At 65.8% G+C, this 133,597-nt stretch overlaps 7 protein-coding genes and 1 long non-coding RNA gene across 12 annotated transcripts; 1 reads left to right on the forward strand and 7 right to left on the reverse strand.

Annotated features, from left to right (window-relative positions):
• Nucleotides 1-4,996: 4,996 nt before the first annotated feature.
• GPR20 (G protein-coupled receptor 20) lies at nt 4,997-14,751 on the reverse strand. 2 transcript variants are annotated; one of them, XM_036233102.1, is made up of 2 exons: nt 14,646-14,751; nt 4,997-7,394 (listed from the first exon to the last, which is right to left on the reverse strand). In XM_036233102.1, the coding sequence occupies exon 2, from the start codon at nt 7,362-7,364 to the stop codon at nt 6,321-6,323; it is 1,044 nt and encodes a 347-aa protein (XP_036088995.1). In that variant the 5' UTR covers nt 7,365-7,394; nt 14,646-14,751; the 3' UTR covers nt 4,997-6,320. The 2 variants fall into 2 exon arrangements, with proteins under 2 accessions (XP_036088995.1, XP_036088996.1); XM_036233103.1 differs by lacking the exon at nt 14,646-14,751 and adding an exon at nt 7,985-8,061.
• Nucleotides 14,752-16,102: 1,351 nt separating this feature from the next.
• On the reverse strand, nt 16,103-16,975 carry LOC118611959 (proline-rich protein HaeIII subfamily 1-like). Its single transcript, XM_036232735.1, has one exon. The coding sequence runs from the start codon at nt 16,973-16,975 to the stop codon at nt 16,103-16,105; it is 873 nt and encodes a 290-aa protein (XP_036088628.1).
• A 2,830-nt stretch (nt 16,976-19,805) lies between these two features.
• LOC118611960 (vegetative cell wall protein gp1-like) lies at nt 19,806-20,693 on the reverse strand (the record flags this gene model as incomplete). The annotated part of the gene is made up of 1 exon (XM_036232736.1): nt 19,806-20,693. A coding segment is annotated over one exon (888 nt), but the record flags the coding sequence as incomplete, so codon positions are not given.
• Nucleotides 20,694-23,302: 2,609 nt separating this feature from the next.
• Nucleotides 23,303-25,482, reverse strand: LOC107507848 (translation initiation factor IF-2-like). Its single transcript, XM_036232737.1, has 3 exons — nt 25,355-25,482; nt 24,691-25,250; nt 23,303-23,703 (listed from the first exon to the last, which is right to left on the reverse strand). Exons 1-3 carry the CDS (start codon nt 25,480-25,482, stop codon nt 23,435-23,437), a joined length of 957 nt encoding a protein of 318 aa, XP_036088630.1. The 3' UTR covers nt 23,303-23,434.
• Nucleotides 25,483-28,550: 3,068 nt separating this feature from the next.
• LOC118612025 lies at nt 28,551-31,138 on the reverse strand. The gene is made up of 3 exons (XR_004954686.1): nt 31,033-31,138; nt 30,086-30,787; nt 28,551-29,518 (listed from the first exon to the last, which is right to left on the reverse strand). It is a non-coding gene; the product is annotated as an uncharacterized LOC118612025 (long non-coding RNA).
• A 226-nt stretch (nt 31,139-31,364) lies between these two features.
• Nucleotides 31,365-38,078, reverse strand: LOC107507871. 2 transcript variants are annotated; one of them, XM_016139195.2, is made up of 3 exons: nt 37,763-38,078; nt 33,506-33,788; nt 31,365-32,165 (listed from the first exon to the last, which is right to left on the reverse strand). In XM_016139195.2, exons 1-3 carry the CDS (start codon nt 37,996-37,998, stop codon nt 31,959-31,961), a joined length of 726 nt encoding a protein of 241 aa, XP_015994681.2. In that variant the 5' UTR covers nt 37,999-38,078; the 3' UTR covers nt 31,365-31,958. The 2 variants fall into 2 exon arrangements, with proteins under 2 accessions (XP_015994681.2, XP_036089005.1); XM_036233112.1 differs by lacking the exon at nt 31,365-32,165 and having other exon boundaries at nt 33,678-36,733.
• On the forward strand, nt 37,300-46,090 carry PTP4A3 (protein tyrosine phosphatase 4A3). 3 transcript variants are annotated; one of them, XM_016139197.2, is made up of 6 exons: nt 37,307-37,562; nt 39,411-40,291; nt 42,074-42,166; nt 44,123-44,253; nt 44,489-44,563; nt 45,532-46,090. In XM_016139197.2, the coding sequence occupies exons 2-6, from the start codon at nt 40,187-40,189 to the stop codon at nt 45,647-45,649; spliced, it is 522 nt and encodes a 173-aa protein (XP_015994683.2). In that variant the 5' UTR covers nt 37,307-37,562; nt 39,411-40,186; the 3' UTR covers nt 45,650-46,090. The 3 variants fall into 3 exon arrangements, with proteins under 3 accessions (XP_015994688.2, XP_015994683.2, XP_015994684.2); XM_016139198.2 differs by lacking the exon at nt 37,307-37,562 and adding an exon at nt 37,791-37,923; XM_016139202.2 differs by lacking the exon at nt 44,489-44,563 and having other exon boundaries at nt 37,300-37,562.
• A 2,025-nt stretch (nt 46,091-48,115) lies between these two features.
• On the reverse strand, nt 48,116-85,617 carry LOC107507849 (maestro heat-like repeat family member 5). The gene is made up of 32 exons (XM_016139171.2): nt 85,538-85,617; nt 85,024-85,205; nt 83,973-84,118; nt 83,176-83,304; nt 80,451-80,610; nt 79,895-79,947; nt 77,985-78,092; nt 77,640-77,756; nt 77,080-77,199; nt 76,357-76,503; nt 76,137-76,259; nt 75,381-75,460; nt 74,748-74,883; nt 73,797-73,892; nt 72,361-72,465; nt 70,762-70,897; nt 70,406-70,575; nt 66,844-66,993; nt 65,845-65,999; nt 59,655-59,817; nt 58,479-58,660; nt 56,716-56,721; nt 56,078-56,215; nt 55,547-55,661; nt 54,693-54,836; nt 51,443-51,619; nt 50,806-50,961; nt 49,885-50,007; nt 49,657-49,759; nt 49,330-49,404; nt 48,916-49,008; nt 48,116-48,303 (listed from the first exon to the last, which is right to left on the reverse strand). Exons 1-32 carry the CDS (start codon nt 85,615-85,617, stop codon nt 48,116-48,118), a joined length of 4,056 nt encoding a protein of 1,351 aa, XP_015994657.2.
• Nucleotides 85,618-133,597: the final 47,980 nt, after the last annotated feature.

A 133,597-nucleotide genomic window follows, 5' to 3' on the forward strand; every position in this document is an offset into this window, starting at 1 on the left:
GAGGTGGCACATGTGCCAAGCGCTGCAGTGACAAAGTCTCAGCGCCCCGGGGCCCGAAGTCTCAGACACTGAGCTTCCGAGAAGTCAGGAGACGAGTCCTGCGCTGGGCGCGCGCCCCACCCCACCCCCGCCGCAACCCACCATAGCAGACGCCACCGGTCAGGGCTTGGCAGGGCTGGCCTCGGCATCCCTGCAGGCCCCGGTCGGCCACCGCCGCCCGCTGCCCGGGCCGGAGTCTGTTTGGCTTGCATGCAGCTGTCCGCCTCCAGCCCAGCCCTTCCTCCCTCCTGCCCTCCCTACGCCTTCAACCCCAGCGGCCACTCTCATCCCGTGCCCCCCACACCGAGGCCGTGCCTGTGGGCGGCTGGGAAGGACCCATCAGAAGGGCCCCAGAGGGGAGACCCCAAAGGGTCTCAGGGCGGGGCGAGGCAGCAGGTGTCAGCATCCTGGGCCCTGCCCCGCTCCGTCGAGGGGGGCTGTGCTACTCTCCTCGGAAGACGGGTTCCGTTTCTGCTCCTCGTGCCCCTGCCCCGTCCTCCCACTCGGCCTGGGAGCGGGGAGTCCTCCGTGGGAAAGGCCGAGCTCTGGGCCTAGAAATAGCCAAGCGTGGACAGAAATAACCCTGGCCTCCGTAAAGAGGATGGAAAATTAAACAGGGAGCGTTAGCATTCACCCGGCCCTTTCCACGGCCATTGTCTCATTGTGAAGGAGGCGTTTCCCTCCTCATTTCAGACAGAGGGCACCGAGGCGCACAGAGGGGAAGTGACCTGCCCGAGGTCCTTCTGCCAGTGAGCCAAGCCTTTGAGCCTCGTGGTCCTGTGACGTGGCCCTCGCTCCCAGTCCTCTGCGGCTCTCCCTCCACAGTGCCCGCTGCTAGGGACGCCCTCGCTTGCTTCTCCGAGAGGCAAACTCCTATTCTCCCTTCAAAACCCCGGCTGAAAGCCACTTCCTTTGGAAAGCCTCCCCTGACCCTCGGGCAGGCAGCCGAGCCCTGGCCCTGCTCTCCGCCAGGCCCGCGCCACACTGGGGAAGAGCCATGGGCTCCTTGGGACAGGTTTGTGCCTCATTCACTGCCGCATATTCCAGTTCTCTGCCGAGGGGTGTAGTTGGTGCTCGATAAACGCTTGTCGAGTGACTGACCAATGGCTGGTTCTCACTAACATGTGAGTGGCAGTAAGTCGAATGCCCATCCCTTCCCCTGCGTTTTTATCACAGCGACCTGAGAAGTTCGCATTGCCATGGTCCTTTTACTGATAAGTTCAGAGAGGTGACCTCATCTGCTCAAAGCTCACATAGCAACAAAGGGCTGGACCTGGAATCTGAACCCAGCCCCACGAGCATGGATCTTTCCGGAGAGCACACCGCGTGCCCGGCACCTTGCTTGGTGGGGCTCGGGGTGGCAGAATCCCCCTGGCTGCCCGGCCTGTCCACTCCCTTTCCCCCCATCCTTCGGCTGGCTGTTAAGGCGGCATCCAAACACGCTTCTTCACGCCCGGTGCCCCCGCCATGGGGTGGCATCGTCTGCTGAGGGCTCCCCCGGGCTTGGGGACGTGGTTTTCCAGGAGCACTAGAGCACGTGCCTCCGCAGGGGTCCTGTGAAGTGCCACATGCAGCCAGAACCCCTGTGAAAGGCCGGTTACCGTGGGAAGACAAGGGCTCGGTGAAGCTGGGTGGAAGTCCGCATTTGAGGGGACCTGCACAGCTGTGTTGGGGGGTTCTGGGAACATCTGTGAGCCACGCTTGCCTCCCTCAGGCTGCCCCCCACTTCTCGTCCCCTTTGAGGGGGTCCTTGGCAAGCAGAGGCCTGAGGCTACCCCTGAAAAAGGCTTTGGGGGGGTGGGGGCGGGGGGTGGAAGGTTCTAGAGCCATCGCAGAGAAGGAGGATGCGAGAGAGAGTTTTGAGATTCGGGTTTAAAGAACGAAGGTTCCGGGACTCCAGTGCTGTTGCTGTGTCTGCAGCCACCCCCCCACCCCCCAGAGGCCTGATGGCTGGGGAGGACAGCAGCTCGGGAACAGGGACGGACCCCTGGCGGGGGCGGGGGTGGGGGCGGGGAGGAGAGGACAAGCTGGGAGGGGCAGCGCATCCCGGAGCGGAGCGGGGAGCGAGGCTGGGACGTGCCTCGTGCGTCCTGACCCTCGCCGAGAGGGTCTCAGGATCCAGTGGTCACAGTGCCCACTCCCGGGGCAAGTCGGGAGCTTCTTGGGCCATGCCATGGGGCACATCTGGGGCAGAGACCAGTCCCACCTGGTCACCCAGGAGCCCAGGCCGCGGGCTGAGCTGGCTGGAGTTGGCCTTGTGCCCGTCCTCTGCTTGACCAGGGCAAGGGCTGCCTCATGGATGGAGGGTGGCCTGGCGGACACACAGGCGGAGTCGGGCCAGGGCCCGCTGGATGCTGCTTCCCTCTGTCCCTACAGGCGGGGCCTGTCCCCTCTGCCTGCTAGGACAGGCCAGGGAACACCGAGAAACTCGTACCCAGCCGGGCGGGCCCTGGCGTCCATCTGTCTGTCTGCTGCGTCCTCACTGCCCGGCTTGGGGCAGGTGCCAGCCCGGTGGCCGGAGGCCTCTGGAGCTGCCTGTCGGGGACACTGCAGCCCTTGAGCGTCTTGACGACCAGGCTGTGCGACTCAGAGCAGGTGTCTGACCCTCTCTGGGCTCATGAGATGGTGAATGTGGTGACGTCAGGGCCGTTCCCCTGCCCAGGAGCAGGGGCTGGCTCGCCACCCGCCCTTCCCCCACCCCGGGTGTGGCCACCTCATCCAGGGCCCCTCCGCGGGGTGGGAGGCGGAGGCCTGGCGTGCGGGGCTGCCTTGCAGCCGGCAGAGTCGGAGGGGCCTGTGTCTCCCCGGCTCAGTGTCACCCGTCCCCCCAGGCAGGCCAGGAAGCTGCAGCCCATCAGCTCCCCCAAGCAGCTTTCTGGGATTGCTGGCCCTAGGGCCGCCCTTGCAAGGGTCTGGGGACGGAGGGAGGCGTTCTGTAGGGTCCTTGCCTGCCATCCAGCAACCGCTCAGTGGCCTCTCCCAGGCCAGCAGCGCCACCTGGTGGCCTCAGGCTCCTGCACACCTTGGTCTAGCTGCTGTTGCCTGTGGATCAGCTGGAGGGGCTGCGGCAGCCTGGGGGGCTCCCTGAGATCACTGGTGGCTCTGAGAACCGAGGAAGCCTATGCCCGGTCGAGCCCAGAACTATGCCCCTCAGCCTGGCCCCTTGCCAGGTGTGTGCGGCCCCAGAGACGGGCTTAACCCAGAGGAGTGGGCAAGAATGGGGGGGGAGGGTCTGTCACTGTGACCACGCGGGCGGGTGCAGATGTCCCGTTGGGACAGACTCTCCTAGTACACCTGGCACAGGGCAGGGAAAGGACGCCGCTGGGTGAACAAACCAAAGTGAACGAGTGAGCTGAGGCCCTCCTGGCGGAGGCCGCCGCCGTGGAGTCTCCTGCTGCGGCTTACTGAGGCCGAGGACCTCAGTGTGCCCCCGCCACGCACGCACACATACACACACGCACATGCACAGCATGCGCACACACGTGCCACACACACACATGCACACACATACACACGCGCACGTGCACACACTGAGGCTTAGGACGGCACGGGACTTCCTTGAGGTTGGAAGGACTGGTGTGGCCGAGGGAGCCTGGCATCGGTGAGACATGCTGTCCCCCACCTGGGCCCAGTTCCCGGAGCGCCTGCCCTGAGCTGGGCTGTGGCTCCTTCTCCACGAGCCTCTGGGGTTAAGGTCCCAGGAGCTGACCCCAGAGCCCGCCTTAGCTTTGCTCAGACCCCTGGACCTCACCCCCAGGTACTAGAGCTTCACCCTCAGCCCCCAGAAGGGTGCGTGGGGTGTAGGACTCCACGATTAGGTCCCCCTCTTCCTTCCTCCTGCACCCGGGGCGCCCTCCCCTGGCCCTGGGGTCATGCGGGTCTGGGTGGGGTAAACTCGGCTCAGCCTCGTCACGTCTCTGAGCCTCAGTTTCTCCTCTGTGAGTTGGGAACGTAGACCCCTCGGGCGTGGGGGTCAGCCCCCAGAGGGTGTGAGGACGTGGTGGTGACGGACCTGGGGTGTCTTCGCACACCCGAGGGTCCCCCTTGCACTCTCCTCTTGGGCTCCCAGGCCCGGCCTGGGGAGGGGTCTGCCAGCGTGGGGTCCCAACCAGAATCTCGGGGTGGGACAGCCGTCTGCGCAGGGCGCCCCCACTCGTCCTCAGGCCTCAGAGGCCTCCAGGAAGCTGGGGCAGGCGCCACTGTGACATTTCCTGCCATTAATGGAGCTTAATCTAAACAGGCCCTAATATTTACCTCCAGACGCCTCCGGCCTCAGAGCGTGCCAGACAGCAAGACTGATGAGCCTGTCCTGCTACCCCGGCGCTCCCCTGGGCCGGGGACAGAGGCCCAGCTGTGCACAAGGCAGGAACTGATGGCTGCAGGCCGAGGTTTGGGACGCTCTCGGCTGCCTCGAGCCTCCGTTTCCCCATCTGTGGAATGGGGTGACAATCCCGACCTCCACGGCTTATAGAGAGGTTCAGAGAAAGGGGCAAATTAGCTGCACTTTGCAAGACCACAGGTAGCGTGGAAGTTCCCCCCACCTTTTTCTCTAGAGTGCAGCCTTGGGGGTGCGATAGGACCCTGTGGGTGGTCTGGCTGCCCCGCCCAGGTCCACGCCCTTCCCTCACCACCCCCTCATTCCCCCCGGCACCACGTAGGCAGACTTGAGACCAGGACCCAATTTCTGCAGGGCTGTGTCCCTACCCCAACTCTGCAGCACGCCCCGCCCACAGGTCAGCCGCCTGCACCCACTCCATGCCCCGCCCTCCAGAGCTGCAGGGTCTGGAGGCCCCTAAACCTGACCCATCAGCGATGGTGAGACTGTGAACCCACCACCGCAGCCTTTCACGGGAGCCCCCACCTGGCCGCAGGACGGCGAGTAGAGGGGAGCACGTGGAGGCCCCCACGGGGCTCAGTGCCCCACAGAGCCCCCCGCCTGCCGGCTGAGTTGAGGGCATAAAGGGAATAAACAGGTTTAATTTTGGACGAGGACTTCACTTTAAGGAGACTGTTTACATCAGATATAAATACACATGCCACCCCACGTCACCCGGGTGTTCGGAAAATCTGGGATGGCCGTGGGGAGGGGGATGCAGAGACCGCACGCCTGGGCCCCTGTGGGGCCAGAGCCAGTCTTGGTCTAGCCTCCTGGACTCTGCGAGTGTGGGGGCCCAGCCCCCAGCTCCCCCTACCCTCCAGTTGCAAGGCCAAGAAGAAGAGTGGAGATGGGGGAAATTGAGGCCCATCTAGCGAGGGGTCTGCATAGGGTTCTCAGAGATGTGAGGTGGTTCCCCAATTCCTGCCCTGGCCCCAGAACCCAGGTGGCCACCCTCTCAAGCTTGAATGGCGAAAGTCTCCCCTGGGTGCAGGCGCCCTTTACTCCCTGCTCTCACAGGTTGGATGGTGAGCTTGTAGACATGGGACCAGAAGGCACGGGAGGCAATCCTGGAGTCCAGGTCAGAGGAGGTGATCAGAAGCTCGAGCCAGAGCAATGCTGCCTCCCCAGAGGAGGAGACAGGACGAGCGAGGTGAGAGCTGCCAGTCAGACCCCTCTACCCGGAGGGGAGAGCAAATGGTCCGAGTGGTGTCTTCGCTCTTGGCTTTCTCATCCGTGGGATGGGGCCTCGAGCCCTGACCCCCTCCTGGGGCAGCAGGCAGCGTCTCCGGAGACCCGTCCCGCAGTGGGGGCTTTGGGGAGCCTTGCGTGGTCTCCGTGGAGCAGGCGGGCACGGGGGTGTTGGAGGAGGTGGGACTGGGGCTCAGCTACCACCCGGCCGGTCATTATCCGCGGGGCAGCCCGGCCGGTGGGCGGGAAAGAGCCTCTGCGTGGTCCTCAGAGCTTCGGGCTTCCGCGAACCGGCCCAGCGCTAGGCACCTGGGCAGGACGGGGGCTTCCCCTGCGCTCGCTCATGGACGGCCGCCTCCGAGGGGTGTCTACGCAGATGCCGCCCACGCGCCACTGTGCCCCCTACGCCCCCGCTCCTGTCCTTGTTCTCTTTGCGGGGGAGGGATGGAGGAGGGAAAGGGGGGTGACTTTTTAACCCTCCCTGTACCTAAAAAGTGTCCCTTTTTCTGAGGACGCCCTTCCGGGGACGAATGGTGCAGGCGAGGGGATCCTGGCCGCCCCTCCGAGTCTCGGTGGACACGACGTACGCTCTAGGGACAGCGCTGAGCGCAGCGCACGGGGCCTGGCGCCACCGGTTCACCAAGATAAACCCGGTTTGCCGCCCCCAGCACGCCGAGCCCGTCCCGACCTGCGGCCCCCGGCCAGGTCCTGCCGCCTACGCCTCGGGCCCATTGGCCAGGGCCCGCGGGACGGCGCGGGGGCCGGAGCCCCGGGCGCTCTTGCGCATGCTGACCGCGTCGCGCGCGCCGGGCGCGTACTCGGTCCGGTGCCGGCGGAAGAGGCCGCGGACGGCGGCCTGGAAGCCGCTGGTGACGAAGCAGTAGACGATGGGGTCCATGCAGCTGTTGAGGCTGCTGAGCGTCACGGCCACGTGGTAGACCACGAGGCTGGCGTGGTCGGGCATGTCGGGCCACAGCGCCACGGCCACCTGGCGGGCGTGGAAGGGCGTGAAGCAGACCAGGAAGATGACGAGCACGGTGAGCAGCAGCTGCACGGCGCGCACGCGGCGCCGCCGGCCCTGCAGCAGCAGCCCCGGCCGCGACAGCGCGCACACCATGCGGCCGGTGAACACGCTGATGACCAGCAGCGGCAGCAGGAACTCCAGCACGGTCAGCGCGAACACGCGGCAGCAGGGCCCGCCGCCGGCCGCCACGCCCAGCACGGACAGGGTCACGGCGCCGGACGCCAGCCACACGCAGGCGCACACGGCCCGGGCGCAGGGCGGCTGGCGCCAGCGGCGCGAGCCCTCGGGCTGCACGATGGCCAGGTAGCGGTCCACGCAGATGCAGGTGAGGAAGAGGATGGAGCAGTGCATGTTGAGGAAGTAGCCGAAGACGTGCGGGAAGGCGCAGCGCACGCAGCCGGGCGCGCCGTGGAAGACGGCGAAGCGCGCGGGCAGGGACAGCCCCACCAGCAGGTCGGTCACCGCCAGGTTGATGGTGTAGGTGACCGACGGCGTGGCGGCGCGCGTGCGGCAGCAGAAGACGTACAGCGCCAGCCCGTTGAGCACCAGCCCCGCCAGGAAGATGACGCCGTGCACGGCCATCAGCGCCAGCCACAGCCCGGGGAAGGTGGCGTGGAGCTCCTCGTCCAGCAGGGCGAACAGCTGGAACAGGGGCCTCTCGGGCGCGCTGAGGTTGGCCCAGGCCGCTGCCGTCGCTGTGGCGTTGGGGGGCCCCGCGGGAGCCTCCGAGGGCATGATGGCGGCTGGCGGGCGCCGGCCCGGGGCCTGGGAGGAGAGAGACGGGGTTACGCGGGACTGGGGGGGGGTGTGGTGTCTGAGCCCCTCCTGGAGGCCGGGCTGGGCCGGTTGGCCCATCGAGCACCCCAGGGCGGGCCGGCCCAGCCCAGCCCAGCCCTGGGGAGCCTGCGACACCCCTCTTCCCTGCCCTGGCCCTGGCCCGTGGGGAGCTTGGGCAGAGGCGTCCCCTGATCCCGCGCTCCCTCCAGAGCCATCACTAGGGCTCAGAGGGAGGACAGAGGTGACGGGTGCGGCACCGGTCAGAGCGTTAGGCCAGGTGCGCGGTGCTGGAGCCCAGCGTCCTCTGGGCTGCCTCCCGTGCTCTGCGCGGCCTCGGGCAGGTCACTGAGCCTCTCTGGGCCTCGTGTCCTAACCTACGCGGTTGGGATCCAGGGGCCGCGGGAGGATTAACTGAGCCCGGCAGCGCCTGGCTCACGGGTGGTGCCTAATAAACCAGGATTCTGCTTGGGCAGAGCTCGCCCGTGGCTGCCCCAACCCCCGCCGATGCCCGCCCCGCCCCCACACCCCCACCCCATACCCACGCCTCACAGCCCCTGCCCCCACCCGTCTGTCCTCACCTCCGTGGCTGGCACCAGGTCAGTGGAGGCCTCTGCGAGGGGGCAGGGATGCGGGGCCCAGAATCCGCCTCCCTGGGCGCCCAGTTCCCTCCCCGCACTCAGACGCAAGTGCCCTGTCTTGGAGACTCTCAGTGGGACCAGAGCCTGGAGCCGGGTCCCGGCAGCAGCGGGGCCTGAGTGGGTGTGAGTTAAATAAACCCCGAGCTTCCCGCCTGTCCACGCCTGGTAGCCCAGACCAGCGGCGAGGGGGGGGGCGGGGGGGGCCGGGGCCGGGGGCCGGGGGCTGGGCTGGGCGGCTACTCTGTTTGTGTTCCTGCTGAGCTGTTTAACTTGCCGAGATTTATCTCTTTATTTATAAATGAAGGGTTAAGGGCCCCCCCAGCCCCACCCCTGCTGGGCTGGTCCTCCAAATAAGGGCATTTTTGGCTTTTTCAGGAGAAAGGCTAGGCGTTGGGGAGAAGCAGGGAGGAGGGGCAGGCAAGTGGAAGAGGGGGGCACAATGCGCCCTCCCGCCTCCCGGTGGCCCAGGTAACCGGTGACCCAGGTAACCGGTGTCTGCTGTGAAGAGGCCGACGCTGCCCCCTCCCGTGGCCGGCGGCGTGGCCTCTGCTGTGGCCTGGGACTCTGGGTCTTGCCTGCCAGGGGGAATGGAATGCCCAGCCTGGCAGGGGGCGGGTCCAGCAGAGGGGCCCTCACTAGCTCAGGCTCAGGTCCCAGCCTGGCCCGGAGGGAGGACTGGGCAGAGCAGGCGGCCACCGTCACCCTGAGGCTCAGAAGAGTCACACCTGCCCAAGGTCACCCGGCGAGCCTCTGCCTCTGCATCCCCGAGGCCAGCGGGAGGGGTCAGGAGCAGGCCTGTGCCCATGCCCTCCGGCCACCCCCAGCAATGCGGGCCCAGGCCTTGGCTCACAGGGTCCTCTGGGTGCGCTGCCCACCGCTGGGCACCGCAGCCCCTAACATAGGGCCGATGGAAGCAGCTCAGGGAGTCAGGGCATGTGAGAGACCTACAGGGCAGGGAGCCACCTTCGGTGGGCGTGAGGGGGCGGGGAGGGGAGGCGAAGAGGCTGGGGTACAGGGGCTGGGAACCCCCTCAGGGCGGTGGGCTTCATCCTCTGGTGGGAGGGCTGGGGCACAGAGGGTCCCCTGGAGGGGGAGATGCCTCCCTAACGCTCACCTCCTCTACTATGAAAAAAGCCACGTGTGGCGAGACCCAGGAGGAGAGGCCCCAGGGGCTCGGAGCTGGTCTGGGACTCACGGAGAACAGGTCTGCACTAGGCCGCACCAGCGTCACAATCAGAGACAAATGATAAACATCACCGAATATTTCCTCCGGGAGATAGTCCCAGGGTGAGGCTGGCCCCCTGGGATCCTGCCCTCCCAGGAACGTCCCCAGGGCCAGCCTCCACGCTGGGCCGCCATTCAGCCAAGGTACTGAGGGTCTGCGCCAGGGTTGCCGGGAAGTGGGGTGGGGTTGGGTGCTCAGGGTGCTCAGGTCATCCCACAGGCCAGACAGGTGAGGAGAGAGAGGTCAGCCAAGCACACGCTAATTCTCAGTTCCAAGAATCTGAACCCAGATTCCAAACAAAGCCGAGCTCTGATGTCGGCCACACACGGAGCCACGATCTCTGTAACGTGATGAACCTTCATCTCTGTCACACTGAGCCTTGACCCTGGCCGCAGACTGAGCCCTGATCCTTGCCATGCATTCAGCCCTGACTCGGGCTGCAGACTGAACCCTGACCTTGCTCATACACTGAGCCTCGATCCCTGCCACACTCTGAGCCTTGACCTCGGGTCATATTCTAAGCCCTGCTCCTGGTCTCAGCCCCCGCCGCCCCACCCCGTTACCCCGCCCCGGCATACCCATTCGTCCGCACTGAATTACACAGGGACCGTCTCTGGGGCATCTACTCACGAGCGCCCCTCCTGTTCGAAGGATGAGGAGGTGAAGTGGTGATACTGCAGGCCCCAGCTTGGCCCAGGGGCCCAGGCCTTCCGCGCAGGTGGCCTGCTGATGGCCCTGCCCTCCGCGGGGCAGAGAAGCCGCCATGCTGGGGGTGTCGGGGCTCGGTGGCCCCTTCCCGCCTCTCCCCGCATGGCCTCGTTTCCGCCCTGGCCCTCACCGCCTCGGCTCCCAACCCCCCACCAACCCCGGAGTCTGCTTCGGTCAGGCGCATGCTCTTCCGGGGTCCCCGACGCCTGGGCAGAGCGCGCCCTCACCCTCCACGCTCTCGGCACGCCCCGTCCCTCTGCCGTCCACGCTCCGTGGGAAGGGGCCCAGGGCGGCGTGCGGACGTCACAGGGGTGGCGGGTGCTGTGTGTGTGTGTGGGGGGGGGTTGGACAGTAACGGCGAGCGGCAGCCGCGCGGGCCGGGTCGCTGCGGGCTCCGGTCTCCCCGCCTGCGAAGCGATGCAATGACAGCCCCCTCCTCCTGCAGTCTCCCAGGGGACGCGTGGCCCCGGCCGAAGGGAAGGTCCTGGGGCTTCCCCCTGGGCACGCGCGTGGGGAAGCCGAGGCTCCGGGAGGGACAGGCCAGGGCCTGAACCCGTGTCTGCCTGGGCCGAGCCCGCACTCAGGTGCCTGGTCCCTAAAGGGCAGGCGGGGCACCCCCTCTGCCGGCAGCATGGCGGGGACCCACGCCCCACGTGCCCCTCCCGACTGGCCCCTCAGACGGCCCCCAGACGGCCCCCAGCGGTGAGCAAGCAGAGTCCCCGAGACCCAGGTCCCAGTCTGGCTCTGCTGCTCCATCGGCCGGAGGCCTCGGCCGGGTCAATGGCCTTGTTCTCCTCGCCTTGGGTGGAGGGCGGGAGACTGGGCCAGAATGAGCAGAGGCGGGGCTTAGGGCAAGGGGAGCCCCTTCGGAGAAGGGCGGCGGGCTGCTGGCGGGGGTGCGGTGCGTGGCCAGGCTATGCGACGAGTCTCGGTCCTGGGGGTGCAGCTGCGCGGGAGGGGAGAGGACGGGCCCCGGGGCCGGGCACCCCACTTCTGGGACATCTTTGGCTGCTGTCAGCGTGGCCCGCGTCTCTTGACCTCAGGCATGAACCCTCAACACCGCTCTACAAGGCTCTCCCAGAAAGCGGGGCGGAGGGATCTCGGGGCTGGGGGGCTGGGCCGAGGCCGAGGCCCGAGTTCTCATGGCGAGACCCCCGGGCGGGGCGACCCAGCCTCCCTCCGCCGCTGGTGGGGTGAAGCGGCCCGCTCACTTTCCCAGCCCAGGGCTGGGGCTCCTGCAGAGCTGAACCCCAGGCTCCCCCACCCCCGTGACGCAATGGGACCCGAGGCTATGGTGGTGGGAGCACGGGGATGGGGTGCCTGCTTGCTGCTGCGTGGTGCAGGGTGAGGGGTGCGGTCCCCGGCCCCACGTGCTTGCCCGGAGCCCCGCACCTCAAAGCTTTCTGGAGCTTTGTCTCGCCCCCATTACACCGTGAGCACCTCGAAGGCGAGGCGGGTGAGGTGGGGGGCTGGGTGCACATCTCCACCTGTCCCTCCGGGACCCAGAACAGCCCAGGCAGAGTGGCGCCAGCTTTCCCTTTGGCTGACGAACCCAAGTGAGCCCCGTCAAGGCTTGCGAGGCCCATTTCTCGACCAGCATTCATGCCCTCCCTGCCTGGCCCGGCCCCCGGCAGCCCACACAGCGTCCCAACGCCTGCCTGGAACCGGCTTCCACACGCAGGTCCATCCTCCCAGCGGAGCAGGCCGGCACCTCCTCCGGGAAGCCCACCCGGCCATCCCCTTCCCCTCGCCCTTGCTGCTCATTAATGGTACTTGATTCAAGTCTCAGAGTCTTAGTTCCTTCCCCTGTGCTTCTGGGACTCATGTTTGTTGAGTGAATAACTGAGAAAATCGATGGATGAAATCTGGCAGAGTGGCTGGAGGTGCTGGGGGAGTGAGTGAGAAATGCCAGATGCTCCCCACGGAAGACGGAAGACAAGACGGAAGACGGGTAATGAAAGGACGATGGTGCCGGACGCGCGCGGTTTCCTGGCCCGAACGAGGCCCCGCCCCGGCCTGCCCGCCCGTTCCCGGCCCCCAGGTTGCTCAGCGCAGGACTTCTCTGAGCCTTTGCGAAGCTCTCAAACCCAGGTAACCTTCCCAAAGGGGAAGAATGAGCACCTTGCCCCACGTCGTTTGACCCTGCGGCTCCCCCTCTGCCCAGCCTGACAGCCACACCGACCGGGGGCTGCGCCCCCCTCTCCCGTCACAGCTGGCTGAGTTCTCGCCCTGTGCCCAGCTGTGCGAGGCCAAGAGCCCCAAGTCTCGGGGTGCTGTGACCTGCCCACAGACCCCGAGGGGGCACCCACGCCATGCTGAGCTCCCCTCCTTGTGGGTGGGGGTGTGTCCTGACCTCTCCTTGGCGTACCCCACCATCCCTGCGTACCTGCTGCGGCAGCCCCGCCACCGAGCAAGTGTGGCCCCTGAAGGCTGGCCGCCTCCCACCCTGCCCGTGTGGGACCCGGGATCACAGTGGGGCCTGGCCTCAGCCCTGGGGCACTGGGGCTGCCCAGAGGTGCGGCCCAGGATCCCACATGCCGCCGGCAGCTCCTGCACCGTGGCCGGGAGGCGCAGGCGTGACAGACGGGCCGGGGCTTCCCCTGACCAAGGCGCCCAGAGCACCTGCTGGGGGCCAGGTGCCATGCTGGACACTCTGCAGCTCCGTGTCTCACAGACGAGGACGCGGAGGCTCAGAGAGGTGACGTGCCCCAGGTCACGCAGTGTGAAATCGGAGCTGGGACTCAAAGCCAGGTCCACTGGCTCCCAGGCCCAGGCCGTAGTGGGGCCAGTCAGGCGGGCGGGCATCTCTGGACCTGGGGTTTGTGCATAAGGAGATTCTCAGGCACGGAGTACCCGTGTGTGCCTCTGCCCCTAACAGGGTGACCCTGACAGCCTTCTATGGCCAAAACAGCCATTATCGGGTGGCTGGATCCTTGGAGGATCCCAAGAGGGAACGGGCTGGCCCTGGGTCACCCAGAGGGCCGAGGTGGCACCAGCCAAAGTCCAGGCCTCCATCCTGGCCAGGGACCCCTCCACCCAGCTCAGAGAGCGGGGCCGCCGGTGGGCGTGGGTGGAGAGCCCTCAGGGCACCTGGGCTCCAGCACACCTGACCGCCTCGCATCCCACCGCCTGAGACAAGCACGTCTCTGTGGGAGGGGCAGCCCCAGGTGTCGCAGTACTCGGTGGTCCTGTGGGTGCTCAGATGACCCCCTGCCACCTCGCTTCACCTCACACCTTGTCTTGACCCTGGCGGCTGCTGCAACGCCCCCTCCCTCCCCCCGCCCCGCCTCCCCAGGGCCAGTGGGACGGGGTCCCAGGCTGCACCCTCCTGGCCTCTGCCCGGTCCTCCCTAAAGATCAGACCCTCAGCCTGCTGCCCTCGGTCTTGGCATATGCCATCTCCGCCTGCCACCCGCCGAAGGCCCCTGGCCCCCATGGTCACTGCCCCACACGGCCCTCCCCGAGCCCGCCAGCCTCCGGGTGCCCTGCACTGGGGCAGAGCTGTAGCCACACGCCTCCTGTGCTGTGGCCTCTTCCCGGGCCTCACTGCTCCCCAGATGCCCCTGGGCTGGTGTCGCCAGCCCCACGCTGCCTGCGAGGAGCTGCAGTGTAAGAGGCGGAGAGGGTGGTTGGAGTCACGCGGCTGGCGGTGGGGGAGCTGGGGCTCGAACTGCCCCGCGGCCCCCCGCGGCCCCACGCGATGGAAGTTTGCCTCGGCCTTCTGTGCAGAGAAGGAAGCAGAGGCTCAGGGGCAGCAGCTCGCTGGGGCCTCACAGCGCCTGGCAGGGAGGTGGCCCCTGGGTGACCCTCTGGCTGGGAGTAACCACGGTGGGCAGAAGAACGCGGGGGCTGGCGGCCTGCCGGGGGCTGTGCGTGCACCGCGGCCCCTGCCCGCCCGTTCCCAGCCCTGCCCACGTCCGCACAGCTGCCCCTTCTCCGTCCCGCCCGGCACCCTGGCCCTGGGCCAGTTCCCAGCCCGCCCGCCCCCCTCGGGACCGTGCTCCTTCTCACAGGGCGGTTACGGCCAGCGAGAGCCAGGCGGGGGCAGTGCCGGATACAAGGTGCACGCCGGGAGTGGGCCGGTGGGCCTGGGCCTCAGTTTCCCCATGCCTAAAAGGGTGGGCGCAGAGGGCCTGAGCTGTGGAACAGTGGGGCGGGCCCTCCGCAGCGCCCCACGCGTGCTGAGCCTGTCCCCGTGAACCCGTCCACCCCCAGCCCTGCCCCAGCCTGGGGGACTGTGGTGACCCGGATCTCGGAGCTCCTCAGATGCCTCTGGGGTCCCCCACCCTAGCGCCTTGACGGGTGGGGAAAGCCAGGCCCAGCTTTGGGCACCCAGCAACCGATCAGTGCTAGCGCTGAATGAATGAATGAATGAATGAATGGAAGTCAGAGAAAGGGGCTGGGGGTCCCGCAGCACAGGCAGGGCCCCGGGGCAGGGGGGATGCCCCCCAAGCCCTTGGGAGCGCTCCCTCCCCGCTCGTGCCCCAGCCCGGCCAGCCCTCAGCGCCCTCCCCGGGGGCTCATTTCCCTTCTCTACAGTGGCATCCTGCAGGCCAGGACCTCGAGTGGGCAGTTTCCCCGGCCCCTCTCCCCCTCCCGCTGCGGGCCTGGCACGGGAGGACGCCGGCGCTGGCCAGTTTGGGAGGCCTGGCCAGCCGCGGGGACTCACCGCGCTTCGCCTGCCGGGTGGCTGGAGACCGAGCAGGCGCTGCCTGGGCCGCCAGCAGCTCCGTGGCCACCGTCAGGCTGCCCCCGACGCTCCTTCCTGGGGCCTGACGTCAGGCCGGCGCCCTGGGCTCCTTTTGGGCAAAGGCAGCAGAGGTGGGGGTGGGGTGGGGGCGGGGCGGGGGCGGGGCGGCCCGTTTCTCCCCTACTCTCCCCCACGGGCCCCTGGAGGAGCTTGGGTCCCTGGCCCTGAGGGGAGGAGCTTAGGGGCCGCAGAGCCCACAGCCTGGACTGGCAGAGGAGGAAACTGAGGCACGAGGGGTGGGCCCAAACCGCATCACGGGGGGGGGGGCGGCGAGGGGGAGGGAGGAGCAGGGAAGGGAGGCTCCGGCCTGGCTCTCTGTCCCCCAGTGCCGGGAGAGCGTGGCCGGTGCTCGCGTGTGTGCTGAGGGAGGTGGGGGTCACGCAGACGCAGGTTTCTGCCTGCGACAGACGCTTCCGGTCTGGGCTGCCTCTGCGCTCGGCGGCTGCCCCCGGCTCCCACGCCGCTGGCCGCCTCTGCACGGACATGCCGTGTGCGCCCCGTGCAGGATCTGGGCCTCCGTCTGCGCCCCCTCATGTGTGTCCCTAGCATGGGTGTGGCGTCGCAGGGGCCCACGCACGCCCGAGTGCGTCTGTGGGTCTGGCACCAGCCGGGGACCGTGCATGACCTGGTGTGACCTCCGTGAGTGCCAGCATCTCCGTGGGGACACATGGGGTCAGGTGCCTGGGGAAAACCTGGCCTTGACAGGCCTGGTCCGGGCTGGCGCTGGGAGGGGCAGCCTGGCCGGACGGGCGCGTGGGCCGCGGTGGGTGCAGGCTGTCGGCCGCCCCGGTGGGCCGGGTTTTGGGTCTGAGTGCGGGAGGCTGGGCTGGGGCTCGGGGGCTCAGGGTTGGGCCCTCTGCCAGAGCGACTCCCCAGTGTTCTGTCCCTGGGCTCCTGCCCACACACACGCTTTAACCCTCCAGCACCCCGACCACTAAGCGCCTATGGAGCTGGCCGTGCCGGGCACTGGGGACATGGGGACAGCTGGCCTCCGAGGTCGCAGTCTGGCCGGTGAGGGGCTCGGTAGCAGGGCCACCAGCAGGCGGAGGCCTGTGTGGAAGGGTGTCGTCACAGAGTGGGGCAGAGGCAGGAGTGAGGGGAGGTGGGCAGCCTGGGTGGGCAGAGAGGCCATCGGACACCGGCCACCGCACGCCGGGGTCCCCAGGAGTCGAGGGCAGGGGTGAGCGGTGAGGCTGGGAGTGCGCAGGAGACGTCACATCGGGTCTCGGTTGCCCCTGAGGGCAGCGGGACGGTGGACTTGGCCTCAAGGGCGCCGAGGAGCTGGTCCTTGGAGCGGCTCCCCTGCCCCCGAGTCTGCCCGCTCACACGGGGCTGAGCCCACAGCCTGCCCTTTTCTCCTTAGCCCACTGTCGTGTCTATCTCAGAAGGGGAGACTGAGGCCCAGAGAGGCGCAGGAGCCTCTGGGCCACGTGGGCCCTGCCCCAGGCCGGCACTGGCCCCCGGCTGGCAAGGGGCACCCGGGGTCTTGCTGGGGTGGGGGGCGTGGCTTCTGCGTTGGCCGCGTTGTGGGCGGGGGTGGGAGGGCCGAGTAGTGGAGGCTCAGATTTTATGAGCTGGAGACAGCTGCTGAGACACAGGCAGGGCCGGCCAGGCCGCGTGCCCCCCGCTGAGGGCCCCCGTGGGGGTCCAGGCAGGCTGGCTCCCCGACGCATCTTGGGGGGCTTCTCCAGAGGAACAAGTGCCACACGCTGCCTGGGGAGCCGGGTGGCAGCCTGGGTGGGCTCCAGGCCCCCGCCCCTGGGGAAGTCCTCCGTAGGACCCAGGGGTGGGGGTGGGGGAGGTGCTGGAGCCCAGAAGGCTGAAGACAAGGACATGGGGACAATGTCACCTTTATCCCCTCCGCAGCCTGGGTCCGGCCAGGCCGCCTGGGGTGGGGCCAGAGGTCCGATGGTGGCTGGGTCAGGGGCCCAGCCTGGCGGAGACCCCTCCCTGAGCCCACAGAAGCCCCCGCCCGCATGGCGGGAACTGCGGCCCTCTCGCCAGGACTCGCGGGGGAACGGAGGCGGCCATCCTGAGGATGGAGCCACGAATGGCAGCACAGCAGCCGTGTGGGGCTGGCCGGGTCCTGCACGCTCCCGGTGCCTGCGGCTCCAGCCCCCGCCCGCCCCGAGCCGACGGCGTCTCGGTGCCCCTGGGGGCCGTAAGCGGCTCCGGGCCGCAGGCCACGTGCCCTGCTGCTGGCCCAGGGTGCGGCCCGCTGAGGGGGCGCGGGGTGCAGGCCGGGTCATCGGGAGGGCGCAGCCCACTGGGAGGGGTACGGGGAGCCCCCAGCCCCGGGGTGATCCAGGGAACACAGGTGGCAGCTGGGGCTGGGTGGTGAGGGGGCCCCTTGGGGCCCTTCTGAGGGGCCGATGGCCTCGTGCCCCCTCTGCATTCCCAGCCCCCTGGCAGGGCCCCGGCTCACGAGGGGGCGGGCCTGGCTGGGCTGGGCAGGGGGGCCTTTCTCTGTCCCAGGGAAGAGGCGACCCCGTGTCTGGGAATGCTGGCCCCCTGCCCCCCCCCCCCCCCGACTCACGTGCACGGAGGCCAGGCCTCTCCTTGCGGGAAGTGCGAGCACTTCGTGTCTGTGGGACACACGCGTGCACACACGCCCCTCGCCGGCCCCCCGGCTCGGCCACAGTGCGGGGAGGCGCAGTCCCACGCTGGACGAGCTCACGCTACGGCGCTAACTCTCCCGTGCCAAGCACCCCGGCCCTCTCTGTCACCGGCCCCGCCAGCCCCACAGATTCGTGCCTGGTTCTGCCTGGCTTGACTTCGGACCGCCCCCTTCTCCCCTCCCCTCCCCCCCACCACAAGTTGGCCCTACTTGGGGCGAGTAAACCGAGGCCGGGAGCGAGGCTCGGCTCTCCCTCGGCCCCTCATCTGTGACTGGGTAGGCACATCCTCCCTGGGTCCCCGAGCCCACCCAGGGCTCGCCCGGGAGACACCGGGTGAGCGGCGAGTTTCCCCTGTCTCCTCCTGGGCTCACAGAGCGTCAGGATGCGGACCGGGGAGCTCTGCGGCCTGGCCGTGGGTGCCCCCACCACCTTGGCACCCCCCACACCCAGGGCTGAGCAGGGCCTGCTGGGGCGCCTTGGCCACCAGGGAGGGGTGAAAGGAGGCGTGGGCCTTTTCCTCCCCTCCCCCGCAGTGTCCCCGGGTCACCTGGCCAGGCCGAGGGGGGCTCTGGCAGGGCCAGAGCAGGTGCCGTGCGAGCCCCGAGGCGCGTCGGCTGACGGCGTGCGGTGCGGGCCCAGCTTCTCCCCCGAGTCCATCACACAAAACAGACTCCCTCAGCGGAGCTGCCTCCTGGTCACGACCTGTGCTTCAAGAACGCTGGTACAGGGGTCAGTCACCCAGCTGCCATTCGCTGAGCACTTCTGGTGTCCCCAAACAACTCTCGGTGGGGGCACCCTCCTTCCCATCTTTGTCTGACAGAAGAGGAATGGGAGCCCAGAGAGGCGAAGCTGCCTGCCCGAGGTCACGAGGTCACGCAGCCGGGAAGGGGCGGGACTGGGGCTTGGGCCCCGGCTGCTCGGCCCGGCCCAGCCCGCAAAGCCCTGGAATTGGCCAGCTGGGCCAGCCTGCTTTCTCTCCGGAAGCTTCGGGGACCCATCCCCCGGGCGCGGTAGACAGGACCCCACACCCTGGGAACCCCCATGCCCAGGGCGGAGAGTGCTGGGTCTCTCCTAGGTCCAGGCCTCTGTTTTGGGGCAGCTGACGGCCCAAGTCCGGGAGGCCAAGGCCAGCCACCAAAAGCTGCCCGGGGCCAGGCTGGGCCGTGGCGCCCTGGCAGAGCCAGACCGGCCCACCCAGGCCAAGAGCCGGCCACGTCCCCCGCAGGGCCCTGGGGCCCGCTTACTATTTTAGACCGCCCCGTGGGACCGGAAAGGCCGCCTCCGTCTGTCTGCGCGGCGGGCCTCCCCGGGCCCTGGATGCCCGGCCCTGCTGGCCTCGCCGCCTGGCCGGCCCCGGAGCGGGAGCGGGGACGGCGGGGGCAGCGTCCGCGTGGGACACACAGCAGCTGCGTTCTCTGCACGACCCCGTCCACCTCCGCTCACGGGAAGCAGCGAGCTCCCCGTCCCTGAGCGAGTCCCAGCGGGCATGTCCGAGGGCTGCGGTGTGGACGTCAGCCCTGAGGGGAGGGAGGACGGACGACCTCCGCGGGGGGTCCCGGAGACCCCAGGCTTCAACCGTTGCTGGCTCTGTCTGAGATGCCGAGTCCGAACTTCTCCGATACTGTCCCTTCTAAGAGCCCGGGCTCCAAGGCTCCGGCAGGGACCCGCCCTGGGCATCCGGGCCGCGGCCACTGCCCCGAGGCAGACACGCGTCCGAGGCCTTCGCCCTCTGTCTCGGGGGAGGCCACGCTCCTTCCCGCCTCCACGCCTTCGCCCCAACTGTCCGTTCCACCTGCAACGCCCTCCCACTCCTTTCCAGGTCCCAGTCCGCCCTGACGCCACCTCTCCCATGAAGCCTGCCGTGACTGGCTTCTCTTGGCCCTGAGTTCCGAAGGTGGTTCGGGCCTGGATCCGGGTCTGGATTTCCTGGGGCCAGGTTTGTCTCTAATGGGAGGTTCAGCTCGTCGTGGGGGGGGTCAGAACTTGGCTTGTTTCTCCCTCTTTGATGCTTAGCATACACGAGGGTATACAGTAGGAGCTCAGTACGTGCAATGCCCACTCGCTTCAAAAACGGGCAGGCAGTGCAGGGCTCCAGGCCGGCAGGGCCCCACTGCAGGCAGCTGGACGCCTTCCCGCCTTCCGGGCTGCCCCAGGAGCCTTCGGGGGGCGCAGGCCCCTCGAACGAATTACGATCCTTCCCAGTGTCCACCCGCCTTCCTTCTGGCTGTAGCTCTGACTTATTCCTGGCCGCTCACCCCACCCTCTCCTCTGAGGGGCCGGGTGGCACCCCTTGGCGGGGGAAGGGGTGGGCGGCGTGGGTCTCACTGTAGATGTCACCCTTCCTGTTAAGGACGAGGAAACGCAGGCCCAGAGGGAGCAGGGACCTCGGCCGCCTGGCTAGTGGGGGGCCTGCTTCCTGCTTACGAGACGTGTCAGGACAGAGGCCAGACCTGGAAGGTGTTTAGATGGGCGGGAGGGGCTGGGAGCAGGTGGAAGCTTGGGGGAGAAGGGAAAGAGCCAGAGAGGGGGTCAAGGCCTGTCTTCGGGCTGTCAGGGACGGCCAGCAACCTGCTTCCCAGGCCTGCTGGGCGACCTCGGGCAAGACAGTGGAGGGAGCGAGGTCGGGCTGCACGTCCGCTGGGCCCTGCTCTCCCTCGAATGAGCCGGACTCCGGGCTCTGGCCCCTCCCTTGCCTGCTCTCAGGAAATAAGCCGTGTGCCCACACCGGGTGCCTGTCCTGGACTCTGCACTTCAGGCCGTGGGGGATGCGAGTCCTCGGTCTGGCAGGGGAATCGGTCAACAGATTCACAGGTGGAAATGGACATGATGGTGATGATGGTGATGATGGTGGTGATGGTGATGATGATGGTGGTGGTGATGGTGATGGTGGTGATGGTGGTGATGGTGGTGGTGGTGGTGATGGTGATGGTGGTGATGATGATGATGGTGATGGTGGTGATGATGGTGGTGGTGATGGTGATGATGATGGTGATGGTGGTGATGATGGTGGTGGTGATGGTGATGGTGATGGTGATGGCGGTGATGGTGGTGGTGATGGTGATGGTGATGGTGATGGCGGTGATGGTGGTGGTGATGGTGATGGTGATGGTGATGGTGATGGCGGTGATGATGGTGATGATGGTGATGATGATGGTGGTGATGATGATGATGGTGATGGTGGTGATGATGATGGTGGTGGTGATGGTGATGGTGGTGATGATGGTGGTGATGATGATGGTGATGATGGTGATGGTGATGGTGGTGAGGATGGTGATGATGGTGATGGTGATGGTGGTGAGGATGGTGATGATGGTGATGATGGTGATGATGATGATGGTGATGGTGGTGATGGTGATGATGGTGATGATGGTGATGATGATGACGGTGATGGTGATGGTGATGATGGCGATGATGATGATGGCGTTAAGTGATCAGTAACAGTGATCGTAGCAACAGTGGCTGGCTCTTGCTGGGCCTCAGATGAAGTGATGGCGGCCTTTTGGGATGACAGGTTTGGATTCTAACCCTGGCCCTACTGGGTCTCCTACTCGAGGCCAGCCGCTTAGCCTCCCGCGCCTCGGTTTCTGCATCTGCACGATGAGGAGAGCCGTGCTCGGCGCGGCAGCGGAGAGGAAACGAGGCAACACACGTGTTTCAGGGCCCACGCGTGGCCGTGCGGGGTTGAACGTGTGGGTGTGCAAAGGGTCACCCGGGAGCTTTGGAAGTGCAGATGCCCAGGCCAGGCCCTGGGGAGGCCAGTCTAAGTGGTCGGGGCGGAAGCCTGGGTGCCAGCACTTGACAAAGCTCCCGGCGACGCCGACATGCAGCCAGGGCGACTGTCGCGGGGCTGACCTGGGGTCCTGTTAGCACACTGAGATGCGGGTCGGAGCAGACACTGGGCTATCAGCCCGCTTAGCTCCCCGTTCCCAGCCTAGACCCCGGCAAAGGCTCAGTCACTGCCCGAGGTCAGTCTTAGGCGCCCAGCATACTCTTCCCTCCACCCTTCCAAGAACGAAAGGACTCGGCTTCGTCCAAGGCCTCGTAGGTAGATAATTATTTTTTCCCCTCCATAAATCAAATCTTGTTTAAATCCCACCTTAATCCTGGCAGCCAGAGCCCCCGCCGCCGGCCGGCCTGCTCCTCGTCTCCGGCACGCAGACTTGTTTAGGGCGGCTGACACTCCTGCCGCCGCGGCTGTTTACACTGGGGCCGTCAGTGGAAACTCCAGGTGCTGGGGCAGGCCTGGGTTTGCTCCGGCTGGCTGGAGAGAGGGTGGGGACCGCAGGCGGTGTCTGGGGCAGCCCTGTCCCTGTCCCTGTTTCTCAGGCGAGTCCTCGGAGGCCCAGAAGTCACCTAGCAGGCCGGGGACAGACCAGAGACTTCCAGGTTTCTGCCCCCACAAAGAAGGAACCCTGGAAGCCTTCTTGGAGTAGGTGACATCTGAATTGGTTGTCTGTGAAGACGGAGGAGAAGCAAACTGATGGGCAGTGAAGGGCGTTAGCAGCAGGGAGAACAGCCTGGGCAGTGGCAGTCGGAGCTGCCCAGGCGCCGGGGCTCTGGCGGGCCGTGCTGCCCCCTGGTGGCCACTGCTCACAGGTGCCGAAGTTCTTTTGGTTTCTGAGTCTCCTGGGTGGACGGACACCTCGGCTCAATTCCCTGAGTGCCTAGGCTGTGGACGCAGGAGACCCCACGCCCACGGAAACTGTGGTCCTGAGGGAGGTCTCTGAACATCAGGACCCTGCAGCACAAAGCCCATGATGTCAGTCCAAGAGGGTCCAACCTTTGGCCCCCAACACCGGCAGGAGAGCCTGTCTCTACACTCGGCCCATTCTGTCTGCCCAGCAACCAAGGCCCAGGGTGGACTAAATGGAGAGCCGCCTGGGTACAGTCCGCGGCCACGAAGCTGCCATTGCATCGCTCACAGACACGCATGCATGCGTAGGAGGAGGGCAGAGGGCAGGGCCCGGAGGCTTCCTGGAGGAGGGGAGGTGGGCGGGGTTCGGGGGCGAGGGGCCCAGGGGCCTGGGGGAAGGGAGCTGGGAGTGACAGGTTCGGTCCTGCAGGAAGACCACCAGCTCTGTCTCAGCGAGCTCGCGCCCAAGGCTTGGAAGGGAAGGGTGGGGGTCTGCCTCCCGCCGCCCCGCCCTCCCGCCCCGCGGGTCGGGGAACGCACCTTGCTTGGCCTCGCCGCCCCTCGCCGAGCCCCCGCAGGTCCCATCCCTGCCCCTCCGCTCTCCCTCTTAGTCCCCGGGAGACCCGCAGGGCGGGGCACGGCCCCACACCCGGACCGCCCGGTACTGACATTGGGGTTCCCGGTGCTGTCCTCCCAGATCACAGGCAGGTCCCTGAATTGGGAGACGGGGAGGGGGCAGAGAGGCGGGAAGGGGACTGTGGGGAGGACAGACGAGGCGGTCAGGAGGCCTGAGAAGGCCCTTGCTTCCCACCCGCAGCCGGCCCTGCCCACGGGCACCACACGGGGGCGCCCACGCAGCACGCCGACACCGGGTCCCTGGCCAGCGCCCGGCGGTGCCGCCCCAAGCCTTCTGGCCCCACCGGTGCCATCACAGTGGGCCTCTGACTCTGCCGCAGCGTCCCAGGCGGAGGGCACCGGTCGCTGGCCCCTGACGGCCACCCGCCCTCCCCACGCTGGCTCGGGCTGGCCTGTGGGACCCGTGGAAATGCTGAGAGGACCGTGCGTGACTCCTGAGGCTCGATCACGAATGCGTTCCCGCTCCCGCCTTGGCCTCTGGTCCGCTTGACCTGGGGAGGTCAGGCTATGAGCTGCGAGGTCAGCCAAGCAGCCCCGTGGGGGTCTGCTCAGGGGGCGGGACGGGACCGGCTGGGACACTGAGCCAGCTTGGAAGCAGGTGCCCCCGGCCCAGGAGGCCTTTGGATGGCCCGCCCCGGCCACGGCTGCATTCGGGAGGCGGAATGCCAGCAGAACCCCGACCCTTGGACCCCGAGAGGCGGGACGAATACTCATCGCTGTTCTCAGCTGCTACGTTTGAGGCGACTTGTTTCACGGCATAAATAACCAACGCACAGCTGAGGCACGATAAGGTTTTTCATCACTGAAGTGACCCACTTGCGTTACCGCGAATTTGGGGATGAGGCTGAGCGCTCACCCTCCCAGCCCCCGTGCCCCCAGGTCCCGCGCCTCCGGGTCCGGCTCCCTCTCTCTCTGTGGCATCTGGCTGCCCGTTCGGCTCCCCGAGGGCAGAGGCCGAGGCGGGGCCTTGGGTACGGGCGGCCTAGTTGGGGCGGTCCGGGGCACCGGGCGGGCCAGACGGCCAGCACGCGGCAGTATCCTGGGTCTCTCCGTGTGTCCATTTCCGGCCAGTGTTCCCGGGGTGGTCTGTCTGCAGACGGGGGGCTGGGTGTGAACCCCCCGGCGGGGGCCGTCCTGGGCTGGGCGGCGGGGAGGGAGGGACGCTGTTGGGGTGAAGGGGGTCCGGGCACGCTCAGAACAAGCCGCTGAGCTGCAGCTGGGATGGGGAGAGCAGGGGGGTGACGCGGCCCCCAGGGCACCCCTCCTCGCAGCGACCCTGGGTCCTGACGTAGACCCGGAACCCGGCTCCCGTGCGGACCCGACTTCTCTCTGAACGGCTGCTCTTTCCTCGCTCGAGTTTGCCGCCCCGCCCCCACCCCGGCTCCTGGACGACTCCGGAATGTTCCCCGTGCCCGGCACTGACAGGCACGGTCACCCCTGGTCCTCTCCACAGCCCTCCGAGGCGGAGCTGTCGCTGTGAGCCCACTTACAGACGGGGAAACTGAGGCGAGGCGAGGTTAAAGCATGCAGCCCCATGTCGGGGCTCAGAGCTGCTGCTGGCCGGCCACTGCCCGGGGCTGGCTCTGGGCCTGGCGGGGGCCTCCTTGGTGGCCCTCTCCTGCGCCAGGCCAGGCCCGGGGCCAGGGGCCGCCTGCTAGGAAATCTGCTTAGCACCGACGTCCTCTTTGTCCTCCATGGAGCTAATCGGCTAATCCCGCTGGCCCAGTGCTCGCTGCCTGTCTGGATCACGAACCCACCTCCTCCCGAGCGCCCCCTCCCCAGCTGGGGCCCTCCACTGGCCATGGGTCTGGGGGTGGTGGCCAGGCCCAGTGGTGGGGTGGGCGGGGACTGTCCCTGGTCCCAGGGAGGACTTGGGTGTCTGGAACTCGCCGTCACCTCCGTGGCCGCCTTCTGAGCCGACTGCTCCTGCTGTGAAATCAGATCCCTCCAGGCCCCTCCTCCCCCGCCACCCACCTGACGCAGTGGTCAGCGGTCCGGCCCATTCCACTCCCGCGGTGGTCAGTGGTTCCAGCCGTGGTCTCCCTAGACCCGGGTTCGAATCCCACCTCTGCCTTACCCCAGCTTGTTTCCAAAGCTGCAGGGCGGGGGGGCTGCTGCTCCTCGGCTGGGCTTGGCGTGGACTTGGCAGCAGGTGGCCGGGGTCCGGCGGTGTCTGGGCTGAGTTGCTGGACTGTGCCCCTTCGCGCCTTCCACAGATGCCAGGGACAGGAGGACGAGAGGGACCCCAGCCGGGAGCCGGGCGGCCGGGCAGCGTTCCTGCTGGTGAACGGCAGGCGGGCCCAGCCGGGCTGAGGGGAAGGGCCCACTTCCTGCACACTGACCGCTCTGCTGCCGGACCCCCCGCCTGGCCTGGGGCCTGTGTCCTCCCCTGCCCAGGCCTCTGCTGGGGGCCCAGGGAGCAGGAGGGTGCAGCTGGGACGCACATCCCCTGAGGGGCCTCGCGAGGCCTCCGTGGTGCGCACGCCTGGACACGAGGTGGCTGCGGGGCCTCCCTCCGTGGACGTGGGCCGGGCGGCTGAAGGGAGTTTAGGGGAGACGTGTCCCCAGCAGACTTGAGCCCCGCCCTGCTCCTGTGCCGCGAACCCATCCTCCGTCTTGGACCTCCTGGGCCGCCACCTCCATTACACACCTGCTGCGTGCCCAGCACCAGCTCAGCCGAGCCCGGGGTGGGATGAGCTCAGGGACGTGGGGACACAGGACCCTGGAAGGTCAGTGCGCACTGGGTGGGGCCAGCGCCGTGGCCGGGGCGGAGGGGCTGCGGCCAGCGGGCGAGGGGCCGGGTCAGGTCCGCGGCCGTCCGCCAGGACAGCGCTCCAGGGGCTTGGAGCTCTCTGAGGTACGCACGCATGCATCCCCCAGGAGGTTCTGGCGTCCTCATGCAGTGACCCATGGAACGTTCCGGAGCGGGGCAGTGAGGGGGAGCAGCACCTGGGGCGTGGGCCTGGAAGCCAGGGCATCGGGAGGAAGGGCCCCACTGCGCGGCCCACGTGCTGGTGTGGGCCCCCAAGCCCAGGGCCGGGCTGGGCGCCGCTGTGCGCCACCTCGGGCTGGCGCCCGGGCTGCCCAGGGCACGCTGAGCGGACCGCAGATCGGCTTCCGGCAAGCTCTCTGCTCAGGGTCTCAGTTTCCCCTTCCGCAGACGGGACCTTAGACCTGCTGTCTCGAGCTCCTCCATCCCCCAGCCCCTCCCGGGAGCTGAAGGAGACTGTTCCCACGCCCTCGCCTGCCAGAGACCCCGAAGCCAGGCTGGCCCAGCTGGAGGAGGCGGGCTGGCGGGGAGGCGGCCCTGCCCCGTCCCCTTCCCGTGGGACCGGTGCTCCCGGCCACTCTCCTGGCCCCGCGGCCCCTTCTGTGACTCAGGCTTCCTGGAAGAGCCACGGAGGGTGCAGAGGCCTCGCTGCCACCCCACTCAGGGCGCCTCCGCCCCCCGCCTCCCTGCCCCCCCGCCTCCCGTCAGCTACACGCGGTGGGCTTCGACCCCTTGTCCACACAGCCCCAGCCCCCCGGAGGGCCCCCTCCCGCCGGAAGCCCCCTCCCCATCATCTGCTTGTGCCGGGACAGCTGCCCCTCCCTCCCCCCTCCGGCCAGGCCCGGCCAAAGCAAACATGGTCCCTTCATCCCCTGGTCGGGTCAGCTGCCGAGCATCCTCTGGGCTTCATCGCTCCCTGGCCAGCTGCCTGGGGGCCGATCTGCTGGGAATCGCCGAGCGGAACTCAGTGGGTGCCCGGGGCTCCCCACAGTGACCTCTCTCTCCCCTCCACATGTCCCGAGGGAGCCCAGAGGCAGTGCCCCAGCTCTGCTGAGCCTCTCCGAGTGACCCCGGGCCTGTCTTTCCTGGGCCTCAGCTCTGCTGTCTGGGGAACGGGGACCTCGGACAGACCGCGACCCCCACAGCAGGTGGTGAACCCCACCGCAGGTGGTCGGGGCAGGACGCAGCCAGCCGCTGGACCCAGACGCCCGCCCCGGCCCTGCCTCTGCCGCACGAGCTGGTCACGGCAGCGTTGCCGTTTTTGCCGTTGGAGGCCTGCACCCTCGGGGAGCGCTGCCTATGGGTGACAGGCCCGGGAAATGCGCGGCCGCGGGGGGCCCCGGGCCCCGGACGCGTCCTTGGTCTCAGGGGGCAGGCAGCGCCCACGCTCCGCTCTGCGTCTCACGTGAAGTCTCCCCAACACCCTCCGTGGCCCTCCTCCTGACCCCACCCGAGGGCCAGGGGATCTGGAGGGACCTTGGTTCACCTGTCAGTGCCTGGGTGGCGGACTCTCACGAACAGAGCCGTGGACCGTCGGGGATGGGCGTCTCGGTGCCCGTGTGAGCTTTACCGGTCCTGCGGGTGGACCCTCGGGCTGCGGTGCGAGGGCTGACCCCAGCAGTCCCGGGTCCCCCGGCGCCTCCGTCTTGGCTCCTGTGGACCGGGGTGGGGCTGCAGCTAGCGCTCGGTCTCACTTCTGCGTCCCGTGCCCCTTGAGGAGCCGCCCAGACCTGTACTGGCCTCTGAGGGGGGTGGGAGGAGGCAGAGAAGTGAGGTCCTTGCCGCGAGAGGGACCCATGGGTGAAGAGGACTTGTGTTGCCTTCCTGGCGTGTGCCTCCCCAAGGCCGGGTTGGTGGTGCGGCAGGGAGTCAGGGTGGGCTTCTGGGAAGAGGCAGACGCCGGCCTGGGCTTGAGGGATGCGGGCATCACGGTAGCTGGAGGGACAGTCCCCAGGAAGGGGGAGCTGGGTGCAGACGGGCGCCCCAGGGCTCGGGTCTGAGCTGACGGTGCTGCCGAGGCGGCGCTGTCGTGAGCCCACCCCGGGGGGCCGAGGAGTCCACCCCGGAGCCCGATCCGGCCTCTATCCAGCCTCACGGCAGCCGAGTGGCCGCGGCCGTCGCTGCCCCTGCGCCCCGGGCGGGGGGCTGGGTCGGAGGTCCAGGCCGCGCGGCCCTCGCCACACCCCCGTTCACGTTAGTGGAGGGCGCCTCCAGCTGTGCGTGCGGGGCGGCGGGGAGCGAGCCTGACTCAGCACGGCCACCGCCCGCCCCGCCCGGGACACCCTCTGCTCCCGGCCTCGGTTTCCCCACCAGTGACGTGGGCCGAGCGGGCGGCGTGTCCAGAGGCCGGTCAGGGAACGGGCGTCTGGCGGGGTCACCCGCCTGTGCCTCGGGTCCCCCCCTGCAAGGGGGGGCGGGAGGCCCTGTTCTGGGGACGTTGGGAGGCACGGGAGGGGGCGGCAGGTCCAGGTGTCCCGGGACCCGCAGTGGGGGCTCCGCAGACCGGCGACACAGCCCTCCTGCCCCCACCTCCCCGCCCCGGCCCGGGCCGCAGGGCTGTTCCCACGGCCGACCGCAGGGCATCTGGAGGCCTTGTTTACCCCTCCCTTGGCCTCCCTGGCAGGAAGTCACTGGAAGGGCTGTCCCCAGAGGCTTTCAGGCCTGCAAAGACAGCCAGCAGCTGGGGGTCCCCGGGTAGGGCAGAGCGTTGGGGGCAGGGCGGGGAGCCGGAGGACAGAGTGGGTGGAGCTGGGCGCTCTGGGGCCCGCGTGGCTGGACTGCACATTGAGCCATGGGGTCGTCTGTGCGCCCGTCAGCCGCCCCCCAGCACACGGGCCCCAGGTGACGCCCTTGGACATGGAAGAGGCCACTGCAGCCCCAGCCCGGGGTGGTCTATGCCGTGTGAGGGCAGGTGCCGGGAGGCGAGGTCTGGGGGCGGAGTGCTGGCAGTGGGGGTGGCCGCGGCCCTGCCGACCCCTTTCTGTCCACCTCAGCCACCCCGCTCCCAGCTCCCCCCACCCCCATCCCCCTTACCTCAGCCCCCCCTTGCCCCCGCCCCCCTCACCCCCAGCCCCTCCCTTTGCCACCCAGCTCGTCCCCAGCCCCCGGCAGCCTGCAGGCCTGGCCGTGCCTGGAGCTGCCTCCGGCCTGGGCTCCCACCCCCGGCACGTGCCCCGCTGCCCTGACGCCCACTCACCCGCCTGAGTGTGGCCGGCGGGGCCTGGGGACCGTTCCCACGGACTCTGCCAGCTGGGCCTCCCGGCCCAAGGGGGGATGCTGACCCCAGTGGGGCCTGGCATCCTGGGGTCCTGGCCGCCTCGTGCCTTCCCGGGCCTCTGTCCTTCAGACGAAACTGGTGGTCTGGGGGGTCAGACATCTGCCCGCCAGCCATGGGAGGCCAAGGAGCACCCCCAGCTGGTCCCTTCTTTCCCGCCCCGTCCCCCACCCTCCGTAAGCCTCGGGCTAGGGTCCTTATGGCAAAGCCCTCTCTGAGCGCTCACTGGGGTTTCGGGTCCGGGGAGTCCCTCCACCCCCAGGAGGAAATGAGCGTGAGAACTGGGCTCGGGGCAGGGCTGTCCACGGCCAGTTCGGGGCGAGAGTCAGTGGCCGGGGACATCGGCGAGTTCACGACGGGCGGCCACAGACATGTCCCAGGAGGTGCGCCGGCTGCTCCCAAGTGCTGGCCGGGCCGGGCCTGCTGGTCTACGGCCCAGTTTCACAGGCGCCCTTGGGGTGTGCGGACCCTGTCTGCAGAGGGTCAGCTACCTCCCCGAGGCAGAGCCGGGCTGACCCCCGGTCCGGGCGGCGTCAGCCTCGCCTCCTGCCTGATAAGGGGGTGCTAGGCGGGTTAGAGGTGAAGCCGAGCAGAGGACGCAGCCCTCAGCGGCTGGCAGTGGGCGTGGCCAGCGCCGCTCTGGCCCGTGGACAGACCTGGAACGACCCACCCACGCGGCCATCGCCCGAGAACGCGGTCTCTCCACGCCACGGAACGTCACTCAGCCGCGGAGAGGCCTGCAGCGCTGACGGGGGCTGCAGCGGGGACCGCCCCGAAGGCACCACGCCGAGGGGAGGGACCGGCCACAGAACGTCTGGTCGCGGTCGCCCCGTTTCTGTAACGCGTCCAGGGCAGGAAAATCTGTCAGACAAAAGGCGGCTCAGGGGTGTCAGGGGCTGGGGAGCCGGGGCGGGGGCGGGGGGGGGAAGGGCGGGAGTAACTGCTCTCTTTTTGGGGGCGATGAGAATATTCTGGGGTTAGATCGGGCTGACGATTGCGAACATATTAAAAAACGCCGAAGGGTTCACTTTAAAATGGTAAGATGGCAAACGTCATGGTACGCGAATTTTAACTCGACCACGAAAAAAAGTTTGAAACAGCTCCCCTGCCCGCACGGTCTGGCCTGAGCAGGCTCAGGCAAAGTCTGCAAAATAGGATTACCCGCTGCGCCCCAGCTTCCAGCGCGCAGGGACCTCATTAGCTCCGCGGGGAAGCCAGCACTCGGGGTGCCGGGATGTGGCGGCTGAGCAGAGGGCCGTTGGTGAGTCCTACTGAGTGGCCGGGGCAGCGAGGCTTGGGGACAGGCCGATGTTTGTGTGCAAAGTGCCTGACCTCCTCTGCGCCGTGACCCATATCATCCTGATGTGCGTGGCCTGTTTTACTGTTTGTGGGGGACCTGTCGTCTGTCCCTTCCCACTGGGGGTTTACCTCCTGCGAGTCCGTGCAGCCTGGGCGGTGGGGTGTGTGGGCACAGGAGCCGCGCCGGTGAGGGGCTGGGCCTCGGGCCGCCAGCCCCGCCGTGCTCTGCACCTCGAGTCCTTGCCTGCGAGGGGCTCCCAGAGTCGTCGAGGGGTCGGGGAGGGTAGTGTGAGCACGTGCTTGGCCACCGCTAACGTGTGTCCCTCCCGCGTTCCGCCCCCACACACCCTTCTTCCCGGGCCATGGCTCAGAGAGGAAAGGCCAGCAGCGCAGGGGCCCCCAGCGGGTACCGCACCTTGGGGTGCCTGCGAGCCGCTCTGCCGTGCGTCCTGGGGACAGCGCCCGCCCGCTGGGCCTCAGCCAGCCCTCTTACCCTGGCTCCTCGGGGTGCTGAGGGGCTGCGACCGGCTGCCAGGCCGACCCAGAAATAGCCGCACCCTTCTGCGCCCAGCTCGGCGGCGCCCAGGGCTGCGAGCCCTACGTGCGCCCCGCCGCGTCCTCACAGGGCGGTGGGCCAGTTATTTTGGACGTGGCCTCCCGAGGCCGGGTCACGGCTCTTTCCCGCGGCTCCTGTAGGCTCCTCTGACGTGCGTCCACCAGGACCTTGGCCGGTGGCCCTGGCTACCTCCGCGATCTCACCCGTGCTGGCTGCGATCTGGTGGCCCTTCCCAGGACTCAGGGACCTCCTCTCTCCGTCCTCGGGCCCTGTCCCTGCAGCATCCAGGGGCCTGAGGAGGCCCATCGCTGCTCCCCCATGGAGGGGGGCCGGGGCCACAGCATGGCTCTGCCCAGGGGGACGCGTCGAATCCAGGCGACTCTGGGCACTTGCCGCAGTGTGGGCGTCACTGGAGACCACCCGCTGCGTGTGCACCCCAGCCCCTTCCCCCCGGGCCATGTGACACCTCCCTGGGCACCCGCGGGCTGGGCGCCTGCTGGGGCGATTCCTGTGTTCTCACCTGTGCCGGGACTGTTATTCCCACTTTGTGCTGGCGACTCAGGCAGCCCGGAGAGCAGAGGAAACGGCCCACGGGGAGGCCGTCTCGGTCGCTGTGGGTGTCCCCATGGGCGCTTGGGGTGGGCCTTGTCCCCTTTGGAGCTGAGGACCCCCGCAGGGCCTCCGGCTGACCCTGGTGGGGAGGACTTGGCGGGCACGAGGCAGTGAGAGGCACTGCTAGGCCGCGGGCCCACCGCGAGGGCCACGGCATCCACCCCAGTCCTCCGAGGCCCGGTCTGGGGGCAGGTTCGTGGCCGGGGTTCCTCTGGCCTGCTGAGGGTCCCACGTGTGTGCAGCATGTGCAGGGGGCGTCCTGCTGAGCTCGGAGGCCCTTTGCTTTCGGGGAGGCCAGCATCAGGGCCCAGCTGGGGGCCCCCGCGTTCCTGGCAGGGCTTGAGCCGGGGGTTTGGGGAGATGGCAAGGGCCTCTCAGAGGCTGTGAGTGCCAAACGCGTCTTGAAACTCCATGTCCTGCCTGGAGGCCACGCCTGTTCTGGGCACAGCCTTCAGGGGCCTTGGAGACATGGCGCACGGTGCCAGCAGCCGGTGCCAGCCCAAGAGGGCCAGGAGGAAGGTGCCCGGGGCTGTGGGCACAGGCCTAATGCCAGGGCCAGCAGAGCAATGTTCCCGCTGCCCAGGGCCGGCCCAGCACGTGCAGAAGCTGGGGCCGCGGGGGCTGGCGAGGCCTGGGAACCTGCCTGTCGCCAAGGCCGAGGCTGGGAACCCAGGCGAGTCCAGCCATGTCTACTCTGAGATGCCTGGGCTGGGGCCCAGGGAGGGGCAGAGATGGGCCCAGGGCCCACAGTGGGGGCTCTGCCTGACCACCCCAACCCTCTGGGTTCCCAGGTGGGGCCTCAGAAACGGGGCGGCCCCCTCCGTGTGCAGGTCCCTAACAGCGTGAGGCCAGAGAGCTCACCCTTCCAGCCCGACATCCAGCCTGGACAGAGGCCTCCTGGATGGATGACGGGGTATGGATCGGAGGGCACGGAGGACATGGCCGGCCGCGGGTGGGCACGGCGGTGCAGGGCTGTGGCAGGTGAGTGGTCGCTGCCCCTCCTGGCACAGGCATCTGGTCGAGGCTGGGCACACGTGCAGTCTGCGTACACACGGTGACGGAGGTGCCATCGGGGAGGTGGGGTGAGTGCTGGGCGCCTCGTCTGAGCCGCTGGCTCGGCAGGGTGCCGTTCCCTTGTGTGCGACAGTCTTCTGAGGTTTGTACCCTCCTGCGCAGGTCAAGGGGAACCCTGCCCTCTGTGGGCCCAGACTGCTGGGTGGTCTGGGTGGCAGGGGGCAGAGGCCCCTCCTGCAGCTAGGAACGGCTTCCCGGTGCCCCCTGGGGCGGAGCGGGCGGAGCATGGGCTTAGTGGTGGCCTTCCTCTGGCCCCAAGAGCTACAGTCCTGGGGGCTAGGCTGGCCGGAAGCCCCCCTCACCCCATCCAGGGTACGGGGAGAAGGCTCCAGTCTTTCCAGTGGCACCAGCATCCTGGAGGGGCGAGGGGTGACTGACCTGGCCCTGAGAGGCAGGAACAGCACCTACCCCACTGGTGGGGGTCCCCGCCTCCTGGCGCCGGGGCTCCCTCGCCCGCCTGCCGAACCTGCTCCTCCTTCCTCAGGGAGGAGAAGGAGAGGGCAGGATGGGCCAAACGCCTCTGAGCTCGGAGGGAGCCCTGGGAAGGCCTGGGACTGCACGGAGCGGGGAGACCCCGAGCCCCGGCGCCAGCGGGCTGGGGATGGGGGGCGCTTCGAGTGCGGGGAGGCTGTTTCTGGGTGGGTAGGTGGGGGCGGCGAGGGTCCGGCGAGCTCCCTCAGCAAGGAAAGGAGGGACCCCCTCCCCAGCTTGCAGCAGGCAGGGGGAGACCGGTCAGAGACCTGGGACGCCCCGGGCTGCCCCCCAGCCCCCACCCTGCCAGCTGCAGGATGCGGCCTCGGTGCCTGGACTCCCCGCCCCCCTGGCTCCGCGCCTGCATCTCCTGCCCCCTCCTGTCCCCTCCAGCTCTGGCTGCCTGCAGTTACAGGGCCCTGGGGACTGTCTTGCCCTCTGTGGGGGAGGGGCTCCTGTCCTCTTCCCAGGGCCAGGGTGCCCGCTGCCATCTCAGACCCGGTCCCGGCCCCCCTCCCCAGCAGCTGGCTGCTCTCGGAAGCGGGAGGCAAAGGCTGGTCCCAAGAGCCTTCCGGGGCTGCCCCTGCCCGCGCCCCCGCCTCCCTGTAGATTCGGGGTGGGCGGGGGCCCCGGGCCTTTGACGCGGGAGGGCGGGCAGCCAGGAGGGGATAAAGCCAGGCTGGGGTCTCGGCCACTGGGGCACTGCAGGACTTTGGATGTGGGTGAGTGTCTGAGGGCTCCCGGGGGCTCAGCGGGCCCTGGGGTGCAGGGCCTGGGGTGTGAAACGTGGGGCTGGCCAGAGGCCTGGGTGTGGCCACCCCTGGGGCAGACCTTACGGGCACTGCAGGGCCGGGGGTCCCCGGGACTTCCGACTTGTGCCGGCCGCTCAGCCAGGTGCCTCGGCGGCTTCCTCCGTCACATGGGGTGAGGCGGTCGCTTTGGCGAGGGGGCCCTTCCCTTCCGGAGCCCACGCTGGACCGTGCGGGGACGCGGCCTGTCCTTCCGGGCTCTCGGGCGCCGTCACGTGTGCCTGGCCCGCAGCTGTGGTACCACCGGCCTCGGTGGGACAGGAGCGCGACTGGGACCGCTGGCCGCACGGTCCCTTCTTGGCAGGCTGCACTGTCGGGAGGTGGCATGGGGTCACAGTGCAGAGTGGGGACCAGCCTGGTCCGTCCGTCCCTGCGTAGCTACGGAGCCCCTCTGTGCCCACGTCCTTTGTTGAATGAGGGTTATAATATAGCGACAGCGTGATTGGTCATTTACTGTCACGTTGGAGAGTAAAAGGAGGCATTGTGAATAACCACGGGACGGCCATGTGCACGGAGCTGCCTCGGGTCACCCCGTCATTATGTGCCCTTGGAGGTGCTGGGGGGCTGGAACCGGCCACCCACGTGGTCGGGAAGGCCATTAGTCGAGAAGCTGATCCGACCACACCCTCTCCTGCCCCGGTGTAGACCTTTGATCCTTATGGCTGCCCATGTAGCCACGTACTAGACAAATCAGGGGCACTTCGGGGGCACCGACCGCCCCCACTACACATAATCAACAGGGGAGATTCCGACCCGTGTGACCCCAGCAAGCTTTAGGCTCCGCCCGAAAGCGGCGTCTCGAGAGCAGGTGCTGCCGCCGGTTACATCCGCCATGAGCGACTGGCAGCTTAGATCGTCATCTGCTGTCATCCGGGTCTCAGAGGCCCCCGAGGGGTTTGGAGGTATCTGTGGCTTCCAGGTTGGTCATAGTTGTGTGCGAAGCGAGAGTCACAGGGTCCCGATCACACGGGTGGCCACCCGCCCGCCCGTGAAGGTGGCAGTTACAGCGCTCGGGTCTTCGGTGGAGCTGTGGCAGCGCCGATGGCTGACAGCATGTGAGGGGTGGCCTCGGCAGGCGGGCCGCAAGGGTTGGCAAGTCAGCAGCACGCCCCGCGGGCACCGCTGAAGCCACGTGCATGGCGGGGGCGGCCCCTGCCCCACTGGGGAGTCAGCAGCCGAGCTCCGGGGAGTGTCCCCCCGGCCCGAGATCCTGGCGTGTGGGACAGGTGCCTGCCTGGGCGGACCCCGAAGCCTGCTCCCAACGGCTCCGCTTCCGGGTCACGGCCAGCCCCCCCGTGACCGGCATGGAGCCAGCGCCACCTCGCAGAGGGGCGTCCCTCTCCGGCAGCGTCTCCGTTTACAAAGGGACCCACAGGTCCCGGACAGGGCAAGCACTGGTCCCGGGGTTCAGGGCGGCTGGTCAAGCCCTGGTGACGTCGCTCCAGGCGTCAGGAGCACGCCTGTCTCCCCCACTGGCCCACTTCCTCCAGGAAGCCTTCCCTGACCACTGACCCTCCGTCTCTGCCTCCCGCAGAGCCTGCGGTGCCGGCTCATTCCGCTCGGGGGCTTTCACCCTGCTGGTCCCCACCCTCGCAGCGGGGACTCAGGAGGCAGCAGAGGGGGGAATCGATAAGCTGGGAGCTGCCCCAAGGCACAAGCCGCTGCCGACAAGCCGGGAAGTGCGAGCGGGGACCGGGTGGCATAGGTGACCGCTGAGCTTCCTCCGGACCTCAGGGCCCGGGATCCCGTGATGGGCTCTGGACATTTCCCAGATCTGGACCTCTGCCCAGAACGTTGGGTCATTTGTTCCCTCCACAGACAAGTGGGGGCCCTCTTGGTGCCAGGCCCTGTGGGGGAGGGAGGGTGAAAATGAGAGCCTCGCCACCCCTCCTTGGGGACATGCCCTCCCCGGGGCTCTCTGAAGGGCGCGTGGCCTTCTGGGAGAGTGGGTGCGATGGGGGTGGGCGAAGGGAGACAGCAGCCCCGCTCCGTGACGGGGCCTGACCCTCCGTGCTGCCCCTCGCAGGGGCGGGAGGGCTCCGGGAAGGCTCCCCGGGGGGCGGGCTCGGGTGCCCCCTCCCAGCAGTGCGTGGACCTGGGCTCGCTCGGGGAGGATTCCAGGAACGGCTCCTGCCCCAATAAAAATAGACTTCTCCGAAGGGTTTGGGGCTGAGCCCACTGCCGCAGGTGCCCCCAGGCCTGGCGGGAGGGGGTGCCCTGAGCAGGTGTCCCCCAGGCCCGGCCGGAGGCGGCTGGCTTTGCAGCTCGAGTAGCAGGGTGCGTGGTCACTGAGCTTGATGAGACCGTTCACCGGGATGGAGGAGGAACAGGTCGGGTGTTGGAGTGGCTCGCCCAGAGGTCCTTGTCACTGAGAGGGCCAGGGCCAGGGCCGGGATGAGCAAGGTCTCTGCAAAACAGCCCCGACAGCTCCCCTGCTTCCTGGCTGTGCACCTGGGGCGAGTCCCTCAGCCTCTCTGAGCTGCCGTGTTTCATCCAGACGACGTGGCTGACGTGTCTTGTCCATGATACAGCACAGGTGTCCCCTGCGAGGGGACGGACCCTCAGGAAGCAGTGCTCGGGAGGCTGGCGGGGCACTGGGAGCCCAGAGGTGCCTTTCAGGGAGGCGCTGCTGGAACTGGGGACCAGGAGCCCTGGCGTGGGAGTGCCGGCCAGCGGCCGGGGCCACCTTGGTGCTGGGTGGCGGCGCAGCGGCAGGACCCCCGGTCTGGGAGCTGGTGCCACTGGCTCCCTGAGCTGCAGGCAGGCCCCCTGGCCAGCCAGGGTTGTGTCTGTGGGCGGGGCTCCCGCGGGGTCCTCGCGTCCTGTGGTCCTCTGGTCCTGGCCTCCCCTGCCAGCTCTCCCAGCTTGAGGGCGGGAGGACAGGAGGGTCACAGGCGCGGCTGACACTTCCTGGGTGTGTTGTAGGGGTAGAGCCTGGGAGAGGGCCGTGTGCTCTGCTGGGCCCCCGGCCAGCTCCCCCGGCTGCCGCTGCGGTGCTGACCACTGACTGCAGGGGTCAGGGCGGCTGTCTGGGAGCTGGGCACAGAGTGGGGCTCCCAGCGAGGAGAGGCCTCCGGGGACTCTGTGTGCCGGGGGTCTCCCAGCCTGCTCCCCGCTTCCCAGGGCCTCCGGGCTGGCAGGACAGGTGTTGTGATGACCGGGACCGAGACGTCAGCCTGCTCTTCCGCCTCCCAGTCAGGGAGCAAAGCCAGGACCCTGGGGAGGGTTTCTCCTGGGACTGTCACCAAGGGCCTCCTAGGGAGGGGACATCCGCACGGAGCCATGGAGAACGGTGCACGTGGAGACATCCCTGGGGGAACCCTGCCTCCCCACGGGCCCTGCGTGGGCACACTGGGTGGGTGGGGACTGACGGCGGCCTGCACCTGGCGCGGAGGGGCGTCAGTGAGGACAGCAGTGTCTGGCACCCAGTAGGCGCTCAGGAGGTGTGTGCCGGGGGCGGTTCTGAGCCTGAGGCAGAAGTCTGAGCAGGCCGAGGCCGAGGCCGGGCGAGGCGGGCGACCCTCCTCCTGGCGGCGTCGGCCGCGTTCACCCACCTGGCCACGGGCACCGCCCTTTGCATTTTGGAGGCGGGGCCTGTGCCGAGGTCCCCCCCACCCCCGGGAGCGCGGCCCGCGAAGCCTCTCCTGGCGCGGCGCGGAGTCCCCGCGCGGCCCCCCAGGCGCGGGGCGTCTTCCCGCACGGCGGGCGCGGGGAGCCCCGGGGGGCCGCGGGGCGCCGCGCGCGGGGGCGGGGGCGGCGCGGCGGGCGGCGGGGACCCGCCCCGCGCCCTCCCCTTCCTCCGCGGCGCTTCCTCCGCGCCGGCCGCGCGCCGCCCCTTTGTCTGCCGGCGCGGCGGGCCCCCGGTTATATTTAGGCGGCAGGTGTGGGAGCCACAACAAGCTGGGTCGCCTGCCGGTCGCCGGCCGCCCCGCTCACGTGATGCCCGGGCGCTATAAATAGCCCCCGGCCGCGGGGCCTGCCGAGCGTCCGCGAGGAGCCGGCGCCCCGCGCTCTGGGCCTCCCGGTCTCGGCCCGGCCCGGCCCCGTGCGGATGGAGGCGGCGGCGGGACGTCTGCGCGCGCCGGTGAGCGGGGCGGCGCGGGCCTGGGCGGGGGGCGTGCCGGGGGTGTGGTGGTGGCGGAGCGGAGGACCCCAGCCCCGCCCCGGGGAGGTGGCCGCGCACCCTGGGAACGCGCCCCGGGACTGGGAGCCTCCTATGTGAGCCCGCTCGGGCCCAGCCCTGCCCCGCCCGGACCCCACTGAGCCCTAGTCCTCCGGCCTCACCCCGTGTCTCTCCGGCCCGGTCCAGAGGCGCTGGCCCTCCGACACCTCTGGATTCGAGCTCTTGCGAGCTGCTTGGCTGGCGTGACCGCGGGGAGGGCGGTGTCCTCCCTGAACTTCGGTCCCGCCTCCAGGACCCCGGAGTTGCGTGTCGTCTCCCAGACGTGAGCTCGGGCAAACCCAGGGTGGTCAGGGAGCACTGCGCGGGCTCTGCGGCTGCCCCCGGTCCGTGCACCCATGTGCGGACACGGATGGTGCCCGGACCTCCCCTAACGGTTCTGGACGTGGCAGGGAGCGGGACAAGGCCGCAGGGTCCCAGAGGGGGCATGTGGGGCAGCGGCAGGAAGGCCGGGGGGAGGGGCACTGAGGAGGCGTGGTGGGAGGGAGGACCACCTCCCTGGGGGCAGCCACAAGGCCTGGGTGAGCCACAGAGGGCGCCTGGGGCGGGAAGAGTGGGCATCACCGTTTCCCACCCCAGGGCTGGGAGACCCAGACTCTACAGAGAGAAGTGGGGTGTGTGGCAAGGCGCCAGCCTAGGCAGGGACCTTGGTCCAGCCGCAACTCAGAGCCCTGACCCCTGACGCCAGTCTAACCTACCCCGCCGGCAAGCTCGGTGGGCAGTAGTGTAGGGTGGCTCTGGGCCTCTTCCTGCCCAGCGACCCTCGGCCCCCGGGGACCTTCCCAGGGACACCGGGCAGTAGAGCCAGGCCATCTGCTGTTGCCCACGGGGCCTCCAGGTGCCCGGCAGCTGTGGGTGGCGAGGTGGAGTCCTGTGGCTTCTCTTGGCCTTTCTTCTCCTTTCTGGTAAACACACACGTGCACACGCACACACGTGCATGCACACGGGGACATCCTGCCGCCCCAGGAGGCAGGGTGTTTGTGTGCCGGCCGTTCGGGGCTCATCTTTCTCAGGGGCCCTGTGCGGTCGCTGTCTCGGCGTGAGCCTGGTGGCTGCCCTCTGGCCGATGTGGTCTGTCCGGTTCTCCGAACTCCCGGAGGCAGCAACTGGCTGTCTGCCGCCCCACGCCGCCTGGCCCTGTGGGCGATGGCAGTGACGGTGGGCTAGGGCGGGGTCTGACTGCAGCCCGAGGTTCCCCGGGAGTGCCTGAGAGCCTCGGTGGCTTGTGGCTGGGAGCAGGGCCTCCTTCCACTCACCCACGGGCCCGGCGGCTCGGCCTCTGTACTGACCCCCTGCCCTCAGCGCTGGCCGCCCCGGAATCGTCTGGGCTCAGAATTCTGCAGAGGACAGGGGGCCTGTCCTGGGGTATGGGAGGGGTGTCTGCTGAACACAGAAGGGTGGCCAGGCTCACAGTGCCAGACCCTGCCATGACAGACCGCCAGGACATCTGGGTGTTTGGGTTCAGCGCTGTCTGAGAGAGAGACAGAGAGAGTGAGTGAGTGTGTGTGTGTGAACCCGAAATACCTCCCTCCAGCCATGCTGGTGGCTGTCCTGTCACCTCGGAGCCCTGGGCCGCCCAGCTGGAGCTGTCCTTTATGCCCCCGCGTGGGGACACCGAGTGCCAGGGAGGCCGCCCCACAGCCGCGGACCCGGCACATGTGCGTCCCTTAGCACAGGGGTCCGGCAGGCCGGCAGCCCGCAGGCGGCGGGGCTTCCGCTGACCCCGGCTCTGTCCGTTCTCTCTGCCCGCAGACGCTGCCCGCTGACCAGCCCAGGGTCCACAGACAGGGCCTCGAGGGCCGGCTCTGAGTGCTGCCGGACCCAGCGTCACCACCACGCCGGCTGCTGAGGGGGCCCCTGCACCTCTGGCCCTCACCATTGCCCTCGCCTGCCGATGGCCCCCGCTGCCCGGCCCGGGGCCGCCTGAGCCCCCTGCGCCCCTCCAGGACTCGCTGTACCCCGATGGGGTAACGTGACGGAGGCCCGCGTGTCAGAGCTGGCCGCCTGCCCTCCCACCACGTCTGCCTCCCGCGATCTCTGCCCCAAAGTGGCCCCGTTGGCTCAGTTCCAGTTCGTTTTTCCTTTGGTCCTTGGGGGTCGGGGTCTGCTTTTGAGCGAGGGGCCATCTGCCCCAGCGACAGGCACAGTGCAGGACACAGCCACGGCGGCCGGACTCGCTCCGGGCTTTTTAAGATTTTCTTTGCTGAAATTTTTGGTGGGTACTTTTATTATTGTCCCCTTATAATTATCTGTCTCTGGGAGGCAGGAGCTTGCACGGGCCATTTTCCTTCTGGGGTCTGTCCTTCCTTTTCGTGTTGAAAGGTGGGTTTTCTTTTTTAACCCTCCGTGCCCTGGGCAGTATCCTCCCCCACTCCCAAGTATTTGCACAATATTTGTGCAGAGTGTGTGGGGGGGCAGGTTTTTTAAAAAGCATTTCCTCTCTCAGACAAGCACATTCTCATTCGCATCGGGTTTGGGGGGCTGGGGTCTCCTCCTGGTGTGCTCCCTGCCCCGTCTTGAGGGGAGCCATGGCGCGCATGAACCGGCCAGCCCCCGTGGAGGTGACCTACAAGAACATGCGCTTCCTCATCACGCACAACCCCAGCAACGCCACCCTCGGCTCCTTCATCGAGGTGAGTGGGCTGGCGGGGGTCCAACGAGCTTGGCTGCGCTGCCCTCAGCCTCCCGAGGACTTTGTAGCTGTCACCCCTGCACTCGGGGGCAAAAATGTCACTCCGGCTGCAGATCCCTGAGGGGGCATGATATAGTGTCCTGGGAGTGCAGGGGTGAGGGCTGCTGGGGTCAGCTGGGTTCCCCGGGGGCTGACATGTGGGCGGGTGGACGCACACCGTGGCCGGAGAGGAGGGTTCAGAGCTGGGGGGAGCGGGCGGGGGGCATTGCCGGCGACTGGAGCCGCCCTCAGCCCTTTGCTGGTTGTTTGGCCCCTGCTGTGGCTGAGCAGAAGAGGGAAGGACCCCCAGCGGGGTGGCCAGCACCACGGCCAGCTCCACGGCCAGCTCCAAGGCCCACAGCCGCAGGGGGCCCAGGTGCTCTGGTGGGGGCCCTCAGGTCAGAACAGGCTGGGCTGGGGGCTTCAGGGTGCTGATGTCTGTTGGGGGGGGCTGGGCAAGAGTCTGAGCGGACATGGGACAGTGACCACTCTCCTAGCCTGGCCCGGAGGGTCGGCAGGCACATCGCTGCTGCGAGCGGCCCAGCAGACGTGGCCGGGTGTGTCCGCCCAGTCTGCCGCCACCTCCACGGCCTCTGCGGAGCCCGCAGCTGTGTGCAGGGCTGTTCGTGGCCTCAGCTCCTCGGCAACGTGAGAGAGGGCCCTGCAGGTGCTTGTCATAGTTAAACAGACTTAGTTAGGTGTGAGGGGACCCCGCACACTGCAGAGAGAGGGGCAGGGGGCACCCTGCCTTCAGGGGACCGGTGCCCTGGACACTAACTGAGCCAGGTGCCCTGTGGAAGAGGGCTGTCCCCTCACAGCCGAGGCTCTCGTGATAACAGCAGGACCTAGGAAGTGACTGAGCCCGACACTCAGCGTGTGACCAGGTCAGGGCTCAGTGTGTGACCAGGTCAGGGCCAAGAGTGTAGCTGGGGTCAGGGCTTAGGCCTGGGGCGGGTGGCAGCACGCTCTGCCGCAGGCACAGGGGATCTGGGTGACCCCCACAGCCCCGGAGTCCTGCACCCCCTCTGTTCCCAGATTCTCTGTCTTGCCCTCACTGTGTCCAGTGTGCCTGTCACATGACAGGCAAGATCCAGCAACGGCATCCTCACCGCTCCCAAAATAGCTGCCGGGAGCAGGTGGGGGGTGTCGCCCCTGCACGTGGCTGGTGGAGGGGAACCCCCAGGCACCCCCCCCCCCCGCCGTTGGGTATAAATACCCCGGGCCTGGCTGTGAACTGTCTTGACCTTTTCCCCGGCAGCCGGGGCGCTCGGCGGATGTGCGAGGCCGGACGTCTCTGCCGCCCTCCCAGCCCACGTCCGCTGTCCCTGAGCTGTCCCCCTGCACTGAGGTCTCCCTGCCCGCCGACACCTGCCCCTCCCTGGCCGAAGGCCCCAGTGTGGGGTCTGGACGCACCCCTCAGTGGACCGCTCATGCCCCCCAGGCCGGGAGGGCTTCTCGGAGTGGGGAGCACGTGTGGGCTGCCTGGGGCCCTGGGAGTTTTGTCTAGAGAACAGGGACCCCTGAGTCTTGAGACCCCTCGGGGGGCACTGATGGGCTGGGCGGGCCGAGGCCCAGGCCCCCCGGAGCATCGGGAAGGACGCTCCTGCCTCTGGTGGCCACGGAGCCTGCGTCCGCCACGGGCGGCTGGCATTTCTGTCCTGTCGAGCGGGTACAGCCCTGCCCTGGGGGTCCCCACCCTGAGCCCCGAAGCCCCAGCGCTGCCTTCCCCTCCTCCCCCTGCCAGGACCTGAAGAAGTACGGGGCCACCACCGTGGTGCGGGTGTGTGACGTGACCTACGACAAGGCCCCGCTGGAGAAGAGCGGCATCACGGTCGTGGTGAGGGTCCGGGGCCGCGGGGCTGCTCTGTGTGTGTGTGGGGGGGGTGGGGGTCCGCCTGGACGGGGCCGCGGCAGGTGCACCGCCGCACTGCGGGCTGCCCGGCCCCGGGCGCGTGTGGGGACGTGCCGCGCGGAGGCCCAGGCACCGGCGGCGCTGCCTCGGGAGCCACCTCCTCTCTGCACGGCCTCGTCCCACCTCCAGAGTGGGCATGCTGGCCCCGGGCCAGCCTGGCCCAGGGGGCGGGAGCACACGCTCCGCCCGGCCCCGGCTCCCCAGCCACGGGCTGCCATGCTGGCTCCCCGCCTCTGCACAGCCCCCCGTGAGGCTCCGTTGTGGGGAAACTGAGGCCGAGGCCACGGGCGGTCTGAGGCCACAGCCAGACCGGCAGAGCTGGGGCCGCCCAGGGGTGGTGACACCCCTCCAGGCGTGCTCCGCCATCAGGGGCTGGGGCTCTGCTCCTGACAGCCCAACCCGGCAGGGCTGCGGCCCCACTGTGCAGACGGCCCAGGGCGCGGTGGCCACCCAGGGTCCCCGAGCAGGTGCCGGGCACAGCAGGAGCCCCAGCGGCCCCTCCGTGTCTCGGAGGCCTCATCCCAGTCACTCGCTGCCTGTGTTTGGGCCCCTGTCGCTGGGCAGCAGGTGCCATGGGAGGGCGGGGCGGCTGCACCTGGCCGCTCGCTCCCTGGGGAGGCTGTGGGGAGGGCCCCTTGGGGCTGTTTCCTTGGTCCCTGGCCCTGGGGACCTGTGTCCAGGTGGAAGGCGGGTGACCATGCTGCCGTGTCCCTGTTGGAGGGTCTCATGGCACCCGCCTCGAGCAGACCTGCCAGGATTCAGGCTGGAGGCACGAAGGGCTCCCACAGTCCCCACCCAGCTCTGCTCGAGACCGGCCGCCCAGCGCCAGGGGCCCCCTTAGCGACTCCTTCCCACACAAGGACCACACCGTGGGCAGGTGTTGCTGGGTGTGTAACCTCTGCCCGGCCGTTGGCAGTGGCGGAAGGAGCCGGAACTTTAGGCTTGGATGGGCCCGGCCCGAAACCCGCCTCTGCCCCTTCCCAGCCGTGACCCCAGGACCACACCTGTGGAGTGTAGGCTCTTGGCGGGTCTCAGGGTAAAGCGTGTGCAGAACCTGGTAACACGGAGCCAGCGGCCTCCCTCCCCTCCTCTGCAGTGGCCGGAGTGCGGGTCGGGGTGCGGCGGCCGGACGGACGGCTCCGTCCAGGTGCTGGCGGGGGATGGGAAGAGGCCGGCCCGGGGAGACTCACGCCTGGTGCCGGAGGCACGTGTTCTGGGGCAGTCCCCGCTGCCTGTTTGCATCTGCGGCCCGGGACCCAAGGGTGCCCGTCCTCACGCAGCCCCCTACCCCACAAGGGCTCGCCTCACCGCTTCTAGGAGTGGGGGGCGGCGGGCAGCGCGGCTGGTTTTCAAAACCAAATGAACCGCTGGGAGCATCTGGAAAAGGCCCCGGCTGTGAGCGACTGGGATCCAGTCCCCAGCGCCACGGGGACACTGGCTTCGCTCCTCCTCAGTCACCGGCCTGAGGACACGGAGAGGCACGTGTCAGCCATGTTCGTGCACCAGACCCCTGTGTCTGCTGACCCGGAAGCTCTCAGGCCTGCGAGGGTCAGACTGTGCCCCAGAGTCACCAGGGCCTGATGGAGGGTGGGGCGCTCAGGAGAAAAGGGGAGCATGTTCCAGAAGGTTTCCTGGGGAGGGGACGGGGGAGTGAGCAGGAGAGGGCCGCAAGGCCCCTTCCCCTCCCACCCGCCCAGCTGAGCTCTGCCCCGGGCCCGGCCCTCGCCAGCACAGGCCCTCTGCGCCCTGACCTCACCCGGCCCTCGCCAGCACAGGCCCTCTGCGCCCTGACCTCGTGGGGGCCCACGGGCGGCTGGCCTGGGCCCGGCCTGTCCACCCGCCACTGGGGCGAGAGCCCTCACAGGCGGCTTCTGTGTGCAGGACTGGCCATTTGACGACGGGGCGCCCCCTCCCGGCAAGGTGGTGGACGACTGGCTGAGCCTGCTGAAGGCCAAGTTCTGCGCAGACCCTGGCAGCTGTGTGGCTGTGCACTGTGTGGCCGGCCTCGGGCGGTGAGCTGGCGGGTGGGGCGGGGCCTGTGCGGGTGCCTCGGGTGGGGGAGCCCCTCGGGTGGGGGAGCCGAGCTGCGTCAGGCGTGCCCCCCCCTTCCAGAGGTTTCCCAGCAGCGACCCTACGCCCTCTTGCTGTGTGCGACTTCGTGCCCGCACGAGGGTGCTGGGCGGGGCCCTGGCCGGGGCAGGGGTGCAGCGCAGCAGCTCGGGCGACCCGGCCCCCCGTCCCCCCCAGGGCTCCCGTCCTCGTGGCACTGGCCCTCATCGAGAGCGGCATGAAGTACGAAGACGCCATCCAGTTCATCCGACAGTGAGTGGCCGGTCGGGCGCGCGCTCGGCGAGCTCTTGGGAGTCCGGGTTTAAGGGGGCTCCTCTCGCCAGCAGGCACGCCGGGCCTCCGGGCTGGGGTGTCCTCTGAGGCGTCCCGCGCAGCCTCCCGTGTGGCACCAGCTCACCCTCCGGGCCGCGGGGGCCCCGAGTGAGGAGGGCCCCGTGTGGGGCCAGCTCCCCGGGGCGGGGGTGTAGTGAGGGGCAGCTGTGGCGGAGGCCGGGCTGTCCCACCTCCGGGGCCTGTGGCCCCCTCAGCCCCAGGCCCCGGGGGTCAGGACAGGCTGCGCCACGCCGCAGTGATGAGCAGGCCCCAGCCCGGCGACCGGGCCCCGCACGGGGCGCCCTCGTTCCCGTCCCCCGTCGCCGGGAGCAGCCTTATCTCCGGCTTTGCCAAAAAGTGACGGCGGAGTCGCACGGTGGTTCTCGAAGCTTGGCCTGGCGGACACGTGTCTCTCGTGCTCACATCTCATTGGCCAGAGCAAGTCCATGGCCCGGGGTCGTGGGCGAGTGGGAACAGGTGACCTCCAGAAGCGCTTGGCGGGCAGCCCTGGGTAGCCCCCCCACCTGTTGCCCGAAGTCCCCCCCAGACAGCATGTATGCCCAGGCTTTACCCGTGGCCTCGGCGTGGCGGGGGGCACCAGGTAAACATGGGGGCCGTGGGAGCATGGGACCACGGGTGCGGGGAGATCGGGGAGCCAGCCTGGAGGAGGCGGTCGTCGGGTGCACTGAAGGCCAGCAGGGCTGACAGCAGGTGACTAGGATGGGTGATCCTGGCGGCGGGAGCAGCTCGGGCAGAGGTCGGGGGGCAGGGGTAGGAAGGGCTCTGGTGGCCGTGAGGACCCACCCACTCCGCCCCCACCAGACTCTTGGGCCTCTGGCTCTCGGGGGCAGGGCAGGTGGCCCTGCCCGGGGCCCTCCCGATCCCGAACCCATGCCCTGTCTTTGCAGGAAGCGACGGGGAGCCATCAACAGCAAGCAGCTCATGTACCTGGAAAAATACCGGCCCAGACAGAGACTGCGTTTCAAAGAGCCCCACGTGCACAAGACGAAGTGCTGTGTCATGTAGCTCCGACCTCGGCTGCCTGGGGTCCCGGGAGGCGGGGGGCCCGCCTGCCTGCCCGCCCGCCCAGCGGGGCTCTGGGCCTCAGTGCCTCTGCCCGGCCTTTCTCCCCGGCCTCGGGCCTCCCTGCGCCCGGCTCCGCCCGGCCGTGCGCTGCTGCCCCTCTCCGTCTGCCTCCCCGGCCTCGGCCCGTCTTGCTACTTTCCTGCTCCTTCCTTCCCTCTGCCGCCACGTCCCACGTCTCTGTGTCCCCGGCGCCCCCCCTAGCCACCCCGGCAGCTGTCCTCTCTGGCCCTTCGTCGAGGGGACGGGTGTACTTTTTAACCACTGGGCCCAGCCCCTCCTCCCCTCGCCCCGACCTGCGCTCGGCACCGTAAGTGACTGTGTCTGGGGCCGGTCAGATGTCCCGGACACGCGAAGGCAATAAAACAGGACCCTGTGGCTGTGTGTGCTCGCAGAGTGGGGCTCGGCGCCCTGGGCCTGGTGGCCTTGGGGTGGTGGGCGGGGCCCAGGGAGGCCGCTGCCCAGGACCCGCTGCAGGTGCTCGGCTGGCTGCCCCGGGGCGCCCCCTGGTGTTGGTGGCGGGTCCCTGCGCCCCCTGGCTGAAGGGTGGGGCGTTCCAGCAGGGGGGTCAGTGGCTCCTCTAGGTGCCCTGTCGATGTTTTGGGGGCTGGTGAAGGTGAAGACGGGTCACCAGCGCTGTCCCCCTGCAGGATGGGTGGCATTCACTTGGTAATTTCTTGGGGCCTTGTGTCCGGCAGGGTGGTTGCCCCCACCAGGTGCTCTTAGCCTTAGAGGACTGGAGAAGGAAGCAAGCGATGGTGGCTGACGGCTTAGGAAAGGGGGACACGCCATCCCGCTAGCCCAGGGCCGGGTGGCCTGAGGGGCAGAGGGTGGCCCGGGCACCCACGGGCGAGTGGGCCTGAGTGCGCGCGAGGCGCCCTGGCCTGCCTGAGGGCGTGGACTGCCTGCTCGGCGTTCCTGGGTGCTGGTCTAGCAGAGCCGGGGGCTGGTCCTCCCACGGCGGAGGAGAGGGTGCCTGAGGATGCGGGCACAGCTGGCCGGAGGGGAGGGGTCCAGGGCTGGCCCGGCAGGCTGGGGGCGGAGAGGCCCGGGCGCTGGCACCCGCCTTCAGACGCCACCCAGAGGTCTTTACTGACCCCTTCCCTCCCAGTCACTGGGAACTGCTGGCTCTCGCAGGTTCTGCAGCCGCGGGCTGTGTCCAGGCCACTTCCCACCCGCCGGGCGGCGCCCCCTCCATCCCACTGGACACCCTGCGCCTGCTCTGGGACAGGGGCCTACCCCACTCTTCCCAGGGGACGGGGTGGGCCCAGGAAGGGCGACCCTTGTGCCCAGGGTGCATGGTGAGGCCTTCGCAGAGACTCTTGTCCCCTGGGGGCAGGACCCCCAACCTGGGCTCATTCAGCTATTGCTTAAAGGGTGGAGGCCCTGGGGTGGCTGCTGGGCTGTCCCTTGCTGAGGGCCCTGGGTGGGTCGCCAGCAGAGACACGGGCCGGTCTCTGTCACTCGGCTTGCTGTAGCCGGCCTGGCAGCGGACCATCACCACTGGTGGCCTTGATGAGGCGGCTCCTAGGAGCCCGGCCGCCCTCCCGGCAAGACTCGGGCCTCTCCCGCTGGCCGACTCGGGCCCCCTGGGTCTCAGTTTTCCCGAGGGTCTTGTCTAGTCACTGTCGGCTCCAGGAACCCACCCAGCTCCAAGCGTTGACTAAAGCAGACTTTCTGGAGGGAGAATGGCCGGGAGGGAGCGAGGCGGCGGCCTGGCCGCCCACTGCCCAGGGGCCACCGGGGGCAGCTGACGGCTGAGACCAGGTGAACGCCCCTTTAAGGGGAGACGGTAACCCTACCCAGACTACACCACCAAGCTGGACCGAGGGGACTCTCCTCCCTAGCCCCTTGGTCCTTAGGGAGCACGCCTCCACCAGGGAGAGATGGGTGGGCGGCCGTAGAGGCCCGTGGTCAGGATAGGGCACTGTGAAGAGGCAGGGCCCCCCCACAGCCCCCCAGAGGCGGGGACGCAGGCCGGCGGCAGGGGCTCCTGGCGGAGGAGGGGCCGTCGGCTCGGGCAGGCGGTGATTTCCCTCCTCCCTGGACATGTCTGAGAACAAGCAGACGGCGTGTGCTCCGTGAAGATTGCTGTATTTTTCAATCTGCCATCCAAGTCGCGGGGCCCCCCTGTGCAGCCATGTCCCTGCCCCAAGGGGCTCGCAGTCTGTGGGTGGGGGGACAGGCCAGGAGTTTGCCTAGCAGGGGCCTATGAGGTGCTGGGGGCGGGCGACATGCAGGCTGGTCCGGGGGAGGCAGTGAGGTGGGTGAGGGTGGGGGTGCTCGGGGGGAGCGGTGGCCTGGGAGGGGGTGTGGAGGGTCGGTGTGGGCACTGGAGAGGGAGGGCGGGAGAGCGGGCTGCTCTGGCCCTGGGGGAGACGCTGGGGGCGAGGCAGGGCCCGCGGCCGCTCACTTCGCGTGTGGGGAAACCCGGGCTGAGGGGTAGGACCCGCCGGAGGTTAGGCGGGTCTCCCGGTGGCTCCTGGGGAGTCGGGGACCCTGTCGGCGGGATGTCCTCCGGACTCCGCCAGCCCTCCGAGGGGCCTCGGGAGGGTCTGACTGCATCTTACAGGTGACACAGCTGAGGCTGCCCAGCTCTTCGGGGGGCGGGGAGGGGGCAGGCCACTGGGGGGTCTGACGCAGCCCAGGCTGGTTCTGCTGCCGCCCCGGAGGATGGGGGCCAGGGTGGAGGGAGGCCTCGGGTCCCCTCGTGCCTACAGAGCTCTGAGCCGGAGGCCGCGGGGACACCTTAGCGAATGTCTCCACTCAGCTGTGAGCCCCAGGGCCCCGGCTGCCCCTGCAGGGCCCGGCAGTGCCCGGGGCAGTGGCCGGCTGTGGCTCGGGCTCCGGTCAAGTGCGGTCGCCCGGTCTCCACTAGTGGGGGAGCTGTCGTTTGCAGGGCCCCGCACAGACTCAACAGTTCATGTCTGGGGGACCTGGCTTGCCCCGCCCCACACCCCGGGCCTGGCGCTGTCCCCTGGTCCTTCCCGCCAGTGTCTCGGGGGCTGGCCTTGGCTTCCTGGAGGCCCACGGGAGCGTGGGCAGGGAGCCAAAAGGTGTGAGGATTCTTTGTTGAATCTAGATCTTTCTTTCAAATGGAAAAATGTTATGCCACCGAGCTCTGTGCGGACGGGGCGGGGCTGACCACGCGGTGGCCACAGGGGGAGCGGAGGGGGTTTGGCCCGTGAGGGAGGACGGCTGGAGGCCACTTCGGTCTGCCGCCACCTCCTGAAGCAAGGAGAGCTGCCTGGTGGCGAATTCCCGGATGCCGGGCTCGGGGCCTTTTTTGAGATCTTCGAAAGCTCCAGGAGAGGAGGGGCCAGTCAGGGTGACCCCGCAGCTGTCCGTGTGGAGCGGGGGCATGGGGGACACACTCCCTGGGGGTAGCCCCTCATTCCAGCCCGAGGTCGAGTGGGGGCATCAGGACAGGCGGGCCCCACCTCCTCTGCCTTCCTGGCCCAGCGGGGGGGGCAGGAAGGTGGGGGTGGCGGTGCTTCCTGTCCCCAAGACCCCCCCACCTGCCCCTCAGGCCTGGGAGTCCCCATAGAGCTGGACTCAGTTAAGCCCCAGGCGGAGCGGGTGAGCCCCTCACAGGGGGCGTGGGGTGGGGGCGAGCCGCTTACCTCTCAGCAGCAGCATTTTGTCCGAGTCATTTACGGCCTGGGACGCGGCCCGGGGGTGGTAGCAGAGGGTGTAACCTGTGCGGCAGACGGAGGGGCACGCTGGCCACGGGACAGGGCCCGTCTCCTTCTGGGGTCCAGACCCACCGTGCTCCTCCCAGGGCCCCTCGCTCACCACTTCTCCTCTCTTGCAAGTGGGCCCCGAGCGCCAGAGGCAGCGAGCAGGGTGGCAGGTGCCAGGAGGGTAGGCCAGGGCCGGGGAGGGTCGGGGTGCTCAGGGGGCAGGCCCGGGGGGTCCCCAAGGCCCACCAGCCCCGGTCCCCTGGTCACCTATGAAGAGCGCGGCCCTGGTCTTGATGCGGCGCTGGCAGCTGTGCAGGCAGCTGAGGGCCTGTGCGAAGTGGATGCCGAGCTCCTCCTGGCTGCAGGACGTCTGGCCGGGGGACAGCAAGCCCGTCACACACTGGGGCCGGGGGGCGGGCCCTGCGGGGGCCACGGACCGGCTCCCACCTCGCCTTCCCAGCTGCAGCCCGGCGTCCCCTGCCCGAGGCCCCTCACCAGGCAGGCCCAGAGGAAGTGGCGGGCGCTGAGGCCCCGCGCCCAGGCCAGTGAGCAGAAGAGGGTGTGTCGCAGCTGCCACCCCAGCAGCTCTGCACAGCGGTAGTAGGTGAACTTGGCCTGCTGCGGGGACAGTGTGTGTGTGTGTAGGGGGCGGTGCTGAGCGGGAGGCCCCAGGCCGGCTTCGGCCAGGGTCTGATTGGTGTGGCCTGTCCCTCCCGGGCTCCCCAGCTCCTTCCCATCTGCCGGACTCTCGTCCTGGCTGCACTGTGAGCCCCCGTGACTCCTGCTCTTTGGTCCCTGGGGAAGCCCCTGGGGAAGCCCCGTGCCCCGCGCAGCACCACGCCCCCCCTGGACTGCAGGCAGCTCTCCGTTTGTCTTGGAACTGGCCTCTTATTGTCCATCTCCCCAGTGGCGGGGAGCCCCGGGAAGGCCGAGTTGTGTCTTAATGGTCTGGGAGTGGCCCATGGGCCGGCACACAGTAGGGCCGGCACACAGTAGGGCTCGATCCACATTTCAACAGATTTAACAAACAACCTGAGCCTCCAACAGATGTTGGGCACTGGGGACACAGCAGTGAGCAGCACATGGGAGGGCAGGGGGTCGTGTGCTCGTGCGTGTGTGCGTGTGTGAGGGTGTGCACGCGGGGCAGCATGTGCAGAGGGAAACCAACCCGGGAGCCAGCCTGCTACCCCAGGGTAGCCCGCCTGCCGCCCCGGCCCCGCGGAGCCCCGCTCCCTGCCGCCCTGCTGACCCGGCCCGCGGACCCCCGCTCCCTGCCGCCCTGCTGACCCGGCCCGCGGACCCCCGCTCCCTGCCCGCCCGGGCCGCCCCAGCCCCACGGACCCCCGCTCCCTGCCCGCCCGGGCCGCCGGCGGGTCCCCGGCCGCAGCAAGGCGAAGGCCGCTCGGCAGCACTGACTGTGGCCACGGCCGGACAGCGGTCCTCCAGGTGCAGGAGCAGAGGCACCAGGCTCTGCTGCACCTGCGTTCTCAGGCTCCTCGGCTCCCGGCCGGCCATCGCTGCCACCAGGTCCCCGAACAGTGCCACGGCCGCTGCGCGGATCCCGTCTCTCTCCTGCAAGGCGGGAGCTCAGAGCCACAGCCCAACCTGCCCCGGGGTCCGCACTCCACCGACCCGGGACCCCACAGCCCGTGTGGGCATGGGCTCAGCTCCCTCGGCCGACGCTTCCTCCCCGGCTCGGGCTCCCAGGCCTGGGCTGTGCCAGCCCCTCAGACAGGGCACCTGGGGCGGGTCCCAGTTGTCCTCAAGGACCTAACTCACTGCTCTCTCACATCGACAGCCCAAGTGCCACGTGTGTAGTTGGGGGCAGGACTTGCCCCCTGGTTTTCCAGAGAGGGAAAAACAGGCCCTGTGAGCTCTCGGACCCGGGGGGAAGGCGAGGACCCAGTGGGCTGGACGCTGAGCGCGGGTGCTGCTCCAGCCACTCGGGGTGGGGGGGGCACACCCAGGCAGCTCCCCCGGCCTCCACTCCCCGCCCTGCAGGGCCTCCCTGCCTTTGAGGGGGGTGCCCCACCCCGGCCCGGGGCACACTCACGTCCTCGAAGAAGGAGCGGGAGTTGATGGCGATGCTGAGGCTCTGGGCGCCCAGGCCGTGCGCGCCCAGCCGGTGCAGCGTGTCCGACACGGTGCCCATGAGGCGCACGACCACCGGCTCGCTGCTCCGGAAGAAGCCGTCCAGGAAAGGGGGCAGCTGCCGGCTCAGCAGGCTTCCCTGGGGGCGGGGGCCGCCGTGGGACGGGGCGCAGGGACTGGCTGCCCGTGCCCCCTCCCCCGCCCTGCCGCTCGGGCCCAGGTTCTCCGTGCACCGTCCCTCCCTGGGCCCCCATCCGCCTGGGCGCCTGCACGCACCCCCCCTCCACCGGGGACCCGCCCAGGCCCCGCGCTCTGGACAGCGCTCTCCCCTCTGAGCCCTGGGCGCCCCCGGCCTTCAGGCAGTATTAACCCCACGCTAGCAGGTTCCTGGGCCCCTCCATCTCCTGTCCCCGTGCGGACCAGAGGGCCCCTCGCCTGGTCCCGGAGACCACCACTCTTCTCTTCCACTCCACCCTGCCTTCCCCCCCTTTCCTGGCCTCCCCATGGGTCAGAGGAGGCCGGCGGGGCTGGACGAGACAAGTCGGTCAGCCGCACATACTGGGGTCACCAGCTTCCCACGTCGCCGGGAGCTCAGTGTGCCAGCGGTGGCTGCGGCCCTCCTGGGTCGCAATGACCACGGTCCGTTTTTATACCACGTTAAAAACTGAATCCATTTGGGGCCCATTTTGTCTGTTCCACTTGTTCGTAGCGGGTTCGTGAACTGTCGGAAGGCAGCCTGTCGGCGGATGGAGGCTTCCTGCCACCTGGGCCCTCGTCACGACTTGTGTGCAGAGCGGTGACGTCGTACGACGTTAAACAACTTTCGGCAACTTCGTCGGCTTCCTACGCTCCGATTGGGTTTACGACGTCAAATTATTTTTCAGCCAGTGAATCGTTTAACAGCAACACACACCTTCTGAGCACCTACTGGGTGTGGCCAGCAGGGGACCGGCCCCGGAATGGAATTCTGACGGGAGGGACCGGAAAATAAACTAAACACGCGGAACAGGGCGTGAGTCGGAGGTTAGGAGTGCTGGCTGCAGGTGGCGGGGGCGGCTGTTGTAAAGCCTTAAGTAAGATCAGAAGAAGTGTCACCGAGGAGGTGACAGCTGAGCGAATTCTTGCGAAGACATGCCGGAAGCATTCCACCAGAGGGAGCGGCACGCACAACGGCCCTGGGCAGGAGGGCGCCCGCCCCGTTTGTGGGCAGAGGAGACGATCACAGGAGCCTGCTGGCTCAGGGCGAGGACCACGGCCAAGGAGAAAGGGACCAGGGAGGGGCTGCGATGAATGGCCTTGGGGGCGGATCGCTGGTGGCTTCAGCGGGGGCAGCAGAGAAGTGGGGGGAGGGGTTGGCTGCTGGCCGCACTGTGGGATTTCGGTGCCTGGACAACCCCGAGGTTTGGGGCCGGAGCAGCTGGGTGGGTGGCGTCCCCGTCAAGACATGTGGGGGCTGCAGGAGAAGCCGTCTGGGGGCGGGTGAGGGGTCGAGTTTGAGATGCCGGCAAAGACCGGAGCAGTCGGCGCGTGGAGGCGGGAGCTCAGGTCCGGGGCGCATGGCGGTGGGCCCGAGCGGCCAGCAGTGGGCTTCAGAGGGGGAGACCAGCTGGGGAGCGAGTGTGGACAGACGGGAGGGAGAGTCCCGGGGAGGCCCAGTGCCCGTGCCCGGCGGGAAGGCGCCACCACGGGGCGTCCGGGGCCCGCACGGAGAGGCCGCCCAGTCACGTGTGCTGAGCGGTCCAGTAGGAGGAGCTCTGAGTGACGGCAGGGGGAGGTTACAGGCGACCGGGACAACGGCGGGTTCTGGCCGGTGGCAGGGGGTGGCGGCCGCGCGGGACGGCTGCGTTGGCCTCGCCCTCCGCCGAGTGTCCATTCACACGCGCGGACCGCGCTGGCGGCGTCTTCCTGGAGCACAGAGCGATTTCCAGCACCGTTCCTGGGAACGGCGTCCAGGCTGTCGACCGCTTGCCGCGGGGAACGGAGACTGTGGACTGGCCGTGCGGACCCCTCCCTCGGGGGGAGCAGCAGGGTTGGGCAGCGCCGGCCCCTGGACAGCACCCCGCTTCCTCGGCAGGACGACCCCTCCCGTAGTCGGGTGCAGGGGGCCCAGAAAGAGCCGCGTCTCCCAGCTTCCGAGCACACGGGCCAATCAGACTGGAGCAGAGGCGCGCACACGCCGCCGTGGGGTGTGCCCAGGCCCTTCCGGCAGGCGAGGGCGGCACCCAGAGTGGGCTGAAACGGAGGAGGAGGAGCCCGCCCCCCCTGACTGCCGGGCAGGACGGCCGGTGGCGGGAGAGGAGCTCGCTTCTGCCCTGTTCAGGCTGCGGCTAGCCTGGGTCGTCCGCGCGTAGCTACGCTCTGCCTTGCTAATGCACGTGACCTGGCCAGTGCGGTTCGTTTGACGGAGGACACAGGAGGCTGGCAGCTGCAGACCCGTGAGGGGAAGCATCCTGGGGGCTGTGTTTTCGTGCGTCCTGGCAGAGGGTGACTCTCTGTGTCTGGGCGGTGACGGCGGACCCTCCCTCAGCCTGGTGGCTTGCCGAGGCTGCAGGCCCACAGCCCACTTGGAAGCCGCCCCCTTCCGCAGACTACCACGTGAGGCGGGAACTGTCACCGCCCCCATTTCACAGGTGTGGACACTGAGGCCAGAGAGCTGCAGAGCAGACGGGGCGGGCTGGCCTGCAGGCGCAGCACCTGGGCAGTCAGCTGTCCCGTGGGCCCTGGGAACCCGCAGTGGGGCTGACGGGAGGAACTCTGGGGCCTGAATTAGGGGGTGCCAGAGGGGCCTCCTGCCTCCCCTGCTGTGCCCTGTGGGCTGCGGGCTGTCACGGCACTGGGTGCAGTTGGAAGGGAATGGAGATGAGGGGCCAGCAGCGGTCAGCGGTCCGTTCCCTCAGGGGCGGTGTCCTCTGTGGGCCGGTGGTGGGGTGCTGCCCAGTGGGCTCCTCTTAGGCACCTGGCGGTCTGCAACCACATCTGGCCTTTCCCGGGGCACGGAGGAGATGGCGACGGAGGTTGTCCCCTCTCCCGCAGCCCCGTCCAAAGGTCACCCAGCCCCACTCTACAGATAGGAAACTGAGGCCCAGAACGTGTGTGTCCCAGACACAGGGCCGGAAGGGACAGAGTGGGGGTTCCGATGCAGTGGGCCTCGTCTGTACCCTGAGCCTAGCCACTGGGGCGGGGGTGTATGCCTGCTGTGGGGCCCCCCTTACCTTCTCCGGGTGGAAGAGGATGTTCCCCAGGCCCTGTAGGCTCAGCACGCGGACCTCGGGGCTGGGGTCCCTCAGGCTCCGTGCCAGCGCAGTCAGGGCGGTCTGCTCCGGGAGCACCCGCAGGAGGGCGGGGCTGTAGAGGAACTGGGTGACCCCCAGGGGCAGGCGGGTCAGGCCTGGCACCCTCCCACAGGAGCGGGGCTCCGGGGCCAGCGTCCGGCAGGGCTTCTGGAGTGCGGGGCAGTTGGCCAGCGCCCTCTGGGTATCTTAGTATTTGAAACCCACCTCCAAGCTGGTTTGACCCTTCAGTGTACAGCTGGGGAGACTGAGGCTCAGAGGCAGAAAGGGTGTTGCCTGAGACTGCACAGCAAGGCTGGGGCCCATGTCTGTCACTGGCCTGGCTCATGGGGCCCCTTGGGACAGAGGCCTGTGGCGGGCGGCGCAGACCTTCCCACGGGTGGGCTGGGTTCGACCCAACTGGTGTTCGTCATGGAGATGACACAGGTCCCCACCCCTGCCCCATGCTCATGGCGGCAAGGCCCGCCCAGCTGCACCTGCCAGCCCCTGCCACCTCTGGTCAGCTTCACGGTCGGGGGCGGGAGGGAGGAGGGGCTGAGCTGCAGCCGGGGAGCCTGACCTACAGCCAGCGCCCTTAGTCCTGCAGGCCACGGGCTGGCGGGGAGAGGCTGTGGGGGCCGAGAGGCAGGAGACCCAGCCAGGAGCCCCAGGGTGGGAAAGAGGGGAGGAGGGGTCAGGCTGAGATCCTGGCGTGGGCGGGTCCTGATGGGGACTGAGGCAGCCAGAGGAGGGTTTTGGGTGGGCTGGGGGTTCCCCCGCCCCCCGCCCGGCCCTACCTCATTGAGGATCAGCATGGACACCTTCCTCGCTCGCACCTCCTGGCTCTGCAGGGCCGGCAGCAGCTGGCAGGCCACGGCCTCGATCTGCCGACAGCAGTTCTGCACCATGGCCCTGGGGCGCAGGGCCAAAGGCGGGTCAGGGCCCCCGCTGCTCGCAGCAAAACCCTGTGGCCGCCCTCCGCGCGCCACTGGCCCAGCTGGGACTAGGTGGCTGGAGGTGTTACTAAGTGCGTGTGGCACCATCTCGTAGAGCAAGGTCCCGCTCCCTCTGCACCCACTGGGTGCCAGGCCTGGGGCGCACATGGGAGACAGCGGAACAGGCACAGCCCTTGCCTTCTAGGTGGCCCGGGGCTGATGGGGCCTGGGGGAGACTCCTGCGTCCGGGTCCCTATGACAGGGTAGCCCATACACCCAGCTTCCCGAAGGGCGCCCTGGAGCAAGCCCCGCCCTCCCTGCCCCGCCCCTGCGTGGCCCCTCCCACCCAGCTCCTCCCCGGCCTGACCCCGCCCCTCCTTGCCCCGCCCCTACCTGGCGAGGAGGCCCACGGCCAGCGGGTAGGTGTGGATGGTGGTGAAGAGCGCCCAGGTGCCCGGCAGCTCCAGGTGGGCGAAGTCCTGCCAGTGCCCCGTGGTGGACAGCAGGCTCTTCAGGGCCTCCAGTGACGTGCTGCCAGGGAACAGAGCGGGTCGGGGGCCAGTCCTGGCCCCGGGAGGGTGCCCCGCCGCCCAGGTCCGTCCCTCCCTTGTCAACGGAAACGGTCGCATTTCCCGAGTCACAGGGCTCGAGGGACGGTGTCCTTTAAATGTGGGGTGAGAGTCCAGAGCAGGCATGGCGAGGGGGGAAGAGGAGGAGAGCGGGTGTGGCTGGCATCCCGGGAGCTGGGGGAAGGGTCCCTCTGCGGCATCTGACAGTCCCCCGCCCTCAGGTCACGGAGAAGCCGGCCCGCCGCGGTGCGCTGAATGCGGGCCTCACGCATGGCGGCTCCGCCAGGCGCCGCTCCGGGAGCCTCCCCTGCGGTGGCCCAGTTGACCCTGTACTGCCACACCCCTGAGAGAGGACGAAGCAGCCCGGGGAGGTTATGTGTCCTGCCCTGGTCCCACGGCCTGGCCTGGGGCGGCGGAAGTGGAGTGGAACCCTGAACCCCCGCCCCACCCCCGGCTCCAGACCTGCACCTCCATGTTGTGGCCACAGGCGGGGGCTGCCACAGGCGCTGCAGGAAGACCCTGGCGGAGGGCCCCGGAATGCAGGCCCCGGGAGAGCAGGGCCGGCCCCACTCGGTGCCCCCCTCCCTCCTGCACTGCCCGGAAGGAGGCCGCCCGCACTGGCCGGGCGCATTCTGAGCAGATTTGCAAAACCAAGTGTCAAAGGAGGGAACGCCGCTCCGTGAACGTCCCCGGCGGTGCCAACCCAAATGCCAGCTGGTCTGTCATCTTGCCCCGAGCCGTGCCACTAAAACGAGCAGCCGTTTCCAGGTCACTGGTCTCAGCCGCCAAGATGACAGTTTCGGGAGAAGGGGACTCGGGGCCAGAGAGGCATTTTGTTCCGTGGTGATTCTGGGAAGCTCCTGGTTTCACAGTCGCCTGTCCTGCAGCCACATGGGAGCTTCCAGAAAGACAGCTTCCGGCTGACCTGGGCATTCTCAGGACTGTGGCGGGGGGGCGGGGGGGGGGAGCAGGGGGGGCGCGGGGTGGCGGCCGCAGAGGGACCGAGGCTGCCCCGGGGCGTCTTTCTCTTACCCTCCCTCGTTCTGGGAGGAGGACGTTTTATTAGCTTATTAGGGAAGATTCATGCATTTTGCACGGTTGATTTGAATAAAAACGGAACTTTATGCACATTCGAATTCAGGAATGATGCGAGCAGCGACATTTTTTTCCGGTGCCGCGCCTTGGGGAGAGCTGTTAAAACTGACAAATTGCGTGAAGCACATCATAATACCAACAAATGAAAAGAGCTAGGCCCCCGCGGTCTGCACGACCAGCTGACGGGGTTTCTGGGGACAGGCCTGGTGCGGAGCGAAGACGAGGCCGCCAGCCGGGCCACCGCCGCGTGCGGCGGTGCGTGAGCCTCCCACGCAGGTCTCGGCCACACTGCCGCACAGGGGCAGAGGCCGGCGACCGCCCATGACGTCGGCACAAAACTGGACTGGGGTCCATGGAAACGCACAGGGGACCGGAAGGGCGTCTGCCTCTGGGGCCTGGCGGTGGCCAGATGGACGTCTCTGCTTTGCCCGGCAACACAGAGACGTCCCGTGGGGCCCGGGCGAAGCCTCTGGCTTCGTGGAGGACACTTGCGTCTCGCGGAGCTCCCCTAAGGGCTGCCCTCGGGGAAGGTGTGGCACGTGTGGCAGGAGCTGTCCCGCGGTGTCCCCGTGTGCCACTCGAGCATCTCTGCTGCCCGGCACCCTTGGGACCCACACCTGCTCTCTGAGTGCTTTTCCCTGCTGCGCTGGCCACAGATGGGGTTTGGGGGGTTGAATCAAGTCCCCCCCAAAAAGCTATGTCGAAGCCCCGACCCTCAGTCCCTGGGAATGCAGCGCCACGTGCCCTAACCCCCGGTCCCTGGGCTGAGGTGTCACTGGGAAACAGGGTCTTTGGAGGGGGAATCTAGTTCTGCTGAGGCCACTAGGGTGGGCCTAATCCCTTGTGGTGTCATTGTAAGAGGAGGGACAGTGCCGTGGGGACACTCGGGGAGAAGGCCACGAGGCCACGGAGGCAGAGGCTGGACTGATGTGTGTGCACGCCGGGGAGCACCGGGGATGGCGGGAGCCCCCAGAAGCCGGAGGAGGCAGGCAGGGCCCACCCCTAGAGGTCGCACAGGGAGCACGGCCCTGAGGCCGCCTTGACCTGGGACTTCTAGTCTCTGGACCTGTGAGAGAGTAAGTGCCCGTTGCCTTCGGCCCTAGGGAGCGGCTTCCAGGGCGTGGCCTTACCTCTGGGGGCTGGGGCTGGCTGCCCCCTGGGCCTCCTGGCCCGCCTGGGGCCCCTCGGGCAGGTTCAGCTCCAGGACGTAGAGTATCTGGGTGAGGAGGGCCAGCAGGAGCTGGGGGTAGGCCTCCCGCATGGCCTCCTTGAACTCTCGGGTGAACTGCAGCTCGCGCAGCGCGTTCATGGCCTGTCGGGGTGGCAGGGGGTGATGAGACCGAGGCTCATGGACCAGCCGTCCAGCGGCGCCTCCCCCTCCCTGCTCACAGCCTCCGGGACCAGGGCCAGGTCCCTCCCTCCCTCGGGCCCGGCCCTGTCCATTCAGTTACTTACACCCCAGGCCTGTAGGGGTATTGGGTCCAGAAAGTTCTCAGGGTGGGGGACAGCGCTGAGCAGTGACGACATGGGGAAGGCAGGGCCTTGGGCACGGGGTAGGCCCCTCTGCTGACCCCACACTGCTGGCACAGAGGCTGGCATCAGCCCCGGGCTGGGGGAGTCAGCAAGAAGGGCCGACGGAGGCCAGGCGTGGGTTGGGCGGGGGGACTTCCCTCTGCCACCACATTCGGCTGTCACACACCTCTGTGGTAGGCCGCCGTGTGCCTAGGGGGCTTCTGGAGAGGGGCCTCTCAGCCTGGAGGAAACTATGGCTGGGAACGGCTGTCCCCCGCCCCGGAGTCGGCCGAGGGAGACAGCCGTGGCTGCGATGGGGGTGAGGCCTGGGCTTGTGGGGGACGCGGGGGCAGGTAGGGTCCCACGGGGGGGTAGCAGCTGCGGGAGGCAGCCCCCAGGATTCCGGCAGGACCGGCAACCCCAGAACCCCGTGCGGGGCACTCTCTCCCACCCCTGCTCTTGGCCTGGACTGGACCCGAAGTCCTGCTGCTGCGAGGCTGTCCACACAGTGGTCCTGAGTCCCGGGTCCAAACCGCCTGCCCGAGTGCCCTGCCCAGCCCTTGGGACCACCACTGTCCTACTTCACAGGGGGGAACTGGCCTCTGGAGTGGTCCAGCGCCCTTGGCCGGGAAGAGGGAGCTGGGCCCGTGTGGTCAGCCCCTAGCTGGGTGGCCTCCGGGCTGGTCTCCCCCCTCCCCAGGGCCTGGCACACCGCTGGCATCTGAATGCCACGCGGAGTGGCTTCGGCCCAGCGGCAGCAGGGAATGGCATCTGGGCAGGCGGCAGAGACTCACGGCCAGCGAACGCAGGTAGGTCTTCTTCTCCTTGGGCTGGGGGCCGCTGTCGCTCGCGCCGATGGGCAGAGGCCGCTCCTGCAGCCAGGCCAAGAGCATCGCCAGCACCTGGCAGCTCATGGGCTGCTCGGCCCCCAGGGCCCTCCACAGCTGGAAGGCATGGCTGTGGGCAGAGAGGGGCTGTGAGGGCTCAGCCACGCCAATGCCCTACTGTGACCAGGGCCCAGGGAGGGGCCAGGCTGGGTCCCGAGCCAGAACTTGGCAGGGCGGGAGACCGAGGGGCAGATCAAGGCAATAGCAGGTGGGGCACAAGGGGTGGGGGACGCAGGAGACCGAGCCAGCTGCCCGACCCTGCTCCCGCGTCTCTCCTTTTAGGCCCTTCTCACCCAGCTGCAGACTCCAACTTGGTCACCTTCAATGGCTCCCAGGTACTGGCAGTGGGCGTTCAAAGCCATCAGCCTCTGACCCCTGCCCTCTGACCTCTAGCCCCTGCCTGCCTCTCTCCTCTCCTGCCTCCGGGCCTCTGCATAGGCGATCACCCCATGTGCTTGCGGTATTCTTACTTGCTGGCCTACTTCCACTCAGCCCCTTCCTCCTGGACGCCCGCCGGGGCTACTGCTTCCCAGGCTTGGGTTGATGGGGTCCAGCCCTGCCGAGCCCAGCCCGAGTCAAGTCAGGGCCCATCCCTGGGGTGTGCAGAGCTTTGCTGTGTCTTTGTGGCCACTTTGCAGATGGAAAAGCAGGACCGGAGAGAGAGAGAGGCTGTGCCCCGATCGGAGCTCTGCCTCGAAACTGGGAGCAGGCGCTGGACCCGCCTGCCTGGGCCTCCAGCCTTTCTGCCTGTACCAGGAGCAGGGCCTTGTGGGAGCTGGGTGGGCAAGGGGCGCTGCTCCCTACCATGTAGGTGACTTTGGTGGCCCTCTGTTTTCCATGCTAGTTTGTCTTCGGACCTGAGTGCTGGGTGGCAGGGGCTGGAGGGACAGGACGGTCACTGGAATGATGGCGGGGCTGGGAGGGCCATAGCTGGGGGACTGGATGAGCCCCTGGCTTTCAGACGGACCCAAGGGGTCTGCCCCCGAGCCTTGGGGAAGCCCCATCCAGCCCTGCACTGGGTGGGCACACAGCTCAGAGGACTCTGGGAATCTCCCAGGTGTGGGCACTGCCCACGTGAAAGAGCATGGCCTTTGGGGTCGGGACGGGGCCTCTGCCCCCTGCTGGCTGTGTGATCTCAGGCTGGTCGCTTCGCCTCTCTGGGGGCAAAGCCTGCCTCAAGATGCTTAAGCGAGATGATTCTCCAGGAGCAAGGGCGCCCAGAGGGCCAAGGCTTCTATTCTGCTCCCTGTGGGCATCTGTCACTCGGCCGACATGTTGTGTGCTGAGAACTGGCACATGCAGCCTCCTTCCAGAGGACCCGGGACGGCAGAACCAGTGACTGGGTGGGAAGGTCCCCTTCGGGTCTGACACGTGTGGCAAGCAGCGGCACGTGAGATGCTACGTGTACACGGAGGGAGGGGAGGAGATGGCGAGAGGGTGTGTGTGGGTGTCGTCGATTTTAAGCAGGGCATCCGGGGAGGCCTTCGCTAAGGACAGGACATGGGCACAGACCTGAGGCGATCAGGGGACAGCCTTCCCCCAATTACATGTAGCCTGCTAGGGCGGACCCTAAACACAGAATGAGGAGGGGAAGAGGCCAGATAACAAAAGAATCCCGGAAGGGCACGAACCATGCAGTTCTGTGTACGCCACAGGATTTAGGACACGGCACATTAGTCCACGTTCTTCTAAAAGAGGACAATGATCCGAGACGGGAGCGTGACCCCATCCTAGAGCTGCGCCCCCCAGGGCTGCCCGTACACTGTCAACGTGACACAACCAAACCAGACAAATCGGTTGCCGGTTGCCGTGCGGGAGGAAGCCACTCGGAGAGCCGCGCGCTGGAGCGGGGGAGCCCCGCGTGGGTCTGAAACGCGAAGTCGGTTTCAGGGTCTGATTCACGCCCCTAATGCGGCCCCAAGGAGCCCGAGCAGAGAGTCTAAGTCTGAAATGTTCTCGGGCTGACAGTGCTCCCAGGCGACCGAGACGCAGCATAAATCCAGGTGTGAGGCACCATCAATGTCACATGCTGTCCCCTTCCGGAGAGGCTGAAATGTGAAAAACGTGCTTCTCCCAGAACCGAGGAAATCAGACACAAATCCCAACGCAGGTAAAACTCGAGGACGGACTTCTGGGCAGCCGAAGACCATTGCACTTGCCTGGGTCCCCACTTCTCGAAATCTCCTTAAGAAACACCACAGGGCAAAAACAAAAAGTAAAAAATAAAAACGGAAGCAAAACGACACAAACGCGATGCCCTCGGAGAGCACTCAAGCGCCAACGTTTCCATGAGCAGAAAAGGCGAAGGCCCAGCCCAGCACGCCGTCCCGGGCGCTCCCGCCCACCCCTGCTCCACCGGCGGGCGGCGGGCCAAGCCGGGAAGGGGGCTGAGAAACTCGTCCGTCTGGAAGGACAGCCTTGAAGAGGCACAGATTTGGGAAGAAAAAAAGGGAAAAAGAGAAAGAAGTATCCTTTTGGAAATTAAGCGGTGAAAGAGGAAAAAGACACAGGAGGGAATAATTTATGGCCTGAAAGAGAAAGGAGCATCCAGAAGACTGGAGGGCGCATGGCCCTTTCTCCTGCTGCCGGACCGAAAGTCTGAGTTATCCGGACTTTGCTGTACTGACAGAAGAGGGTGCCATTGAACCTGAAATCCTACTAAACACTCCAACAGTGTTTCACATGAACAGGGACAAAATTAACATAGAGTCATTGCAAAAAAAAAAAAAAAAAAAAAAAAAAAGAAAAGAAAAAAAAAGTCAGAAAACAAAATCACACACATCGAATGAGGGAACTCTCCCCCAAAAAACAATCGTGATGCCGAAAAGGTGCAAGATAACATTCCAATACAGTTCCATACACACGAGCAAGTGTTTAAAGATATGAAAATCTACCTCGAATTGTACATTCAAAACGGACAGACGCACAAAGGTGCCTCTGACAAGAAAGGAAAAGGGAGTCGATCGAATTCAAGAAAGAGATGGAAGAAGTGACAAAATCGTCTCAGAAATAAATAAGTAAGAAAGACAAGGTGCCCAAGAAAGCTAAGACTCGAAGGAAAATTTAGTAAGGGGCATTGAGGAAAAGCAGTAAAACAATCAGTGAACTTAGGAAAGAAGTAAATAGGATTAGGGAGAAAGTAGTAGAAATAAAAGACAGTAAGGAAATAATAATATGTGAATTACTGGCATCTCTGAAGAAGAAAAACGATAATGGAACAGTACTAATATTTAAAACTACAACCAAGAAAACTTTTCGAGAATAACAATGACAAGAATACCAAATATTTAAATTTATGTCTTCAAAGAACCCACCAGGTATCAGGGAAAATTCATGATCAACTCTGAGACATTTCTTAATAAAACTGTTAAATTTCAAAGATAAACGAAAAACTCTCCAAGGTCTCTAGGCAAAAAGATCACATAACTTACAAAGGCAAAAAAGTTATTGTTATCAGACTTTTCAAAGTCAAAGCAAGAGCTACAGTCGAGTAACATTTAAAAAACCCTTAATAAAAGAAAGTGTGAGCTAAGGATTTTATATCCAGCCAAGCTATCTTCCAAGTGAACAATTTTAAACATAAAGAACCTAGGGGACCCTAAAGCCGTGAGTCCATCTTGAGGAATCTTGAGTTTCATCAAGCTAAGAGATGACCAGATAACTTCAGCAAAGGGACTGAGGGTGAGGGTGTGTGTGTGTGTGTGTGTGCGCGCGCATGTGCGTGTGTGCGTGCGTGTACCCAGAAGAAGCAAATGTGGGAGTGAGAGTGGATGACTAGGGTGCAAATTTTTATAAAGTAGAAATCCGCAGCTGAAAAAATGGGAGAAGAGAGAAAGAGGAAGATAGAGTGATCTCACTGGTGGTGACGTGGGCGGTGGGCGGGAGTTAAAGAATACCAGGAAAAACAGAAAAACCGGGTAGTAAAAGGTTAAATAATAAAACAAGGGACCGGGGCATTAAAATAGGTTAGGAGGACAAAGGAAACAATTAGAATGAAACTACGACCTTTTCTAAATTAAAAAAAAAAAAAAACCCTAAAGCTCATAGAATACACACGCCTTAGAAAAAGAAACATAGCAAATATAACAAAATACACACGATTACAAAATACAGTGACAAAGTTGGGGGAACTCAAAGTTGAGATCCCATATATCTGTCATATTAATAAACATGGACGAACGTAACTCACCTATTAAAAGAAAAATATTTCCAATCGCGATGACAGATCGAGACCAAAACCAATGGATTCCAAAATGGCGAAATAGACGAATGGACGGACGCGCACTGGGCAAAGGGGGAGAGCGTAGGAAAGCAGGGGTGGTGAGCCCGGCCACGGCCCGAGGGGCGTGCGAGCCCTCCGCGCAGTGAACGTGACAAGGCAGGGCACTCTTTAATGCCAAACGTCCCCATCCGTGAAGAAGGCACACCACTTACGGTATATACACACTGAGTAACCTGGCGACCACCGCCGTGAAGGCGCGACTGCGGGAGATGGGGGGGGTCTGGGCGGGGGGGACATAGCAATCGGGGGAGACTTCAGCACGCCGCTCTCCATGCAGGACAGAGGGAGCGGACGTACCTTCGGTCAGAACGTAGAAAACCTAAACACAACCCATAAGGCAAACCCTGCTCACATACGTGAAACTCTACACCTCGTAATAGAAAATAAGCTTCTTCTCGAGTGCCCGTAGAACGTTCTCGAAAATTAGTTACAAGATCAGTACATTTCATAAAGCAGAAATGTTCCAGACGACATGCTTTGAACACAATTCAATAAAACTAGAAATTACTAACAAGAGCAAAAGAGCCCTTCCACTTGGAAGTTAGAAATCTTTCTAGAAACACGTCTTGGGTCCTGAGGGCTTGTACGAGGTCTGTGGTGGGGGCTTCTGATTCCTCAGTGGGATGGAAGCCAGGCTCACAGCTGAGTGTGGGGAGTGGGTAGAGGTGTTGGGGGCTGAGTAGTGGGGGCCGGGGGCGGGGGGCGGAGGGGGGGCGGGCGGTGCTGGCTGGGGAAATGCAGCTGGTTGCCGGGCAACACTGAGGGCTGTGGACCGGCGTGGCTGGGGATTTGCAGTGCGGTGCTGTGCTTTCCCGAAGCGGGTGGAGCCAGGTTTAACCAGAGCTGGGCGTTGCCAGCTGAGTGTGTCAGAGGGCACAGGACGCTTCCAGTGTGTTTAGGGAGTGACCATAACTTCGGAAGATGGAGTCTGTGCTAGTAAGAAGGGAGACGAAGGCAGGTAAGGGACCCCGAGAGGGTGGGTGGGGCGGTGGACTGTAGGTTCTGAAGGACGGAGCCTCGTTGGGGTGCCAGAGAGAGTGAGCTGTGAAGCTGGGAGGTGTTCGGGAGTGGGCGGGATGCTTGAAACTGGAGCAGCCCCGGCTGAGCAGGTGACTGGGGCAGGGGGCGGCTGCGGGGGCCGGAGGACGGGGGCACCCGGGGAGAGGAGATCCAGGCATGAGAAGTCGGCGTGAGGGAAAAACAGCGAAATCCCCAAGATCGAGATGGGGGAGGGAGGGAGAGGGTGGCCGTGACCAGGAGCTTCATCTCAAAGGACTGAGGGGCGACCTAGGGCAGGGGTGTGGTGACCAGGTGGCGTGTGGTGCGGAGGACCCGGATTCGGAGCCGAGATGTGAGGGAAAAGGGGGCCCCTAGTCCACCCCTAGACTTGGGTCTGCGGGTCCGTGGGCGGCGGGAAGAAGCCAGCCCTGCCCACGGGGGCTGAGGCGGACCCTGGGAGGGAGCAGGAGGAAGGGGGGGGGGGTCCTTGGAGGCGCAGAACGATGGTGAGGCTCTGGTGCGGGCTGGGGAATCCCCAGAGCACCCAGGGTCCCGGCCTCCTCTCCATCGGGCGGTGGCTGCCCGAGGCTGGGCTGTTTTGTGTGGGATACCAGCAGGATGAAAGGCGAGCGGTGCCTCCCAGGGCTCGCCCCAGGACTGAGCAGGCTTGTGGGCTCCCTCCCTGCGCCCAGCCCTGCAGGCGTTCCCATGGGCTGGGGGCGGACAGGCAGGAGGGCCTGGGGGTGCAGGCCGAGCCCCTGCCTGGGGGAGGGCAGGACGGAGGCAGGGGGCGGGGGGGGGGGTGAGGCTGGGCACCTGTCCAGGGGGATGGAGAAGTCCAGGAAGGTGGCCACCAGCTGGGGGGCGTGGTCCCGGGCCAGCAGGCTGATGGCACGCAGGACATTGTCCTTGGCTCTGGGGACGGGAATGGAGCAGAGCTGCAGGTAGACGGCGCGGCCCAGGTTGACGACCTGTGCAGGAGGGGAGGAAGGGCAGATGGGGGGGGAGCAGGCTGAGTGGGGGCCAGGCCCCGCCCTGGTGAGTCTAAAGTGGGGGGTCCTGCCTCAGTGAGGTGGCGCCCCCTCAGATATGGTCCTCTTCTCGTGTCCTTGCTCTGGGGGGGTCTGGACGGGGAGGCGCAGGCCTGCCCGGGGGCAGGGGGCGCCTCCCTGTCCTGCACACCCGGTCAGAAGGGGGCTCCCAGTCTGGGAGGGCGGCAGGCCTGCCGCCTCCGGCATGGCGTGTGAGGTCTTCCGACCCTGTCTGAGCGTGGCCCGGTCATCCCCCGAACGCGCCGCTTGGCCCATGCCGTTCCCCGTGCCCGGACTGTCCCTCCCCCTCCCGCTTTTGGGTCTCTCACTTGTCCATTTGGGCCCAGGCCTGGTGCCGCCCGCCCGAGGCCTCTGCCCCCGCGGGACGTGGCATGAGTCACCCCCTCTCCGGGGGGCGCCCCCCGCCCTGCGCGGCCTCCTTTGCCTCTGGGTACCCCCCGCTGTCCAGTCTTCATCTGTCCGGTGTCTGTCGGCCCCGTCAGACCGAGCGCTCCCGAAGGCGCAAGGCCGTGCCCTCTCCGCTCCCCTTCTGATCGGTATGTGTCCGCCCCGCGACCAGGGCCCTAGCACACCTGCTCGAGCCAGGCCCCCATTCGTTCACCACCTCCTCCATTTCTGGGGTCTGTCGGGGGGGGGCGGGGTCTGCGTCTCCCCCACCACTGCCTTGGCCCAGGGGCTGTAGCCCTTGCGTGCGACCGCCGGGCCGTCCCTCTGCCCCTCGCCCTGTCCTGGCCGACCCTCGGCGGGTTCCCAGCTCCCTCACAGTGTCCAGCTTGGCCCCGTGCTCCCGGATCATAGTGAGCAGCATGTCGGCAGCGGCCTGCACGTGGCAGGGGCCGGTGGAGCCCAGGCCGTTGATGGTCGCCCAGATGAGGTCGGTCAGCTCTTCCAGCGTGAGATGCTTCATGATGTCCTGTAGCAGCGGGAGTGCAGGCAGCGTCACCTCCAGTCCCCTGGGCCCTGGCGCCCGCCTCCCCCCTCTGCTCTTGCTCTTTTGGTCCGGGAGCCCCAAGTCCCTGAGCTCTCCCACGCTCCTGAGCCTCGCTCCTCCACGTCCCCCAACACGCGTGCCCCATTTTGCAGTTTAATCTGCACATCTCTGAGCCAGCCGACGCCCAGGGGGCAGGAAGGGAGGGTGTGATGCCCATCGTAGGATGGAGACACAGCTCCCTCCCTCACTCAGACCCCGGCGCTCGTCCTGGGACCCACCTGGCCCGGCCAGCCTCCTCTCTTCCCCCCCTCTGTCCCGACCTCACCTCATGGCCTTCCTCATCTGCTAGCCTCAGCCCAGCAGGGTGCTCCCTACACCAAACCCCAGGCCTCCACCTTCCAGCGTTTTAATTAAGAACAACTGGACTTCAGAGCTGTGAAGGTTCTTCAAGGTCTGTGGACTAACCACGCGTAGGCTGAGTCTGGGACCTGGGGCCCGTGTCCCGTGGTAGTACCTCCCCAGGGACCTGCCTCTGCTCTCTGCCGCATTCTCCCAGGGGCGGGTCCAATAGTTCAGGGAGGTGGCTGTCCCCTTCAACACCAGGACATGTGCTGCTTGGGGCAATGAAGATGCTCTCAGGGAGATGGCGGTTGGGGCTCCTGCCCCACAGCCTCAGACCACAGTCTGAGAGTGAGGGCTGGACCAGCCTGGATGCCCAGGTGAAACCTTCTGGAAAGACTGAGCACATCATTGACCAGCTATTTAAACTTAACTTACTCAAGAAAAATTCAAAATCTAGTTCCTCAGTTGCACTAGCCACAGTTCAAGTGCTCAAGGCCACACAAGGCCAGTGGCTGCCTGGCATGGTACATACACAGACGTTTCCACGCTCCCAGAAAGTTCTAGCGGAAGGCTCTGACTTGGAGCATCTCATAATCAGAGGAAGAGAGAATGCTGGTGTTGGAGTGATAGCTGGGCGGCCCGACAGAAAATCATAATGTTTGCAAGGATATCAAGGATGAGAAAACGTTTCTTTGCATGTTACAGTATTTGTCGAAATGCCTGAAAATCCTGTTAGGATGTTCGTATGTATATTACATATAAAAATAACTGCTAAACAATGCATGCTGTTTATAAGAATATTATTGTTCTAAAGTTTTGGTAAAATTTTTGTGAGACAGGTTATTAATTGTTAGAATGTTCAAATGATTGCAATGGAATATTTGTGGTTTGTAATAACTTTTTAAAAAGAATTTAGGTGACAATGAATCTGGTTAGAACATTTGTTAGAAGATTACATTTAAAACTATTTTCTACAATGTTAAATTTTGGTTAAAGTTTTGGTATTTAGAATGTTTGTGAAGAAATTCAACTTGAAATGGTGATTAGATTCTTAGAATCCTAGAATACTACAATTTTGGGATTGGTAAGCACTTTTGAGATGTCTGTCTTTAACCCAAGGCATGAATAAATATGAGTTGGAGGTGGCCGTGACGGTAGAATTGGTGGTGGTGGTGGTGGTGGCGATGGTGGTGATGATGATGATGATGATGATGATGGTGATGGTGGTGATGATGGTGATGGTGCTGGTGGTGATGGTGATGGTGATGATGATGGTGATGATGGTGGTGACGGTGGTGATGATGGTGGTGATGGTGGTGACGGTGATGGTGGTGATGATGGTGATGGTGCTGGTGGTGATGGTGATGGTGATGATGATGGTGATGATGGTGGTGACGGTGGTGATGATGGTGGTGATGGTGGTGACGGTGATAACGGTGGTGGTGATAGTGGTGCTGATGGCATAGTATATCCAAGCCACATGGGGAATCGAGGACAGACTTGGGACTAGAACTCGGGTCTGTTCTCCGGCCCTACCTGTCTTAGATCTGCCACCCCTTGATTAGCGGACCTTCCCATCCTCCTCCCTCCCTGTGCTCCTGTGTGTCACTGTCTCTTGTCCAAGGATAGCCAGAGCTGAGCACACATTCTCTGTTCAGGGACAGTGCAGGGCGGGGCAGACTTCTTAGGCCCTGGACACTATGCTCCTAGTCACTTGGTCCACTGAGGGTCCTAATGCTCTGAGGTCCCTTCATCGCTGGTCCCCACTGAGCTGGCAGCTGGTGGGACCCTCCCTTCCTGCCCTTTCTTGGCTCCCGGCCCAGGCGCTTTGGCACAAACCGAAGGCAGGCCACGCATTTCCACGTGGCCCCAACAACTGATGTGTTGGCTTCTGAGCTTTAGATTTTTTGTACTAAACTTCCGATTGGCCTTGACAGCGACAGTGCACTGCGGCGGCAGAGAATGTGGGTTCTGGAGTGAGCCAGGACCAGATTCGGAACCGCCGGGTCCGTTCTAGCCGTGCGGCACCCCTTCATCACCATTCGGTTCAATCTGGTTCAACCTAACGGGTGTTTACTGAAGGCCGGTTCTACCTGGCGAGGCCCAGCTTCTGGCCTGGAGTGCTTGCTCAGGGCCTAACGGGGGAGACTGACAAGCGCCCCAAGTGCAGGGGCTTCATTAGCCATGGTTCCACACAGAGAGTGGGCAAGCCACGGTCACCTCGTCAGTGATGTCATGACTGACCGCTCCGCGCGGCACCGCCTGCCCCGTCCACGCCAGCACCCAGCCCACGCCCGTGCCCGGCCCTGCTCATCTCCAGAAGGGGGCACAGTTCAAAGCAGATACAAAATGACACAGAGATACGGGATTTCACCGCAGTGGCGAAAGGAACACTGGGGACCGCTGGACTCCTCCCCAAGCCGTTGACCAAGGAGGGACTGGCCAAGTTGACCAGATGGCAGCAGGAGAGGGGACACAAGTTATGCCTTCGAAGGAAGGGGGCTTGGCTTTCAAGAGGGTCAAGAGAGGCCCCTGGAGGAGGGCGAGGAATATTTCTGGGGTGTGGTCGCCCTGCACAAATCGGACTCAAGGGAGGGGCGTCGGACGTGCCCCAGAGAACACATGCGATGGCGGCCACCCTGACGGTGCCATTTATTGGGTGCTCACGGTGGCCAGGATGCCACTAGCATCGCTTTTACAGAGGAAGAGGAGGCTCAGCGCAAAGCGAGCGACGGAGCTGGGACTCGAGCCTGGGCTGCTGACCTCAGAGTCTGTCCCCAGCCCCTCCCTCCAATTTCCCCTTTCCCGACTCTCCTGGCCCAGGCCAGGGGCCCGGGGCTTCTTCAAACACTCTCAGTTAACCACCAAAGACGCCAGCCAGATCCTGGCCTTGGTTTTAATACTTATGCTCTGACCCGGGCGCTGACCTCCAGGGTCTAGCCAGGCCACACCGGCAGCCGGAACCCTGTCAGAGGGAGTGGCGGTGGGGGTCGGAGCAGAGCATGACCACGCGCCCCCACCCGGACCGGCCCACAGTTCTAAGGGCTTTGACCTTGATGACTTGGGAACTGCCAAGCTGGAAGATTTGGTCCTTCTGGAACGCCACCTCCTGGGAGGCGGGGGGCGTGGCCTCCTGGTCGCCGCTGCTCCAGAGCGGGGCTTCATCCTCGCTGGCCTGGGGAAGCTGCTCTGGGGCCGGAGTCTTCGCCTTCGGAGCCTCTGCTGGCCAGGGGTGCCATTGGGCAGGGTCAGGCCTGTGCCCACTGGGCGAGGCCATCACAGGGCTACGGTTGAGGTTAGAGGTGGGTCTGGGGACAGACTGGGAGGACGTGAGCTCGGCGGTGCTGGTGTGGGTTTGGCGGAGGCTTCGGATGGGGTGGGGGTGAGTCTGCCACAGCCGAGGCTCACCTCTCTGGCGCAGCAGGAGGCAGTAGAGATGGCCCAACCCTTCCAGGCTAGAGTGCTGGGTGGCCGCGTCCGGGTCCTGGCACAGCATCCCCAGCATGGCCATCAGCTGCCCCATCCATCTGAAGTCGTTCTTTGGCTGCGGGGAGAGGGCCGGGGAACCACCGGTGGCAGAACGCACCCACGGGGCCCCCACCCTGCCACTCGGCCCAGGGCGTCAGGATGGGTCCCCTCGGAGTGCGCGGGAGGGCTGGGGCCGGGATTCGGGCAAAATTTAAGGGGTGGCCAAAAAAACTCAGAAATCAAGAGAAATAATACTTTCATGTAATATTTAGAAAAATCAAAATGAGTGGAAAAGATCCACGATGAACAGAGTTTCAAAACCGCAAATAAAGGCCGCACCCCACCCTGTGCGTCTAAGACCGAGTCCCACCCTAACCCCAGACCTGGTTCCAACAAAACTTTACAATGGCGGGCGGCCGGCCCAGTTTGCAGTCGACTGTTTAGAACGTCACATTAAACATCACATATTTTCTTTTATCTTGACTGCAGAGTGTTTGGCGCCCCCATAAATGTTGCCCCTGAGGCAAGTGCTGTGGACATTGATTATAAGCAAATAGAAGCCACCTCGAATCCCTCTAGAGGGGTCTTCCTTGTCATAGGAAGCTGGGGGAGTCTGTCCAGCGAGCTTTCCCTTGCGAGCAGCAGCCCCTGCTCCCCGGCACGGCCTCTCCCCGTAGGGAGGCATGTCGGCCAGGCATCAGGCCCAGGAACTAAATTCCTTATCGCGCCATGAGGCTCCCTAAGGAATGAATGCTGATTTGGGCTGATAAACGCAGAACTGCTCACTCCCTGAAGGCCAGCTGATGTTCATTCGACCCAGGGGTGACCGCGACAGGTGGAGGTGAAGCTGGGAACCATGAGCGGGTCAGCTTCGTGGGGGACGGAGGGCGGTGGGGACGGACGGAGGGCGGGGGGCTGCACGGAGGGGGGCGCGACGGACGGAGTGGGGGGGGATGGACGGAGGGCGGGGAGATGGACGGAGGGCGGTGGGGACAGGCGGAGGGCGGGGGGATGGACGGAGGGCGGGGAGATGGACGGAGGGCGGTGGGGACGGACGGAGGCCGGGGGCTGGACGGAGGGGGGCGGGACGGACGGAGTGGGGGGGGATGGACGGAGGGCGGGGAGATGGACGGAGGCTGGGCACCCCACGCAGTAACTGCAGCCCCAGTCTGGGGCAGGGCGGCACACCTATGGGCCCTTTGCGCCCCCTGCCTCATCTGATTCCCGCTGTACCTCTCTGGGGTGGACCCATGTCCTCCCATTTCACGAGGAATTGAGGTTCAAGGTGGGGGTTCGGGGTGCTGACAAGAGCCCAGCCTCCCGAGTCAGGGGTCGGTCAGGGCACCCGGCTTCAGAGGCTAGCTGGGGAGGACTCGAGCGGTCCTGGCCGGTGCGGCGCGCTCAGGGGTCCACCCCGTCCTGGCGGCAGGGACCCCGGGGACCCTGAACACTGAACCTCGGCAGGCGCGGGAGGGAGGGTGGCTTGGCCGGGACAACAGAGGGGCTCTGGGGCGTGGGGCCGGCGAGCCGGGCACTCACGTGCAGGTACAGGTTGTCGTTCAGGAATCTGAGGAGGGCCGCGCAGCTGTGCACAGCCCGCTGCCGCTCGTGGGCCTTCTCCGACACCAGCCACACGTACAGGTGCTGCAGGGACGCGCAGGCGGCGTTGCGGAGTGGACCTGGCTCCGCCCCAGGCCCGGGCCCCGCCCACCGAGCCCGGACCACACCCTCTCAGGTCCCTCCCACCTCGGCGCAGGCCCCGCCCCCTCGACCGCAGTCCCTCCCAGGTCCAGCCTTTCTAGGCCCTGCGCTCAGCCTCTGCCAATCCTGCCCCAGGCGGGCCCGGGCTGGCGGGGTCTTTTCCTCCTCCTGCAGCTGGCACCCCACAGCTGCTCCAAGCCCTCTGAGGCTCCTGGTTCTTAACCTGTCTCGTGCAACACGCCCCTCTGCAGAAGGCTGCTTTTCTGTGCGCAGCAGAAACGCACTGAATCGTGAAGGAACACCAAGGCGCACGAAACGGTTCCGGCGACAGTTTTAGGTCAAGTCTGAATCTCTCTGTTAAGGTGACGTGTGACTAGAGTAGTGACTCTGAAGTCACAGGGGAGTGAACGGTAGTTGGAGATTCCGTGAGCCGGTGACGTCCTGTGACATTCGCGACTTCCCCTGGCAGCAGACACAGCCACTTTGGCACTGCTGTGGTCTGTCACCAGGGTTCCCAGGGGAGGGACATGCCACTCCGCAGCTCGAGGCCAGTGAACACGCAGCTCCGCTCACCTCCGCGAAAGCCCCCGCCTGCCTGGTCCGGCGCCTGCTGCCCTGCCCCCCCCCCCCCCCCGCCCCCCACTGCCCCCACCCGTGCCAGCTCACGCTCCGGCCGTGCGGGACCCGCTGCCTTGCAGCCCGCTGTCCTTGTGCGTGCTGCCCACCCTGTCCCCGCGTGCCCCCTTTCCCTGTGCCACTCGGTGACCTTAATCCTCGTTTGGACAAACTCCTACTGGCCCTGACCTCCGGCCGACCCTCCCAGCAGAGCCAGCCCCGCCCCCCGTCTGAGCCCGCGCCCTGCCCCGGGATGCTGCCGCTCCCTGTCGACAGGTGTCCCTCATGTCAAGGCAAGACCCCTTGAGGGCAGGCGAAAGAGTGGGGGTGGCAGGCTCATGGGGACCCCCTGGCCCCACAGTCGGGGACATTGCTTCGCGGGAGTTGTGCAGTGGGTGAAAGGGCGGGTCCTGGCCACAGCCCGTTTCCTCCCCATCGTCCCCCCGTTGGTGCGGCATCCAGTGTCCACCTGCCGGCCCCCGCCCCTCTTCCCCCAGGTGCCCCAGATCACTGTGAGCCCTGGAGAGATCAGCTCTCAGACCTCCGGGGCCACTTCCTGCCCCCGATCCGGCCCTGGCTCCTCTGGGACCCCGTCCTTGGTCCACCCTCTGGCCCAGCCCCACCTGTGTCCCCCGCCCCGCACTGCCCGCCGCCCTCACCGACAGCAGGAGGTGCAGCTCGTCCGCCGTGGGGTCCCGAGTGAGGAGGGTCTGCAGCATCTGGTCCAGGGCCTCTGCAGTCTTGTTGTAGAGGGTCTGTGTGGGGGCGGGGGTGGTCAGGCAGCCGGCCGGCCCCAATGGGTGGCGCAGAGGGCCGAGACCTGCGCGGGGCCGAGTGCCTTGGCCTCTCAGGGCTAGTGGGGCCCACTTTCTGCAGACGGCCCGGGCCAGGCTGCCTGCCGGAGAGCTCGCAGGGGCCCGGAAGGGCCTCGTCAGTGTCCCTCGCTGGCAGGTAGCGGGGCTGGGCAGGAGGGCCGCCCGGGCCTGCCCCAGGGCACGGGTTTCTCAGTGGCCGAGGCAAGTCCACTTCTGGTAGGGCTGGCCTCACGGGTGTGCAACTGCACAGGACCTGGGCCCCGCGAGTGCCCCATTTAATGCTCCGCTGTCGCCGTCCTGAAATTCTTCATGGGTTTTAAACAAGAGCCCAGCTAATTAGGCAGCTGGTTCCAATTCTTGGGTCTCACACGCAAGGCCCCCAATCTTTACTGCTTGGCCGGCCAGGCTCACTTGGGGGTGAAGCAGCCCATCCTCCATCAGGGCCTAGCAGTCAGAGGATGAACCAGCCCACATGGAGGGCTGTCGCCCTGGGCCGGGGGGGACCCCTCGTGTGCTCAGCCCCATCCAGAGCCAGCCTTGGGGTGTGGCGTGAAGCGCAGGGCCTGGGGGAAGGGCTGGGTTCAGCCCTGATATTCCTATCCTGCCCAGACACCTCCCTCTCTCTGAGCTGGCTTTCTCACCCCCTGGACAGCGGCTGTGGGAAAGGTGAGCTAATGTGTCCATAGGGCCTGGTGGAGTTAACACCAGCTCCCTCTCAAGCCGTGGGCAGCGGGCCGAGCTGGAAACCCTGCCTGCGAACCCTCTGGAGAAGGGGTGCGGGCGCCGGGGCTGCACCTGTACGTCGGGTGGCTCCAGAAAGAGGCAGGTGTGCTTCTCCAGGACACCCAGCAGCGGCAGGGCCAGCACGCTGCGGAGGCAGATTGTCAGGAGCTGCGATTTCTTCTCCAAGTCCAGGGGTGGCCTCAGGTTACTGTACAGGGGACAGAGGGCAGTGAGGGAGGGGCATGGGCGCCGGGGATGGGAAGGGACCACCTGCCAGAGCAGACAGGAGCAGACGAGTCCTGAGCAGTGGACCCTCCTGGGACTCAGGCATCCCCTCCCCTCTCGCCTGACCAGACTCGTGTGTACGCTCTGCCTCCCCGGCCTATCCCCTCTGTGGCCGGTGGCGGGCCTCCTGCGTAGGCGCCTTTCACGGGGATTTGTAACGGACTCACTGGCCCGGCTGGGAGCAGGGGCTTGCAGAGGCCTGCACCCCAAGCTCTCCTCTGCTGGGCGGACTGATCTCTCCCCAGCCCCGGTTACGCCACTGAGACGTGAACCTCGTCTGCCCGCTCCGGAGAAGGCCGCCCAGCTCCGCCTGCCGCTCGCCAGCCGTGCTGGGCCTTGCCGACTCGCCGGCACCATGCCCGACCTGGCCGGCTGGCGTCTGACGCCGAGGGAGCCCTTGCGGGGGACTGGGGTGCCTACCAGAGGCTGGAGATGATGCAGAGGGTCTGCTGGCGAGTCGAGGTGCACAGTGTGTCCTGCGGCTCCTTCTCCATCAAAACCTGCCGAGCCCCAGGCGAGGGCTGAGTCACTCCTGCCCAGGCCTGGCCCGGCCCTGACACCACGTCTCCTGCCTCAAGACCTCGGTGCCTGGCACCCGTGGGGCGGGGCTGAGCTCAGTCACAGACTAAGGCACAGACGTTAGGATCGGACAGGTCACGTCCGAATCCTGGCTGCCCACACACTAGCTGCAGGACTCCGGGCAAGCGTCGGATTATCCCGAGCTTCGTTTATTCACGGATAACGTGGCCTCGTCGCTCACGGGCTGAGTCACGAGGCAAGACATGCGGAGCACAGTGTCTGAGTCACAGCGGGAGCTCGGTAAATGGGAGCTGCTGTTGTTATTGTTGTTATTATTATTATTTGTAATTGTCCATCACGCATGTGTTTCCTCCATTCCCCGGATGTGCTGTGGGCCACAGTCTCTGGTGACTAGCGGTATGAGCTAGGTCAGTGTCAGCAGAATGTGCCCGGTGTGAGGGGACCACACGTGGCCAGCTCAGGTCCCCCAAAAGTGGGGACATGCATGTGCTTCTGGATGCGGAAGCCTGCAAGGAGCTCGGACAAGCCCGAGGAGGCTGACGCCCCCTGTTCCCTGCGGGGGCCTCTCGTGGACGCTGCGGGTCCGGGGCGGGGGGCGCCGCTCGCCTCTGCCTCCGCCCCAGGACCTGCTCTCACCATCAGACATTCGAGGAGTTCGGGGAGCTGGGAGAACTCATAGCTGTGGGCGCCCTCGTTGCGGCTGATGGCCCCCACCAGCATGAGGATGGCTGCCAGGAAGCTCTGCTTCAGGGTCTCGTCCTGGCAGGGGCGGGGGCAGGAGAGAGTGAGGCCCATGGCCGCACGTGGCCGCAGGGCCCCTGCCGGGAGGGAGGGGGCGGCCCGGGGGCGGACATACCCAGGAGCTGTAGCGGAAGAAGAAGATCATGCGGGACAGGATGTTGTCCACCCACGGGAGGATGTGGGCCTTGGCCTTGACCGCCATCTGGCCGTAGGACAGGAGGATGGTGCTGCTGGCCCACTTCCAGCGCAGGTCATCTGAGGTCTGGCCGCAGCAGGCAGAGAAGGAGCATCAGGGCCCTGCTGGCCCCCCCTCCGGCGAGCAGTGACAGGAGGGGGCCCCAGGCCCTAGCAGACTGCTGGAGGCAGGGTGTTCTGAGTGGGAGCAGGCCTCGGTTTACCTCCAGAGGACAGCGGGCAAAATGCTTCTGCCTGTGAAGTTATCGGGGTGCAGTGTGGACAAGGGGCCACTCCGGCCAGCTGCACCCCGGTCTCTGGCCCTGGCCTCATGTTTTCAGATGGTGCACATGGCCAAGAGCGATTAGTAAACCACACAGTGGCCGCCACGGCCACGCCTGGAGCGGTGCCAGAGCCCATCTAAACCCCGACAGCGGGTGAGGGAGGAAGACGCTACTCAGGAGGAGGAAGCTGAGGCCGCGGGGTCAGGCCACGGGGTCAGGCCACAAGGGGTGCGGAGGGGGGACCGGACTGGAAGTCGGGATGCATGGTCCAAAGCTCGTTCCCCAGGAATCCCTGCCGAGGGGCTCAGACATTCCTGGGGCGCGGGGCCCGACGTCCCCGCCCCTTGCCGAGGCTGTGCTGACCCAGGCGGAGCCAGCACCTTTGGGGAGAAGCTGTGGAGGCTCCACTTGATGGGCGCGCTCCGGCCGAACTGCTCCAGGACGGCCCACACGTGGTCCAGGTGGCGGGCGGCGGCCAGCCCCGTGGTGAGCGCGATGCCCTGCGGGGTGGGGGAGCAGCGTCGCCACACGGGGTCCCGGGACCAGGCCTGGCCCCTCGCTGGGGCGGTGGCAGCTGAGCCCCAGGAACGGAGGGGACTCGTCTGAGGTCACAAACGTCGGCCGCTCACCCCTGTACCCGTTAGGACATGCGTCCCTGAGCCCAACCCCGGGGGGTCTCCATGGAGTCTGCAGGTGGGGGAGGCAGGAGGCAGAGGAAACTCCCTGGAGGCCTGGCGTCACCTCAGCCCCCCAGTTCTGAGCAGACCTGTGCCAGAGGTGGGAACAAGACTCCAGGAAACCTGTGCATGATGAAAAAGAGGCCCGAGCTTGGACGGGCTCAGTCTGTGGTGGGGCAGGGCCCGGCGTGTGACCGGGGTCAGGGCCCGGCGTGAGGTCAGGGTCGGCCGGTGTCAGGACGGGCCGAGGCCTGGGCCCTCACCTCCCTCTGCTTGGGCCACTGGTGGGACGTCTCCAGGAGAGTTCGCAGGTGTGTCCGGACGGTGCTGCCATTCTCCTCGGCTTGAAGGATCAGCCCGTAGTAGACGAACAGGAAGGCCTAGGGGAGGTCAGGAAGGCCTAGGGGAGGTCCACTTCCTGTCCTGAGCCCGACCCACCTCTGTCCATCCCCCTCTGCCCGGAAGGCCTGCTGCTTCCCCTGACCAGGCCCCGCCCCTCCGCTTCTGTCAGGTCCCCCCGTTTCTTCTGGGGCCCCGGGCCTTGCTCCAAGCGTCCGTCCAGGCACGGGCAGTGGGGGCTGCTCGTGGGCATGCAGGGGGCGGCGCACCTTCTCCGGGGGCTGCTCCTGCTGCGTCCGGTCAGGCCGGGTGAGTGCCCACAGCAGCTCCTTGGACCACACGTCTGTGTTCAGGAACGGGACCGACTTGACGGCTATCTGTGAGTGGACCAGGTGGGCAGGGCTGGAGCGGCCTCCCCCGGGCGCTGGGCCCGCCATCAGCACCCCCACCCCGGCCTTGCCGGCCGCTCGGAGCCCTGACTGCTTGGCCCTCTTCCCCCCTCCCTCTTCTGAGATTCGGGTAAGTTGGTTTCTTTCTTCCTCAACTGTGTGATGGAATTAACCAGTGAAGCCTCCGAGCCTGGAGCCTTCTTTGTGGAAAGGCGTATAAATTCGACTCCCAGTTTTTTGATAAAGGGCTACTCGGATTTTCTCTCTCCTCCGGCGTCAGTCTGGTGACTTGCGTTTCTCAGGGAGTTTGTCTGTCCCGTCTAAATTGCCGAATGCGCTGGAATCACATTTCATTACTACCATTTCGTGTGAAAAAGACGTGTTGTAATATCCCTTCTTTTCTGATACTGGCGTTTTGCGTTTTTTTTTTAATTTTCTTGATCAGCTTATCACGCGTCTATCTTTTTTTTGGATAACTGCTTTGGGTTTCATTCATTCTCTGCTGTTTGTTTCTTTAAAAACTTTCTTGGCTTTCTACCCTGGTTTCGATTACTTCCTTCCTTCTACTTACTTTGGGATGAATGTGCTCTTTTTTTCTGAGAGCTTAAAATGGAGGTTTACATGATAGATTTTAAGCCTGTCTCCTTTTCTAATATAGGCATTCAAAAATATAAATTTCTTCTAAATGTTGCTTTTTGTTGAACCCCACCAATTTCCATATGTTGTGCTCCCTTATCGGTCTGTTCAAAACATTTCCCAAGTCCCCTTCCGATTTCTTCTCTGACCCACGTGTTACTCAGACCTGTTCTCATTCACAAACATTTGGAAGTTTTCCAGACGTGTTTTTGCTATCGGCTGCTAATTTATGTTCTGGTCAGAGAACGTAATCGGCTTGATTTCAGCCCTTTTCTATTTGCTGAAACTTTGCGTGAGGCGCAGCAACGATCTGCCTTGGTGGTGACCGTCCTGTCTGCACTTGAAAGAAATATCATTTAGATCAATTTGGTTAATTAGGTTGTTCACGCAGTCTATACCCTGAGTGATTTTCTGCCTTTTCTGTTAATTACCTGTATGGCTGCTGCTGGTCTTATTTCTACTAGATACCATTTAATTACGACAGTTCTGCTGCTAGATGATGCTAATGGCGTTTGACGAGGGCTTCCTGTGTGTCAGCCCTTTATATGGATTATTTCCTGTAATCCTCACAGCAGGCATGTGAGCTAGGTGCTCTCAGCCCCATCTGACAGGCGAGGAAACCAAGGCATGGGGAGGCATAGTAGGTCGGCCAGGTCACACGGCTGACATTGGTTGAATCTGGACTTGGACCCAGGTCAGCCAGGGTCTTGCGTTCCTTCTCTCAGCCACACCTGCCCTCATGTGGCTGCATGGTCAGCGAAGGTCCTGAATGGACACTGGGCCTCAGCCGTGGCTCCTCCAGTCCGCCCTGACCGGCTGCCTTCCTGCCTGCTCACATCCAGCCTCTGCATCTTCTCCGGCCACCCCTGTCATGGACTTGGCTCCCCAGATGGGTGAGAAGGGCCTTGTATGTGCTGGACACCTGCCCCGTGCCAGGTGTCTAGGAGCCAAGGTTCAAATCTACCCCATGATGACGTCACCTCCCCTCCCCTCTGTAAGCCTGTTTGCTCATCTGTAAAGTGGGGTTCTCCCTTCTTCCTCCTCACCCCTTTTTCTCCTAGGGCTGAGCAAGTGCCTATCCATTGTGGTTTGCTGCCCCCTCCCCCATCCTGTTGTCCCCACAAAAGTCCCCGGGGGCCGGGCTCCCTCCCCACCTGGGTCAGCTTCTCTTCCCAGCACGCCTTCTCTCCCTGGCTGAAGAGCTGCTCTGTGGGAGACAGGGTCCCTGGAGGCCGGGTCTGATGTCCACGGCCTGGGGCGGGTCTCAGGCTCCGTCTCCCCGGTCCCTCAGACACTGTCCTGCCTCCGCCTGTCCCCAGAGGACCGTGAGCCCTGCTGGAGCTCGGGGTCCAGAGCTGGGCTGGAGCTGTGGCCCTGCCGGCTTTGTCATGTGGCCTCAGGGGGCCAGGTGAGGCAGCAATGGCAAAGGGAGGGGTCCCCTGGCACGGCCCTTTGGGATGTGCTGGGGTCCCCTCAAGGTGGGAAAATAAGGGAGACTGTGAGATGGGAAACTCAGTGTCGGGGGGGGGCCTGCTTCGCGGGTTCCGACACCCAAGATGGCCAAGGGGCGGGGGGCCGTGGGGGCGCCGGCCGCAGCGAGCTCTCTGCCACGAATGCGCTTCGTCTCTCGCGGGACCTGCCCCCGCCCCGCCGGGCTCTGCTGGAGGCGGAGGGCAGCCTAGGGCAGGACCAGAGCAGGGCGGGACGTACGGTTGGTGGTCAGGACGCCCATCACGTAGAGGCGGCTTCGGTGTGGGAAGACCCCCGTCAGGACCTCGGTCTCCAGCTGCTGGACCACGGGCCGCCACGAGTGTCTGCAGATGGCCACCAGCACATCGCCGGCCGCGTCCTGGTACGCCTCTTCCAGCTCCTTCGGGGGTGGGGGAGGAAGCCGTGAGAGGGGGCGCTCCCGCGGGCCTGGCCTCGGGCACGCGGGGTCTGCTGTCACAGGCAGGGACGCTGTCGACAACCCATTTGCTGGACAGAAAACCGAGGCCAAGGAGTCAGCATACAAGGCTGGGGACAACGTCACATCCTTTGACTCTCTATCACCGTAATCCAGAACCAGTTTATGCTCCTGTCTGGAGTTCTCTGGCATCAGCTGCTTGGGGGCGGAGGCCCAGCCTGCCAGTGCCCTGGCCCTCTGCGCCCCGCCCGCACCGGCCAGGCCAAGGAGCCGCCCGCACCCTGGGGCCGGCTCCGGCCCGCCGTGCCCCGGGCTTTTCTCGATGCGAGTGTTGGTGTTTATTTCGATTTTGCTCCAGTTTGGGGTTCTTTTCTCCATTTCTTAGTGGGAGCTGTCAGGTGATACCCGTGGCTGCCGGCTGAGACAGGTGCCACAGGACCGTTTGGTGGCATCTGACAGTGAGGGGGTCTCAGGTCCCTCCCTGTGTGCCCTGTGGTGGTCGAGTCATAAAGTCATTATGTCATTTATGGTTTACTGGAGGTGTGGGTATGAGGGCTTCTCCTGAAGAAGGTGGATAGAGTCTGATTTTTCTCTTAAAAAAAAAGATGTCACCTAAACTGCATTAGTAGACTTTCTAGAAGGACAGCAGCAGCCACTTCTGGGAGCTGGAAAGCAGGTGGGCGAGAGGTCACTGGGCTGAGCACTGAGCCAGCAGCGGGACGGTTTGAGAGCCAGCCCCCCAACACTGCACACTCTCCCCCTCATCTGGTGGGAACCCAGGAGCCATGTCTCCTGGACTCTGAGGCCAAGGGGGGTGGGAAAAGCACCCTAAAAAGCAGGCGGGGGTCTAGGCACCCTCCCCACTCTGCCCGCCTGGAGGGTCCAGCATTTCCTGGAGGCTGGGTGCCCGCAGAGGGCTGGGGATGGTCTCGGAGACTCGAGGCCAGGCCTGTTCGCACAGGGTGGTCACTGGGCGGGCCAGCCCTCCATGACACTGCCCGGGGCCTCAGGCTCCAGGCCGGTGCTGGACCAGGGGCTTTGGGAGACCTCGATGGCCCAGGAGGAAAGACACAGAGGTGCTGACATTGGGGCGGGGGAAGGGGGCCCTGCATTCACCTCATTATTCCACAATGGATCCCACCTGCATGTTCAGAGCACCCTATCGGCGACTCCTAACCCCTGGCAGCCCTGAGGTGGATAAAACCCGCAGCCACGAACTGGCTGAAACCCACAGAAAAGCGGCCAGTGGGAGACGGGGGCCTAACTGAGACGGGAACTTGAGGCGAAGCCTCTGAGTGACAGGAGACAGCGTGCCCCGGGGATGAATGTACGAGGAGCACCCTCGGAACGGAGGCAGGCTCTCGTGAAAGCCGAAGAGGGGAAGGTGCAGACGGGAAGCTCGACGCGAAGGTTTGGAAGAGGACACCGCGTCCTCAGTGAGCAGGGCGGAGGGGAGAGGCAAAACGAGAGCCCCCCGTTCCTGCGGGAGCCGTGAGTCGGGGTGTCGGGCACCCCTGGGGCCGGGCCGAGCAGTGCAGGGGGCGCTGCCCGCGAACCGACGTCCGCCGTTTTCCGTAGAGGAAGGGGCTGAACCGCCAGACGGCCGTGACACGGGGCCGCACGGCCTGGTGGCCAAAGCCAGACATGGAGCGAGGCGCGCTGCCCTTCGAAAATGCGCCCGATACACTTCGCGATGCCGACTTAAAACCTTTTTAAACGTTAAAAAAGAAGTTTAGAAAGGAAAGAGAGTAGCGGGTACGGACTCTGTTCTGTGTTCGGGTGACGCACGGACACCTCCCTGGGGTGCGTGGGGCTCGTCATGCCAGCCGCTTAGCAGCGGGCCGTGGCTGCGGCCAAGGCCCTGGATGTGGAGCCTCCGCCCCTCCCTCTGTAAACGGGGTCAGTAACACCTGCTGGGGGTTAAATTATGCGCAGTCTCGCTTCGTGGAGTGCCAGGGCTTGGACCCTTGGTGGTCAGCCTGGTGGCCAGTCGCTGCCCTCCGACCATGACTCGTCATCTGCTTAATGACTAGTCCCATCATGTGGCTACCCTGGGCTGGCGGCCTGAGTAAATGCTCCAGGCCCCCAAGCCCTTGGAGCTGTCCATCAGCCAAGAGGATTGCCCAGCCTGGGGCAGCCCCTGGACCGCAGGGGTCAGGGACAGTTCAGGTCCAAACCTCTAAGTCTCCTTCAGGCAGAGTCCTGAAGGCGGGCAGCCAAGGGCAGAGCTACAGCCTGGGGGCGGGTGGGACTCGCGGAGACGGGCAGGGGCGGGGAGTTGACAGGTGGTGGGCAGGGAGGGAGGTGGTGGCAAGGGGGAACCCGGAGCCCGTCCCCGGGCGGGACCTGTGGGACGCCCGGCGCTTCCACTCAAGGCCTGAGGCTCCGCACCCCGCCCTTCTCAGCTCACAGTGGGGGTCCTCCCCCCCCCCGAGGGGCTGGGGTAAGAAACTGAGAACGCGGACAGAGGTTGCAGCCCTGGGGGTGCCGCCGGCGCCCCGGGAGCCCCGGGGCGGGCGCGGGGCCCACCGTGGACTTGGTCATGTTCTCCAGGGCCAGCGTCGTGAAGGCTCCCTGCCAGCTCTGCTCCAGCGAGCGCATGGCTCCGAGGACGGTCTCCAGGACGTGCAGCAGCCGGAACTTGTGCCGGTTGGAGATCTGTGGGCGGCGGAGTGAGCAGAAGCTCAGGGACAAGTGGGGTCGGGTCGCGCGGGGTCCCCAGCGGGAGCAGAGGTGGAGAGGGGGCGAGGAGGCCGGAGGGGAAGGTCCCGGGGGCAAGCTTTTGGCCGTGGCCCTGACCACCACTTAGGAAGCATCTGCTATGGGTCCTGAGCTGGGTTCCGCAGGGACAGACGGATACAAGCTTGTCCCTGTCTTCAGGAAGCTGCTGTGGGGTTTTAAAAGCGTCCCCTCTCTAGAGCTCGTCTATCCATTTATGCCCTTATTTCCTCATTCGTTCAAACTCAGACAGATCTTCCCCGTGTCGTCCACCCAGCCGTCTATCTGTCCGTCCGCCCACCATCCATCCATGCGTCTCTGCCACCTAATGGTTTTGTGACTTAGGTGAGTCTCTTCCCTTCCCTCAGCCTCAGTCAGCTTGCTCGTCTACGGGGAATCGTAACGTCTGTATCGTGAGACTGCTCTGAGGTTAGTCACCGCGCCTTGGCCCCCTCCCTCCCCCTCAGCCCACTGGCCACATAAGGAGCTCGACGGGCTTGAGTCATGTCGCCGCTGTGTGGGGAAGCCAAGGTTCGAGCTCGCTTGGGCTCCAGCCCCCCCCCCACCTGCTCCCCATGCCTCCCCCGCACGGCCCGAGCCGCTCCCACCTCAGGGTTGTCTACGAAGTAGTCATAAATGGTTTCCAGCACCAGATTGGGGGCCCGGCGGGCCATGTCCTCGATCTTCGTGGCGATGTGCTTCAGGCGGAGGGCATCGGAGCCGTTCAGTTCTCGGAGCATCTTGAAGCAGACAGCTGAGGCCGATGGCGAGGAGGTGTGAGGGGTGGCGGGCTGTGGGCGTGGCCCACCATGCCGCCCGGCTGGGCGGGTGCGGAGGGGTCGGCTGGGAATGGGAGGGCGCGACCTGGGGATGCGGACCGGGGAGCCGGACACACTGGAGGTCCTGGGCCTCCTGACGGTCCACTCAGTCCTTCTGGGGTTTGAGATAGGAGCAGAAGCAGGGGGGCATGCCCGTCTGCACCCCTTATCCACCCGCACGCATGCTCATCCATTCACTGATTCAACCACCTTTTCATCCATCCGTTGATCCATTCATCTATCATCCACCTATCCATCGATCTGTCTGTCCATCCGCCTATACATTCATATATATATCCGTTCCTCAGTCCTTCTGTCCATCCACTTCTGTCCATCCTTGTATTCATCTGCCGATCCAACCATTAATAAATTTATCCACCCACCCGCCCACAGGTCAACCCATCCCTCCATCCATCCATCATCCATCCGTCCATCCGTCCATCCATCCCTCCATCCATCCATCCATCCATCCATCCATCATCCATCCATCCATCCGTCCATCCACCCACTATCCGTCCATCCACCATCCATCTACTCATTTGTCTGAAAATTCATTCCAGTGAGCGGGCCGGGCCTGAGCTGAAGTTCTGTGGTGGGCAAGGTGTGGGAGGAGTGTGGAGTGTGAGAGGGGGCATTTCTGGGGGGCTTTGGATGGTGTCTCAGGAGGTATGAGGTGGCCGAGGAGAGTGCGCCGGGCTCTCTGCTGAAGCTACACTGTGTCTGCACCCCCGGCACCCCCTGGCCCTGACGGGTGGACGCCCCCTGGCCCTCATCCCCAGGCCTCCTTGAGGTGGGGCACATGAGGGTCTCTGCTGGAACCTGAGTCCCGAGCCGCGGTCACCTGCGTTGTAGGCTTCCTCCAGGAACAGCTTGTGCTCCTGGGGCACCAGGGCGGCCTGGCTGCTGCGCGACTTGCTCAGCAGGATGGTGGCCGAGTGCGTTGGCCTATCCCCGGGGGCAGAGCTCTGAGGTGCCTTCCTGTAGGACAGGTCCCGTGTGGCTTCGGAGATATGGAAGGAGATTCTGAAAGGGAAGGGGGGTCCACGCGGCTAGGGACACCTCTGGCCCTCACGAGACGTCTGCAGCCACACGGCTTTGCGATGACAAAGTCTGGGCTCTGATCCCAGCTTCCTCCCTCCCAGCCACCTCTCTGCCCATCCTGGACCGCAGGGGTGCCCAGCCCCGCACCCCTCCCCAGCTGCTCCGGGCGGCAGCGGGAACCCTCCCTCCTCAGCCCCGGGCCTGGGTACCAGTCCTTGCTGCCCCAGGAAGAGGGAGAGGCCGGCGCCCAGGAGAGGCAGGGCTTCAGGCCCCTGCCGTGGCGTCCATGCCTCCCGGTCTGGCGCTGGGCTCACTTGGGGTTCTGGGACACGCCCGATGACGCCCTGTCAGCCGTGGTGCGGCTGAGTGGCTTTTCCGCATGCTGCCTGTCCATGTCGGGGTGTGGTCTGGAGAACCCACAGGCCCCAGCCACCGCTCTGTCCTCGTGCCCAGGGGGGCGGCCCTAGCTCTAGGCATCTCCTCCCCAGCCCCAGCAGCCCTGACCTCACCCCCGAGGTCACAATGGTTCTAGTGTCCGCTCCCAGGGACAGCAGTGTGGGACCAGACCCGCGTTCCCAGTGTGACCTCGGACCCAGCCCTCCCATGTCTGGTTCTCAGCTGTCCCTGGAAGACCCACGGAACCAGCCCCAGCCAACGCCTCGACTGCAGCCTGGCGAGACAGCCTGAGACAAAAGGGCCAGCCCCGTGGGGATCCCTGACCCGAGAAGCTGTGAGGCTGTGAATGTGAGTTCTTTTAAGCACCAAGCTTCGGGGTTGTTTGTTACGCAGCAGTAGGTAACTACTACGTGTTCCGTCCCAGAAAAAGTGCCAGAGTCGGGGCTCCGTGTGACTCCCCACCACCCTGGGCCGCGGTCCAGCTGCACAGCCGCAGCGTGGAGCCGGCTCCAGGAGGCAGAGCGGGACCACCAGCGTGAGCCCTTGCCACCGCGTTTGGCTCCTGGAGGCCCTCGGGTGGGGTCGTGGGTGGAGGGCAGAGAGCGAGGGTGCTGCAGTGCCCGCCGACTGCTGCCGCCAGGACCTGCTGCTGGGCCGGCCAGCTCCAGCCCGTGGGCACCTCCCCGCGGCCAGCCAGCCCCCGGGCGGGAGGAGCCCTCGCCGGTGCGGCCCCTGCCTTCCGGAGACGGCGTGTGCCAGGCCCGGGCGCACGGCGGGTGACGTCTCGGCGACGGCAGACGGCTGCGGCCCACCCCGAGGCCACGGGGGCGTCAGGGCCGGCCCCGGGCTGGTGACGCCTTCAGGGCCGTGACCCCTGTGTAAACAGGCCGACCCGTCCACCTTCCCGGGGGTCCTGAGGTGCTTGGTGCAGGTCAGACGCCCAACAAGGCACAGCTGCCAGGTTTCTGGGTGGCACCCCCAGGTCTCAGTGCTGTGACCCCCGTGACATTCTGGCCAGGTAGGGGGGGACCGAGGCTGGTGGGGCCAGGTGAGGCGAGAGGGAGGAGGAGGGCGTGTTCATGGAGGCCTCGGCAGGTCCCTGGCGCTGTCTGAACGTCACCTGGAACCTGCGACCCCACCACACGCGCAAGGCCAGCAGGCGGGGCCTGGGGAGGGGACGCCGTTTTCGCAGCTCCCTCGGGAACGGGAACGGAAGCCTCTGCGCGAAACTCGGTTTGCCCGGAGCCCCGATTCACGTCCAGCTGCGACCGGATAACTGGGGCCACGGAGCCATTCGCGAGGAAGGGGCCCCGGGAGCCAGGAGGCCTTAGGGCTCCAGGCAGGAGGGAGGGGACAGAGGAGCGGGTACAGAGCGGGCTGAGCCCTGAGGGGCACGGGCCCTGGGGGCTCACCGGTCCTGGCCCAGACCTCCCCAGGCCTCGGGGCCTGCGGGTTCCCGGCACATCCTGGATACTGCGTACCTGGATTATGGGGACGCGGGTGTTCTGCAACCTCTTTTCACAGGAGAACTTTCCAGCAAGTCCTGGCCGGCGAAGGCATGGGCTGCTTCGGAGGTGGCGTGCCCTTCTTTCTGGGAAACTGGATGGGGGGGGCACTCGAGCATCTTAGCAGGTGGCCGGAAGTGGATCGACCTCGGCTGCAGGACTTGGGGTCACCTACTGAGGCCTGGGGTCTGACCCTGTGCACATCTGTCCCCCCAGCCTTCACCACACGATGACGTGTGGGCTGAGCCCTTGGACCACTTCAGGCCTGAGTCCCAGGGAGGAGCTCCCTGGCAGCCCACCCCAGGGGAGGCTTGAGGCCCGTCCGCACCTCCCCTCAGCGCCAGCAGGTGGAGCCGCTGGCCCAGGCAGGACACTCTGCCAGGACAGGGCCACCGGAGCAGGTTCTTTCAGTGACACTGGCTCCTCCACCCTGCAGCCCTCCCAAGCCGAGCGGCGGGTGGCGCTGTGGGCACGAGGCGGCCCTGACACCCCACGACCTAGGGGGAGACTTGGGGGTGCGACACCGCTGACGCGGGGCGGGGGCAGCTCTGGGGGAGCTCCGGCCCCCCACCCCGCCCCACTCCGGGGCGCCCTGGCTCCGGCTGCAGCTGAGGACCACGCAGGGGGCCGCTGGTCCTGCCCCAAAGAGAAGGGGCCTGGCTCGGGGTCCGGCCACCCAGGCCGCTCTCCCTGACCCTTCTGCCCGCTCTGACCAGCACTTGGCAGCGGCTCCGGCTCCCGCTCTCGCTGGGCCCCCGGGGCAGGCAGTGGCAGCTTCCGCCTGGCAGGCCCACGTGGGCCCTGGCCCTGGGGTGGGCCCACGCGAGCACGCCTCTGTCACCGAACCCTCCCTGCCCCTGTCACGGCTCCAGGGCCCGGGCCAGGCCTGTGCCCCTCCCCCCACCCTCCCACCCTGGGGCTCCCCCACTGGACACTGTGCCCCACAAAGGTGGAGACCTGGAGTTCTCACCCTGCCGGTTCCCACGAAGCGTCTGCAGGGCCGCAGCAGCGGGTGGGCCCCTTGTGGTGGCTGCCCAAGGTGGGGTCCCACCCTGAGGGTCTGGGGTCCATGGGATGGGGGGCCCGGGGCCGGCAGAGACTCCGGGGCCCAAGGACATCGTCTTCCAGGTTCCCTCCCCCCCCCCGCACCCCCTCCTAATCTTCCACAGGAAAAAAGGGGAAAGAAGGCAAAGGAGAGAGGTTTTCTCCTTCACTCTCTGAAAATGAGATTTTAAAAATAACTCCGAGGCAGCGGCAGCACCAGGAGGGATTATCGGGGTGCGGGCCGCGCCGGGCAGGTCCAGAGGGGCCGTGGCCCCCCGCAGCGGCCTGCGGGCCTCTGCTGTCACCGCTCTCTCTGCCTGCGCCCCCTTCCCCGCCCCTCGGCGATGCGGGAAAGGGAGCTGTGAGCGGGCAGCTGCCGAGAATGGGGGTGACCCGATGGTGGTGAGGAGGGAACGTGCGGGCAGCGCCCCAGGCTGCGGGAGGGGTCCGGCCCCCGCCGGCCTCCCCGCCCCTGCTCACGCCTGCGCTGCTCTCCGGGCTCCCTGCCCGCCAGCCGCACGGCCCCCCGGCCGTCCCTGTGCCCCCCCTGCCCCAGGGCCTTCGCACCCGCCGGTCCTCGGGCCGCGCCCCGTCCCCTCGCACGGCATGCTGCCCCCAGCGCCGTTCCCCCACGAGGCCGTCCCTGCTCACAGGCGTGTGCCCCGCCCAAGCCACCGTCACGGCTTCACACACCTTCCTTCCGTGTTCTCGTCACGATTGGTGTTTCTGTCGCGTATCGACCACCTTGTCTTTTATCTACGTCTCCGGGAGTCTGCACGCTCCCTGGCTGGGGACTGGGGGGCGCCCACCGCCCATGGGTGCTCTCCGCTTCTGCAGTTCAATGCCAGCCCGCCTTTCTCTGTCTGGGGGCGGCCGGCCCCTGGCCGAAGGTGCCAGGGGAATAATTCTCCAGGACCAGCACTCAGCCCGTGACCGACGAGTGAGCAGGTGACTAGCTGGCTCTACGCCCCTCACACGGGATGGCTAGCGGAGCTGGGCCCCGGTGGTTCCGAAAGGTGACCACTCGCCTGACGATACCCTCGGTCGGCCTCCTTCTGTCCCCTGGAGATGCCTCCCAGTGACCTCTTGCCCCCACATCACCGCCTTAGGATCCGGTGGTAGGCTGCATGATGGAGGTCATTTGGGGAAGAAGGAGCTCACATGCTCACCCCTGGGCGGGGCCGGCTGCCCAGAGAGTCTGGCCAGGGGCCGAGTCCAGGCCGCCTTTGCCGGCCCCCAGGGAGGTGACACACCATGGCTGCAGAGTCCGGGGCCTCCCACCCTCCCCCTCACATGCCTCCTAGGCCCCCACAGGGTCCCTGAGACTGGCCTGGTCTGACCTGCTCTTCCGGGACGGTGGCGCTGCAGAGTCAGGGCTGCTACTGGCCATGGACCCTGGAGCACTGTGGTCGGGATGGCCGTGGTCAGGGATGGCCGTGGTCTGGGATGGCCGTGGTCAGGGATGGCCGTGGTCAGGGATGGCCGTGGTCCCGGATGGCCGTGGTCTGGGAGCACAGCTGGCCTTCGCTGGGCACGGCTGCCACTGCCCCTACGCACTGACAGCATGGGCGCGCGGGCAAAGGGGGTGGACTGTCACGGGGGCCCATTAACCGGGCCGGATCGGTGGGGACGGGCGGACGTCCCTGAGGGCCAGGGTAGGGCTGAGATGGTTCCAGAGAGCGGCCAGGTGAGCTGCATGGTGCAGGGGAGCAGTCGCTGTGCCCGCTGACCCCCATGACCCTCCCACACCTTCCGCCTGGCCCCAGCCCGCTCCCGGTGGGGCCCCTTTAAATGCAGGGTTCTCTCCTCCGCTGGGGAGCCCCTCCCCCAGTCTCCTGGGCAGCCACGTAAACAAGCCAGCAGTCCAGGCTGCTGACATGGCCTCCCCCTGTTCTGGGGACCCCAGCCCTGCGGGTCTGCCTCCTCCTCCTGTCGCTACTCCAGGTGAAACACCGGCAGGGGGTGGGACGGGGGAGAAGGGGGTGCCCGTGGAGCTCCGAGAATGTGGGGGCAGCAGCAGGCACCCACCACTTCCTCCTGGGGCGGGGGCCGGGCCCAGGTCACACAGCAGGGCAGCGCTGGGTTTGGGCGCGTGCCCCAGCCCCTAAGTAGCAGCCCCTTCCTCCCGCTCTCCTCGAGGGCCAGCCACCCTGCGCCCCTCCCGGGGGTCCTGCAGCCCCCGCACCCCGAGCCTGGAGGCGGGACATGTTCTCCTCATTCCTCCTCCAGGGCGCTGTCCAGATCCTCCTCTGCCCGCCTTCCTACAACCCCATGCTGGACCCCGGGTCCTCAGAAGCACGCGCCCGCCGTCCCCAGTGGGGGCAGCAGTCATCCGCCCCGGCCCGCGGTCGCTCCCCACCCCCTACTCCTCGAATCGCGGACTCTGGTCACTGCCGTCTCTCCGCTGTCAGCCACGATTTCGTCCTTCGCCCTGGCCCCGCAGTCCCTCAGACTCCTCTCCAAGAGTCTTGTCCCACACCCTGGTCATGCCCTTGGCATTGTTGGCATGGAGACGGCAGCCGGGGCCCTGGACCCCAGTCCTGTCCCAGCTCAGGCCCTCTGGAGCTAAACTCCGGCAGGACTCCTGGAGGGGCCCCGTCCAGGCCCGCCCCCTCCCACCTGTCCCGCCCCCTCCCACCTGTCCCGCCCCCTCCCTCCCCACTCCCACCCTGGTCTGGCTCCCTCTTTCTCTGAGAAGCTAAAGCCATCAGAAGAGGACTCCCGTGGCCTCCTGGCGGCAAGGGCACCCGCCCACCTGCACCTGTGCCGGCGGGCTCTGTGCCCCCCACCCCCCGCCTGCTCCCAGGTGTGGCCCATCCCCGCTCCCGGCCAAGGCCAAGTGCCACGCGCCCGCCGCATCCCCTCTCTGACCCGGCCCTCGGCCTTCCTCCAGAGACTCTCCCCCCTCCCTGCATCTCTTCCCAGACCTTCCGGTCAGCACAGAAGCACACGGTCGTTTATCCTGCCTCCCGACCCTGCTTCCCTTTCAGCTACCCCCCGACTTCTCTGCTCCCCATTTACAGCAAAACTTCTCGAAAGGTCATTTTCACGCACAGCCTCCCAGCTGCTCCCCGCCATTTGCTCTTGACCCCCCTCGAACCAGTCCCCCCTTCCCAGCACCTCACGAACGCAGCTCTGCTCAAGGTCGGCGATGACCTCCACCCAGCTAAACCCGAGGTCCGTGCCCAGGCCTCGTTCGCCGTGACCCGCGGGCCGCCGTGGCTCAGACGGCCCTCCTCATGGCTCCGCTGGCTCCCTCCGCGTCTCCCTGGCCTGGGGAGGGGAGAGGGGCCTCTTCTATGCTCACGCCCTTGGTGATCGGCCACGTCTGTGGCTTCAGTGCCACCTTCTGGGTGTCTCCCTCCAGCCCGGAGCCCCCACCCCAACTGAGACTCACGGCCAGCGTCCTCTTTGCCCGTCCCCCGGCCTGTCTAAAGGCACCCACCTTCCAAAGGTGGGCTCCTGGGTCCCCACCCGCAACCGGCTCCTCTCTCAGCCGTCCCCGTCTCAGTAGAGAGGGCTTCCTGTTTCCTCCCAGGTGTCTGGGCCCCAAACCCAGTGTCGTCTTCCTCCTGTCCTGCCCCAGCCCCCCATCAGCTAACCCTGCTGCTCACCACCTCCCTGGCTCACTGCCCTGTCCGCCTCAAGGGCCCCTGCTGCTGCCCTCCCCCGTCCCCCCACCCCCGCCTGGCTAACCGCAGGTCAGACGATGGCCCTCACTCACCCTGCTCCAGCACCCCGGGCCCTCCCCTGTCCTCTCTTGGGGGCCCCATCCACAACTCCCCCTCTTCTCCACAGCTGTCCCTCACCCCTACCCGGAGCAACACCTCACAGCCCACCCCTCCCCCCCTGCCCTGCCCGCTAGTTGGTACTGGGCTGGAGGCCAGGCCAGTGACTCAGACACGCTGGCCCAGGAGGCCTGCAGGGAGGAGGCCTCCCAGTGGACTGTGGCACCGCCCTTCAGACCCCCTGGGCAGAGGCCCCTTTGCGGCGCCTTGGCGCTGTCCACGGTGCTGAGCGCTTCAGGCCTCCGGCCCGCGGGCTTGGGCGGTGTCCTGGCTGGAGCAAGGAAAGGGCGGGTCCGACGATGCCTTCCTACTCCTGCGGGCGGCAGAACAGGTTCTATGGTTTTCATTTTCCAGAAGGGGCAACTGAGGTGCAGGGAAGTTAAATGCCTAGTCCGGGCGCTCACGGGTAAAAGGTGGGGCCTCTGACCCAGGCCTGAGTGTGGTTTGCAGCTGTGACGCCCGGACTGCCATGGATGGGCCTCCAGGGTGCACGGACCCCAAAGCAGGGGCATAGCGCTGTGTTCACACACACGTGATGTTCCGAGAGTGGGCCCCGGATTTCAGCAGAGCCCCAAGGATCCACGCGCGACTCTCTGAAGGGCCCGTTTCTCCTCCGACCGGCCCCCGGGGAGGGTCCGGCAGACACAGAGCCAGTTCACCTTCCACTCTGACCCTGTCTCTCGTGGGGCCGCCCCCCCCCCCCCCGGGGTCCCAGGGCCAGCGGTGCCCAGGATGGGAACCAGACTGTCACCTGGGCCCCTCCCACCTCAGCCTGTGGGGCCCGTATCCGTCCCCTCAAGCTCCCCCCCGCCGACTGCTGCTCCCCACGCCGACCCCCGGCCCCCACAGTCCGTTCTGCGCAGGGCCCCGCACTAACTTTCCACTGAGAGCGGCCAGGTCACCTCCTTTCCCAACAAGCCCCACACCCGGGGCTCGTTCGGGGGCCCTGCATTGTGAGTCGGCCTGACCAGACCATCCAGACTGCCTCCTCCATGCGACGCGCCACCTGAACGACATTTGGCGGCGTACACGCTCCCACGCCCTCAGGCGCTCTCGCCCGCATGGCTCGCGGTGCCGCCCGTCTCTGTGGCCCGCGCCCTCGCCTCCGCCCTCCGAGGCTCGGCCAGGCGGCACGCTCCCCCTGTCCTCTGCCCGCCCCGATGCCGTCTGACTTGGCGGCACGGCGGTCACTCGTCCTCATCGCTCCTGTCCCCTTGTCCCGCAGGCCCTGCCATGTCCCAGGAGCTCTCCTTCCCCGACATTTACGGCGGCGACGCGCAGCTCTGGGAGGCGCACTTCCGCGGCATCGGGCGCGCCTACCGCGCGCTGGGTAAGGAGGACGACTTCGCCATCCGCGTGCTCACCGAGGACTTCACGCTGCCCTTCCCATTTGCCTGGCCGCCGGGCCCCGATCCGGCCCGCGGGCCGCTCTTCTACGACCCGCACGACCGAGCGGGCTTCGACTTCCTGCTGCGCGGCCCGGGCGCGCCGCCGCCCGCGCTGCTGCGGCCTCTGCACGGCACGGCGCAGGCCGCCTTGCGCAAGCGGCGCCTGGAGCGCCTGGCGCTGAGCTACGCGCACGCGGGCGCCGGCCAGCGGCCCGGCCTGGTGCTGCTGGCGCCCGCGCCCGCCGCCAGCGCCGCCTTCCCCGGGCCTGGGGGCCCCGAGCCCGTCAGCCCCGGCGGCGGCGCCCCCAGGCTGGGTTAGGGCCGCCCCCCGGAGGTTAATAAAGAGCATCTCTGCTTCTCCCGCTCTCCTTCCCAGGCTCTTTGCTGGACACACCCGGACAGGCGTCTGGTCCCAGTTGGGTCTCTGAAGCCGGACGAGGGGCTGGGCCCTGAGCTGAGCGCTCTGCTCTCTGGCCAGACGTGGTCACCAGTGGGGCAGGGGATCGCCTGGGCCTCCGGGTGACAGTGAGGGAAGGAGGGGTCCAGCGGCAGGCGGGACAGGGTGGCCAGGCCCCCGCAGCTGCCGGAGGGAATAGGACCTGGCGCAGGGAGGGCGGTGGGTGGGCTGTCCAGCCGCAGTGCCTGCCTTCCGAGGTCTTAGCCACAGCCCTGGGGCGGTTACCCGTGTCCCCGTCCCCCAGGGCAGGACACTGAGGTCCTGACCCCTCCTAGGAGCAGCTGGGATCTGGTTCCCGGTGTGCCTGAGTCCGAGTTCAGCGGTTTCCTGTTTTCCGTGAAAGAGGCGTTAGGACGAGGGGAGACCAAGTGGAGAGGCGGGGGGAGGGGCAGCAGGTGTCAGAGCGGAGAGGAGGGGACGCAAGGAGGCGCCAGGGCACAGGGTGGCTGGGGAGCGGCTGTGACGGGGAGGAGGACACCAAGGCATCAGAGTCCCCTGCCCCGCCGCTCCCCTGGGCTCCCCTGCTGGCTCTGGGAGGGAGGGGTGCCTCTGCTCCCCGGCTGGGGCTGAGAATGCCCTGAGCCGGGAACGGCCGCTGGCGAGCTGGCGTCATCTTGGGTGCATCTCCCTCTGCGGGCGACAAGCCCTGGCAGAGGCCTGTCCACTGCGGGCGGGTGGACAGCTGGGCAGGGTCACAGGTGCGACCCCGGTGATTTTCTCCTCTGACCTGCACGCCCGAGGCCCAGGTTTCCCTGCGTGGCGGGCTTGGATCCCAGGTGTGCGGGCGAGGCGGGTGGCCGGGCCGGGAGGTGTGGTCTCCCTCAAGCGCAGATGGAATCGCACTTAATTTTCCTCCCTTTTCTCTTAATCCAGAAGTTATTTATAGCTTCTCAGTCGTGGGCAGAAATGGTTTCTCCAAAGCCTTGCTTGGTTTGCTGGAGAACCAGCGACAGGAAGCGCTCGCCTCTGGGGGAGGAGGCGGCCTTGGGGCTCTGGAAGAGGGTTGTCCAGCTGCCCCTCCTCCACCAGGGGCCCTGTAAGACCCCAGCGCCTGCTCCTGCTCCTCCCCTACGCGGCCTGTCTCCTCACTTTTGTAGAGACGCTCGGCAGTTACAGCGCGATTGTTACATGTTTGAACTGTGATGGGTTGCTTTCCCGCCGCAGTGTGCTGATCATTCGGCTTCCCCCAGAGGCAGTGCCTACACCTGGATTCAAGTGCAGGAGGTGTACTTGGGAGGTGACACTTGGAGAAACGGAAAGGGAGGGAGGGAGGAGGTGAGACGGGGAAGTGAAGGGGGCCAGTTGCGGGCGTGATATACGGCAGCTTTCTCCTGTGGGCAACCGGAGGTGGCATGGGGACCCTGGGAGACGGTGCGGGCCCTGCCTCAGAGCCGTCCCAGCCCGTGACGAGGAAGCCATTGTCACTGCCTACCAGGGTCGCTGACGCTCTGGCAGGTGTGCGCTGGCCCTGTGCATCTCCTGAAGGCAGAGATCGGGAGTAAACCATTTAGAAACTTTTGTAACAACTTGACAGGAATTTCATGAGTGTAGAGTGTAATAATTAGAATTTGGGGTTTATATTTAGAATGTTTTTTTTTTAACTAGAAATTTTCCCAGGAATATATTTTTATGTATGTTTTTTTAAGTAGAAAATTTTCTAAAAATGTATTTTTAATATAGTTTGTAAAGGATTAGTCTGTGACAAATCAGAAATAAAAATGCTGGTCCTTTACCAATGCTAGTTGGAGGAGCATTGACGTAGGGGACAAAGACCCAGAATGAGTAACCTAATAAAGAAATAAACATGATTAAAAAAAAAAAAAGCAATAAGTCCTATGAAGAAGGTGAGTAGGACAGACCCTGTTTCAAGCAGAGTGGTCAGGAAGGGCCTCATGGAGGAGGTGGCGTTTAGGCCAAGAGTGGAAGATTGAGGAGGAGCCAGACGGGTGTCCACTGGGGGAGGGTGCTCCGGGCACAGGGGGCCGCGTGGGCAAAGGCTGGGCAGTAAAGAAACTTCACAGGCGGACGGGAAACACACAGGCGGATAAACAGCCACCCCCCGCGGGGCACAATGCTCTCGGGGCCAAGACCTTTCATGGTCACTGCATCATTTCGTCCACCCTACAGTTCCACGAGGTCAGTGGACAGTGGACAGAGAGGGACACTGAGGCCTGGAGAGAGGAAGGGGCTGCCTGAGGGCGTAAGCTTCATGCTATGAGAACTTTATGTCGCTCACGGCCCAGCTCCAGCAGGCTTAACCCGCGAGAGGTTCATGTCGCCGAAAGGTCCAGAAATCCCCTGAGCTTCAGGTGAGGTCTGATCCAGGGGCTCGAGGTGCGAGCCGGGGAGTAACATGCATTCGCGGGCTTAGGCCTGTGTTCCTGCGGCTGGGCGTCGGATTGGTGGGATTGGAAGAACGAGGGCGGGGACGCCACGCTGGCTCAGGCGGAAGGGACGATGAGGACCGCCGGGCCTCCGTCACGGCCAGGGCGCGCATGCGCCCGCGTTCGGCTCCAGGGCTGGACGTTTTTGCCAAAGCTCACTGTCCTCCTCCAGTTGGAAATCCTGCTCCCACGGAGAAGCACGCTCAGAAACGGCCACGGCGGGGCGCCTGCCCCTCCGTGCGGAGCTGGGCTGAGAATCGGTTTCCTGGGACCTGCATCGGGGCGTGGGGGGCGGGGCACTGCCTGCACCGAGGAGCGCGCGCACCGGCGGTCGGGGGGACACCAGGACGGCATCCTGCTCCTTGCCTCTTACACGGGAGCCTGGGCAGCTCTCCTGGAGCTCAGTTCTCCCGCTTCCCTCCATCCCGCGGGGAGCCCTCGCCTTGCCCTTTTTGCCCTGGCTGCTGGGATGCTCGGCGGCCAGCGGCGCCAGCTGCTCTGACTCTCCTCAGGCATGAGCTCCTGGGGCAACGTGCTGCTCCCTCTGGCTTCGTCGCCTTCCCGCCTGTCTGGCTCTCAAGTCCTAGGACACCAGGGCTGAACCGATAAGAATGACACTGCAAATTATTTTTGGAAATTGGAGGGAAACACTTCTTTTTTAAAGTTGTAGATCCTGGCTCTGGGAGACAACACGTCGCCCCCACCTTCCTCCCATTAATTTGCCGGAAGATTCTGCCACCTCAGGACCAAGCTCAGACGTCTTCGCTGAAATAGTGTGGCTGTAGGCAGTGTCAGGGGCCGAGCTCCGTGATCTCGAGCCCTGGCAGTCCCCGGGGTGGACAGTGGCTTCAGCCCAGGCTTTGGGGGACGACAGACCGTGGCTTGAATCCTGGGTCTTCCACCCAACGACTCCGCAGCCCTCGGCCAACGCTGCTTCTGGGGCCTGGGGTCCTCAGGTGTAAGTGGGAGGACCGTCAGCGTCTCCTCGCGGGTCACTGGAGGGCGCGAGAGAGCTTGCAGGTCAGCCGGGGCTTGGCCTGGCCCCTGTCGAGAGCCCGACAGGGAGCAGAGCTGCTTCCGGCAGGACCGTCCACCCGCCCAGCGGCTGGTTTGTCCTCTCGTCTGACGGAGTGGCCACCCCCTCTGCCCAGGGTCCTGCTCCTCTCACTCCGTTCCAGAACACGCCTTATCTCCATTCCCCTCCTGGGCACCCACGGCCTTGCAGGAGGATCACATGGCCCTGGGAGCAGCTCCCCTCTCAGGGCAGGGGTGGGGCCGGTCAGCCTCCACCAGGAGACACCCGAGTCCGGGACCCCGCTGGGCAACCTCGGGTGCACGGCTAACACTTCCGGAAAGTGCAGTGGTGACGGGGACATCGCGTCGCTGAGGAGAGGCGCTGGGCGTCTGTGGGGAGGGCGGGACTCTGGGCCTGGGCTCTCTGCCGCTCAGCCACCTCCGTTGTCCCAGGGCTGCAGAGACCTCAAGCCCGTCAGCATTCAATGCCGACAGCTTCCCGTTTGATTCCGGGCTGGTGGGAACGAGGGTTGGGGGGTGGGGGGCGGCCCTCCCCTCTGCTCCAGTTTCCTCGGGAACAGACTCTGAGGAGCAGTGAGGATGTTTAATTAATTGCAATTACAATCTTCAAAGGAAGCCCAGAGTTGAAAGTTGTTCCTAATTACTGTGTTATGATGTCGGCCATCTCCCCAAATTGATTGTGTTAGGATTTTTGATGGAGGATTAATTGAGTTGCTGTGGGGACCCACTTTGGGGCTCTCTCCCTTAGATGAAGGCCGCGTTTAGCCCAGCAGAGGCTGAGGCTGGAATGGCGACGAGGCCGGGCTGGGGGGAGGCAGGAGCAGCCGCCCAGGCGAAGAGCTCCGCGGAAGGGCAGGGCCGAGGGCGTGGGGTCTGGGTCTGGAGTAGGAGACAGCGCGGTTGCTCCTGAGCACCCATGTTTCTTGCTCCCGCCTCCCTGCGCTTCCCGGGCAGGACCGCGCCCCCAGCCCCTTTCGGTCCGGTGGGGTTGGTGACTAGTGCTGGCCGATGTGTCGTGGGCACGGTGGCATCTGTCACTGCCGGGCCGGAGCATCTATTGCCCGTGCAAGACTGTCCGGAGAGGTTTTCTCTCCTGCGCCTGAGACCGTGGCCGCGCCAGCATCCGGAGTCCCCGGGAGCGCCGCCGTGGGGCCGGGAACTAACCCGCCGCCGCCCCAGCGCCTGAGACTTTGGGGGCGTCTCCTCCCCAGCGCAGCTGGTCTCCCCTGCATGCTGCGGGCTCCTGCAGCAGGGCCCGGTGCGAACGGAGCGCGAGGCCCTTGTCCACAAGCTGGAGTTGGGGAACTTGCACAGCGGCGAGGGGCGAGGGCGGAGCGTTAAGCCGGCGGGGGTCCCTCTGAGCACAGGTCCCTGTGCCACGGCCCAGGCCCAGGTCGCCCGTCCGCAGACGCGGACGTGACGTTCGCCGACTCGCTTCCTTTCTCTGCGTCTCGGTTTCCTCGCTCGCGACATGGGAGGCCTGGGGAACAGAACGAGGTGGAGGAAGGCTGTGAGCGAGCGTCGCGGACAGCAGGTGGACGCGGGTGGCCCTTTGCTTTCCTTCCACGGGGCTCACGCTCCTCCCGTCCAGCTCGGGGCGCCTCCCAGCTCACTGGGCACCTGCATTTCAGACACGGTTCTGGTACTGGGACCTACAAGGGGCAAGCTGCAGGCCCTCTTGCCCCCGCGGTGGCCACAGGCACAAGGAAGTACATGCCATCTCGGGCGCTAGGTGGCTCAGAGGGGGTCTGGCAGGCGGGGTGGGCGCTATTTTCTGTAGGGCCAGGGAGGCCACTGGGGTGAGGAGATCTGAGCCTTGGGGAAAGGAGGGCGGGAGGCAGGCAGCGGGGGAGGGGGCCCAGGTGGCGGGCAGCAGGTGCCTGAGTCCGGCCGCGGGACAGAGCCTGGGCGGGCGGAAGTGGAGGAGGCGGTGTCTGCTGTGGGGCTGAGACCTGATCGAGGGGACATCGGCTTGTCCCATGTGTGGGTTTGGAGCAGAGAAGTGGTGTAGTTTCATGGATGCTTTAGCACATGCACTCACAAGTGGGGGAGACGTCCGCTCCTGGGGGACGCGTGAGGCACAGCCGCACGTACGTGCAGCAGGCAAGCAGGCGCACCGTTCCGCGCGGTTAGCATTTCACGGGGGGCGAGTCCGGAAGGAGCGTTTGGAAAGGCTCCTGAGGTGTGTGTGTGGGTGAGGTATTGGAGGAGCAGTTGAGACACGCTGGTCTGGGAAGATCATTCCATGGCTGCGGGTTGGAAATAGCTCTGGGGTGGGCGCGAGTGGAGGCCGGGGCGGCAGGGGCCGGGGCGGTCCCGCGGCAGGGCCACACCGGAGGTCCTGGGGGATGGGAAGAGGAGCCGGGGGCGCCCAGGGTTTGGCCGGAGCGGCAGGGAGGGGTGGGGCTTCCATCTGCTGAGATGGGGAGTTGGGGGACCCCAGGGCGCGGCAGGCTGTGTACAGGGAAGGCCTGCAGGCAGACAGGCGTGTTGGGGACACAGCCTCAGAGCAGAAGGAGGCCTGGCCTGGTGGCGGCCGAGGCGCTCGAATGCCCCAGGAGAGAAGCCCTCAGAGCCCCCGGCTTGGCCGGCCCTCAGGCTGCTCGTCTGTGAAGTGGGCCCGCTGACACTCGGCCTGGAAACCGGTTCCTCCCCGTGGGGGGAGTGTCCCTGGCAGGAACTGCCGAAGCCCGTTCCAGGCCCCGGCTGGGCTGCTGCCGGTGCCGAGGGCTCCCGCAGCCCTGTAGTTGCTGAGTGTTAACGAGCCCTGAAATTAAATTAAGAAGAGGAGCTGATGGCCTGGGCCTCCCTTCTCTCCCCACTGTGGGAGGGTTAGTGAGAATCTCGGGGACAGATGGAGGCCGGGGAGGGGTGCCCAGGGCTCCATTGCGGGGAGGGGGCCTGAGGCTTGCACGGCGTCTGCTGGGCCGGCGGAAGGTGTGATGGGGCCGGCCGCCCCAGCCCCAGGCCAGGCCAGGCGGGCAGCCTGAGGCCTGTCGCGGGCACTGCCTCGAAGCAGAGGCCGTGTCCGTGCTCCGCCCAGGACCTGGCTCAGGCCGCGGGGCTGACCGAGTGTCCCCCGGACCTAGAGGTCTCGAGGTGCAAAGTACCTGTGTCTGACAGGTGGGGCGTCCCCGCGCTGGGCCTCAGTCCTCCAACCCCGGCCTTGCCACACCCTGGGTGTCTGCTGGTCCCCAGGCAGAGAGTGCTGGACAGAGCCCCAGGGAGCGCGCCCCTCTGCCCGTAGACACACGATTGTCCCAAATCCGTGATCCAGGTTGTCGCCGGCCCCCTGCCCGGAGCCTCCTTGCTCCTGTGGCCAGTTCCACATTAACCACGGCTCACTGCCGGCCGGGCAATTACGTCAGGAGCTGTTCTCCCTGGGAACCAAGAGGAATGAAAGACGACTCCTTCAGGGCGGCTGGCGCTGCCCGGGGGAGTGACGCCAGGCGCGGGTGGGGTCCCCCAGCCCCGGCTGGCCCTCGGGCGGTGGCTCCAAACCCCACGTGACAGACGGGGGGGGGCCCTGGCCTCTGGGGAAAGGGTGCATCCGACATGTTCACGCTTTTTTCTGAAGTTGTTGGGAGTTTCCTTGAAACCGAGGAGTTTTTTTTTTTTTTTTCCTTTTTTTGGCAACAACAGCTGGGAGTAAGTTGGCACTTTCTAAAAACTGCCACTTACTGCTCGGGAGGGGAGCAGGGGAGCAGGAGAGGGAGACCCACGGCCGCCGGCCCCCGCCGGTCCAAGCTCGAGCAGGAGGCCGGGGCCTGTCCCAGCTTTGCAGGAGGTCGGTGGGGGTCCAGGCAGGGCGAGGCTGGGGGGGCGGGGTGCACGGGCCCCGGGGGCTCTGGGCCGGCTCAGCTCGCGGCCCGGGGGACGGACAGGGGCACACGGAGGAGGGTTTCTGCGTGGAGCCGGTTTCGAGGCCGTTTCTGTGTTTTTGCTTCATGTCGCCCCACAGCTGGAGCCGTGGACCGTCAGGTCCCTGTGATCGGGGCGCCGCGTCCGAGGTCTGTGCACCCCGGGAGAACGACGGGCGCGCACAGCTCCGAGCGCTGTGCGTGTGCGTGTGTGCGTGCCCAGGCTTTAATCCGTGCACGCGCGTGGGTGCCTGTGTGCACCTGCTACGCGTGTGTGTGCGCCGGCCGGTGTCCGTCAGCGTTCACGCACACACGTGCGCACACGCACCCCTCTGTGTGTGTGTGTGTGCATGTGTGAGTCGACGGGCACTGTGCCCCCTGTGATTTTTGAACACCGATGACACAGACTCCTCTATAGTCCTGCGCCTATCTCAGTCACAGCGACCCTCTGAGCTCTCTGACTTCGGGACCACTCTACCGAGGAGGAAACTGAGGCCGAGGGGACCTGCCTGAGGCCCCCGAACTGAGAACAGCCCCAGCCAGGCGCCCGTGTTTGCAAGGCCCGCTCAGGGGTGCAGAAGTCTGTGCCCCGCGGTCAGGCCTGGGGGGGTGGGCAGCGCGCCGTGCTCTGGGGCCCGTGCCCCTCCCTCCCCTCCCGGCTGGTCCCTGGGGTCGTACCAGCCCCTCCCTGCCCAGTCCGACCTGGCCCCGTCCTCCCTTCAGGCCGGTCTGGCGACCCCTCCACGCTGCCCCCCTCGGCCCACCTCACGATGCCGCCATTTCCATTTTCCCACTTCTGCCCTGTTCCCGGGCGTACGCCCCCAAGCCCCACAAACGGCTCATAGGTGACATGTGGCTGCTCACCGCTCTGGACCGCTTCCTCACCGGTCCATCTCCTGATGGGCCTGGGGAGTCTCTGGGTCCTCCAGTCTTAGGCTCCACTCTGGCCCCACTGGACACAGCCCCTGGTGGCAGCTCGGGAGGCCCGGCAGCCCCTCCCCATCCTGGGGCGTCCCGTGAGGACAGCGTGGACAACCCTTTCCAGGTGTCCCCCACTGCTGGCGGGGAGCGGACTCCGCCCTATCCACAGAGCCAGGCCCCAGGAGGTGGTGTCTCTCGTTAAGCGCCCCGCAGCCAGACAACGCCAGCCCCGCTTCCCCGTGCCCCACCCCCCGTTTCACTGACGGGCGAGGCTGCCTGGCTCCTTCCCTTCCATCATACCCCATTCTCCCAGGAGAGCGCCTGGGCCTCTGAGTCACACCCGGGCTCCGCCCTTGTTGGCCATGCCGTTCTGGGCAGGTGTCTGGGAGCCTCTGAACCTCTGTTTCCTCATCTGGGAGATGGGGTCCTGCACCATGAGGCGAAATGAGAAGTGTGAGGCTGCAGACCAGGCCTCCCGGAGGACCCGAGGACTGGGCGGGGACCCAGATCCCGTCTCCCGCTGGGAATCTCCAGGTCTCCAGGCACACTGGGCCACCTCCGCCACACTTCGGAGTCTCAGCTAAGGACCAGATGGTGTTTTGAGCATTTTAATAAGAGCTATTTGCAGTGCTGCTGCCATAAAAAAAAAAAAAAAAATTCCTGCTTAAGAGCAAACGCACGTCGGTAGCGCGTTAAAGGCGCTCGGATGGTTTAAATATTATGTGCGTCGTGTTCGTGTTAACAAACCTGATTTTTAATTACACCTTCCCCTGCTGCCTGGCTGGGCTGAGGGTAGGGGAAGACAGAAAAAAAATTCAGGCAAAATAAGTGTGGTTTGGCGTCAGAAGCGACAGCCAGCTCCTCCGGCTGTCCCCTGTGCGGACGCCGCACCCGACGTCACACACAGGGTTCCCGGAGTTCGGGGAGTTCGGTGGCGGCTCCGCTGGCTCCACCCTCGCTGACCCTCCTCTCTCCTTCGGCCCAGCACCCCGCCCCCCATCCCGATCCTGCGCCTGAAGTCGTGTGTTCGCAAGGTGTGGCCCGTGTGGCCCCAGGCGGGCCTCCGCGTGCTTCAGGGGACCTGGGTGGTCAGAACGCGCTTCGCAGCGACGCCCGGACGGCGCCTGGCTGCGCTGGGCGACATGTGCGCAGAGGGCGCAGACGCAGTGATCGGGGAAGTGGCCGACGCGGGAACACAGATCGAAGTGGTGGCACCCGCCCCGCTGGCCACGCACCCGCCCCGCTGGCCACGCACCCGCAGCGCCACCCGCACCACAGCCGGCCGCACCGCGGACGGCCTTGGCGAGGCGGGAAGGCGCTCGCGCACGCGCACGCCTGCGTGGGGTTCCGTGGGGCTGACGACGGCGTCTCGAGGAAAAGCGCCCGGGCCGCTGTTTCGAGTTTCGAGCTCGAGGAGCCGCCTTTTCCGTGGGAGAGCTGCTGGTCCTGCCTGAGCGTGGCCTTCGCAGCCTGGTCATCAGCCCTGGCTCTGCGACCCCCCTGGGCTTGTGTCCAGGGACCACAGAGAACAATGGCTGGGAGCGGGAGGGAGCCAGGGACCAGGCCGCAGCCTCGGGGGGGCCTGCGCGGAGACCCGAGTGCCCCGCAGCCCCGTGGCCCTGGCGAGCCCTGGGCCTCCCTGGGACCTTTCCTCCCATCTGGAACCCGGGACTCGTCCTTCCCCGAGGGCTGGAGAGTGTTCGCTACGCGCCTGGCATTGGCAGAGGCTCGAAAAACGGCCCCAGTCACCAGTAGGAATGATTGATAACTTCCCTGCAAACCGCACGAAGTACATCCCAATATGTCCGTCTGCAAGAGGGGAAAACAGGCTCAGCGGAGGAACCCGACCTGCCCAGGGTCCCCCTGTCAGCGAGGGCTGCGGCCAGGCCCCCGATGCCCGCGCCGCTGCCTGGCGCCCCTTCCCTGCCAGCTCTCAAACCCACGGGGTCCTCCCGCGCCGCAGCCCCCGGCCTGCAGCTCTGGCCTCTACGGAGCCGGTTTCTTGGGTGACTCCTCTGTCTGTTGTCATGGGAACGGCCTTGTCATCAGCACACTCAGTCCAGCGGGGAGGCCGGGTCAGAAGGACGGAGGGCAGAGCAAGGATGAGGGGCTGGGGGAGGAGGTGGCTTCTGGGCGGGGCGATCGCCTGTCCGTCACACGGACGGCATCACGCGGTGGGCGGTGCAGGAGGCCCTCGGGGGCACGGTCTCTTCCTCCTGCCGGACAGGAGTGGGGGCCAAGGAGCGGAGCCTCCGCGCTGACCTGGGGCGTGGCCGGCGTGTGGGACTCACGGGTGATGATGGTGCTATCCGATTTCATCGAGGGGCCCGGGAACGCCCCAAACTCACCCGATGATAACTCCACACATCTACCCCCCCCCCCCCCCCCCCCCGCAAGGCGTCGAGAAAGCTGGACACTGGGGCGAGGGCAGGGTGGGAGTCGAGGGGCCGCTTGCCATCAGCTCGGCACTTTGTGACTCGGGCCGAGCTCTGCTCAAGGACGAGTGGGGACAGGAGGCTGGGACGTGAGCCCATGTGGTGAGGACGCTGCGTGGTGTGAGGTCACTGGGTCCCGTCCTGGCCCTGCCCTTGACCCTGGGAGTGACCTGGGACCCTTGCTCTCTGCTTAGCACGGCCGCCTGCTAGTGAGCGGGAGGACACTCCAGCCTCTGTGTCCTGGGACTGCAAGATGCTCCTGGGGCCTGAACTCCGCTCGGCCCCCCTCCCGGCTGTGACGGGGCCGGGCTGGCTTGTCCCGGGTGCAGGAGCTGCTGGAACCTTGGCTCTCGGAAGGCTCACGCTGCACAAAAACAGCCGCCTGGCGCCAGCCCTGCCGCCGGGAGGGCTGCGGAGAGGGTCCGAGGCCGCCGCCTGGCTCGGGGCCGCAGCCTCGCAGCTCCGGGGCGGCGTCGGCGCTGCTGGGGCCGGCGTGGGGATGGCAGGTGGAGCTGTCGCTCAGAAGGCACCTACTGTGTGTCGGGTGTCATCAGTCGCTCCCCAAGGACCTGCCAGGCAGGTGCTGTTGTCCCCTCCCCCAGGTAGGGAAACCAAGGTGGGGAGAGGGGCCAAGTGACTGCAGGCTCAGAAAGAGGAAGGGTCAAAGACAGGCTCGTTGGTCTGACCCCAAGCGAGGTGGCGCTGCTGTTGGCATGTGTGAAACAGATTCACTCATCTACCCACACTCCACCCATCCATCCGCCCATCAGTCGATCCATTCGCCCACCCCTCCACCCATCCACTCACCCCCCATCCATCCATCCACCCACCCATTACTGGGCTGGGTGCTGACTTCCCACCTCGGATTAGTCTAGTGTACCCTAGGCCGTGTTAGGGTGCTCTTTGGGCCCCCCTCTCCACATCTGTGGTATGGAAGGTGTTGAAGTCAACAGCCCCTTCGTAGCTCTGTGGACTCAGGCTGCAAGAGGGAAAGTCGCCCCATGAGCCGTGACGCCCGCGCAGGGACCGGTCCAGCTCCTTAGCCTCGAACTGGAGCCCTACGGCCCCGGCCAGCCCGCTCTGCCTCCTCCTGCCCTGCCTCCCTCCCTCCACCTCCCCCCAGTCGAGGCTTCGCTGCTCGCCCTCACTCCAGGGTGCCCTCCCGCTCCTGGGGGCTGCTCGGAGGACCAACCACACGGTCTCTCTTCCTCCACCCCTCCCTCCATCTTCCTGACGCAGGGTTTCGTGGCACAGACTCAGCCTGCTCGACCAGCCTCTGACTCTACTCGTGGGTCTCGCCGTGCCTCAGGTCACCCATCTATGAGATGGGGAGTCCCCACCCCAGCAGGTGGTTCGGAGGAGTCAATGGGCCTGGTCCACACAGGTGCGCCTGGCTGTCGTCATTATGACCCGGCATCTCCTGGCACTCGCTGGGCGCTGGGCACTTAGAGGTGAGTGACCCTCGGCGGGCCCCACCTGTGGGATCTCAGCTCGCGGTGGGGGCCTGACAAACGGGGGGATGTCACATGCAGTGCGATCGGTGACAGTGGAGCTGGGGGACGGAGGGAGGGGCCGCGGTCAGCCAGCCACTCAGCTGCAGGGCGTGTCCCTCAGGCCCCAGGCCCCCGGATCACACAGGAGCAGCCTCATGGCGCCGGCATTACACGAACACACACCCTCACACGTGCACACTCACACGTGTGCAGGGGAGGCACACCCAGGTCTCCCCCGCCTGTACCGGGGGTTCTCGCACCGCAGTGGACCGAGCATCGCTGGGGCCCCACTCGCCAATCTGGGTGGGGCCGGCAAGGTGCGTCTTAGGCTGCCCCCCGCGCCCCCCAAGGTGCCATCAGGCCAGCTGGTCTCAGCTTGCTGGCTTTCTTCCCGAGTCAGTTCATTAGCGACAAATGCTTCCTGGAGGGGAAGGGGGCCTGGAGATAGGCCACCCCCATAACTGCTGCCTCCTCCCCAAATGCTTTATCTCTGCTGGGCTGGGAGGTGGGTGGGCAGACCCACGAAGGCTCAGCCCACACAGGACGCTGCCCGAGCTGCCATTTCGCCTTTAATCAGCCAGCTCCACCTGGCTGGGGCAGCTGGACCGGGGGCCCCCAGCGCCCTTTCGGAAGCCGACACATTTGGAAGGAACTGGAACCTGTCCCTGGGCGGGCGTGGACAACGTTCACGGCTGAGGCCAAGCTGCCGAACATGTAAATCTCTAATTAAAATAGAAATTAATCTTCTCCCCCAACTACCTGCTATCTTCAGCAGAATGAGCATAAGTTTCATGCTGCTAATTAATGTTATCACCCGTTAGCTTTATTTACATAAGTAGATGGAATTCGCATGGCTTTGGAGGAGCTGATGGGGACATTAAAAAAAAAGTTTTCTTTAAGTTAAAAAAATTAATTTCCTTGATCCTCCCTCTTGCATTCTAATCGCGGCTTCGCAGGGTCCGCCTCTGGCGCTCCCGGGAACCCCGGTCGGGCCTGCTTGGACGAACCGGGAACCTGTTCCAAACGCAGGGAGAGAACGCGGAAAACGAGCGGGCGGGGCCTCCACGCTGGCCGGCGCTGGACGAGGAAGGCGCGACCCTTTCTCACGGCTTCTGCTGTCGGCTGGAATAGACTCTAAATGCCGCATTAGAATCCTGAAAGGCTCCTGGCAGACCAATAAATCACATTAAGTTCCCGGGCGTCCAGGGGAGGCTCCGGGAGGGTCCGAGGCTGTTTGCTGAGTGTGTTTTTAGTCGCCTCCCTCGGGGGTCGCGCCGGGCAGGCTCGGAGGGCAGTGGTAGGAAGCCTGGACTCTGGGGCCCGCACCCCACTCGCGGCCCCTTTGCTGGAGGAAATGAGGCCTCAGAGGTTCAGGGAGCTGCCCTTTGCCTGGTGAGGCTCGCACAGTGTCGGGAGCTGTTGTTCCTGGGAGGAGTGGGGGGCACGCCCAGGCGCGAGCCGGGCTCTGCCGAGCACACAGCGCCTGACTTCGGGGCCGCGGTTCCCACACCGGCGACTCGGAGGCGGTCCTCGTCTGTGCGCCTCGGCCGCGTGGTTCCTCGACCCCAGCCCCGTCATCTCCTGCAAGGGGAGGAGACCTGCCCGTGACCCACCAGCAGGTGAGTCGGGATCAAACATCACCTGTGATCTGAGGCCAGGGCTTCTAAAGAGCCCAGGCGGGTGAGAAGGAACCGGTTGAGAGTTGGCGTTAACTTTGGAGAGGCACCGCCTCCCCCCACCCACGCAGAGGACAGCTGTGCAGAGTCTGAAAGAATTTCCTCCCCTCAAAGAGATTCTGGTGTGCTTCTGCCCTCCTTGAATGGAGGGAAGAAATGGTGCTGAGTAGAGCAATTACCCAAATTGAGGCGGAAGTCAGTCATGAAAGGGAGAGAAATGAAGAGCCCAGCCAGGAAGCCGCCCGCCCGCTCAGCCGGCTCCTGCCGCCCCGCCCGCCGCCCGCAGCCTCCCCGACCCCGCGCACGGATGCTGTCCTTCCAGAAGCGCTTCTCAGCTCCTGCGGCCTGTCCCCACCTCCCAGTAAGGGCTCCCCAGGGGCTGTCACCCCCCTGCACATAGGCCCCGGCAGGAAAAAAAAAAGTCAGCCTCCTAGCGTCACGAAATTATTTTAAAAATCTTAAAATGATTCTTCTCCCCTCTTTTCAAACGTGTACTAGTTTAACTCTTGAATGGAGAGAGATGACGAGACGCTCGTGGGAAAAGACAGAGAAAGGAGCCCCGCCCGCGCCCTTCCGGTCCCTTTCCCTCCGGGACCAGCCGCGCCACACCCGTTAACTTTGAGGAAAGCCGTTTAACACCTTAAAAACTTTTCTCCAGACGTAATTCACACACCTCGCAACTCGCAGCGCGCAGCGCGCAGGTCCGTAGCCATGGAGACGCGCGCCGCTCGCCACGTCCGCTCCAGGACCCGTCAGCGCCTCGGCAGGGACCCTGCGCTTGGCCGAGGCCCGCGCCCCTCGTCTCCCCAGCTCCGCCCCCACCCCGTCTCCTTCCCGGCCACGGACCTGCGTCCTATCTCTGCGAATCGGCCTCCTCAGGGCACGTCCCACAAAAGGTCGCACGACACGTGACCTTCCGCGTCGGTCCCCACCGCGCAGCACGGCGCAATCCGGGCTTGTCCACACCGCAGCGGCGTCAGAGCGCCGTTCCTTTTTCACGGCCAAATACTATTCCGCCATAGGGCGGTGGCTCATTCCCCATGTCCACGTGTCCGCTGTGGACGCCGGTGGCTTCTGCCCTTCGTGATCACGAGCGCTGCAGCCGTGGGCGCGTGCGGGCGAGGTCGGGGGGTGAGGCTTTCCTTTCCGTGGGGAGCGCGCCTAGGGGAAGAATTGCTGGTCAGAGGGAGGCTGCATGTCCAGCTCTGCGGGGAGGCCGCCCGCCGCCTCCTGCCCGCGGTGCGTGCGGGCCCCCGTTTCTCCGCACCCTCGCCCACACTCACCGTCCGGCTTTTTGGTTCCCACCATCCCAGTGGGTGCCGGGTGGCGCCTCACGGTGCGTTTAACAGTTTTGAGCCGAACTGTTGCAAACTTGTGTGACCAAGGCCACTCTGAGGGACCGAGACGCAGAGCCGGCGGTTGCCTACCCTGCCCAGAACGCGGGCTCGGCAGGCCTGGCAGGTGGCCGGCGGTAAGGGGGCACCTTCACACCGCGGGTCCAGCACCCAGGGCCCGTGGGGGGTGGCGCTTAGCGTGTGCCAGAGAAACTCAGGGGTGAATAAATGGATGAGTGGGTGAGTCAGTGGACGACTTGAACTTTCACTATGGTCCCCGTGTTTGGGAAGAAGGGCAGGGCCACTGGGCAGGTGGGGAATCCGAGACGTGGGGCCGAAGCCACCGGCCCAGGGCCACGCTCTGGCCTGGAGAGGGCCGAGGTCACAGCCAGGCCTGCCTGGCCCTTTGGCAGGCACGGTTCTGGTGGCCCCCAGGTTTGTCGTGCACCCCACCTTCCGGTGACCCCATCCTGCACAGTCCTGGACTGCGAATGCGGTGAACCACTACGCCCTGACCCAGTTACGTCACAGGGCACAGCCGACTCGTGAAGGAAGATTACGCTGCGTGGGCCTGGCCTGTTCAGGTCACCTCCCGCGACGGAGGGTCTCTGGGGATGGGCGCCACCCCCGCTGCGGCTGGTGACTCGGAGCTCGGAAAGCCATTAGGTGGTTTAATAACCCCGAGAGCTCACGCCTCACGGACTCGGGGTCTGTTTAATGGTTGAGAAGAAGTGGGGTCAGCTCGGGCTCGTCGGGCGGGAGTCTGAGTCGCAAAGCCCGCGGCAGGGCGCCAGGCTGTGGCGCCCATGATGGTTTATTTCGAAAGACTTTACTCTTTTCACGGAGTTTTCGGTTTACAACAAAATCGAGAGGAAGGTACGGAGGTTTCTGACGTGACCCCTGACCCCACGTGCACAGCCTCCCACGAGCCCCAAATGGAGTGAAGCCTCCGCTGCGACCGCGGAGCCTGCAGTGACGCTTCGTGACCAGCCACGGCCCGAGATCCACGAGGGTTCGCGCCTGGCGCCGCACCTCTGCGGGCCTGATGACACGTGACGACACGCATGACGACATGTGACGACCGCATGATGACACGTATGATGGCACGTGATGCCACGTGATGGCGTGTGACAAGCGCAGGATGGCACGTGCGCGCCACCACAGAACCGCGCGGGCAGCGTTGCCGCCTGAACGCCCCGCGCCCCCTCGGCCCCGGCGGCCGCCACCTCGCGGTCTCCCGCGCCGGCCCCTCCGGGACGTCCCGCTAGAGCCGCTCGGCACGCGGCCCTTCAGGCGAGCCGCTTCACTTAGGACTGCGCATGGAAGGGGCCTCCGTGTCTTTTCGCGACTTGAAAGCGCGTTTCTTTTTGGCTCTGAATAATAAATATCCCACCGTCCGGATGGACCGTAGTTTATTCATCCATCACCCACAGAATCCCGGATGACAGTTTGCATTGAGGACCCCGCCTCCTGGCCAAGCCCGGGCATCCGGGGGGCGGGGTGGGGGGCTGGACCCAAAGGGGCTGCAGTGAATGCTTGTTGAGTGAGTAAGTGATGGAGCCGACTGCCGAGAAGGCTGCTGCCTGACCCGCCCCAGAATCCTCTCCGAGGAGGCGGAAGTGACACGGGGCCAGGAGCAGAGGCAGCGCGTGGCTCCCGCGCACAGGTGAGGCTGGTGCCGTCAGATGCCAGCTGCGGGGCCCTGGGCGCGGCACCTCCTCCTTTGAGCTTCCGTCCCCTTGCCTGAGCGATGAAGGGTGAAGCTGGGGGCCCTGCTCCCCAGTGTGGGCTCCACAGGAAGGGAGGGCAGATCTGCAAAGTCAGCTGCTGGCTGGTCAGTGCTCCTGCCTGGATGTGACATGGCACCTGCCCTCACAGCCCAGTGGGCGGTGGGGGAGCCGGCGGAGTGGCCGGGGTGCTCCACTGTCCTCGTCCCTGTGGTTCCGAGAGCCTGTCTCCTCAGCTGCATGATGGGGACACCTCCTGCCGAGGCTGCGTGGGGATCGAACGGGACCGTGGGCGGGTGACGGGGCCAGCCCAGGGACTGCGTTTGGCTGCTGCAGGCTTAGCGTCCGGCATCGCGAGGTTTGGGTGCGGGGCCTCCTGCGCTCTGGAGCCCTGCATTGCCCTGCGCGAGGTCTGGGACTCGGGCGGGAAGGGGCCCGTGGGGCCAGGTTCACTTGCCAGCGGAATCCCTGGGAATGGGAGGGGGCGGCGGCGGCTCAGTGCACTTCTCCGGAAAGTGACATTTGGAAGGTGGGCCTGGGGCTCTGTTAATATTTGAGTGCCACCTGCCAGTGCTCCCTGGGGCGATCTTAGCGGGGCTGCAGAGGTTGGCAGGGAATGTGCAGGCGGGATTGAGGGGTCCAGAGGTGTGCTTACAGCCGGCAGCCTCCTCCTCCCATCCTGGAGGGGTGGAGGCGGGGAGGGAGGGAGGGAGAGGGGCCGGGAGGGTGCCTGGGAACCGGGCTCCCTGTCTTACTGGCTGCCCCGGACCCCTGGACCCAACCCTTCGCACCACGTGGAGGCTGACCTCCCGCCCCTGGCCCCGCCCTCTGTCACCCCGGTGTCCCCGTGTGACACTGTCTCATCCCTCAGCCATCCAGCCTCTCCCAGGCACTGCCGGCAGCTCCTCTCCCCTCTCCCACTCTCCGGGTCGTCTGGGGCCCTGACCTGTGGTGTCCCAGGCGAGGTCTGCCCTACAGTACCCCGGGGCTTCGAGAAGAGGGCCAGTGTGGGGACCGGACTTTGCAGGAGTGGTTCCGGGGCCCAGCTCCCCGCTCCGGGCCTCTGACGGCCCCTCCCTTCAGCCCCCTCCCCTGTCAGCTGAGTCACCTTCTTGAGCCCCTGGAGACCACACCGCTGTCCTCACTTAGAACAGGCACCTCGAATGCTGGCTGGAGAGGCAGGAAGGACCCGCTGGGGGGCCGGGGGACCTCCTTGTCCAGGTGCAGCTGCTGGGGCGGGCTGGGGAGGACTCTGGAGCCCAGAGAGTCCTCTGAGGCCGGCCCCTTGCAGAGAGTCTCCAGCCCATATCACAGCTGCGGCTTCTTGGGAGCTCCGGCTCCGCCCCTGCCTCCGAGAAGGCGGGGCCCAGGCCTCACCTGCCCTCCTGCCTCCTCCTCCTGGTGGGCCGCACCTGTGGTTGGGGTGGGGTGAGGCAGAGGCAACGCTGCGGCCTCTACTGCCACCTCTGTTGTGGCCTCTGTCTGGGGACGTGTCCTCGTCTGTCCGGGCACGTCTCCCGGGGGTCTGACCTGGAGCATCTCAGCCTAGAGGCTACTCCTCTGGGTGTCCCTGGCTGACTGCTGGCCACCTCTGGTCGCTGCGGCCTCAGCTGCCTCTCCAGAACCAGGGCCTTCAGGAGAGAAGGGCATTCTGCGCAGGCCCTCTGTGGGGTCCCCAGAGTAGGTCCAGAGGCCCCCAGTGTCACTTGGTCGCAGGCCTGTTCCCTCTGCAGCTGGCTTAGGTCAGGCACCTGCACCCTGAACTGCTGTCATTGAGAAGCAAGGGGGCACCTTTCCGTGTCCCCCTTCGCAGAAGAATGTTCTGGACACTGTACCCTGCACCGAGGCTCCGCCCTTCTGCTCGCCGCCTCAGGCCCTGCCACTCAGCTGTCTGTCAGGAGGCCCCGCACCTCCCCTCTGCAGCCCCATGCGATGGGCCCGGCTGCCTCCAGGCCCCTCTGCCCTTCACCCTTTGCTGACCGAGACCAGCCGGTGCAGCCTGGTGCCAGGGCCACTTCTTCGGTAGCTTTGTCCTGGTGCCTGTGTGTCCTGCATTTTACAGCACCGGGCCTTTTGCCCCCAGCAGGGAGCCTGGAACAGCGAGAGGCCCTTCTTGGCTGGCGGCATGGCCTTGCCCACCTGCTGCCCGAGCGCTGAAGCCAATCCTCGTCCATCAAATCCAGTGTCGAGCGCCGCCCCAGGAGCTGGGGAGGACGTGCGGGCGGGCGAGGACTTCTCAGCGGCGGTGGCTGCAGGGAGAGCTCTGGGGGAGAAGAGGGGGCTGGGGCAGGAGGCCTCGCATGGCCGGGGCCTCTCAGAGGATGGGCAACCACATCTGTGGAAGGCAGCGCTAGCCAGGTGGGCGCCCCTGCAGGCTGGGAAGCCGCCGTGCCTGGCCAGGAGGGCCTGCACCCCGGCCCAGTGTGGGCCGGCCCCCCATGCGCCCGGGGCCGCCCTGCTGCCAGGTCCCCACCTGCTTTCCTCCTGCCGACTCCTGTTCCCCTGGGGTCTGGGCCTGGTCCTGTCCCCCTCAGCCCACCCGGGGGAATGTCAGGCGAGCCCATGGCCCAGCCACTCCTGTGGACCTCTGCGGCGCGGCCCCGGCCAGCTCGTGCTCCGTCGTGGGCTCCCTGCTTCTGGCCCTGCTCCCTCTCTCTCTGCACAGCCTCTCTGCCTCCGCTGGCCCCTCTGGCCCTGGTATCCCACGGGATCTCAGCAGAGCAGCCCCCGCCCCCCGGGGGGACGGCCGAGTCCTCCGCACGGAGCCTGACCCGAGTGGGCTGCCATGTTAATTTTCCGCTGACTCATTCTCCGATTTAACCTTATCGCATCTGGAGGTGAGTCAGAAGGGCTTTGTGGGGTTCCTTTCCTCGAGGTGACCCGCACGCATCACTGGAACGTGTGGACGCGAGTGGCCGCAGGCAGCCCTCCTTCCCACGCCGCTGCCTCCGCCGACACCCCCCTCCCGCACCTGTGCCCCCAGCTGCCCCTCCCATACGCAGCCTGGCCACTCCCGCCCCTGACGCCACCGGCTCATTAGGGACCAGAGGGGGTCACGTGATGCTCTGCCGCCCCTCGAGCTGCCACCCTCTGCTCCCCACCCCCAGGGAGGCCGTGGGACCCTGACTGCCCATCAGAAGCTCTCCAGGACTCTGGGTTGTGAGCAGAGGGTGGAGTTGGTCCATCTCGGGGGCGGCCCCCAGAAAACTCCATCACTCATCCACTCCACAAACACCCGCTAGGCTCACTCTGGTCTGGTCTGGTGGTGTAGAGAACGTGCTTGTACAAACACACGTAGCACACACGTGCGTGCACACTCAGACCCAGACGCACACGTGTACACCATGCACAGACATGCGAATGCGTGGGCACAGGCACCTCTGTGCGGGACGCGGCTGGTGGCCCTGCAGAGTCAGGAGGGGGCTCCGAGCGGCCCTCAGGTGCCGGCCATGTGCGCTGCCTTCCAGCCCCAGCAGGGGCAGTTTTCCAATGAGGTTTTGGGGTGAGGGTTCCCTGCAGCTGCCTCTGGCCTTCCCCCCCCCACCTCTGCTTAAACACCGATCGGGCAGACACTGCCTCCCATACACATTGACTGTCCACCTGCTGCTCAGGGGGACAAGACGGGCCTCCTGGAACCTCAGAGGTGGCTTCCCCAGCCCCTCCCACCTGTGCTGCTGGGCCCTGGGCCGTGGCCAGGCCGGGCTGGCACAGACTGGCGGCCGATGTGTTGATCTGCCCGGCGGCAGGGGCGGGCGGGCGAGCGCGGCAGTCATTGGTGCACTTTGTAAGCGATCATCTCCTGGCACCTTCCGGAGCAGCGTGTGGGCTGCCCGAGCGCGTTAATCATAGCCCGTGGCTGGGGTCCCCGCCCGGCTGGCTCATGTCTCTCTCCTGGAAGAGCAGTCCTGGCTCTTAATGGCGTTATCCATTATTCTCGGACACACTGCTCCCTCCCGGCCCAAGCCAGGGTGTGTGCACAGGCACAGCGGGCAGGCGGGGCGGCTGCAGGCAGGGGATGGTGCTGACTCCAGGGCCGCGTGGGGCATCGGAGACCTCATCGTGGCTGACCCTCTGCGCAGGGCTAAGTCTATTCCCACAGCCGAGACAGGTGGGAGAGGCCGAGACCCCGCACACAGTCACGCAGCGGGAGGTAGGCAGCACTGACCCAGGCCCACCTGTCACAGCCCCCGTGGTCAGAACGAGCTGCAGTCTGTGGGGTCACGCAAAACGGAAATCAAGGCCCATTGCTAAGAAACTATTGATAATTTCAAGAGGCTCACAGCAGAGTGCTAAGCCGACACGCTCCCAAATGCCCATGTTACACATGACCAAAGCCACCCACATGCACACTCACACATGTGCATGTATGCATGAGTGAGCACAGGACGTCAGGGAGAGCTGTGGGGGTCATGGCAGAGTGACCCAGACGCAGAGGTCATGGGCAAAGCCCTCCATGTCCCGGAATTCCTTACCCTTCAGAGGGACCCAGGACAGCACCTAATGCCAGGGCTGCGGCGGGGTTCGGTGGGGGTAGGGGAGCACGTCCCGCGTCATGATTAATGCTGTTCCTGGTGACAGAAACGATGGCCATGTGCGGGAAGACAGCAGCAAATTGATCCCTACTCAGTTCACGAGCAGCTCAAAGTGTGCCAGTGGCATTAACCCCCGCATTTCCGCTGCCATGCACACACAGCACCCGCTGGGCGCCCGATCTTCACAGGGTGCTCGTTCTCCTGCCCAGTGCTCCTCCCAGGCTCACCCAGACTTCTGCATTCCAGACACTCGCCACCCACCCCTCCATCCTTCCATCTATCCATCCATCCAGCTTGTTAACCAAGAAATAAAAGTCCTCTCCAAGTAAGAGGCAACTAGCATTTATTTGAGATCAAAAAGAATAGCTATTCATGAACCACTGATCCGGGCAGAAACCCAAAGAGTGTTCTGATTGGGAGACAAGGGCGAGGGGTGTTTATGAGAAAGGGCAGGGGAGCAATCGCATCGACAGAAGGAAGGCGTTTCTACGGTGTAGATAATTGTGTCACTAATTGGTGCAGATAAAATTGTTGCTAATTTTAAACAATGTTTTTAATTTTCAGTTCGGTAGTCATGGTCTGATAGTCATAGATTCTGCTTTCTCCTGATTCTTGTAAATAGTTCTTTGGGATACAATGTTGCTTTCGGCCCAGTGCAATACTTACTTTTCCGTCTTTCAACATTCCAAGGTTTGAGGCCTGAGGGAACGTGCAAGGCGTCTCCAGCCCCACGACATGCATTTTACAGACGAAACTTCCGTTTATCCTTCTGTCCATATGTCTGTACATCCGGCGGCTCATCTGCTCACTCACCCACCGTTTCATCCATCTTTCCAGCCAGCCAGGCGGGAAGCTCTCATTCTCCCAGCAAGGATTCCCTAGGCACCCCCTCGTGTGGGCCCTGGGGATCCGGAACAGTCCACGGTCATGTTCCTTTCAGCTCCAGCTTCAGCCAACGGCGCTGGGGTGCTGCAGAGACGCCGGGTCCGGATCCGTCTGGTCGCTGGTGTGTGGAGAGCATGGGCCGGGGAACCTGGCTGCCTGGGGTCAAGCCCCGGCTCCTCCACTCTCTGCTCCATGACCTCCCTGAGCCTCGGTTTCCTGTCTGTAAATTGGGGAGTCTCTATATTTCTTGTAAGCTCTCCATAAGTTCTTGAATGGAAGGTGCTTAATGGAGGAATGACTCCTGGCTTTCGGTTAGCTCTGCTGGCGGGGCGTCCGGGGCCCTCTGCCAGGCCTGCTGCAGTCCCGGCCACCAAGGTCAGGCCAGGGGTCTGCACTGCCCCTTCTCCTGAAGGCTGTGGCCATAGCCTCCCCTTCGGGGCTTCAAAAAGGAATGTGATTTATTCATTCTTTGGTGGAAGAGTAAGGTTTTCTAAGGTCGCACTACCAGAGGCTGCTACAATCTCAAAGGGACACTGACGGATCACAGACATGCAGTCTGGGGCGGGGCAGCCGTGTGCAGCACGCGCCCCCGGGAGAGGGAAAAGCCCCACCTGGCCAGCTGCCCTGGGTTGACTCCAGGCCCCAGGACGTGAAGTCCAGAGATTCTGAACACAGCTGCCACCAAGCCGCACTTCTGGAACACCTGGAGCCCCTTGCTTGCAGGCCAGGTAGGGGTGGACATGGCCATCTATCTGATGGCCTGGCTGAAAGGAGAGGGTCCATCCGTCAGCACCATGGACAGCACCAAGAGCCTGGGGAACTCGCTGTGGCCAGGACCACAGCAGCCTCAGCGATCCGACAAGGTGCTGGGAGTAGCCCTGGCGGGGCTGGGTATGGGGATGGCTTGAGGACTTGTCACAGGTGTGGCGATGCTGGGTGGCCAGCTTCCTGGCGGATGACCACTGGGAAGGTCAGAGCCCCATCAAGGGGCCCTGAGCACTGTTTTGCTGGGGCCGGGGATCAGCATCGAGGCTAAGGGAGGGAGGTGGGTGGGCCGCCTGGCTCAAGGACCTGAGAGGACTAGCAGCAGGGACCCCCCCTTGGCCAGGACACACTGTTGCTCTGGGAGCAGCCCTAACAGGACTCCTCGGCCACTGTGGCCCCTTGGCCAGTGTGCACCTATGGCTCCCACTGAGGCTCTGGAGGGAGGGCCTCAGAGGAGGCTCTACCTGAACAGATGACCTGGCTGTGCCGAGTGTGGGGTGGGGACCATGGGAAGATGGAGAGAAATACAGCTGCCCTCTTAACAATAGCGCGGCTGTAGCGGGGAGCATCCCAAACACAGGACATTCATGCACCTTCATAAAACGGGCTGTAATTCTCTCCCCGCTGGGCAGAGCCCAGGGACTGGCTGCTCAGGGGCTCACCTAGGAAGGAGGGGCTGACCTGGCTGCTCTCTGGGCTCCCTGCCAGTACCCATCTGCTCCTCATGCCCCGGGCAGCCCCTGCCTGTGCCCACCGTCCAGAGCCTGCCCCCTGCTGTGTCCCTGTCCCTCTCAGCCCCCATCCCGGCCACCTGCCAAGGGCCGTGCTCCCCTCAGAGGACAGCAGTCACTGGGGCTCCCTCCAGGAACCAGCCCGGGGTGAGGAGAAGGCTCGCCTTCGCTTCCAAGTTCTCCGACACACTTGCCCGGAGTTGTGGGTGGCAGATGGAAGCTGACAAGTTGAATAAATTAGGGCACAATCACTCTTTAGCAGACGTCACGTTAAACAGCTTGAGGCCCCATTGGGAAGGCGCGCAGGCTGCCGGTGGGGGAGGAAGTGGTCCCTCCAGGATCTGTGGTGCTTCTGGGTCGTCTGTACCCCGCCCCCCAGCTGCCTGGGTGGTGCCGTGGGGATACGAGCTGGCCGCTCCACCCCCCGGAGGGTTTGGGTGCCATGGCTGATGAGGGTGCAGCTTTGACGGTGCAGCTTACAGTGCCCCTTGCCTGCCGTGGGAGCAGACACCCCCAGGCAGGGCAGTGTCAGCGTGTGTGGATGGCCGGGAGCTGGCCGGGGCCCCCCGTCCGCCACCCTGGGATCTGGGAGCTGGGCTTTGTCCGTTTGTTTGAGAACTGTTTCCTGGGACCTTCTGCGAGCCAGCCGGTGTGGCAGACGTTGGAGTCAGCAGTGGACAGCGGATGGCCCTGGCTGCGGCAGCTTCGTCGAGGCAGCAGAGGGGACTGGGGGCTCCATCTCACACGGGAAAGTCTGCGTCCCTTCCTGTGCACCGGGCCTGCTGCACGTGCTTTGTGCACACAGTCACCTTCAGTCCTGGTGACAACGTGAGGTGAGACCACAGTGCCCGGCGGATGGGGGCAACGTGGGGGAGGGGCACGGGATCACAGGCCGGCCGGCCGGAGCGCCCTCGTTCCCACGCCCAGCGGGGCGCAGGTCACACGCAAACAGGAACGCAGCACCCCAGAATAAGGAAGCTCTGTGACCCTAGATAGCCGAAGGGCAGGCAGCGGCCTCAGGTACCCGGAGGGGAGCTGAGCAGTGGCCAGTGGGGGGCCTGGGCAGTGAGGCTGAGGACGGAAACCCCACCCACACGGGGCCGAAGGCCAGGCAGAGGCGGGTGGGCGGCAGGACGAAGCGCCCCTTCTGAGAGCCTGCTGCGCGTCCAGCGTCTCCCTGGACACCCGCATCGTTACCGCGAGTGCTCCCACATGCCCCGAAGCAGGCCCCGTTGGGGTCGCCCACCGGCTCTGAGCTGGACCTCCCCACGGGCCTGGAGACCCCTCTGAGGCTGGCGGGGAGTTCGGTCTCAGACGGGCTGAGTTCGAGGTGCACATGAGACCTCTGGGAGCTGCGATGTCTCCATCGAGACCCCGGGAGGGAAGGCTGGGCATAGACAAGAACCCCACGGACAGAGCTGGGTCAGATAGCCCCCGAAGCGAGGAGCCAGCCTCTCCTCTCACCAGCCCCGAGCCAGCCCGCTCTGAAGAGGGGCAAAGCGAGGCGTGAGGTGTCAGGCCCGGTCCAGCCCCGGGCCGTGGCCAGCGCTGCAGCCGCTGCCCACATGGGGCCCTGGCCTGTTCCCTCCTGTGAGCAGCTTTGGAGATGGCGCAGGGCTCCGTGAGACTCATGATGAATTGGTTGAGAGTCTCACAAATTATTGAACTCAATTACCAGGAAGGAGAAGAAATGAGTCAGAGCTTTCGGAGGGAAGCGGCGGGCGGCGCGGGCGGGGGGCTCCAGCTGGGAGGCGGGCGTGCCGGGCGGCGAGCCAGGGGGTCCCAAGCGGAGTCCGGCCTTGGGCCCCTCCAGGGGACAAATGGGGAAGTCGGAAGGTCCACCCAACCCCCAGTTTTCTTCCAGTTTTGTAGACATTTTCTCCTGTACAAAGGCGCTGTGGACACACAGCCTTGGTCGAGCCCCCTTTGCAGGGGGCTGTCGCAAGCACCGGCTCCACCATCAAGTGGGGCACAAGTCTGGGCTCCCTGACCTCCTAGCTCTGTGACCTTGGGCCCCTTACTGAACCTCCCTGTGACTCGGTTCCCGAATTATAGCTACTTCGTAAGGTGGTGGTTAGGATGGAATGAGTTAATTCACAGGAGGCACTTGGCACTGTCCAGTATAGTTGGCCACGCAGTGGACTCCGGGTCCCCCCAGCCAGCACGGCGAGCAACCGCAGAGCTGGGGCGGCTGTCCCAGGTGCTCGCCTAGCTGTGTTTGGCTCTTCCTCTCTTTTTCTGCCTGGCATCTGGGGACCTGTGTCCCCTGTTTGCTCAGCCCCCTCCACCAGCCCGCCTTGAACCTCAAAGCCTTGGATCCCCGGTCTGGAAGTGCCCGCAGCCCCATCCTGTCCACCCCCATCCCCAGGAGCCGTAGCAGCGCCGGGGTGGGGAGGCCTCCCGCCCCTTCTTGCTCCTCCTTTCTCCGTGGCTGCAGGGGGGCCAAGGACACAGGCCTGGGAGGGAATCCCGGCCATTTCCTAGCTCTGGGGGAGGTGGGAGCCCTCCCCCCCAGTCCCTGGGACTTGGCTCCCCCGTCTGCAACGGGGCGGTGGGCCTCAGCGAGGTCCAGCCCTGGTTTTTATTAATCCCATCGTCTCCCATGTGGGGAGTGTGGAGTGGGTGTCATATGCCCCAGGCCTCACCATGCACCTGGATTCCCAGGTGCAGGCCTGGTGCCTGGGACTCTCCCACCAGAGCTGGCTCTGCTCTGGGTGATTGTCTCCCATCGGGGCAGCCAGGGACGCTGGGCCGAGTCGCAGGAGGGGCGGGGCCGGGGTGGGAACAGGAGAAGACGGGAGCCTGGCCCACTCGGCTGTCACCGGCCCCCCCATGTAGTGCCGATCACAGGGACTCCCCAGAGTGGGGCTCACAGCCGAGTCCTCCAGTATAAGATCTGTCATGAAAGAAAAATGCTGTGCTTTGTTTCAAAGACCCTCCCTTGACCCCATCTTACAAGAAAAGGAAAAAAAAATAGAAACGACAGAGGCGGCCCAGAGAATGAGAGGTTTGGGAAGGGAATTTCCGAGGGAGAGCCAGAGTCGGGGAGGCCTGGCCTCGGCTCACAGAGGACACCTTCGGTCACGCCACTGCGGGCGGAGCCCCGTCCACGCCGCAACGGCCAGCTGTGGCCACGGGGAAGCTGCGTCACCAAGCGCCCCGCACGGAGTGGCGTTAAACAACGAGCATTCCTCATTCCTCGGGCGTCGGGGGTGGGCCGGGTGGGTCGCCGTTCTGCTGGACTCAGCCCTGCCTCGGTGGTCACCTGCAGGCCAGCCGGCTGGTTGTGCTGCTCTGGGCTGGGCCCTCCCCCCTGCCGGGGGCCTCGGCGGGACCACTGGGGGGGGCTCCCCTCCTCCAGCGACTGATCCGGGCTTGTCCTCGGGCGGACACAGGGGCCCAAGACAGAGGTAGCAGGGACACCACATTCCACTGGCCAAAGGCAGAAGGTGGACTTGGTGCTGCGGTCCCAGAGGCCGCAGCGGGCATCCCCCGGTCGGGGTGATGGACGGAGCCCCGGAAGCGGGCAGAGTGGGGGTTCCGTGCAGAGTGCCACATGTCACACGCATCTGAAGGGTCTTCTGCCCATAAATGCGTGGACACGGGGCGCAGGTGGGGACGCGTGTGGAATTGGTCTGCCCGACACTCGCCCTCATGGCACCGACGCACAGTGGGTGCTCAGCACACATTCGTTGAGGGAACAAGTTACTCTTTCCTCTGGCGTGGAGCAGGGCAGGAGGCGGCGAGGCTGGGACGGCCGTGCAGCTGGGCTGCTTCTGCTACGAGCGTCACGGAGAGAAGCCACAGCCTCGGGTCTGTTCGTCATCAGTGCGGAGCCAGTCGGGAGGGTCGGGGTGCCTCCCGGGGAGCATCTGGAGAGACGCTCTTGCTGCAGTCAAGGGTGGACACAGAGCTGAGGCACGGGGCCAAGGCCGTGTCCGGGAAGCCCCGGTCCTGAGTCTGGGCGTGGGCGACAGGAAGGGAGCAGGCCCTGCGTTGGGGGTTACTGGGGAGATGCACTGAGAACCCCGAGCCCCGGACTCCCCCAGCTGGAAGATTACTCAGAGGCCCCCAACGGGACCCGGTGGTGAGCACCCTTGGATGCGCCCCCCAGACAGACCGAGGTCGGGTCAAATCTCAGGGAAGCCGGCCTTAGGGAGGGAGTGTGGGGCCGGGGGGGGGGTGACGGGGGGTGGGCCCGCGGGTCTGGGGACAGATGCCTGGGCTAAGTGGGGAGGGCGGTCATGGAATGGACAAAGGGGGCTTGCCCAGCTGGGGGACTGTCCTGTGACACCGGCTTTAGCCCCCGGGCCAGGCCCGGTGGCTTGTGGATGCTTCCCATCGATGACGCGGAGAGGGTGGACAGCCAGGCAGGCTTCGGGGGCTGGGGCTGGGAGGTCAGGGCCGTGGGACAGGGCCGGGCACCTGCCGTCCGCTCCCCCAGGTAAGGGACCGCCCTGGCGCAGGGCGTGGTGTTGTGGGTACCGCGGTGGTGGCCTCCTCTGCAGCGGGGCTGGTGGCGGGAGGTGCTGCGGCCTCACTGGTTGGTGAGGCCCCCGTCCGCAGGGGCCGGGGAGCACCCCACCGCAGGCGGGGCCCAGGGAGCCCCCGGCACAGGCAGCAGCCCCACCGCGGGGAGGAGGGGCACGCCAGTGTTCGTAGCCCACAGAGGCCGGATGGGCACGGTGCTGCCCGCTGCCCGCCTGCCAGACTCAGCAGCAGAGAGCGGCCGGGTCCCCGGAGGTGCACACTGCCGGGGGTGCCCATCCTTCCCAGGGGGCCCGTGGCCGCACACCGAGGCGGCGCGCAGGGGGGTGGCGCGCTGGGCGATGCTGGTACCTGGTTTCGGAGGCGCCATCCTGGGGCCCCCTGAGGCCTGGTTCTGTGTGCCGGGCGCGTGTTTGTGTGTGTCGGCTGCTTCGGCTGAGTGTGTGTGTGTGTGTGTGTGTGGCTCCGGGGACCTGCCATCCCTCCGGCGTCCGCCCCTGCACCCGCCAGCGCCGTCTTCTCCCCCGCCCCGGGAGGCTGGGGGCTGGCCGCCACAGGGGCTCACACCTTCCCGTTACCCTCGCGCCTGCTCCCTCTGCCAGGAAGCCTCCCGCCTCCGTGGCGGCCTCTCCTCTCGGGAACAGTGGGGACCAGCATGTCATTAATCATCGTGCTGAAGGAAGTGCCACCACTTCTCCTGCCTGGAACAGGCCGGGCAGGCCTGCGGTGGCCCACCGGACATTTGCACCTGGGGGTGGGCGCAGGCGGGCGGCAGCTCACAGTGGTGGCCATGCGGGCACTGCTGTCCCCGGGCACTGACCGAGCGCCCTGCATGCCAGGCTCAGTCCTCCAGGAGTCCCCCCAGCTCGTCTGCAGAGGCCGATGCCTATTTTGGGGGCTGGTTTTGATCTGGGCACGGCATCGTTAGCTGTGTCTCCTGGGAGTAGAACAGACAGCGAACGCTCCTGTCTCTCAGCGGAAGCATCCGGAGTCTGGCAAAGCCACCTCACTCTTGCCGGGAATCCCGGACCTCACCTGCTTGGCACCCGGCCAGGCGAGAGCCTCGTTCTCTCTCCGAGGAAGGAGGAAGCCTGGCCTGGGTTTTCCCACCAGCACCCCCAGATACGCTGCTGAGGGCCCTCGGCACGTTCGTCCCTTCCTCCTGCCTCGGTTTCCACACCTGACATGTGCAGTGCATGACGAGGTCTCCTGGCCCCTCATCTTCACAACTGCTCTGGGAAGCTGACCCCTCCCCGCAGCCACCCCTGGGGGAGGAGGGATGAGGCAGAGACATTCTCCTGCAGCTGATCCGGGGGTGGTGTGATCTGCATATGATTTGCATGAATATGCATGTAGACTCCGTAAAGGCCCTAGCTCCAGGCATTTAAGAAAATTCCAGCAAACAGATCCAGGCAAAAGGCCAGTGGCTCTCCTGAACCACTGAAGGCAGCTTCACTGAGGACTGTCCCCGCCCCACGAGCTGTGTCTTCTGTAGTTTGTCACCTGGATGCCTCATCTGAGCACCAGGAGGGGTCAGGATGGAGTGTTAGTGTCCCCTGGTCAGGGCCGCTGGGCCCCAGATGGGCCTCAGGGACCCCCAAGGGTTTCCCAGCAGGTCAGGGTGGAAGTGGATTCTTGCTCCAAGATTGGGGTGCCTGTGGGAGCCTCCAAGACCCTCCCACTCGCACAGAACCCCACACTCAGAAGCCCCTAGAGGCGCGGAGCGGTGGGCCCTTTAATTCAAATCAAAGCCGGTCCCCTTTCCTCCTGCTCCTCCCGTCCTCCAGCTTGGGAAGGGCCTCCCTTCCTCTGAGCCTGGAGTCTGGAACCTTCCCCCATCCGCCACCTTGTCCTGCCAAGTTTGCCCTCTAAATAGCTCTCGCGTTTCACACCGTGAAGCCGATCCTGCCGCCGTCCCCACCAAAGAATGAAAAACAAAACCAAACAGGGACCGGGCACTCCGCGGGCTACTCCCTGCTCGCGGAGCGAAGACACTCCGTTCCCTTCACAAAGCCTCTGCCACCTCCGCGGGCGCCTCCGGATCCCAGAGCCTCTCCCCGCCCCACTCCCCAGCTCGGCCTCTGCCCCCCGTCCCCGGGCATTTGCATCTGCTGCTCCTTCTGCCTGCTCTGCCTGCCGCACTCAGCTCCGCCCCTGCCGCACTCAGCTCCGCCCCCGCAGCACTCAGCCCCGCCCCCTGCCGCACTCAGCTCCGCCCCTGCTGCGCTCAGCCCCGCCCCTGCAGCACTCAGCTCCACCCCCTGCAGCACTCAGCTCTGCCCCCTGCTGGATGGGGTTGGACCTCCAGCAGAGCTGCTGGTGGCTCCCTCCTCCTCGGAGCTCCGCCCCAGGGGTCTGACCTCTGTGGGTTTGCAGTTTTGCTCTCTCTCTCATCTCCCCTCAGGACAGCTAGAGCTGCAAGGCGGGGCCCAGGTCTGCCTTTTGCTCCTCCTGGTGTCGGCGCATAGTTGGTGCTCCCTGGATGAATGAGTGAATGAAGGAGTGAATGACTTCACTACATTTGCGTCAGAAAACCACACGGTATGGGCTCCCTTATGTCAGAGCACGCAGGAGGGCCAGCCCTAGTGGGAAGGGAGCCTCTGGACACTCCACACCCACGGACAGGAAGTGTGGCCACAGCAGAAGCTTCCTGTCCCGGTCAGTGTGGGGGACACATGCTTTTAGAGGCTTTTGTTCTAATAGCTATATTTGGCATTCTGTTCCGTCTGCCGGTGACAAAGCCCTGCTGGCAGATGATGCTCCTCCAAAGTGAGCCCCGCCCCCACCAGCATGGTGGCTGTGTGGAGGTGGCCTGCCGTGGGAACGGGGCAGCTCGCTGAGGGGCCTCTGGCACCTGCTGGCTGGGCCAGCCGTGGGGGGCACCCCTGGCTGCCGGCGGGGCTGGCGCTGGCTCCAGGGAGCACGCAGAGCCAGGCTGTGGGTGCGGCTCCATTCAGTGGGTGTCAGCAAGTGCCCACACGCCCCAGCCAACCCAGGTGAGTGAAGGCTCGGGGAACCCCCACGGCAGCTGTTCGGAGCTGAGAACACCTTCTCCTGGAAGCATGGGGTCATCAGAAAAGGAAGGGCGAGGCCACCAGCGGACTCTGGGACAGGGGCAGAGAGAGGAGGCTGGCTTCGCCGGGCTGGGCCTGGCGAGCCGAGGGGGGAACCAGCTGGCTTGATCACGCCGCCACCCCAAGGCAACTGGTCTCGGCTGCCTTTCTCTGCGAGAGGTCGGTCTTCAGGGTCAGGAGCCTCTAGGAGGGACACTGGGAAGCAGAGCCCGATCCCAGCCTCCCGCCTCCAGGACTCGCTGCTGTTTGGCATGGAGAGAGCCCGTGGCTATCTCCAAAGCTCATTCCGCACCAGCAAATGGAAAGAGCCACCTCTCATGGCAAGAGACAAGGTCAAGGCCAGGCCAGGGGCTGGTGAACCTGTCCTGCGAAGGCTCGGAGAGTAAACAGTTCAGGCTTTGTGGCATATGTAAACCAATGGGCTTAACAGTTTCAGTAAAACTTTATTTATGAGAACGCACAGTGGGCTGGGGATTTGACTCTGTAGGCTGCCGACTCATGGTCGAAGGGATCAGACACTCCTCTGTACATGTTCAAATCCTGGAGAAATTAAACACCCTCTGTAGGTAGTGTTGCCATGACCTTGTCAACAGCACCTGGCAATTTCTCTCCGATGAACAAGCTCATCCTTGGGGAGAACAGGAGGGAGGGCTTCCTGGAGGAGGTGATGTCTGAGCTGCCTGGAAATGTGAGCAGGGACACTGCAGGCAGGAGGGGAGAAGGGTTTCCAGTTGAAGAGATCTTCTGTGCTAAAGGAAATTAGCAGAGGGGAAGGGGCTGCGATTAGCAAACGCAAGAGCGAGCAGGCTGTCACCGTCCCTAAAACCAAGACGAATGTGTCCTAGCTTCCGGGGCTGGCCCACGTGCTCCTGAGCCATGGTGATTTATGACAGCTGAGATTTTTCTTAAGCAAGTGGTTTTCGAAGAAAAAAGAAAGGTCACAGCGAGTTGGGCCTTACACATCTTATCTTGTTCCCCGCCAGCCGGAGGCTCCCCCTGCACTCGGTGGAGCCTGAGGGGAGCGCGGGCCGTGGGGGTGGACGCAGACGCCCGATGGGCAGCCGCAGGGATCCCCCCCGACAGCAGACGTGGCTGCGCGGGGGTGCGCTCTTTCTCTTGGGGTTGGCGATGGGCAGGCGTGGCGGGGAGGGGATGGCTCCCTGCAAAGACCAAGGGCTGAGATGAGAAAACCCACACCGAGCTCGGAGGAGGTCGCCGCACAGGGGCCCCGGGCCGAGCTGGGGAGCAGGGAGGCCAGGTGGCTGTGGGCGACGGAGGTGGGCAGCAGGCCTGGCCGAGGTCGGGCTAGCTCCCAGGGCCGCCGGCCTCCACTTGGTCCCGCCCTTCCCTGTCCCTCCTGCCTGGCCCCCTTGGCGCCCCTGTGCGCGCCGCGGAGGCCCCGGGGCTGCCCACGCTTCCTCGGGCTTCTTCCCGCAGCCCGCACGTCACCCCGCCTGGGCAGCGAGTGCTCCGTGGCCTGCTCCTCTAAGCCACGCGCGGCTTCTCGGGGGACTTTTAAACCCCTGTGCGTCCAAGTCTGAGGGCCCGGGTCGGCAGGCAGTGGGCTCTGGGGGTGAGCGCCCCCCTTCCCAGAGGGGCAGCCGCCCAGCCCGCCTGGTGGCGGTGTGGCCCCCCCCGCGGGGTGCGGGCCAGGACGAGAGAGTGAATGCCACCTTGTCCCGATAACACCCAAGTGGGCCGACTGCGGACCCCGAATTAAGTTAAAAGCTGCAGCTATTGATGTTTTCAGAAAATAACGCTTTGTAAGAGATAGGGAGACGTTTTGTTCGGCAGGCTCCTTTTCCATTTTTTTTTTTGGGTGCATTTTATTGATTTCTGCTCTGAAATGGTGCTTTCGGCGTTTTAAAATAGAAATCCGGGTGAAGGGATCCTGGACTGGGGATTTAAGTGGAAATTGACACAGCTCTTCATAAAATCCCCTCGGAAACGAGACACTCGGCGTCCTGTGCCGGCCCGGGCACCTTTACGCTCTCCGCTCTGCAGCCCCGTCCTGGCTCCAGGTCTGGAAAAGTCGCTCAGACAAGTACTTGCTCACCCGGGTCCATCATGCCACTGTGGGTGACTTTCTTTTTTCCCTGTCGCTGGATGCGGGAGAGAGAGCGGTCAGTGGCCAGAGCTGCCTGGGGAACCCACGCGGCCGAGCCCTGCCCCTTCCCCGGTTGTCCAGGGCTGGCCAGCCACCGAGGGTGGCCCCCCGCACCGCCAGCCCACAGGCAGGACGGGCAGCTCCTCGCCTGGCCAGGCACAGGCAGAATGACCTCGTTCCAGAGCACAGTGACCATCCCTGTGTGTCTGGGATCTGCCTGGAGGGGGGTCCCGTGTGTCCCTGGGCCCAGGGACTGCCTCCTAGTGGATCATCTTCCTGCTGCTGCAGCCTCGAGGTCCGCTGCCTGGAGCCCCCCACTCCCCTGCTCCTCAGCTGGCTTCCGCCTCCACCAGACGCTCTGCCCTTGACCTCTGTCTGGACCTCTAGTTATGGCACTTGCAAGCGTGGCCCTTGAGTGAGCCGGGGGCTGACCCAGGCACCCAGCAGCCCCCGTCTACCTTGAGGCGACTGGCACGGCTGGCCCAACATTTTGGACAGCCCCCCGGGCATGGCCAGCCCCCTCACTGCTGCCTGTGACCCCACGAGGGCAGCGGCAGGTGAGGGGCCTTTCTGTCACTGACACAGAGGGTGTAGATTGCGGGCTGTCCACTGAGGCCCCTCAGGGGAGAGTCCAGCTGGGGCGACTGGAGACCTGCCCTGGGGCCCCCCATCTCTGGTTACCCGGTGGCCCTTCTTCATCCTTTAATCCCCCCTTTTTGTAGAGGTTCAGTGAGTAATGGGAGGGGCGTCGCTGCCTTCGGTCTGAGGCTGCCGGGGAGACCACATCAGAGCTCGGCGGGTGTACGCGTCACACGGGAGGAGATGGGGCACCTGGGGGTTTTTGGGGTCCCCGACCTGCCCTCTTTGGTGTCCATGGTCGCCTGGACACCCTCGGTCAGCGCTGGGCCAGCCCTGCCCCCGCCGCCTCTCGGGGCCTCGGTTCCCCTCCATCCGGCTCCCGCCCGGGGGTGGGCGGATTGGGGGGGCGGCACCCACCGGGCCCCGCTCCGTCTGCGAAGCCAGGCTCTGGAGTGAGAGGAAGGAAGATTAGATATTAATTTAATTTGGTTCAGGTTCTAATTGTCTGGAGAAACTTCTTAGGCACTAATATTAATTTATTTCCACGTAGGGCCAGTTACGCTAATTCAAATCCGCTTGAAGTATTTAAAACACTGATATCATGAATCAGATAATAAAACCAGCCGAGGGAACGAGGGGGGAGTGGGGGCGGGGGGGAATGGGGAAGGGGAGGGGGGAGGGGTGCAGGTACCTCTGCAGGGGGAGGAGTGAGGGTGAGGGCGCACCCCCTCCCGCGACCTTGACCTTGGTGGGGGAGGGTCGCAGCCACACCTCTGCCCCCTAAGGGCCTGTGCGTCACACGTGACCATGTCACAGGCGGCTCACAACCTGCTGTCACCGCCGTCACCCCCGGGGCTGCTGCTGGGTCTTGCTCTGTCATCCATAGCCGAGAGTCCGGCGGGCCGTGCGCCTGGCAACGTCACCTGGGAGCTGTGACCTGCCCACAGTCCCCTGAGGGTGGAGGCTCAGGCTCCCGCCTGCCCTGTGGGCCACCTGGGACGTGGCGGGGGGGCTCAGATCAGTGTCAGACGGGCCCGGGGAGAGGGAGCAGGACCCGGAGCTGCTGCTGCGCTGTCCCCTTCATCGTCACTGCGCTGCCACGTCCCCTCCTGGAGGGGCTGTCACAGCGGCCTCGACCTCTACACTTACTCATCTGGCCACCTCCGGGCAGGCTCTAGTGCCCCAACTTCTTCTAGGCTGTGATGAGACCGGAACCGTGTAGACCCCGGGGCGGTGGGGTCGGAGTGGCCACTTCGGCCACCGCGCCGCTGACTCTCCAAACGGACACCCGCCCGGCCGGGCCCCACGGCCAGGGGTGCCGCCTGAGCGATCGATCATCGGCGGGCAGTGGCGAGGACAGGGGTCTCGGTCCCTCCTCCGTCCCCAGGCCCAGGGCAGGCCGGATGCCCCGCTCGGACTTGCTGCGTGAATGAATGAAGGAGTGAATGAATGAGTGAGTGAGTGGAACCGAATGGCCAGTGTGAGGCTCCGTGCCGTCCACAGGGATCGTCAGGCCTCAGGGAGAGGTGAGGGCAGTAGGCCTTGTGCAAAGATCCCGGACCTACGGTCAGACGGGCTCGGGTTTCAATACGGCCAAGTCGCCTGCTGACCTTTCCCCCCTCATGGCCTCTGTCCACCACCCCCCACCCCGGGGCCAGGACTTGGGGCTGTGGGGGGCCAGCCTTGTGTGGGCAGAGCGAGTCCCAGGAGGCGGGATGTGGGTGTGTAGGGGGGAGCCCTCACGCCTGGGGCCACGTGGAGGCGTGGCCTCAGTGTGGTGGCAGGCAGACAGCCGAGTGTCCCGTCCTCGCTGGGCCCCTCATGAGCGGTGTGGCCTTGAGCGAGTCGGTCACCCTCTGCGGGTCTCGGTGGCCTCATCTGAAGGTGGACTGGGATGGGGGGCTCGAGAGCCCTGACACCGAGTCCCTCCCACGGGCAGGACGTCCCCTCTTCCGGGGCCCGGCTCCCGGCCCGAGCGGCACTCGCTCCTGCTGCCCTGGGTGGGCCGAGTCCTCCGTGCGAGGGTGGCTGCCGTGGCGCCCGCGTTTGCTGGTGGCCGTGACTCATCAGGTGTTGACGGGGTGAGTCATCAGGCCGGGATGCTGGCCCAGAGCGAGGCTGACTGACAGCACATTCTGGGACCCCAGTGCCTGGCGCCTCTGTGCCGACTCACGCAATCGCTGTCCCCGACCCAGCCGCACCCACCCACGCCCCGGGCTGCCCTGGGGAATCCAGGCCGGCGACACCACTTGGTCCTTCTTCCTGGGGAGGAAGGAGAAGCCCCGGCCGCCGCTGCCCGGGGGCGTGGCCGGTCGTGGCCGGGAAGCGCTGGGCCCTGGCCGCGGAGGCGTGGGAGGCGCTCTGCGGCACAGGGTGGGGTGATCCTGCCCCTTTTCCCGCCCGCCCCCTCCCGGCCCTGCCCCCCCACGTCCGGGGCCTTCCCCGTGCGTGTGGGTCGCGCCGGCCCCGTCAGAGCCTGCGTCCCACAGCTGCGCGCTCAGCGGATGTTCCCGGCCGGGCGGGCCTCAGCAAGGACGGACGGGCGCAGTGGGTGGGAGCCGTAGGGTGCACATATGGGTGGATGGACAGGGCGTGGGCGGGAGACGTGATGGGTGGGCGGATGGACAGGTTTGTGGGGGGATGAGTGGGTGGGTGGGCAGGTTAATTAATGAACAGACGGAGGCCGGACGGGGGCGGGTGGGGGCGGGTGCATGGACAGGTCGCCGGGAGGACAGATGGACACACACGGGTATGTGGATGGGAGGTCGGGGGCGTGGTCGGACGGGTATGCGGCGAATGAACAGGTGGTGGGCGTGTGGGATGCAGGGGGCTGGATTTCGGGTGCGTGGGTGGGTGGTGCCTGTGCCCTTCCCAGTGCCGGAGCTGTGAGCTTCCGCTCCTGCTGGCGATTAGACATTTGGTGGGTCGAAAGCATGGAGAAGGCCCGGGACCGGCAGGTGGAAGCCCTCGGCCTAACGTCCGGCCTGTCCGGCCTGTCGCTGTGCGACCTTGGACAAGCCGCGCGCCCGCCCTCTCCGATCTCCAGTTCGCCCTCTGCACAACGAAGGCGGCGGAGTGCCGGGCGGTGAGGTCCCCGTGCTCTGGGAAAGTTCCGGGAGCGTCCTGCCTTTTCTGCCCTCTGCCCCTCCCGCCCCCTGCCCCTGGCGCAGGCCACTTCCCTCTGCCCCGCCCCCCCCATGCCTCGGGCTCAGGGCCTTCCCGGGGGCGACAGCTCAGCTGGCCCGCGGTGAAGGCCTGGCAGGTGGCCCCACTGTGACGCTGTCTGGAGAGGGGCCTTTGATGCCAGCTTCCCGGCCGGATTTGGACAAGTGCCTGGCCCGGTTCTGAGGCTGTCATTTAAGTGCTGCGGGAGGCTGTCTATCTGTATGACCTCCCTGGCTGAGGACATGGTCCCCTCCGGGGCCTCAGACAGCCACCATCTGGTGGTGACGGTCGGTGGCGGCTAACATCATATTCTCATTCTTATTTCGGTAAGCCGGAGTGTCAGCACTCACCTGGGCGCGCCGCAGGAGGCCATGCCGGGCCGGCCGTCACGCCTCCTGCCCGCCGCCGTCACCCGCAGCACGGGATGTCGCCCGAACTGCAGGCGTCAGCCGGGCGAGGCAGAGGGAGGAAGAGAAAAGCAACGTCTCCTCGACCATCACGGAGGGGATGATGGCGGCTCGGGGCCGGGCGCAGGGCCGCGGCCGGCGTGCGGGGCGCGGGAGCGGACCCGGGCCTCCCTGGTGACGCGCGCGTGGGGGGCCCGGCCGGCCGGATCCCGCCCCAGCTCTGCTCTCTGCTGGTTGGGTGGCCTTGTGCCTCAGTTTCCTCCTGCGTACCTCAGGGAGACTATGACCCAGCTCCCAAGGTGGCCGCGAGGCTAGAGAAAGGTTGCGTGCTAAGTGTCAGCGCAACTCCGGCCGCAGTGTCGTTCACGGCGAGGACCCTGTCCCTTCCGGTCTGTGTGGGTGGGGCACTGGGTGGGGCACTGGGACCCCCAGCTGGATATCTTGGCCCGAGTCCTGTGACTGTGGCTTTCTTGCTGGGCCCCTGACCTGCCCTCCCAGGCCTCCCCAGGGCACGGCGTGGTCCATCCCAGGCCCGGAGACTAGCGTGTTTGCCGGAAAGGTCTGGGGTGCCGGACACAAGGGCTCAGCCTTGGGGTCTGTGCTCCAGCCACGTAGGGTCTGTGCAGCGACGAGGCCGGGGTGGCACCCCCTGGGGGTGTGCGAGGTGGAGGCCCCGACAACCCCCAGCGAGCGGACGCCTTTCATCATTCTGCAGCTCAGAGAAGGCTCTGAGGGGCGCGGGCCTAGCGGAGGCCACGGCAGGAGGGGAGGGGCCCCAGGCGCCGATCCCGGTCACCTAGCGGAGAGGCTGGGGTCAGCGGCCGCCATAGGAGAGGGTGGCAGGCTGTGAGACTGGCCCGGAGTTTGCGGAGGCTTCGGGGGAAGTCATCCTCTGCCCTCCCCGGGGCGACGCCCGGTACGCGTCTCCTCTGAAGGGCAGTGGCCCCAGGGGTCCCCCAGTCCCTCCACACTGGACGCTGGCCTCGGCCAGCCTGAGAGGCCTGGCCCTGGCCCTGGCTCTGCAGTCACCTTCCCTCTGGGGCCTCCATGTCCTTGTGAGTAACATGGGGCGGCCAGGGCGGGGAGACCCTGCCGGGTGTGGGGAGGATGGCCCCCCCCAGTACTGGGGTGGGTCAGGGTCCCGAGTGGCAGGTGCAGCTGGGGTGTAGAGGTTTCTGGGAGAGGCACAGTGGGGTGATCTGAGGGCAGCCAGAGGCCATCGAGGGCCCCATTCTCCCACACCTGCCCGTCCTTAGAAAACCAGCCCTTCCCGCCTGCGCCTGCGCATGTCTTTGTTCTTCTGGGGTTTTGTCCCCTGAGGAAATATGACAAACAGTCCAGGGAGGGAGTGGCGTTGCCCCTGTGGTAGGCCACGAAGCCCAGGCGGGCTGCCTGGAGGGGGAAGAATGTGGGGAGATTAGGCGGAAGGAGCCTCACACAGACTGGAGAGTGTCCACGTCTCCCACGCGGGGCTGCTGCAGCCCAGGCAGGACCGGGCCGGGCGGCCATCCCCCTCCCCCGGCCCTGGCCCCACGTGACTCCTGCTGGGATGGGGGTCCACCGGGTGGCCGGGTCGTAGGCAGACCTCCTGAGGCGGGGGCTGTGCTCGGCTGGCTCTCAGGGACCAGGCATCGGAGGCTGGCCCGAAGCCCCCGGGGTCTGCAGGGGAAGCGGGTGCCCCTCCCAGTCGTGGGCCTGGCGGGGCGGCTGGCCAGGCTCCAGGGTCATCCCTGTGCCGGGCAGCCTGGCTCCCGGCCAGCCTCCGGGTGGCAGTGGCGGCCCAGCCACCTCCCGGGCAGCCTGGCCGCGGGCGTCCGCCGCTTCCCGCCCCGCCTGCGTCCGGACCGGAGCCCTGATGTCGGGTCGCATTGTGCTCGTATCGCTGCGGCCGGGAGCATGCTGACGCCCGGGCCCCGCGGGGCTGTAGGGACGCGTCGGGGGCAGGCGGGCCCTCGGACGGGGACTTATGGGGGCGAACGCTCTCGTTCGAGGAGGGCGTATGATTCGGGCGCCGTATGCACAGGCACTTCCTGCTCTCAAGTGGCTCCGAGGGCCCCTCCCGGAACCAGAAAATAACGGGGTTCAGAAGAGCCCCCCACAGCGCATGGCCCTGCGGGACGGGACCGCAGCGTGCTGTCGCGAGCCGGCCTTCGGGAGGGCGCGGGCCCCGCGTTGGCCCTGCGCACGCCTGCGGGGTG

The sequence above is a fragment of the Rousettus aegyptiacus genome, unplaced genomic scaffold (assembly GCF_014176215.1).
Source record: "Rousettus aegyptiacus isolate mRouAeg1 unplaced genomic scaffold, mRouAeg1.p scaffold_m13_p_15, whole genome shotgun sequence".
NCBI classification, from domain to species: Eukaryota; Metazoa; Chordata; class Mammalia; order Chiroptera; family Pteropodidae; genus Rousettus; species Rousettus aegyptiacus.

Coding starts and splice junctions, on each gene's coding strand:
- PTP4A3 (XM_016139197.2), top strand. CDS start 40,187: ATGGCGCGCATGAACCGGCCAGCCCCCGTGGAGGTGACCTACAAGAAC. Junction 40,292..42,073: donor CCCTCGGCTCCTTCATCGAG/GTGAGTGGGCTG, acceptor TCCCCCTGCCAG/GACCTGAAGAAGTACGGGGC. Junction 44,254..44,488: donor TGTGTGGCCGGCCTCGGGCG/GTGAGCTGGCGG, acceptor CGTCCCCCCCAG/GGCTCCCGTCCTCGTGGCAC.
- GPR20 (XM_036233102.1), bottom strand. CDS start 7,364: ATGCCCTCGGAGGCTCCCGCGGGGCCCCCCAACGCCACAGCGACGGCA.
- LOC107507849 (XM_016139171.2), bottom strand. CDS start 85,617: ATGGACAGGCAGCATGCGGAAAAGCCACTCAGCCGCACCACGGCTGAC. Junction 79,948..80,450: donor GGGCGTCCTGACCACCAACC/GTACGTCCCGCC, acceptor TGTCTCCCACAG/AGCAGCTCTTCAGCCAGGGA. Junction 75,461..76,136: donor AACTCCTCGAATGTCTGATG/GTGAGAGCAGGT, acceptor GGGGCTCGGCAG/GTTTTGATGGAGAAGGAGCC.
- LOC118611959 (XM_036232735.1), bottom strand. CDS start 16,975: ATGACCCGGCCTGCACCCCGCGCCCCCTCAGCGGGCCGCACCCTGGGC.
- LOC107507871 (XM_016139195.2), bottom strand. CDS start 37,998: ATGGGTGCACGGACCGGGGGCAGCCGCAGAGCCCGCGCAGTGCTCCCT. Junction 33,789..37,762: donor CCGGGCCGGAGAGACACGGG/GTGAGGCCGGAG, acceptor ACCTCCCGACAG/TGCAGCCTGCCAAGAAGGGA. Junction 32,166..33,505: donor CCCCCGGCCCTGCAGTGCCC/GTAAGGTCTGCC, acceptor GTGTGTACGCAG/ACTGCACGTGTGCCCAGCCT.
- LOC107507848 (XM_036232737.1), bottom strand. CDS start 25,482: ATGCGTGCGTACCTCAGAGAGCTCCAAGCCCCTGGAGCGCTGTCCTGG. Junction 25,251..25,354: donor CACGGCGCTGGCCCCACCCA/GTGCGCACTGAC, acceptor TGTGTAATGGAG/GTGGCGGCCCAGGAGGTCCA. Junction 23,704..24,690: donor AGCTTTGGAAACAAGCTGGG/GTAAGGCAGAGG, acceptor CCCCGTCTGCAG/ACAGACCACCCCGGGAACAC.